At 50.2% G+C, this 121,896-nt stretch overlaps 1 protein-coding gene across 4 annotated transcripts; it reads right to left on the bottom strand.

Moving 5' to 3' along the window:
- Positions 1-1,389: 1,389 nt before the first annotated feature.
- WHRN (whirlin) lies at positions 1,390-90,941 on the bottom strand (the record flags this gene model as incomplete). Of its 4 annotated transcripts, XM_080708791.1 has the most annotated exons (13): positions 1,390-1,572; positions 1,931-2,053; positions 2,517-2,698; positions 4,638-5,157; positions 6,329-6,400; positions 16,150-16,182; positions 19,520-19,708; positions 20,390-20,602; positions 22,294-22,330; positions 23,879-24,081; positions 56,184-56,309; positions 62,410-62,622; positions 90,318-90,941. In XM_080708791.1, 13 exons carry the CDS (start codon positions 90,939-90,941, stop codon positions 1,390-1,392), a joined length of 2,718 nt encoding a protein of 905 aa, XP_080564917.1. The 4 variants fall into 4 exon arrangements, with proteins under 4 accessions (XP_080564917.1, XP_080564919.1, XP_080564918.1 ...); XM_080708793.1 differs by lacking the exon at positions 16,150-16,182 and having other exon boundaries at positions 22,294-22,351; XM_080708792.1 differs by lacking the exon at positions 16,150-16,182 and having other exon boundaries at positions 2,517-2,727; positions 4,634-5,157.
- Between the last annotated feature and the right edge of the window lie 30,955 nt (positions 90,942-121,896).

Raw genomic sequence — 121,896 nt, 5'->3', positions numbered from 1 at the left:
GGCTACACTTCCAGACCTATTTTTTACATTTTATTTGGAAACAGGGTCTCTTAAGCTAGTGAGGCTGGCTTCGAACCTGAGCGATCCTCCTGTCTCCACCTCCCACACGCGGGGATTACAAACGTGCGCCACCACTCCTGGCTTATTTTTTTTAATTTTAAAATAAGGTCTTGCTAAATTGCTGAGGTTGGCCTCAAACCTGCGATCCTCCTGTCTCAGCCTCCCAAGTACTGGGATTATGGGTGTGTAACACTGTGCCTGGCAAAGAGTAGGGTTTTGAATGAGACCTTGGAACCAGTGACTTCTGGGACTCTGCCTGAAATCCCAAGGTCCCTCGGCTCCCTCCCCTTCCTTCTCTGGCTTCCTTATTTCCTGCCGGCCTCCCCTGGAAGCAATCCCCTAAGGAAGGAAATACTTACAAGCAAATCCTTGTCTCAGCTTCCAGCTGGGAACCCACCGACAACTGGCCAATCGGTGTTTTAAAATATCCATGCACACTGTCCTGTGCCATAATATACTTATGTTTCTGTCTAATAATATTATCTGTACGTAAGTGTGACCCTCAGACCTCTAAGCAAGGTGCTCCTGTGGCTCAAGCACCATGCGCCCCAGCCGTGTATCTCAAACTGAGCTGTGGGGAGCAGGGTTCCAGGGTGATGGCGCGTGTTGCCCGGGGCACCCCATCTGTCCTTCCCACCCCTCCCTCTACACTTCGAGCAAACCACACAGCACGCTGGCCCCGAATCTTGTTCAGATTTCTTTATTGAAAAATTAAAGTCATAAGCTCTGTATATAAATACACTGACACCGCTGGTCATCTGCACGGCCTCTGGGATAGGCTGGGGTGCCGTGCCGTGGGAAGCTGGGGCCTTGGGGTCCCCCGGAGTGCGGGGAGGGAAATAAATAATAAATACCATGGGGACAAGGAGCCTGGAGGAGCGGGGTGTGGAGGGGCGTGCTTGCTGCTTATTTGTGGCACTGAAGGTCCTGCAAGATGCCCCCGGCAGGAGGCCGCGTTCGTGAAACCGTGTGTGACCTCACTCCAAAAGCTTGGGCATCTGGGGGTGGGCTGGTCCCAGCCGGGGCAGCAGTGCCCCCATCCAACCCAGAGAAGCAGCTGCTCTGCCTTCCTCTGTCTGTCTTCCCATCCCATAACCCACTTGTTTTGAGCGCCTGCTGTGTGCCCGGCACACAGATTCCGGCCTGATCGTCCATTCTCCTTGCCTGGCTCTCCTTTTTCCGCAGTGCTGGTCTAGCGGGTGAGGATGGAGAGGGGCATGCCTTCCTGCTGCCCTGGCCTCGCAGCCAGACCCCTCGAGGAGTCTGATAGTGCCGGGATGGGGAGGGGCCGGGCCAGGGGCTGGGCGGTGGCGGGAGGCGCTGGGGCCCCTACAGCGGCACATTGAACTCGGTGACCAGGAAGTCCACGTAGTCACGGTCCTTGGTCTTGAAGGCCTCTGCGATGATGCGGGCCGCCTCGCGATGCTCCCTGCCCCGGAGCGTCAGCCCGTTCACCTCCAGGATCACGTGGCCCACCTTGAGCTGCCCGCAGTTGTGGGCTGAGCCCCCTCGCTGCAGGGCGGGATGCAGTGCCAGGGTCACACAGGGTGCCTGAGTGGCATGGTGGGCCTGATTTGGACCCCTCACTGGGCAGCCTGGGGGGGTCCTCTGACCTGATTACACCTGAGGTCCCACAGAGCAGAGGGGATCTGGGCCTCCCAGTCCTGGGCCAATGGGCAGGGTGGAGTGGGGGGTCTGTCTTGCTGAGACCCTGCATTGTAGCCCCAGAATTCAGGATCCCAGTGTACCAGGGGATGGGAGGAAGCAGCCTTTGGGTGCATTGCCGCCTTGGGGTGGCAAGCCCCTGGGATGCTGAGAAAGGGCCCTCGGTGGGGTCTGGGCAGGCAGTCAAGGGACCCCGGGGCCGTACCTGAATAGTGACAATCCTAGGCAGGGGCTGGCGCGTGTTAGCGCCACCTTCGATGGCGATCCCCAGGGTGGCTGCGCTCTTCTTCACGCGGACCAGGGTGGATGTGGGCTCCAGGAGTCCTGGCTGCAGATGTGAAGGGACCTTCTCAGGGGACAGGGACACACCCCAGGGATGACAGGGTTCAGACCTAGACCCCAGCCCTGGGTCAGGAGCCTCCAGTGTGATGAGGATTAAGCTAAGCACTTAGCATCCTCGACTCTCGATCCTGACAGACCCCTGAGGGTGCTGAGGCTGAGGGGCTTCGCCCAGCCTGCCTGGTGTGGCAGGGACTCGCCCAGGTCTGACTCCTAGGTGAGTCAGCCACCACGCCAGGTCAGAGCAGAGGGGACCCCAGCATCTCAAAACCAGCCCAGCGTGTCGCAAAGGTGAGACCTAAACAGTGCCTCCAGATCCCTTATGCTGAGCTGCTCTGCTCAGGGTACCCAAAGCCTTGCAGGAACTGGGGCTCGCCCTGGCCCTGGGCCTCCGTCCTACACCTGGGCCCTGCCTTCCTCTATCCTGCTCCCCCACTTGCCACCCCACCCACCGGCTTGTTGGTGCCCTCGGGGGTCCTCTCGCTCCGAGGCAGCTCCTTGCTGCTTCTGCTCTTGGTGGACGCTGTCTGCCGGGCACGGCCTGGGGCGCTGGCCTCCGCCTCACCTGCGTCCACACCGCTGTCCTCGCTCAGAGTCTGCCCGCTGTCCGAGAGCTGGGAGAGCGTGGAGGCCGCTGGGAAAAGACAAGGAGACGGTGGCAGTCAGGGAGTGACTCCCAGTGATGGAGCCAAGGCTGGAGGAATCCCCCAGGTGACACTGGAGAGGGGAAGGAAGGGATCCAGATGCTAGCGGGCAGGGGCTCCTCCACCCTGTCCACCTCTGGACCGCTTGCGCTTCCAGCAGGTCCTGGCCTGAAGGCCACTACCTCTGGGACATAAGTCTTCATGTTCCGGTTGGTTCTTAGCCGGGGATGGCATGTTTAAAATAGAGCCCCGCAGGCAGAACGGAGGTGAGTTGCTTGCTTGTTTATGGGTGTGTGTATAGTACTGGGGATTGAGCCTAGGGGTGCCCTACCTCTGAGCTGCACCCCCAGCCCTTTTTAATTTTTATTTTGAGACAAGGTCTTGTTAAAGAATTTCATGCTGGCTTCAAATCTTCCTGGCTTGTTTATCTTGTTTGAGCTGACACAATGCTATTCGGTTTACAATGATGGATGATACATTCAAATTAAAGAGTTTTCAGCCAGGCATGGTGGCTCATGCCTGTAATCCCAGTGGCTCGGGGGGCTGAGGCAGAAGGATCGAGCGACAAGTTTGAGGCTAGCTTGGCAACTTAAAGAGACCCTGTCTCAGAATAAAGGAATGAAAAGGGTTGGGGATGTAGCTCAGTGGAAGCACGCCCTTGAGTTTAACTCCTGTACTGAATAAAAGAAAAGATTTCACTTATACAAAATAAGTTTTTTGTTTTCCAAGAAGAAAAAAAAAAAATGATTCCAGAAACGCCTGGCCTGTACCCCCTGGGGACCCGAATGGGCCTGAGCTGAGTGGCAGGCCATGGCCTCTGGCTCCCAGCTCCCAAGCACCAAGCCTGCTTCAGCCTGAGTCAGGACAGTGTACAGCTGAAAACATGCAAATCACGTGTGAGTCCCCTGAGCCGGCCTTGGGTCCGTCAGTGGCATAGCCTCTGCGAGCCCCCCTGTCTTCGTTCTGACACAGGAGCAGGGATGCCTGTTCACTGGGGTGATCATGAAAACTAACAGACACTTTGTGCAGCCGAGCAAGCGGTCAAGAAAGCAGCTCAAGCTGGACCCCAGCTGTGCCGTGGTTTCTTCATTCATAAAATGGGGCTAGTAACAGAACCCTCCTCTGGGCTGTTGTGGGATCAAATGAGTTAATAATAGAGGCACAAGACAGCCTCCCAGCAGAGCATGAATGCGTCCTTCGGGGTGCCAGGTCTAGACTTTCTCCCCACATCCCGCCCGCTCTCCCTTAGCTGCTCCCCTGAGCTACTGGTATTGATGCCTCGTGTTCTGTGTCCTGGCCTGTGCACCGCCTGGCCCGCGGGGCTCTCCAGAACCTGAATCTCCATCTGGCCTGTCCGCTTCCCATCTACCGCGGGCTCCAGGCAGCACTCTAGCCACTAGATGGCAGCAGAACCCAGCAATACGTGCTCAAGCTTGCTGTTTGCGGAGAGCTTTGAGAAGTGGTGGCTGTCCCTACCCCCACCTCCTTAGCTGGAACCCTGGGAAAGCCAGGGGCTGCCACTGTGGGCTGGCTGCCTGGGTATCTGGAAGAGCCACCTTGACCCTGAGCCTGCAGCCCCACAGCCGGAGCCCTGCCAGGGGGCCGGAGACTGCAACTCGAGCATCTACCTGGATCCCAGCACCGACGGTGGGCCAGGCTGTAGGGGACAGGGATGACAGAAGATACCCGGCAGCACTGGGGGTGCTGGAGGCAGTCCTGACCCTCACAGCCTCCTGACCTAACACTCACTGTTAGGAAAGCAGGATTCCCGGTCCTGGAAGGCCACCTTAGAATTAGACCCAAGCCATGGATTGTCGAAGCCAGCAGGTCCCTGGTCCCACCCTCTGCTGTGCCAGCAGGCAGGCTGACCCCGAGAGGCCAGGTGCCCAGGGATCAGGAGCCCAGCTCCGGCGAGAGCCCACCACTCACTGCGCGTCTGGGGCAGGGCCCGCACTTCGTTCACGTCGGGCTCACTGTCCGGGCGGTGCACCTCCACCATGACGAAGTGCTGGTTCGTGCCCGTCTGGTCCTGGTGGTCAGAGGGCGAGGGCGGTGGGAGGCAGCTGCTGGCCCCTGGGGCCTCTGCAGGTGGGCTCTTCAGGTGCGGGGGTGACTGGACCCGAGGGAAGGGGCCGATGGGGTGTTGGTTGACCAGGGCCAGGTGGGCGTCCAGCGGCCTCTTGGAGCTGGGGTTGGCAGGAGAGACAGAAGCATAGATGGGGGAGGAGGGCGAGTCCTGCGCGGAGGAGGTCCCTGGCATGGAGGCAGCGCCCAGTGGCGGGCTGCGATTCCGAGGCGCCGAGAAGATGATGCCCGAGTGGGAAGATGCAGAGGAGGGAGGCTGGGGGTCCTCCCGGGCCGGCTTCCTCAGCTGGGCCTGGGCCAGGGGCGGCGGGGGAGGTGGTGGCTTGGCGCTCGGTAGCCCCTCGGAGGTGGCTTTGACGTCGTCCTGCCAAAAAACCCCAAAGGAATACAAGGTGTCGGAGCCCATGGCGGCTGGAGGAGCGCGGCCCGAGCAGCTGAGTGGCCAGGCCCCGCAGCGATTCCGTCCCTGCTCTATCAGCTCCTGGCCACGCTGCTCTGAATAATGCAACACCCCAGTGGAAAACCTCTCCCCCCAGCACCTAGGCAGCTGAGGAGCGTCGGGATCCTGGCAGGCGTCTCTGGGGACCGCGTCCGTACCTTTGGGAATTGAAGTCCCTGGCATCAGCCAGGGCTTGTCACAGGCAGCAAGACTAAATTAGAGGTGGGCAGGAGAGGATGAAAACTCACACGAGAAGCATTTCTTCTGTGTTTCTTTTCGGGGGGTTATGGAGGCTACTAGTGATGGAGGGTGTGATAGGACTGGAAGGAGAGAGAGCAAAGGGACAGGAAGGGGCACACGCGGGCTGTGTGCTGTGCAGCCCTGGGTCAGGCACGCACCTCTCTGATCCTGTTGTGGACAAGGGAGGAAGAACAGCCGCCGGCAGCGCAGGGAGGATGGGAGGAGCCGTGTGATAAGGTGTTAGCAGGTGCAGGTGGGCAGCACACTTGATTGTTGTCTCCTCTGCCCAGCTCAGTGGCCAGTGCTTGTATCTCTTACAGCCTCACATGCTTTATTTAATTAACGTACCCTTTGCCACAAATGTGTGGGGTAGGGTAAATTACGATTGTGCCTATGTTACAGGTGGGAAAACAGGGGCATAGAGAGGCTAAGAAACTTGCCCAAAGACATGTCAGTGGGGGAGGTGAGATTTGAACCCAGGCAACCTGACTTCAGAGTCCAGGCTGTCCAAAAGCCACCTGGGTCAGAGTCACATGAGTGTGACCTCATATTTAGCTTCTAGCAGCTAAATTGTGAAATGGGCACAGCTAAGAGGCGTGTGGCTTCTTCAAGAAGCGCTCACATGCTCTGTGCATGCTCATTTGCTATGACAGTGTTCAGATAACACATCAAAAATAAGGACCTGCTCACCAAACAGGCTTCAGTGGCCGGCCACAAGAGTGATCGTCCTGGCCCTTAGAGATATGGTGGGGGAAGGCTTGTGTGCAGGCTCACAGCACAAGCCCCTGCCTTCCTGCAGTGTCACCAAGAGGAGCCCAGGGGACACCTGAGCAGACAGGGGCCACCCAGGCCTTACCACGGACACGTCCGGGAGGGCGTTGACGTTGCCCTGCACGGCCTCGCCTGATTCCTCCAGGTCAAGAGTGTTCTGGAGACGGAGAAGAGAGAAACCTGAGCCAACAGGGGTCAAGTGGGAGAAGCCAGTCTGCTCTATAGGACACCAAAACCCTGGGGGGTGGCTTAGGACTCTGTAGGACAGGTTCCGGGGACCCCTGACACACCCTACTCCATCAAAATGTATCTCCCCCATTAAAATGAAGACCAATTGTTTCAACTGCCAGTCACTTTGCAGCCAATTTTTCTCTGGGGCCCTCTGATCATTCTCATCTCCACTGAGCTACCTGAAGATGTCGGGGTGTCTCGCCTTCCCCTGGATTCCAGGGTCCCTGCCGGTCACGCTCAGCGCGCTGGTCTCAAGCTGGAAGCCTCTGCTCTGCCGGTGGACAGAACCCGCCCTGGGGGGAGGCTCAGGCTCGCTGCAGGCAGGATCGGACAGGGAGACTCTCTCTTTTGATCTTAATAATTTTAATCCTAAGGGGTGGTTTACAGTTTAAATGGGCCTTATTTTGCAAAAAGGCCCATTCCTTCCTTCCCCAGTGCTCCCTCCAGGGACACCACGTTGCGGAGTTCCTCTGGGGTTGCGTTCCTGGAGGCTTGGGGCAGCCATTTCTCTCCACACCACAATGCTCAGGGTGGTGAGTAGTCTCGGCCCTGATGGCCACTCTTATAAGTCAACTTGACTGGGTTATGGGCTGCCCAGACAGCTGGTCAAATGTTATTTCTCTGTGTGTCTGTCAGGATGTTTCTTGGAGAAATCAGAATTTGAATCAGTAGGCAGAGTAAACAAGATACTCTCCCCCATGTTGGGGGCATTACTAACCCGTTAAGGCCCCCAGTGGAACAAGAGGTGGAGGAAGGGCCAATTGACTCCTTCCATCTCTTCATGGACTCACAGTTCACTTGTTTGTTTTTCTGATACTGGGGCTCGAACCCAGAGCCTTGAGGAACACCGTTCCTGACCTCAGACATCAGCACCCGTGGGCCTTTGGGCTTGGAAATACATCGGCTCTCATGGGCCTCCAGTTTGCAGACAGCAGACCTGGGCCTTCCCTGGGGCCCATGGAGTCACATGCACCAATTCCTCATAACAAACCTTTTCATCTGCCTGCACACATCCCATTGGTTCTGCATTATGGGAACCCTGGCTATCAGCCCTGACACCTGGGCAGGTCTCCAGTAGCCATCACTGAGCAGTCTAACAAGGGGCTGGGGACAGAGGTGAGACACCGCCCCTGCCTTGAGGAGCACAGCAACAGTGGGGCTGGGAGGGGACTGCGGAGAAGCATCCCGGGCACACAGAGACACAGAACACACAGGGAAACAAAGGGCTATCAGGAGAGGCTCCCTGGAGGAGGAGGTGCGGCTCACGGCTGCATCTCAGGGGTGAGTGGGGCCCAGAGGGGAACAACAGGCATTTCAGAGAGAGAAAGATAGACATAAAGCAGGAGAGAGACACGGGATGTTCGAGAACCTTCAGGCGGGTCCACGTGAGTCAAGGGTGGACAGGCTTGGATGTAGCCTGAGGGCCTTGGGTTGCCATGGAGACAAGGTCTCCATGCCTTCTATGAAGATTCCCCTTGCTCACCCCTCCCGCCACAGTGGAGCACCACAGGCAGCCTTCTGCTGGCCCTTGCCTCCGCCTGGGCTGCCCACCTGACACGCTCCGTCCACTCTTCTCCCTCAGGCCCCTCGTCAATAGCATCCACACGGCGGCCCCAATAAAAATTATAGCCCTGCCTCTGTCCTGCTTTCCTTTCTCTTCCTGACTGATCACTGTGTTCCACCTAGCAGCCAGGGCACATCCTTGAGCCCTACATCAGGGAATGTCTCCCCAGCCACAAGCAGGAGCTCTCCATCAAACATGGAGGAGATGCCACAGGCCACACCCGCTGTGCCTGACCACTGGGCTCTTTCTTGCTACTCCGGCTGGATGGGACCATCCCTGCCCCAGGACCTTTGCGCCTGCAGCTTTCATCTCCTGCACCAGGCTCGTGGCTCATACCCTCACTTCATTTAGCTCTGACCTCTCAAGGCTTTCCCAGACCAGCCCTGACTATACAGCACCACACCCCCATCCCTATCCCTCCCAAAACATAATCCTGCTCTTTTTCTCTGTATGACACTTAGGGTAACATGACTTTATTATCTTTTTCTCCCAGTAAGATACAGACTCTGGGAAGGCAGGACTTCTGGCCACTGGACCCTTCTCTTCCCCAGTCTTTAGAACAGTGGCTTCTTGGTAAATATTTGCAAAGTAAATTAGTAAATCAATAAATGCATCGGTTAATCACTATGGCTGGGAGTAGGATGAGGCGGTGCTGCCTGCAGGTTCAGGGGAGAAGTCACAGTGGCTGAAGCAAGACTGTGGCAGCGGTGGGGATAGAGACCCTGACTCCACAACCCTAAGGCAGAGGCGGCTGGCCATGCCACAGAGTCCTGCTCTGAGTGGGCTCCCTGAAGCCAGGAGCACCCTGGGTGGGCAAAGGGCACAGATCAAAGGCCGGCGGTGGGCCCCCAACCTACACGATGCTTGGCCTTCCCGGGTAGTGATGCCGCTGCCTTCTCCACCTGAGCTTTCTACCACTGGGAGCTGGGCGATGGCAGACAAATCTCTGAAACTCTCTGGGCCTCCGTTTCCTCATCTAGACAGTGGGGTAGCAGCAGGACCTGCCTGGTGCAGCTGACTTGTTACCACCAGGAAGCTCTCACAACAGAGCCTGATGCAATGCTGTCAGAAGCCAGGGAGGCCGGGCAAAGGTGCCCTGCACTCAATGTACTGCAAGACCTCCCTGGCCCGCTCAGCACCTCGGTAGGAGGGGACAGGGCAGTGCTCTGCACAGCCCTCCTGCAAAACCATCTCCGACGCCGTGCTCCTTGGACACGGCCATGCCAGGCAATGTGACCATCGGAAAGGAGGGAGAGTCACGTGCAAGTCCTGCTGTCCTCAGCCACGCCTGGCCGAGGGGCAGGGCCTCGAGGTGTTCCCAGCAGGGACAAGAGCAGCCTCTGTCTCTTGCTCCAGGAATCCAATCTGCAGACAATGCTGGGCACAGGTGCACGCACAGTGGGACCAGAGACATGGCCTCTGCCCGGCTCTGGCCCATCAGAGTCTGGGGCGCTCATTCAGTCACTCAACAAGCACTGATCAGGCAGCTGCAGCTTCCAGGGGGAAAAGCCCTGAGTCCCGGAGCCATGTTTCTGTACATCAGAAATAGTTTCAGACAGCAGGCTGAGAAGCCCGGGGAGGTGTCCGCAGAATCACCCTAGAATAGGCCTTGGGAGGAGGCTTAAGGTCTGAGCTCGTGCCCACGTCGTGGTGAGTCCCAACCCTCCGCTGGGGCTTAGTCCTCGCAGGTGGGACCCTACACCCACTCAACAGCCGAGGGAGTAACCTTTTCCTGGAAAGGACAATAGGGAAATAGGAGCTCTGGGGGCCCTACTGTGTGCCAGGCCTCGTGCTGGCTGTCCCACTTACACTGTCCCAGGACTCCGAGAGGCGGCCTTGCGACCCTCCCTGGTCACAAGCTGAGAGGCTAATGACAGGGCCACAGTCACATGGCCCTTCTACAGCAGATCAGGTTTCTGAGCTGGATCTGGGCTGACCCAACGCCCAGGCTTCCCAGCCCCACTTAGGATGGACAGAGCTCTGGCACCATCGGAACCAGAGGGCCTATAAATCGGGAGAGGAAGGAGCCACTGTGGCCCTGGCCCAGACTCACTTCTTGCTATTAATAGCATCGTGGGGCCAGGACAGAAGGCGGCCAAGTATGTGGTGCCCAGGGACAAATATCCAGCCTGGGAGGGAGGCCTGAAGCGGAGCAAATGCAGACGGGTCAGAGCTCAGCCCAGCCCAGCCCCTACTCCATCTGCTGAATCCAGCCGCTCAGAGCCCGGAGTCCCCAAGCCATGTTCCCGTGTATCGGAAATAGCTGCAGACAGCAGGCCAAGAACCCTGGGGAGGCGTCAGCAGAATCGCCCCAATAGGCCTTGGGAGGAGGCTCAAGGTCGGAGCTCATGCCCACGCCCTGGCCCTCCCAACCACAGCTGCCTGGAGCCCCTCGCTGGGCTCACACTCAGAGACTTAATTAGTCCTGGCAGGTGGGACACTACACCCACTCGACAGCCGAGGTGACTAAGGCTCAGAGACGGAGCTCACCTGCCCAAGGGCACACAGCAAGGACAGCGCAGGAAGCCAATTCTGTTCAGTGCCTGACTTTATATCCCAGACAAAAACGCTGCTTCCCACGAGAGCCGGGAAACTTTTGGACCTGCTGCTACGCTCCCCCTTTTTTTCCCTCCTCAAGCTGGTGGCTGTTTAAAACATTCCCACCCCTTCCTAGGAAAGACCCCCCTGAGTGTCTGAGTTGGCCCACTTGGGCCCAGATTCCCAGGGACTTAATTAAATGGGGATCGAGGGTCAGCCCCGTGCGCTGGCCTTCAGGGGTGCTCAGGATCCTGGAAATAGACAGATCAGGCCTCCCTTGGACATCGTCAAGGCCCAGGTGCTGCCCAGGGCCACCTCAGGTGGGGAGGCGCCTCCCTCTCCAGCCTCCCACTCCCGCAGCTCCATTCTGGGTTTCTGGGTATCTCCCCTCAAGAAGGAGGGCCTGACATAAAGGTGCTATACTCAGCTGTTTGTCTTCCGGCTTCATCACTCTGATGTCACGATGGCAGGCTCCCCACCCACCCCAATAAACCGAGGCCTCAGGCAGGGTGGTCCTCCCCATCCTGTATATGGGGAGACTGGGGGTGGGAGCTTGAAGACTGAAAGGCAGCAGGTGGGGTGAGGACGCCGTGAGAGCGGGCACAGCCAGCCTGGCCCTCCTGAGAACAGCCTGCATTATGCCTGGCCCCCAAGTCACAAGAGCAGAGAACGCTCTGGGTTCACATGAAGCCCCCAAGGCAGGGGTGGATGGCGCTGGGGAGTCACATCGTAAAGCTTCCTTCTGCCCCACTGAAACCACCCTGAACCCCACTCCCTGAGGCTTAGCAAAGGACGTCATTCCGTGGAAAGTGTGACCCAGAATCTCCAAAAGGCTAGGCTGGACAAGCCCGTAGGACAGGTGTCGGAAACCAGGCCCCGGAGGGCAGGCGGCACCTGAGAGCTGGCCAGGGACAGCAGCCTGTCTTTGCTTTCATGAGCCTCTGACTCAAGTGCAGCGTTTACTTTCATTACGAGCGGAGGTCTTGACACCGCGTCAGCACCAGCCCCGTCCACTGTCGCTGCAGGAGGTAGAGGCCTTTTACATGGCATTGGTGCCTGCAGGTGAAGCGGCACCCCACCTCAGCTCCCAGCTATAGCAGTTACTGTCCCAGGCTGAACTTGGTTACCCGGATAATAATAAAGCAAGCGTCCAGCCGGGTGAGGTGTGCACGCCTATCACCCCAGGACTGGAGAGGCTGAGACAGGAAGGTCACAGGTTTGAGGCCAGCGTAGGGGAACTTAGTGAGACTTTGTCTCAAAATTAACGATAACAAAAAGGAATCAGGGTTCAGGTTAGAGATACGGTGTCCCTGGATTCAACTCCCAGCATCAAATACAGAGAAAAGGCCAAAAAAAAAAAAAAAAAAAAAAGCGGCCAGTTTCACAAGGTGCCTCCACACGTTCAAAATGGCATCCCACTGTGTGGCTGTTTCCTTTGTCGTCCTCTGTTTTATTTTGAAGTCGTTAAAACTGCTCTTCTGAGAAGGAGCCCCAGGACCTCGCCTTTCGCCAGAAGGGCCCTGGCACAGAGCCAGCGACAAGCAGAGTCCAGACTTGATGCTTCGTCTGCTCCCCTGCGCATCCCAGAAAGTCACACACTGGGGGCAGCGTCTGCCGGGTGTGCCCACTCAGCTCTGCTGGAAACAGGTGCACGCCCCCCCCACCCCTGTCCTCACAGCAAGACACCCGGGTGGGGGGCGCTCTCCTCAGCCCCCAGCAGCCCCCAGAGGGGCATGGATGCCCTTGGTGAAGGCATGCATGGTTCTGGGGGTGCGGACCCACCCAGGATGGACTGGGCAGGTCTGCTCAACAGGGGAGACTTGTTGGGGTCCCTTCTGGGTGCTCAGCAGCTTCTTGGTGTGGGCTATGGACTCTGCGTGTCTGACCTGAACGGTGGCAATGGCCTCTGGGTCACCCCATACGCCTGGCCCTCTGCGCACACAGGGGAGGACCCTAGGTGGAACAGGATAGGGCCATTTCCTTGCTGATGACCCTCCACAGCGAGTCAGGGGTTCAGGATTGGGCTCAGATCCTTAGTGCCTGCTGCTCCCCCCTTTCCATCACCCCGGCACCTTCACTCCCTCCAGCAGCCCCGCCCTGCCCCCAGCTCGGGTTCCTAACTCATCTGGCCTCTTCTAGTGCGGGGCTGATGCCAAACTTCAGCGCTTAGCTCGAGACCCGGATCTCAGCCCCATCCTATGCTGTCCCTCGGCCACATCATCAGAGCGCACGGTCGCCTCCTCTGCTAAGCTCCTGGCTGGGGCCAGGCGGGAGGACACGCTGCGCACACACTTGCTGCGTGATGAAGGGGAGGGCGAGTGGATGATTATGAATAAATAGACACCCTCTCTCCCCCAGCAGAGGGTCTCTGAACCCAACCAGATGGGTCTGAAGTGGAAAGGCAGGAGGAGGGCCAAGGTCTCGGGTCACTCCTCCCTGCTCTGAGACTCCCTGGTGTGACTAGCAGGGGCCTGCAGCTCAGGCATCCTTGCTGTGCCCCAGGAAGAAGGAGGCTCCCAGGCCGCAGAGGGTTGGAGCTGTGTGGATATGCCCAGTGCCTCCTTTCACCTTGCTGCAAGGGACAAGAGGAGAGGACAGTGAAGCCTTGCACAGAAGAGGCCTGAGTGCAAAGTCTCGAGTCCAGGCCGGGGAAGCCTGAGGTCCTGCCCGGGGCTGCCCAGGGCCCTCATCTCGGGGCATCTGCTCTTGGTGCAGGGCCGGTCTCAGCTTCTGCAGCACCCTTCCCAGCTTGAGGAGCAGCAGACTCGCTTCTGCATGCTGCACACCTGCAAGGCCCAGCAGGTTCCACAGAGCAAGCCGCAGGCCCTGGGTCTTCCCAGCCCAACCCACAAATTGGGAGACGGAGGCTCCGAAGTCCTGTGTCACCTGCCCAAGGTGACCTGGCTATGAGTCTGGAGGGCCAAGCCTGGCTGGAAGGATTCCAAAGCCTGTTCATTTGAGCCCCTCTGCATGGGCCTGCTTGTCCTAGATGGAAATTTCCAGAAACGCCGGGCAGGCCTTCCTTCTCTCATTCTGCTCTCTTGGTCAACATCTTTCATGGTGGGGGGAATGATATTGATTGACACTTCAAAAAAATGCTCAAGGATGACTCTGCTGTTAGATTAGAGGGCAGTAAACGCAGTTTGCCCTGAGGAGGCTGCATCTAATTTTTTTTCATCGGTGTCTCTGCTTTGAGGGCAAATGGCGGCAGTGAGCCACATTTAACCTGGGATCGATAACGGTATCACAGGACCCGGGGAATTCAGGCTAATGGAAACTGGCTCCATTTGGGCAGCTGTCTGGGAATCTGGGTCGCCTGACGCCACCACGTGCGTCTGAATGCCAGTGCATATTTTCCTACAACCTAGTATGAGACTGGAAGATAATCCTGCAGGTGGCTGGGGATGTGGCTTCAGTTTGGCTTCTGCTCCATGTTTCTTGGGCCTCCATTGGGTGCCAAGACCTGGATGGGCACTGGGGATGCCTGTGGGGCACACAGTCTCTGCCTGTACCCCACCCACCGGCTATTTCCTGGGGAAGGGAAACTCATGCTGAGGCTAAAGCACTGGGACAGGTGTTTCACTGGAGACAGGGCAAGTATGTGAGCTTCGTGCGCAAAGGGATTTGGGCCATGATGCAAATGTGCTTAGCTGTTGTCCACGGAGACTTGGGGGTTGTTTGTTACTTGGCATTATTGCAGCAAAAGCTGACGAATACACAGTGGCCCTGCAGAGGGAATTAATCCTGTTCTGACCTCTCTCGCTCCCCCTGGGAATGGCTGCAGCATTTGTTTAAGTGCAAGGAGAGTTAATAGACACTGCTGCCATTCCTCCTTGCGCCTGCACTTCATGGCACGGAGGAGACTCAGAATTGGAAGGGCTTTGGGGGCCTGCCTTGGCTGTAGAGATGGGGAGAGTGGGGCTTTTTTGAGAGCATTCTTCCTTGTAAGGACAAAGCAGGCTCTGGACTTGCAGGTCGAGGCCAGTGCTCAGGTGGTTTCTGTCCTGCAACCCCACATGCAGGTGGCCTCAGTCTGAAGCCTGCTAGGTGTGTGTGTGTGTGTGTGTGTGTGTGTGTGTGTTCTCCTAGGAGACACCAGGCTGCAGGAGAAGCTGGCCCCTGTAGAGCACATCACCACACCTCTGGGGACTCGGCCGCAGCCTCCTTGCCCACCATGACCCTCAGGCCTCTCGGCCTGGCTGGTTCCTGGGAACACACTTACTCATCTTGGGAAAAACCCCCCTTTGTCTATTTTCCACAATCAGGGGGAATCTGCTAAAACCAAGACCACACCAGTCCCTGCTCCTACCTGCCAGGGCTCTCATCTCCCTGAGTCCATGCCAGGGGCAGCCCATGCTCTGCCCCGGCCCCTCCCTCCACCCACTGGCCCTGGCCCCGCTAGACTGAGCTCAGACACTCAGCACCCCTACCTCAGGGCCTCTGCACCTGGGGTTCCTGCTATTGAAGCTGGCCTCCCCCAGATGTACTCAAACTCTCCCTCCCCTCCTTGGGGTCCTATCACATATTACTTCCTAGCCCCTCGCTCACCCTGAGCCCCCTTTTCTCCTTAGCACTTGTCATCACTTAATATGCTGTATCCCCAGCACCTGGAGTACTTAGCACAGGATGAGCACTCTGTCAAGAGTTGGTAACAGAAAGGAAGGAAACGAAGCAGGAGAAAGGAGACGTGATAGACAGACGGACAGGCAGATGGCCGGCAATGCTTCGCACATAGCTGCTGAGACCCTACAGGGGAGGCTGGGCAGAGTTAGCAGCACCGCTCAGCAGCAAGTAGGCCTGGGCCCGAGCCCTGACTCCACTTCTCACTCGCTGTGTGACCTCGGGCATGCCGCCTCTCCTCTCTGAGCCTCAGTTTCCTTCTCTGTGACACAGGGATCATAGCAGGGCTAGTCACTTGAGGAGGGGTCACGGAAGGCACGGCTGGAGGGCATTATGATGTGTACATGGGCCAAGCTCTGTGCTGAGGCCAGGGACTCTGTGGTGACCCCAGACATAGCTGCTGCCCCAGGCAGCTGGTGGTCAAGGGGGTTACTGGACAGGCCAGTAGAGAGTATCAGAATACGCTGAGATAAGAGCTGTGCCGGACGGGAACCTGGGAGTGAAGAAGCCAGGGGCTGAAAGTCCAGGGGAGCAGGAAGGCTTCCTGGAAGAGGAGGCATCATGCCATAGGCTAAAGCGTACACAGATAGGCCGTGAGAAGTAGGAAGACCATTCCAAACAGTGCATACAGCATACGCAAAGGCCCAGGGGTCGCTCAGCAGCTTGGCATAGAAATTGTCTTCATTTTTACAGATCCTAAAACTGAGCTCAGAGAGGTGCGACCATTTTGGGGGTGTCTCACAGCAAAGAAGGGGCAGAGGTGGGATTGGAACGGCGGGCCTCTCACTGGGAGCCTGAGGTCACCTGGTGATGGACAGATAGCACCAAGAAGGAACCCCGGTCCCCACGAGGGACAGGTTGCAGGCACCAGGGGTGGCAGGCAGGGCCATAGCTCCCACCTCTGCCCTGGCTAAGGGACCCCCACGGTCCCCACCCGGCAGGAAGGACGGTACCTCCATCAGGTCTATAAGCCACAGCAGCCGCTCCTGGGGGGAAGATGGGCAAAAGGCAAAAAGAAAAATACATCAAATAAACATCAGGGAATGAAGTGACCACACAGCACCCCCTTCCCCAAACACACGCACCACGCACAGCAGATGCCATCCTCCGAGCCCCGGTCCAGCCGCCCCGGAGCCCTGGAGAAACAAAGGAGGGAGGAGAGGAGGCCAGCACCCGGCCGCACCTGGCGCCCTCCATTCTGCTTGCAGCCCTGCAGGAGACTGGGCCCCTGCTCTCAAGACAGACACTTGACTTGCGAAGACTCTCCGGGATATGCTCTTTCGTCTGGGGACAAGACTAGCTCCCCATCTTGGTGGAGGGAAAACCAGGCTCAGAGGAAGGTCAGTGCTTCAAGGCCAACCAGGCCCTGATCAGGGAGGCTGAAGCAGAGCGGCCGAGGATCTGAGGAAGCTGTCTCTGCGCTGTGTGTCCAGAGCCCTAGAGGGACGCAGGGCGGGTTCCCGGGTCATCCCGAGAGGGGGCTAGCACCTGGAGGGAGCCTGGGTAGAGCTCGCGGACCCCACACCGGGTGTGATGAGCAGAGGGGCCCAGCCGCCCCTCAGCCTCATGCTAACTGAACCTCCAGGAGCCCACAAGGCCCAGGTCCAAATGTCCCTGTGGTTTTCCCCAGCCAGGCTGAGGAGGTCAGAAAAAACGCTGCCCTTGGAGAGTAGGCAGCACTTCCAGTGCCAGGAGGCTGCTCGTCCCTGGAGCTCACAGCATCAGCTCACGGAGCCCTCCGCCAAGCTGGAAGCCAAGGCACCAAGGCTGAGGCCGGTCCACACGCCACCTGTCTCTAAGAGCCCCTCCCCGGCTCATGTGGGTCTGGAGTTTTTTTAATTAATTAATTAATTAATTAATGTGTGTGTGTGTGTGTGTGTGTGTGTGTGTGTGTATAGAGTTGGGGATTAAATTAACTCAGGGGCATTCTATTTGTGAGCTACACTCGGGTGCTTTTTGTTATTTTCCAACAGGGTTTAAGTTGCTGAGGCTAGCCCGGAATCTGAGGTCCTCCTGTCTCAGCCTCCTGACCCCTGGGATGACAGGCATGTGCCACCATTCCTGGCTTGGGCTGGTATCTTAATCCTGATGCACCAGTGCTCCCAGGCCATCAGGGACGCAGAGTGACAGTTTCTCAGTAACAGAGAGGGTTTCAGGTCTCCCCTTCCATCTGTCTCCAAACTCCTGCTCAAAGCCACCCTGTGGTCTGAGACCTGCCATCCCCAGGTGGCAACCCATGTGCAGTGAGCGCCCCTCTGGCAGAGAAGGGCCAGCTGCCACAACTGGGGACCAGACTGGGCTGGGGAGGTGCTTCCTGAGTAGGGCGACACCCGGGCCAGGGCCAGGTCACTGTGAGCCAGTGTAGTCTTTTCCAGGCAAGAGTGTCCCCCAACTCCTCCTGCCTCAGCCTAGCCTGCCCTTGGGATCTTGGGCTGCTGTAACCAAAGCCAACAGGACCTTAGGTTATTTATCCTGGGGAAACTGAGGCCCAGGGAAGCCAAAACTTAAACCTAGGTCTCCTGCTCCCAGACTAGAGAACACGCCCAGCTCCTGCTGGAGTCCAGTGGTTCCCCAGGTTTCTGAGCAGTGGCTCATGGCCCCTCAAGCTCCGGGTGGCCATCCTGATGGCTCACCTTGGTGGAGCAGGACCTCCTCCAAAACAAGGCCTGGCAGCCCGAGAACAGCTCGCCACCCGCCCCACGGCAAAGTGTGCGCTCAGAGCCAAGGCTGCAGCCTGGGGGCCCAGCCCCTGCCCTTCCCCGGATGTGATCCGGAAACAGGAAGCTGCCTCTGGGCTGTGCGTCCAGAGCCCTAGAGGGATGCAGGGCAGGTTCCCGGGTCATCCCAAGAGGGGGCTAGCACCTGGGGAATGAAGTTGGCTCGAGGTGAAAGAGATGGAGGTAGAAGGGTATAAGATCCCCCCGAACCCCAAAGCTGAAGAAAAGCCATGTTGGGAGTTGGAGCCTGTGAAAAAGAGGGACGCAGGTGCCGGAGCTTTTTCCAGGCGACCACCTGTGTCTGTCACCTGGGACACTGCTGTCCCCCTGCCTCCTCCAGCACAGCAGCCACCGCATCCTCTCAGCCTGAGAATCCCCCAGGAACAGCTCCCAGCACAGCGCCTGGGAGCTACGGTGCCGAAGAAACGTGACCTCCCGTCCCTTTCCTAGCTGAGGAGCAAGAGGAGCCAGTGAGTGTGCAGAGGAGGCAGCAAGCTGGGGAGGAAGGCTCAGCCTGCTCCTCCCAGCGCACAGAGCCGCTTGTGTTCCTGGGTGCAGAGAGAGGGGCCTGCTCCGGCCCCGTCCTCGCAAAGTCCTCACGGGATGAACTCGCCTCTGAGCCCCCCGAGAGCTGAGGCACATCCTGAGATGTTCCAGATGCTGTTCTGGGGGCTGCCAGGTCTGTAAGAAAGTCAGGCTGGGCTTGGCACTCCAGGGGCAAGGGGGCGGCCTCACAATCCGAACCACTGTGATTGCAACCATCAATGGGCTGCTCCCCCGAGCCAGACACCTGCTGAGGGCTGAGCTTTCCCCATCCTCCCATACGTCGCAATTATATAGTTTTCCTCCTATTTGTTGAATTGCCCTTTTCTTTTTTTTGGGGGGGGGTGTACCGGAGATTAAATCCAGGGGAGCTCCATACGTGAGCTACAGGCCCAGGTCTTTATATTTTTACTTTGAGACAGTCTTGCTAAGTTACCCAGGCTGGCCTCAAACTTGTGATCCTCCTGCCTCAGCCTCCTGAGTGGCTGCCGAGTACCACCCTGCCCAGCTAATTACCCGTTTTTAAATCTTTTCCCCCCAGGATCTTACTCCCCACCCCTGACTCAAAACCCCATAAGGCACGCCTCTGGTGTAAAGCAGGCCTCTTCTTTTTTTTTTTCTTTTCTTTTTCGGTACTGGGAATGGAACTCAGGGGCACTCTACCTCCAAGCTAAATCCCCAGCCCTATTTTTTTATTCTTTATTTTGAAACAGGGTCTCACTGAGTTGCAAAGGGCCTAAGTAGCTGAGGCTGTCCTTAAACTGACCCTTGCGTCTCGGCCTCCCAAATGCTGGGATTCCAAGTATGCACCAGCACGCCCGGCTCTCAAGGCAGGCCTCTGGTCCAAGGCAGGTCTCTTGTGTATCACCTTTCCCTAGAGCCTGTGCCTGCTGCATGCAGTAGGTGCTCAATAGCTATCAGGATTCTACAGACAAAGACGCTGAGACCCAGAGCGGGCAGGTCCAGCGCTGGTGAGCTGGATGTGAACCCAGACTGCTCTCGCCCCAAAGCCGATCTCTTAACTCCAACCCTGACGTTCACGCCGGCGCAGGCGGGGGCTCACCCTGGCTGAGCTGACGGTCGTGGACGAGCCCGTGTCGCTGTAGGAGGCCACGGAGTGGGAGTCCCCGGTCCCAGGGCCCGGGGGCCGCCGTGCCTTCATGGACTCAATCTCCCGCCTCAGCACCAGGTGGTCGAAGCGCTCCAAGTCTTGTGGGGAGATGGTGGCTCTCACTTCAGAGAGGAGTGCAAACTGGAGGTGGGGACAAGAGGGGCACTCAGCAGGAAACTCTACCAGCAGGAGGGAACAGTGACCCCAACATTCCCAAAGGGACCTGCATACAAATCAGACCTGCCCCCCTTAACCCTCTATGGCTCCCCAGGGCCCTTAAGGAAAAGTCCCAACACCCTCGCTTAGACACCAGCCTAGCACCCTGTCACCTTTCCCTCGTCAGCATGGACCTATGACTCTAAGTCCCTGAATACACCGTGATGTTTCATGCCAAGTCCTTGGCTGTCCTTCCCGTCCGGCGTGCCCTCCCCCCATCTTCAACTTGTGTTTGTCTCCAAATCACGTTTCCTCTGTCAAGTCTTCCCCAGGGTTCGGCCTCCCTGTGGATTTAATCACTTCTTCCTTTGTGCAGCTTCTGAACCTCAAACAGACTTCTCCTGGGGCCGGGGCACCTGCGGTCTGTGAAAGTTCCTGACAGCTGGGAGTTGACCCGGGATGGGGCCTGGCTTTGCTTTTTGGGAGCAATCGAGGTGATTCGAAACGTGTACTCAGCGTGAATGGCCGCTGCAGGAGGGCCCCAATCACAGGCACTTTGTCTGCCGTCCCCAGCGGGCCAGCGCGGGCAGGCTGCCTTGGTCTCTGTCCTGTATGCGGTTCCCCAGCCCCTGGTAGGTAAAAAAAGCGAGGGACAGGGTCAGTCACCTTGGCGTGAGTGTTGAGCAGCTCGAACAGGGCCATGACCAGGGCGTCCACGGAGACGCTGCCGCCGCGGTACTCATCCAGGTAGTAGGCCATGGTGGCGCGCTCCTGCTCATTCAAGAGGTGCCGGGCCTGTTCCTCCAGCAGCGCCCGGGTCTGGTTCCCTAGGCTGCTCAGGGTCACCTGCGAGCCCGCGGGGCCCTTATAAAATCCTGGCTGAAAGACAGAAAAGGCGGCTCGGGAGCACTGTGCTGCTCTGGAGCGGAGGGCCAGGCCCAAAGCAGGTCTTGGTGGACTTCCAGCAGTTTCTGTCATCTCCCTGGACCCCGCCGTCATCCAGAGCCCAGCACTATCACCTGGGTTCCCCTTCTATTCTCCAGGGTCCAGTATCTCCCTTGGTATACTGCAAATGGCAACAGCAGGAGTGCTTTTAAACGAGAACTAGATCTGCGCACACACAGCCTCCCCTCCACCGCCTCTGCACCTCAGCCTTGTCTCACACACCACCCAGCTTTCCTCTGGTCTCTAGGCCTCCCCATCACCCATGCACAGCTGCTAGAGAATCTCCTAAAACCGTGAACCTCTCCTTGTGTTATGCTCTCTTTCAAAGGCGGTCAGAGGTGCCCCCTTACTTCCCCATCACAAGCTAAACCTCTTACTGTGGCTCACAATGGACCTCACCGTGGGGGGACCTGGCTACGCCACCTGCTGTCACCTTGCCCCCCACCCCCTTGCTTCTGTCCAATAAGCCAAGCCCTCTCCCAGCCTCAGGACCCTGGCATTGCTGTTCCCTTGAACTGGACCACCCTGCCCTACCCGTCTATTTTCGGCATCTGTTAGTGTTTGGATTTAAAATGTTCCCCATAGCTCTGTGGAGGCAGTGCGGCCAGGCTCAAGGTGGACCTGGCTAGAGGGGCGGCTCTGGGATTGTGGCCTTGGGGACCGGATCTGTCTCTGGCCTCCTCCTGCTGCTCTCTCTCTGCTGCCCAGCCGCCAGGAGCTGAGCACCGCTTGTGCCCTAAAGCCTGCCTCCTGGAGCTGGTCGGCCGTGGACTGAGCCCTGAAGCCCCCAAAACGGAGCCCAAGGAAACCTCTCCTAAGTTGTTCTTCTCAGGTGTTTTGGTCACAGCAATGAAGAGGCGGACTAAAGCAACGTCTCACCTGTTCTCACTCAGAGCCCCACCTCTTTCTCTCCAGGGTGCTGAGCATCTTTTCTAGGTAGATTCTTATTTGAAGGTTTGCTGCTGGGTTTTTTGTTTGTTTGTTTGTTTGTTTTTTGCATTAAGGATTAAACCCAACAAAATTCAATCTCTGATCTAGACCCCCAGCCCCATTTTTTTTTTTTTTGGGTGGGTCTGGGGAAGGAATCCAGGGGCATTCGACCTCCGAGCAACACTCCCTGCCTTATTTTTTATTCTTTATTTTGAAACAGGGTCTCACTAAGTTGTGGAGAGCCTCACTAAGTAGCCGAGGCTGTCCATGAACCATGATCCTCCTGTCTCAGCCTCCCAAATGCTGGGATTACAAGAGTGCGCCATCATGCCTGGCTCCCAGCCCCATTTAAAAAAAAACTGAAACAGAATCTTGTTGAGTTGCTAAGAGTCTTGCTAAGCTGCTGAGGCTGGCCTTAAACCTGCAATCATCCTATCTCAGCCTCTCAAGTCCTGGGATTACAGGTGTGCACCACCACCACACCAGCCATTTCTTTCTCTTGACGCAGATCCCCATGGCCAAGTGTCAAACCCACGAGGGCAGGGACCTGGTCTGCCCTGTTCCCTTCTATCAACACCGGGGCCTGGCAGGCACTGATAGTCAGGAGCTGCTGAGCTGAAGTGAGCTGAGGTGTGCAGGCTGCTGAGCCCGTGGAGCTACGGAGTAGCCACGGTACCCACAGCGAGAGCACCTACCTTGTTCGTGCCTTCTGTTGTGAGGTCCCCAGGGAACCTGCGGAGAAAGACACCGGTCCTCAGTGTGTGTCTGAGCAGAGGGACTTGCCAGCAAAGGGGTGCTCAGCTGGGGCAGAAAGAGCAAAGCTTTGGGAGCATCTGTTTGGTGGCCTCTGCTGTCTCGGGCCCAGCGAGGGGCTACTGAGGGGTGTGTGAAACCCTGGACAGATGGGCAGCCTTCAGCCTCTCCATCAACAACATGCATGGGGGACCCTGAGATGTTTGCACCCCTACAGTACAAAGACTATGTGGGGCAGCATCGGGGCGACAGTATCTGAGGCCGCAGAAGGAGAGGGCCTCCAGGGTGGTCCTCCAGCCGCCCAACCCAAGGAGGGCCGGGCAGGGCTAACTGTAGATCCCAGGCAGCCCACATTTTCACAGGCAGGTTCAGGCTGCTACACTGACTGCCTGATTTTAAGAAATAGCTAGAAATCCAGTTTTGTTTTGTTTTTACCTGAAAGCTGATGTCTTTCTAAATGGCATCAACTAATTTTTAAATGTTTATTATACTATAAAAACAGGGGAATGGAAAGGAGGGAGGGAAGGACAGAGAAAGAAGGTGCTCTGGGTGCATTTGGCAAGGAGGCCACAGGCCACCAGGCTGAGACTTCTAATGGAGACCAGAGGCGACCCATGACATCATAAGCAACTTTGCAGCTGGCGGCCACAGTACTTTGTTTTATGGTTTCTGTGGTTCTTTCACCCGAATAACCCCCCCCCCCCCACATACCGGGATCCCCACTAGAAGATCTGGGCTGGGGGCAGGGTTATGATCCCTAGTTTTCAGCTGTAGCAACTCAACACCCAGCAGAATTAAGTGATCTGCCTGAGGACAAATAAAGAATAAGGGAGCCTGGCGTGGTGGTGTGTGCCTGTAAACCTAGTACTCGAGAGGCCGAGACGAGAGGATCGCAGGTTCAAAGCCAGCCTCGGCAACTCAGTGAGGCGCATATTAATTTAGCGAGACCCTGTTTCCAAATAAAAAATAAAATAGGGCCAGGTGTGGTGGCGCACGCCTGTAATCCCCGCGCTTGGGAGATGGAGACAGGAGGATCGCGCAGGTTCGAAGCCAGCCACGTGCGCTGGCTTAAGAGACCCTGTTTCCAAAATAAAAAGTATAAGAAATAGGTCTGGGAGTGTAGCCCGGAGGTAGAAGGGCTTCCAGAAACCCCAGTACCACCAAAAAATAAAAAAATTAAAAAATTTTAAAAATTAAATAGGGCTGAGGGTATAGCTCGGAGGTAGAATGCTCCTGAGTTAAATCCCCAATACCATACACATACATATACAAAAGAAAAAATAAAATAAGGCTGGAGTCATTATCCCTAGTACGACGACGATGGTGATGGAGATGACGGAGAAGCTGGATCCTAGAGTTCAGCTTCCCATGGAGAAACTGAGGTCAGGAGGAGTGAGGGATGTGCCTGCAGAGAAAAGGCCCCTGGTGCTGGACGCTGGGCTCTCGAAGCCGGTGTGGGGGAGGGAAGGGCAATCTTGGCTCCAAACCCTCCTGGGGTCCCCAAACCCGCGTGCACGGAAGCCACACCCTGCCGAGCTGGTGGCGCTCTCCGCGATCCTGGAGCTGGCGATCCACTTGGTCTCATCCACGGTGGTGCGGGCGTGGGGCAGCCTCCCCACGTCCTTCACGGTCAGGATGAGGTGCCGGGACAGCCTGAGCAGCTTCACGGCCTCGTCGTGCAGGACGTTGAGGAAGCTGCGGCCGTTCACCTCCAGGATCTGGTCCCCGACCTGCCAAGACCACACACGTGCTCACTTGGGCTTTTGCAGGACACCGGCTCATGCTAGGGCTTCGCAGCCCTAGCCTAATTCTCTTCCCATCAGCCTGCCATGGGGGTCATCAAAGCCCAGAGAGGTTATGCACAGGCCTGAGGGTTACACAGCTTTAAATCAATAGCAGAGTTTGATTCCTGTCCCAACCCTGAGCCCTGCTCCTGTCACTAAAAGAGGGCACCTCTCAGCCCAGCAAGGGCTTGGGGTGGCTCTACAAGACATCCCCTGAAGTCCCCTTACCCAGAAACAAGTCAACTGAGAGGCTGCGGTTGGGGGTGAATTTAGTGGTAGGAAGAGGTGAGGGATGAGCCCTAGATCAAGAGGTGTGTGTGGAAGCAAAAGCCATTAGATGTGCCTTAAATGCTTCTACGTCGTGGAGATTTTTACCTCAAGCAAGCCTTCTCTTACGGCCTCAAAATGAAAACTTTTTAATTTTCTAAAGGAAAAAGCCCCAGGTGAGACAGACCACCAGCAACAGATGCTGCTTGGATTCCTACCACAAGCCAGCAGTTTTATTTTGCACTGTGGAAATAATCCTGTTTTCATGAAAGGATAAAAATAGAGACCAAAAAACCCTATAAAACCCTATAAAAATGAATATATGATAATAACAGAAGGGGCCGGAGGGGGTGCTGCAGCATGCGGCAGACCTGGGAAGGACCCCAGCGCTGGCCACCCGGTGCGTCCTATCCCCTCGGGCAACCGAGGCTGGTGTGTGGTGTGGGCGGTGCCCAGGGTCCCAGCCCCGCGGGCCTGAAGCACTGCAGGGAGATTCCTGGCTGTTTTCCGTCTGCCCTGCTTCCTAGTCTGGTGAGATCACATGATCGGCTCCAGTTGGTCTTCCCAGCATTTCTCAAAGCCAGATTTGGAACCAGGAGGCAAACAGGAGATGGGAGGAAGGAAGAGGTAACGGCGCTGGGGAGCTGTTGGGGAGTCCCCGGGATAGAAGGGTTCCTAATGCAGACTGGACCTCTCCCCACGCCAGTTCTGAGGGACTCAGACCCGGCTCCTACCGGCCTCCCTGCCTCCAGCCCCCGAGGCAGCTGGAGGGTGGGTGCCACCTGCCCAGATCCAGCAACATCCTGCCTCACCCGGTGCCAAGTACCATGCTGAAGAGCCCGCCCTTCTGCTCTTGCAAGAGCTGCTCATTTGTCCAAAGAGGATTCAGTATGGTACCATCACTGGGTTTCCCCGCCAGCCTCTCCATACTGTGTTCCCAGGGTCCCAGGCACCATGGGGATTCAATACAGAATCATCTGATGACCCAAAAGATACTCGTTGTCATGCTCCCCTAGCCCAGACCCATCTCTGACTGCTCCCGCAGTCCAGCAGGAGCAGGCACATCGCAACAGCCCTGGCCAGCGTGCTCAGGACCAACCGTGCTCTGGTTCTGGTGTTTCTCAGACTTTGAGCTCGTTGGCTGAGCCTCCTAGTTAGAAACTCTGAGCATCCCTAGGATTTCCAGCCCAGGGATGCCAACCTGCAGTTGTGGTCACAAAGGGCGTGACAGGGTGCAAACTCAGGGCAGGCTGGTCCTGAGGTCATCAGCTTTCTCCTCCTGGGCTGCCGCCAGGAGCTCTGCTTGGGGACCACGGGATATGGCTTCAAATCCAGCATGTCCTAAAGCTGCCACCCTGCCGCTCTTCCCCACCCTACCTGCAGCAGCCTGGTCTGAAACGCTGTCCTCCTTCATCAACTCCACCCTTCCTACCCTGAGTGCCTCTTCACCCAGGGCCAGCCTGACAGTCACCCTTCCTCAGGTCCATGGACTCCCCTCCTGGGTCCCCGCCTGCTCACCGCCAGCTGGCACCTCTCTGTGCATTTACATCACAACTGACTATAAACATGGAGCCAGATGAATTTTGTTAACTGTGTGTGTGTGTGTGTGTGTGTGTGTGTGTGTGTGTGTGTGTGTAACCGGGGACTGAACCCAGGGGCATTCTACCTCCAAGCTACATCCCCAGCCCTATTTTTTTATTCTTTATTTTGAAACAGGGTCTCACTAAGTTGTGGAGGGCCTCACTCAGTAGCCGAGGCTGGCTGCAAACCTGCGATCCTCCTGTCTTAGTCTCCCAAGTACTGGGATTACAAGCGTGCGCCACCACGCCCGGCTTAACTTTTTGCTTTTGTAGCACTCCCCCACAGCTCTGGAGGCAGAAAGCACTCTGGGTAAGAGTTTCAAGTTCCAACTCGGTTACCATACAATCCCATGATTTCCCCGGTTGCCGAGGCTGGGCTTGAACCTGTAATCTTCCTGTCTCTGCCTCTCAAGTTCTGCAGTCCCTCCCTTTCTGCATCTCTGAGCTCCTGGTTGAGACGCCAGGGCTGCTGAGAAGCTGGGCAGCCCCCTGGGCTCTTTATGAAGACCTGGGCTGAGGGCATGAGCACTCTCTAGGTGTGTTTGCGATGGTCTGGATTTGGCCGGTTCCTCCCCTCTCTCCTCATGTCTCTCCCCCTTTGGCCTTCTCTGAAGCTCAGGAGCAGAGCTGCAGGCGCCAGGCCCGAGGAGGAGGCAGGGGAGCGCCGTGCCTGCCAGGCCCACTGCGTCCAGCCAAGCAGCGTCCCACGTGGCGGCTCCGCTCAGCAGAGGCCTCTCGGAGCTGCAGCCAAAGCGGCACTTCTCGTCGGCCTGGGTGCTTTGTTTCCTTAAGTCTCTCTCTCAAAAGCTTTGGCTTTCATTGAGCTGAGGGTATCAATTTTAATCTTCCCTTCAATACACTTTATTTCATCCCAGCAGTTTAATTAAAGGAACGCACGTTGCAGAGCCCAGATACATAAGAACATCCTCATGCCAGCCAGCCAGCCAGCCAGCCAGCCTCTCCCAGGTCCTGGCCAGGGGGGATGGGAAGGACGGGAGGACAACTCAAACCACACACATTGTGAGGCTAGGGAGAAAATCGCCAGGCAAAACACAGGATGCCCAGTTAAACTTGAGTTTCAGGCAAATACCAACTACTTTATATATATTTGAAAAAATATGAATGTTCCTATTACTCCATGGAACATACTTATGCTTTAAAAAAAAAGTGTTCATGGTTTATCTGAAACTCAAATTTCCAAGAATATCCCATATATTTAGTGCTCTGGGGTGGAGGTGTCAGTCACCCCCAGGGCCAGTGGCTCTTGTCAGGAGGAGTTGATAAAGTCTCATGGTTTCCAAACACCTGTCACTGTCCCTGGGCCCGGGCCTGGCACCTGCATTTCCTGCCATCCTTGCCCCGAGTCACCATCGTGTGGCTTATCTGCACACACCCTGGACACTGCTGACTCTGACACCTGTGCCCGTCACCCTCCTCGTGTCTGTTAAATAAGGATGTCTCTGCAGGCCAGGCCCGAGGCTGCGCAGGGCCCTGGGGACAGCTGTGCACTGGGAATCACATGTGGGACGCTGCCCTGCTGGGAGCACACAAGCCTCCTGCCCCATCTCTTTCCAGCCCCCCTGTCTCTTCCTCCTGTGGGGCCTGGTTCTGTCCTGTTGGGGTTGGGTCCTGGTCCTCTGCAGCCATCCTCGGTAGCTGCACCATCTCCTCTAAGACTTGCTGGAAGCTCCCCACGCTGTTGGCGCAGGAGGCCACCTGCTCGTGGTCATGTCCAGTTCACCTCCAGGCAAAGCAGGGGAGGCCCTGCCGATCACAGCAGCCCCGTCCCTGCCTCTTGTTTTGGAGTCAGGACAACATGACATAGCAGCCGAGTGGGCCTGCATAGCTCTCAGTACACACGGAGCTGGCAGGCCCATCACTTCCCAGGTGGCTGAGAGAGTCAATGGGTGCACAGGGCCCAAGACATGGCTTCTCACTGGTTTCCCTCCCAATGGAGAAGATGGGTTCAGAGATGTCAGGCGGCTTTTGCTCAAGGTCACACAGCAACTGACTTCTCACCTCTTCCTCACAACCGGCACCTGCTTTCTCCCAGCTCAGCACAGGCAGCAGGTGGTGCTGACTGGATGGGGAGCAGATGTGAAGACCGTCCTTCCTGCACGTCCATTCCCATTCCCATTTGCTTCCTCTTTTCATTGGTTTGTGTCACATGATGCTGGGGTGGCCCACATATAGGATTTGATCTCACCTTGTATTAGCTAGCTTTCTGATTGTTGCAACCAAGATACCTGACAATAACAACGTACAGGATAGGTCTGTTGGGGCTCACAGCATCAGAGGTTTTGGTCCATAGAGTTGGCCTTAAGACATAAATGGAGGTGGTGGGAGCAGAAGGGTGCCTGGGACGCTGTTCTCATATCATGGAGGCCAGAGAATGAGGGGAGGGGATGAGGGATATATCTAAGCCCCAAGGTCATAGGGCAGTGACCTATCTCCTCCAGCTACAGCCTACCTGCCTGAGTTACTATCCAATAAACACATTCAAATTATTAAACACTTCAATGGATTTATCCACTGATGAGATCAGAACCCTCACAACTTATTTCACCTCTGAATATGTATCACCAATGTATCACCAATACATGAGCTCTTCCAGGGAACATTCTGTATCTGAACCATAACACTCTCCCTCCCAAAGAAAGACTAAGATCTCTTTGTTCATCAAAATGTGACGTTCTCTTACTCTGAAAACCAGCTCAGTGTGAGATGACATGTGGGTAAATGAGGTGAGGAAAAAAAGAGGCAAAGATGCTGCGTCTGTGCCCCCCTCCCCAGTGCTCTCCCGCAGACAGGGTGTTTCAGTCAGCATTCCCACTGCTGAGACCCAGCAAACCTGATGACCAGGGCTTAGAGGAAGGAAGATGTATTTGCTCACAGTTCTGGAGATTTCAGAGGTTTAGGCCATGTCAGGCTGGGTCTGCGGAGCTGAGGGAATGGTGGTGAGAAGCAAAAGGAGAAAGCGGGGGCTCTGCTCTAACACATCATGAAGACCAGATGCAAGAGAGCAAGCAATGGGATTCAAAGACACAAGCTCATCCCATAAAGCCACACCCTCCAGTGAGTGACATACCTCCGTCAGCCATACCCTACCTGCCTAGGACACCACCCAGTAAATCCATTACAAGGGGTTACTCCACTGATGAGATTACAACCCTCACGACTTAACTGCATCAACTCTGGACATTAATACATGACCTCTTCAGGGGACATTCTATATCTAAGCATAACATGGAAACTGAGGTGCAGAAAGGACAGGGACCTATGTAGGTGATGGCGACGCCCAGGTGCTGGGCTGACCCAGACAGCGCTCCTCCCCTGCCCTGGGAGTTGTGGGACAGACATGCTGGAGCGAGGACAGGCAGGTGTGAGGTATGATGGAGTATCCAATATCGCTCAGCTGCCCTGGGCGCCACCGGGAAGGACAGGGAAGGATAAATGAATAACGGTGGCTTTATTTTATTTGTCACCATGGACATTCTATTTATCAGCAGCAATGTAGGCGTGAAGCTGGACCTCAGGAATGCCCTTCATTTTAAGGCAAAGCAAAGGCTCCTCCATCAGCCATAGCCTGCTGAGGGACAGGTTCACGTTCTGATGCTCTGAGAGTGTGGAGAGACTCAGACAAGAGCAGGATGCTGATGTCTCCTGAAGCCACTGACCAAGACCACAAAAAGACCCAGATTCCCAGCAGGTGGATCTGTGGCGGCGGCCCCAGAGCAGCAGGAAGTGCTCGGCCAGCCTTGAAGAGACCCGAGAAAGACGAGGTTACCGTTCTAAGCGATGCAGACCCGTGGAAGGCTGGCAGGCACGTGGAGCCTGGGTCTAATCAGACCCTGCCCCTTACTTGCTGTGGGACCTGGAGTCACTGACTTAACTTCTCTGTGCTTCAGTGGCATCCTATAGAAAATGAGGATCACAGCAATACTTACTAGGTGAGTAGGGATAACTAACTCACTTCCCAGGTGAGTTAATACACTTTATCCAAACAGTATACAGTAGGTGTTCCACCACCATTTAATGCAAAGCACATAGAGTACCTAACATACAGCAAGCGCTCAATCAACGCTAGTTGCATTTTTGAGAAACTATGGCCCCCCAGAAGCTGGCCACCAACCACTCGCTGGCCAAATCCTGCCACCCCAGCTCTTCACCGTGTCTCAGGGCCACCTGCACCCCCCCACACACACACACACAGCCTCCAGCTCAGGTGGCCCGCACACACTGACTACACAGGCTGGAGAGCGTGGCTTGAGGAGCTGGATGTGGCCTCCGCCCCACCAGCCTGTTGAGTGGCAGCTCAGGGCAAGACCAGGCCCTCCTTTAAGGAAAACCACCCAAGTGGCCCTCCTCCACCACTGACTCTGGGCTTTGTGCTGTGCACACAGGAGGCACTTGTTCATGCCTGGTGAGGGGAAGTAAATACGGAAGAGCCAGAAGCAGCAGAGGGAGATGGCCGGGGCTCCAAGATCCCTGCCAGAGGCTGTCAGGAAGAGACCTGCCAACAACTCCATCCCCGTGCTGAGCCCTGGGGACTGTGCCCAGGCAACCTGCGCCTGAGCCAGCCCCACCCGGGCGGCCTCTGCGGGAAGCCCACTGGGGCCTCCGTCGCCACCTTCCCGAGGCTGGACCCAAAGGGACACCGAGGCTTCAAGCGAGGACCCTGCTGCTGCGGCCTTCCCACCAGGAAAACCCGAATTCTGTGAAAGAGTTTTATTGCAGTATGAATCTTTAATAGTTTTCCATGTCAGGTATAAAACTTTAATGGGCTTTTTTTTCCCTTTCAGGACAAGCCAACGATGCAGTTTTAATGAGATGACATTCGCTTTTCCCACTGGTTCAGAAGTTGGTAAACCTTGCCTGGATCTTACAAATGTCCACCGGAGACATCAAGGTAAAAATGGAGAAGGGCCCAGGGCTGAGTTCTGGCCGGGCTGGGCCGGGGGAGCCAGGCGTCCCCATTGGTTGACTCGGGGCAGACAGAGCCCAGCAGAACTGTCATCCTGCCCTGTCCTGGTTCCTTCAACACTGGCAGATCTGCTGTGGGTCCTGCTCATTTCCAACCTGTCAGCCCACAGCGAAGGCTGCTCTCCGTGGAAAACCTGAGGGAAGGACTTGCCCTGGGTCTTGCTCTGAGTCAAATTCAGAGCCAGGTCAGAGAGACCATTCCTGAGTTCTTCCCACCGAAAAAATCTGCCTTCCAAAGATAGAGAAATGACGGGTCGAATGGGAAAATGACTACCAGCCCCGACCTGCCTCGCTTAGACCAGCTACTTTGTACAATTTAGCTCTAACCTTTGTTAGCAGCACATGAGGCTTGCAAGGTCTCCCGTCTCTTGGCTGAGAACAGTGAGGCTCAGAGAGGGAAAGTCACTTGCTCAAGGACGCCCAGCATGCCAGGGCAACCCAACCCGACTGCTGTTCTGAGTCTCACGCTTGCACCTGCTCACTCAATATTTCAATTCGGCTGATGCAAAGGCGCTCTAAACCAGCCCTCCCCTCTGTCAGCACTGTCCGAGGGAACAGCCACTGCTATTTGAATTTAAAATAATTAAAATTAAATAAAATTAAAGTCATTTCCACAATCACACTAAGTCCAGGTCAACCATCATACGTGACCAGTGGCTACTGTTCTGAACCACAGAGCTCTAAACACAGCCCAGGATGAGCTCCTGACATTCTCCTGCCCCTTCCCCACTGCCCCGTCCTCCTCTGGGTGCCCCATCTCCACGCTCATGTCCACTAATGCCACTCTGGCCTCAGCCTTCATTGTCTCACCACTCCCCAAACCACCTCTGTGCTTTCTTCTTACCACCCCTCCAATACCTTCCTTATGTGGTAAGGGGGCTGACTGATTAAAGTTGTTTTTATTTTTTGGTGATGGGATGGAACCCAGGGGCATTCTACCTCTCAGCGACACCCTCAGCCCTATTTTATTTTTGCGACAGGGTCTCACTAAGTTACTGAGGGTCTCCCTAAAGTGCTGAGGCTGTCCTCAAACCTGCAATGCTCCGGACTCGGCCTCCCAAGTACTGGGATTACAAGTGTGCACCAGCACGATCACCAATGGGATCTTTAAACTGCAAGGCTGATCTTGTTACATCCTCTTGATCCCCCTCCCCCAGTGCTTCCAAGCTCTTCCTCCACCTGATTTGTTCACAATTCCCTCCAGCATTTTCCTCCAGTCCAATCCAGTTGTCATCCCTCAGTTCACAGAACAGACAGGGCCCATCCCATCCTTTGCAGATGCTGTCCCTCTGCCCTGGTACTCCCCACCCCGCTCACAGTTATGGAGATTTCAGAGGTTTGGTCCATGTCACACCTAATCACATCAATTCAACCTTCAGCTCTTGGCTCAAATGGCACCTCCTCCGAGGCCGGTGTCCCTAGCCCCCTCCGGGTACCCTGTCACTCTGAGACTAGGCTGGACTGTGAACAGACTCCCCAGCCAGTGTGCTAACCTCCCTTGAACAGCCATGAGGGGCGCCCATGAGGCACCTGGCAGAGCCCATCAAGGAGTGAGCAAATGATCAGCTGAACAGAGGAGCCAATGCACAGACGCGCAGGCTGGCCCCTGCCACACTCCTGCAGACAAGCAGAGTGTCCTCCTTTACATAAAGGTTAAGTGTGACGAGGCGGGAAGGCAGGGTACCTGCAGCCCAGCTCTGCAGAACGCAGAGGGGAAAGAGCACTCCTCTTTTGTATTCAAATGGAGAGCAAAGAGGTAAAAACACAAATCAGTTTCGTTTTTACCAGAATCACATTCTAGGAAATGGTGCTCATTTATCCCTCCTTCTGAAAGAAAGAAAACTGGAGTGGGGGTGGGTGGAGGCATCCCAAGGCCTCCAGGCCAGGGGGCAAAGCTGGTCTGGAGCCCAGCCTGCTAGCTCACTTCGGGATGCTCCGGAAACCTGCAAGAACCAGCGAGTTCTGAGATTCGAGTTCACATGCTACAGAGACCCAAACAGGGAACAGTCAGAGGCCAGGACGGCCGGGATCCCGTCAGTGATGTGTGCTGGCTTGGGTGTGGGATATCCACAGAAGCACGTGTGGAAGGCTTGGTGCCCAGTGCAGTGGTGTCCAGCAGTGTCCAGCAGTGTCTAAAGGTGTCCAGCGATGGGGCTTTGGGGAAGCAGCTGGATCGTGAGGGCTCTGAGTGCATCAGTGGATTAGGCCGTTGAGGGGTGATACTGAGGTTGGAGGTGGTGACCTGGAGGCAGTGGGGCACTGGGGATGCCCCGGGGGGACAGTGTCTTGTCACTGGCCCAGTCTGTCCTCTCTCCCTCTGCGTTCCAGCTGCCCAGAGCCCAGCAGCTTTCCTCTCCCAGGTTCTGCCTCACCTCAGGCCCAGAGCACCGGAGCTGAGACCACCGAAACCCTAGCTGAAACGAACCTTCCCTCCTCTGAGTTGCTTTTCGGAGATATAACACGTACTAGCCACAGAAGGGACAAAATACTTGGGAATGGATAAGACATGGATAACACTGATGCAATGGAAGAAACTTCTAATGCTCCTGAAACTCCTCAAAACAAACCCGACAAGCAGCAAGAAGATGTCCTGCTCTTGGAAGGGGTTCAGCGTCATCCAGATATCAGTCATCTTAGCTCACTTATAAATTATCCCCATAGAAGCACCAGCAAGCTTTTGTGAGATAAATCTATATAAAAGTGTGTGCAAAAAAAAATCCACATGAAGGAACCTTAATGCATATTGTTTAGAAACAGCAGGGGTGATACTGGTTATAATAATCCATGATGTATTTCAAGACAGTAGAAAAATGTTCCCAGCACACAGCAACAATGACTGTGTGAGGAGATGGAAGGGCTTATCACCATGATTTGATTGTCACAACTATCTATCATCTATCTGTCTATCTATATTGAATTATCACAGAGTAACCCATAAAGATGTACAAATATTATATCTCCAAAAAAGATCTAAAAAGCTGGGTTTGGCGGCACACGCCTGTAATCACTCCAGAATTACAAAGGGAGTCTGAGAGAGGAGGATGGCAGGTTTGAAGCCAGCCTCAGCTTCCAAATAAGAAATAAAATAGGGTGGGGGTGTAGCTTGGAGGTAGAATGTACCAAGGTCTAGCACACGTACATGTGCGCGCGTGCGTGCACACACATACACACACACACACACACACACACCCAATATAAGACAAAACACATATTACTAAAGGGGAAAAAGCCAGTCTAAAACTCTACACACTGCCTGGTTCCAACTACATGACATTCTGGAACAGGTGAAAGGATGGAAACGGTTTCAGGGTCAGTGGCTGCCTGTGCTGGGGAGGAAGGCAAGGGAGCACCAGGGATTTTTCTGGAAAGGAAACTATTTTTATGATTACACTATAATGTGGATATGCAACATGCATTTATCAAAAGTCCTAGAACCATGAACCCTAAAGAAAACCACGGACTGTAGTTAAAAATAATGTTATCAAGGCTGGCTCATTAGCTGCACAAATGTATCCCGCATACACTAAGGTGGGATGATGCCAGCAGGTGCAGCTCCGGGTAGGATGGGCGGGGGAAGTGGAGGTGTGTGGGAATCTCCCAAATGCCTGCTCCATTGTGTGCAGACCTAATGCTGCTCTGAAAATCTATTAATTTTAAAAAATAGAATGGTAGCCAGGTATGGTGGCACATGCCTGTAATCCCAGTACTTGGGAGGCTGAGCTAGGAAGATAGGAGGTTTGAGGCCAGCCTAGGCAACTTAGCAAATCCCTCTGCAACTTAGTGCAACCTTGTTTCAAAATAAAAGCTAAAATAGGGCTGGGGGTGTAGCTCAGAGGTAGAATGCCCCTGGGTTCAATCCCTAGCACCACAAAAAAACCCAATAAAAATTATATGTATATATACATATATGTATATATTTATAATGGTAATTTTGTTATTTAGAAATAACTTTATCTGGGCGTGGTGGCACACGCTTGTAATCCCCATGCTTGGGAGGCAGAGACAGGAGGATCACGCTGGTTTGAAGCCAGCCTCGCTGGCTTAAGAGACCCTGTTTCCAAATGAAAAGGTTAAAAAATAGGTCTGGGAGTGTAGCCCATGGGAGTGTATATCGGGGGTAGAAGGGCTTCCAGGAACCCCAGTACCACCAAAAAAGAAAAAAGAAAGAAAGAAAGGAAGAAAGAAAGAAAGAAAGAACTTTAAAATTAAAAATAAAAACTATTTTTATTATTTGAGACAAAGAATTTTAAGTCTAAAAACTGAAATGTAGAAGTGGCACTGAAGACGGAGACATGGACAAGCCATTGGAGGATGCCCAAGAACCGGAGCTGGTGCAGTGCATCTGTGGCCACACCAGGGTGGCCCTGACTCACCAGGAGATTGATACCAGGATAGACTGGAAATTAATGCAGTGTGGGAATGACTGGATAGCCATTTAGAAAAAGATAAGATGTCTCATGCCCTCCACAAGGATGAATGCCAAACAGATCAGAGATCTAAAGGTTTCCGGAAAATGTATTTACAAGTATTATGGGGAAATAGATAAGCCCCTCTATGCCCTGAGCATAAGAAAATATCTTTTTAACTAGAACTCAGATTCAGCAATGAAAATTATTTGGTAAATAATCTTGATAAAAAGAAACTTTGGCATTGAAGAAGACTCTATAGCCAGGCACAGTGATGCACACCTGTAATCCCAGTACTTGGGAGACTGAGACAGGAGGATCTCAGCTTTGAAAGGTCAGCCTCAGCAACTTAGCAAGGCCCTCAGCAACTTTGGTGAGACCATGTTTCAAAAGAGATAAATAAATAGATAAAAATAAAAACCTGGGGGTGTTGCTCAAAAGTAAAATGCCCCTGGATTTAATCTCCAGTACCAAAAGAGAAGAAAAAAGGGAAGGAAGGAAGAAAAACATACTTGTATAAGCAAAGTCAAAAAGAAAATGACAAGCAGCATATTAGAGTATGTGTCCACATAATGCGTACCCTAACCCTGTATTAGAATGTACTAGTATTTGGAATATATTTGGAGATATGGCCTATAAGGAGGCGATAAAGGTTAATGAGGTCTTCAAGGTGGGTTCTGACCCAGTGCTGGTGCCCTTATAGTAAGACCAAGAGACACCAGAGTTCCCTCTTAGCCAGCGAGGATACAGTTGCCCGGCAGCCTCCCGGGCCCTGGTGTAACCAGCACACTCACCGTGGGCTCCCAGCCTCTGGAACTGGAGAAAACAAGCTTGTATTGCTGGAGCCGCCCCGGCTTCGGTCTGTTACCCCAGAGAGAACATTCGCCACACACATCACAGAAGAAGGCCTAATTAGCCTCCCTACATGAAAGATTCCTAAATTTGGGGAGAAGGAATCCAAAACATTGATGGCAAAAGGATAATGGAAAGACACAAGTTACAAAAAGAAAAGGACCTTGAATACACAAAAAGATGCTCAATTTCACTCATGACAAGAAAACTGCAAGTCAAGGTACAAGATGCCGTTTCTCATCTCTCAGCCTGAAATAAATTGAAAGCCTGACGGTATGTGTCAGGGATGGGCCAGTGGGGGTTCAGGGTAGAGGACTGTAGGTTTGAGGCCAGCCTCAGCAACTTAGCGAGACTCTGCTTCAAAATAAAAAACAAAAAGGGCTGGGAGGCATGGCAAAGAGGTAGAACACTGGTTCAATCCCCAGTACCAACAAAAAATAAATACAATAAAACAAAAAAAAGAAAGAGTGACAATGATAAATTATAACTCAACAAATAAAGTAAGAATGCCCATATTTACACTAAACAAAAACATGGACAAAGCCCTTTCTATACTAAAATGCCAGCTAAGGTTTTTTTCTTTTACACATTTTACAAAACAACTGATTCTACAAATCAAACAAAACATGGTGGGTAGAAGACTGATGAACAGCTTTGAAAGCCTCAAAATATTACCCAGAAACTAGCTGCTAATTATAAACAGGAAAACAGTCATTTCAGAGCACAGAAACCTGGCAGATATTACTTGTCCACAGGATCAAAACTGCCCTCTCTCACTAACAGGACAAACTGACCCTTAAAGACCCAGCACTGGGGGCTCAAGTTTTCATGTCAAAACAAAGAGCCCCTCCCATCACAGGAAACACCAGACAACCCAAACAGAGGAGCCATCTATAATACCAGGAGCTGCATTCCCCCATAACGTTGGTGCTGGGGAAAGATAAAGCAGGCTGGGGGCAGCAGGGCCAAGCCTGTCAGCCCAGGAATTGGGAGGTTGAGACAAGAGGATCAGAGATTTGAGGCCAGCCCCAGCAACTTGGCAAGTCCCTATTTCAAAGTAAAATAAATAAATAAAATAAAAAGGGCTGGGGGTGTAGTTTGGAGGTAGAATGCCCTTGGGTTCAATCCCCGAGGCGGGGATGCAGTTCAGTAGTAGAGAACTCGCCGGGCATGCACAAGGCCCTGGGTTTGATGCCAGCACTGAAAGCTGAGCAACGGCCCTAAATTAATTGAAACTATACACTCATGGGAACAAAACGCAATACAAGATCTTGGATTCGCTCCTGGACAGAATGAAAAGAGAGCTGTTATAAAAGGCCATTATTGGGACTACTGGAAAAATCTGAGTAAAGTCTGTAGATTAGAAAACAACAATGCACTGCTGATGATTTTTTTTTTTAATTTTGATCACTGTTGGGTGGTTGACATTAAGTGGATGTCCTTGTTCTTAGGAGGAAAAACCATACTGAAGCATTTGGAATTAAAAGGGCCTGGGATGTACCACTTGGAGGAGGAATGAAAACAGAGCGACACGGGCAACGAAGCCAGTGTGCGGAACGTTCAGAGGTGGGGAGTGGAGAGGAAGGGCGGTGGGAGTCCTGGGCAGCACTCTTGCAACTTTTCTGGAAGGTTCAAATTATGTCAAAGTAAAACAATTGAAAGTAAAATCTCCCAGGCTCAGCCCTCTGTGGAAAGCATCAGGCTGTGGAAGACTAGAGGGTGTTTCTATTTCTATGCTTTCTAGTCAGAAAGGACACAGATCTGCCCTTCCAAATATAGCAGAATCTTCCGATGGCAGCCAGGAAGAAGGTAAGACAGCTGGTGCCAACGCCAGATACTGGAGACTCTTAGGTAAAGGACCAGAGCTAGAATAAGGTGCTGGTGATAATGTGTGCACTGTATGAGTACCCCATTGCTGCTATGACAAATCAGTGGCTTAAAACAATATTCAGTTTTTTTTATCTCTTTCTTTCTTTTTCTTGTTCTTTTTTCCCCTCCTGCAGTATTGGGAATTGAACCCAGGGGAATTCTACCTCTGAGCTACACCACCAGTTATTTTTACTTTTTTGTTTTGAAACAGGGTCTCACTAGGTTGCTGAGTCTTGCTAAGTTGTTGAGGCTGGTCTTGAACCTGTGCTCCCCCTGTCTCAGGCTCCCAGGTACTTGGGGTTACAAGTGTATGCCGTCATGCCTGGCTTCTTTATTCACTTTTTTTGCACTCCCCAAATTGTATACAAAGACCAAATTGCACGATTTCTTGCTATATAAAAAAAGAAAAGAGAAAGAGAGAGAAAAGAAAAAATATTTGCAACTTTCCTTTTAGGAATTAATCACAAACTAAGAATCATGGTTATGCAAAATGAAACTTTACAAAAAGAATTCAAACACCCCCCCCAAACATCTAAGAGCTAGTGATTAGTCAAATACTGCATGGTATATCCGTATGGAGATTGCTATAATACTATTAAAACAATGTCATCGAATGTTTAATGACCCATAGTGATTTCTTCCAGTTAAACCTTTAAAAAATTACAAAGGCAACACAAGCACATTGTACAGAGAGTCAAACAGCAAAAAGTTTCACCCAAAACCTTTCCTTAAAAACATGACCCAGGTCCAGAATCTGTCAGGCCCTGGGCTGGGCTAAGCAGTAGCCACCATTGGACGTTCTCACAGAAACTCTTTCCACATATGCACATAGGTTCAGATTTACCTTTATCAAAAAAGGTAAACAGAGTCAGGCCTGATGGTACATGTCTGTAATCCCAGTACTTGGGAGGCTAAGACAGGGGTATCACAGGCTCACGCTCAGCCTCACCAAGGAGTGAAACTCTCAGCAGCCTAGTGATACCCTGTTTCAAAACAAAAAATAAAAATTTGGCTGAGGGTGTGTTGCTTGGAGGTAGAATGCCCCTGCGTTCACTCTCCAGTGACTGACTGACAGACAGACAGACAGACAGACAGACAGACACACACACACACACACACACACACACACAATTATCTAGGACTTTCTGTACTATCCTTTTTTCACTAACATTTTACAATAGTCTTTTAACATGGAAAGATCTCCCCAAATGCTACATTGTGTTGGGGAGCATAGAGGAAAGAAAATCATTTAACCCAAATTTTGCTAAAATATTTTTGTCTCAATATGCCACGTAGGCATAACACCTTGGAAGGACAGACACCAAAATCATCGCAGTGGGTTTTCCTCTAAGTGCAGGACTCACTAGATGATCCACAATGGACATGTTTATTTTTGAACTCAGGTTTCAATGTTATCTTAATATTGTCTCTCTAATGCCTTCTACCCCTCCGGGCTACACTCCCAGACCTATTTTTTATACTTTTTTTATTTGGAAACAGGGTCTCTTAAGCCAGCACGGCTGGCTTCGAACCTGCACGATCCTCCTGTCTCCACCTCCCAAGCCCCACGTGGGGATTACAAGTGTGCGCCACCACACATGGTGATCCCAGGCGATTTTAATTGCAGGTTCTTAATCCGCATTTTTGCACTCTTCAAATACTATACAAAGACCATACTGCCAAGGGTTAAGAAAAAAATCCTAAAGAAGTGTAAAAATTTGGGGAGGCATGGCCTAGCATAGGCAGACATTCATTTGCCTGCACATCTGGGGTTCTGGGGAAGGGGGAACAGATCTGAGCAGATCTGCTCTGCCTCAGTAGCCAAGCATCTCCCTGCGTCTATCGCTGCCGTTTAGTAATTTGGGATGAATCATCCCATCCGTCCCCCGCTGGCTCTGCAGGCTGCAGGCACAGACAGGCTTGGAGGCAGCTGAGCTCCAGAAAGGCCCTCTGAGGTTTCTCTCGTTTGTTGCTCCTTTGAAAACCTTATTTCAATTAGAAGCAGCTAAACACCTGATTTCAAGGGAATGGTTAGGTAAATTATAATTCAGCCACAAGATAAAATATTCTTATGCAACTCTTACAAATTGTGCTCTTGAGAAGATTTTAATTACTGTACATGAGAAAATCCAAGCCAAGAACGCCGGGCATGGTGGTGCCTGCCTGTAATCCCGGTACGTGGGAAGGCTATACAGGAGGATCGCAGGTTCTCGGCCAGCCTTGGAACTTAGTGAGACCCGCAGCAACTGAGAGAGACCCTGTTTCAAAATTTAAAAAAAAAAAAAATGGGCTGGGGTGTAGCTCAGAGGTAGAATGCCCTGGGTTCAATCTCTAGTACAACGGGTGGAATATAAAACAGCCTGAATTATATAATATCAATCATGCAAAAATATATATACAGAGAAGGAAGAAAAACTGTACTGAGATGCCAGTGGATGGAAACAACCCAAAATGCCCATAAGCTAATGAATAATCAAAATGTGGCACTGTGTGCAAGAGAATATTATTCAGCCACAAAGAGGAATTGATTGAGACAGACTACATTATGCTAAGTGAAAGAAACCAGAAAAAGAGGCCACAGAATCTATGATTCACTGGAATGTGGCACCCCAAAGCCACCAAACAGCAGAGACAGAGTTGATGAGCAGTTTCTGCGAGTGGGGGGAGGGGGAGGGGAGTGATTGATTGATGTGGACAGGGCTTTTGGGGGGTTGATGAGAACATTCTGCTGTTTAATAGCGCTGATGGCTGTACAACCTCGTGAATACACTTAACAAGCACTGATTTGTACAGTGTAACAGGGTGAATTTTACGGTAGATGAATTATATCTCAAAAAGAGAGGTTAATAAAGGCTTCCTGTAGGAGGGAGGTGGTCTGGGTCCTTGTGTTTCTGCCTGTGTGTATTATGTATATTACTCATTACTGTAGCATAGCTGGAAAAAAAAAAGCTAAAAAGAACCCGGTTCCTCACAGGGGTTGGGTTAACCTATAGCACAGTGCCCCCCACCGCAGTTCTCTTGACACCCCCAACTCTGAAGGTCTTGGCTTCTTTTCATCGACAACTGCTCCTTGAGCTGGGAGCTAATATAAGCGAGCCCGGAGCATCTCTAGGCTTGCGCAGTTTCTTTCTCCCTGGCCTAAGCAGCCCCTTGGCTCCTCTCTGAGCACCTGGCCCTCCCACCCACGCGTTGCACCCACTCCTGGAAGGCTGACTCCTACACTTTCCTGCCAGCATGATCTACTCTTGGCCCCAGCCACATCACACACTCCAAGAGGGTGAAGGTCACGTGGCTTGGGATCACGTCTGCATATCAGACCCTCAGAGATGCTCTGCCAGTGTCTGCTCCCAGACGAGATGCGCCGTAAGGCCAGCCAGAGAGCCGCCGGCCGCCTGCAGCACAGCTGGGCCTCCTCACCTGGACTGAAGGCTCCCTTGGAGGACTGAGCAGCAGCTGGGTACGAGGGCTCTGCGTCAGCCCCCCTGAGTTCACATCCTGGACCCACCACGTCCTGGCTGTGTGACCCTGGGTAATCATGCAATCTCTCTGAGCAGCAGCATTAATAGTACATACTTTTTTATATGTATATACTGGGGACTAAACCCAGGGGCATTCTAGCGCCAAGCTACAGCTCTCCCTCAGATCTATTTAATTTTTTAGTTTGAAATGGGGTCTCACTGGGTTTCTGAGGGCCTTGCAAAGTTGATAAAGCTGCAGTTCTCCTGTTTCAGCTTCCCCAGTACTGGAATTACAGGCGTGCACCACTGCACCTGGGCTAGTATAGTCATTCTTTAACGGTCTGACTCCATTAGAGTTTGCTCCTACTTCTTCCCCCTAGCCTAGCAGCAATTGAAAAGCAGGCCCTTTCTGCGCTCCGCGTTGTCCACAGACCAGTGAGGCTCCCTGCGGTTTAAGTGTTTGTCACTTCCAAAACTCATGCTGAAATTTAATTGCTATTGAAACGGTATTAAGTCAGACCTGTGAGAGATAATTAAGCAGCGAAGGCCCTACCCCTCTCTCTCCCTTGCCCTCTCTGCCTCTCTCTCCCTCCTCCTCTCCATTTCTCTCTTTCTCTCTCCCTCTCCCTTATCTTTTCTTTCAACTTCAGGAACTGTGATCCATTAAAGTTCTGTTCACTTTAAGGTTCCCATTCTCAGGTATTCCATTACAGTAGCAGAAACCACATCGAGGCATCCGGTAGCAATGGACCCCAGGAGCTGGCAAGAAACGCACGACCTCGGGCCTCATCCCTAATCTGCCACGAGAGACTGCATTTTCCAAAAGCAGGCACAGCAATATTCCAAGTTCCATGAGCTTTTAGAAAATAGAGCAGGTTGAATTGTGTCCTCCAAAAAGAAACGTCCCTGTCCTAACCCCCAGGACTTAGAAATGTGACTTGACCTGGAAATAGGGTCTTCATGGGTATAAGATTTAAGTTAAGGATCTCAAAATGAGATCATCCTGGACTGAGGGTGGGCCAAACTTCAGTGACTGCTGTCCTGGAACAGAAAGGAGCTGGGATTTGAGACAGAGATGTGCAGGAAGGAGGCCACGTGAGAATGGAAGATGAAGGGGTGAATGAAGCCAGGGGCCCCCAGTAGCCACCAGAAACTGGAAGAGGCAATGAGGGCTTCCCCTGGAGCCTGGGAGGTATGGTCCTGCCACCGCCTTGACATCGTTGGACTCCTGTGACCAAATGCATCTCTACTGTTCAAGCAGCCCAGTTGTGGTCATTTGTGCCCCATGGAAAATGGCATAGAGAGGACCATGTGAAGAAAAGCCAGGGACCCGCACTGACGGCCAACATCAAGCTCCAGACCTGAGATGCAAAGGGCCTCTGGAGGATGCCGGCTCCCAGACCTCCAGTCTTCCAGCTGTGGCCGGTTCAGAGGCCACCACAGACTAGTCTCACCACACTCAAGTGCATAAAGTACACACTTACACCAGGTAGCTACTGTGGTTGCTCGCCACAGGTCAGGCATGGGGCTAGAGGCATTGCACACATCAGCTCGTTGTCCTGACAACAGGATGCAGGCGGGGGATCATTACTGTCATTCATCATGATTAGAGCCTGGGAAGGACTCTCCTCCACATCCCTGGGAAGAAAAGCAAGACACCAACTCCAAGGGGCAGGGCTGCGGAGCCCCACCCAGGAGTGAGGTGGGTGCTGTGCCTCTGAGAGCGGTGGGTGGCCCCAAGAAAGGACACACCAGAGAGGCCCTTCTGCAGTGATGGCCTTTGGCACGGAGGCGGGTCCCGTTCTCTAAGTGCCACCTCTGCAGTAACCCTAAGCCTTGTTCCATCTCTTGCTGAAGAAGCCAATTTTCCAGAGCCCAAAGCAGTTAGGGACCAGCAAAGAGGCCACTCTGCCATGAGTCTTTATGAGCAGGGTCTGTGCAGGGCAGGAACCACCTTGGGTCTAACCCATTCCAGAGAGACAATCAGGGCTGGGGAGGCGGGCCCATAGCGGAACTGCCCCCTTCTGGCATGTGAAGTCAATCAGCTTCCTGAGCCTCAAGCTGTCACAATGCCAGTTACCTACAGGTTATTCTAAAGATCAAAAATCATTTGTTTGGCTGGACGTGGTGGTGCACACTTGTAATCCTAGCATTTGGGAGGCTGAGACAGGAGGATCGAGGTTCGAGGACAGCCTCAGCTACTTAGTGAGGCTCTTTGCAACTCAGTGACACCCTGTTTCAAAATAAAGAATAAAAAATATGGCTGGGGGTATAGCTCAGAGGTTCAATGCCCCTGGGTTCCATCCTCAGTATCGAAAAAAAAAAAAATCACTTGTTTTGCTTTTTGGTACCCGGGATTAAGCCCAGGGGCATTCTAGCTCCAAAATATATCCCCAGCTCTTTTCACTGTTTATTTTGAAATAGCGTCTCACTAAGTTGTTGAGGCTGGTCCCAAATCTGCCAAGCCCCCATCTCATTCTCCCAAGTACTGGGATTGCAGGTGTGCACCCCCACACCTGGCTCAGAAATCATTTTTAAAGCCAATATTTTGAATATTTTTATCCGCATTAAGGGCTTGCTAGAGATTCTCTGTATCTTCAATGGTCCTTAGTACCTGTATTTATAGATGAGAAACTGAGTCTCAGGGAGCTAAAGTAACTCTGTCAGTAAGCCTGACTCCAAAGCGTCGGCTTGCATCTTGAGATGGGGTCTTGCTAAGTTGTGCAGCCTGGCCTCAGACTCATGATGCTCCTGCCTCGGCCTCCTGAGGAGCTGGGATTACAGGCGTGCGCCACCGTGCCTGTCTCAAGAGTCTGCCTTTAGCCACAATGTGACAATGTCAGCTAAGGCATCACAGCGCCAGGCTCACAGCAGGTGCAAAAAGTGGCTGCTGTTGCTATTAGCTTCTCCTGAAAGATTTTCTTGCTGAACTGTAGAGTCAGAGATTCCTATTTAAATAATCTTAAAAGTCAAGCTAGGCTGTGGGCCGTCCATAGGGATGGCAGACGCAGCACCTGGGGCCCCAGGTCCCCTCGAGGCTAGGGCAGGAGCCACTAAGCCCCTGCCTGGCACTGGCTGCGCACTCGTCCTAGTCCCGGCAGCCACGCGGGTGCACCCAGTGCAGCCACACTGGGAAGCGGCACGGGCATGCAAGCCACGGCTGCCTGGCCGTCTTTGGGTGCAGGCTAGGAGCTCGGTCTGCACTCAGAGAAGCCTGGACATGGTCCTTCCCAGTGGGAAATGAAAACCACTTTGCACTGACTTCTGAGCCGTCCGGGCAGCATCCCGAGAGAGCCCTACACTCCGATCCCTCCTTCTTTGCAGACTTGGAATGCATGGGGGCAAGGTGCTCAATCTCCTGGGTCAAATGGGGGAGGATGACAATCTGAACCCCCACTTGAAGGAGCAGCTGCAGGGGCATGGCCTGCAGGGAGGGGGTCATTACACAGACATCAGGAATGTTACTGCGGGTGTGCAGAGGCAGGAACAGACACACACAGAAGCAAGGACATCTTCTGTGCACTCCTCCCACACTTGGGGAGCAGAGGCTTCCCCCCCACCCCCCGCAGGGCCTGGCCAGTGTTCTGGGTTTGTCTGAGAACCCCTGGCGCTGGCAGGAGAGGAAAGAGATGGGAACAAGACTTTTGTGACTAATCATGGGACTCACTCTGGCTCCGATCCCGGTTCCGATCCCATCAATTCCACCTACGGGCTATGTGACCTCGGGCAAGTGACTTAACCTCTCTGGGCTTCAGCAGCCCACCTCTGAAACTGGAATAGTGCTAGTGCTGCCTCACAGGGTTCAGAGACTGGCTGCAGACAGAGCCCACGCTTGGCACCACGGCTGGCACCAAAGGTCGAATCCCCCAAACGCTGGGCATTCCTATGCTGTTGCCGCAAACTGAAAACACAACCTTGAAGCCTGCTCTGCGCTATCTCGTGTCCAGCAACGCCGGGCCTGCTGCTGACTGCACGCTCTGCCGGCTTCTTCTGCCACTTTCACAGAGCTGCTATTATAAACACATTCGAAAGGCTGGAGGAATCTGCCAGGTCCCCGATCCCAAAGCAGAATGTGCAGAAACATGGGCAGGTGTGTCAACGTGCTGACGGTGGGGAACTGGGCAGAGTCACGGGGCTGCGGGTGATGTCCTGCTGCCAAGGGCTGCCGGGCTGAGTTTTTGTTCCCATCACACAAATTCAGGGTTTCGGAGCTAAGAGGGTGGATGTGGGGGCAGATTCCTACCCCCAGCTCTATCACTTCCTCGCTGTGACCTTGAGCAAGGGTCAACCTCCTTGGGTCTTCATTAGCTCAACGCTCAGTGAAGGATGGGACAGTACCCACCTGGGGACAGTTTAAGGTTTGCTTATGGTAGAGAGAAGAAAGTGCTTAGCAGGATGCCCGGCCCCGAACAGTGGCTGTCGTCCTTTCCTGGGTGCGCAGCCCACATGTCACCTGGGGCCCCAGGAGTCTGCTGCCTTTTGCCTCCCATTCCCAGTGCCCCCTTCTACGTAACTTCCATGAGAGCACGTGGCAGTCACTATCCTGGTGGGGGTGGGGGGTCACCGGTGCCTCAGCCCCCCCACCCCCGGGCCCTGCAGTGTTCCACGGAGAGAAAGACCTGTGGGCCCTGGGGTTCCTGGGAGGGACGCTGTCACCCACCCCTGGCTACCAGCCAGTGGCTCTCTCCAAACCCCACCCAAGGAAGAGGAGAAATGGGCCTGCTCAGAGCACTGGGGGGCTTCTCCCAGGGCTTCTTCTCCCTCTGCCAGCAAAGCGAGATCGCATTATAAATACTAAATCGCAATAGGTTAGAATGGTAAGACCAAAATATGCAGTTGCTACATTTTTGCATATAGCCAAGCCCTATGCTTCTTGTTTTTTTCTTTTTTCTTTCTCCCTTACTCCCTTTCTCCTGTTCCCTCCCTCCCTCTCCCTCCCCCCCTCTCTCATTACACCTAAACCCTTTTTTAATTTTCTCCTTGTTCCGAAGCAGAGTCTTACTAGGTTGTTGAGGGTCTCACTAAGTTGTTGAGGCTGGCTTCAAACCTGCAATCCTCCTGTCTCAGGCTTCCAAGTACTGGGATTATATTTTTGAACCACCACATCTGGCTGGCCCATACCTTAGTCAAAAGTGTATAAATCAGAGACACTGGGTTCTGAACTGCGAAGGGAAGCCATTTCCTAAGAAGCAGACAGTTGGGTCATGATCAGAGCCAAGTGAACAAGGAGGGTGGGAAGGCCTGTGTCCACCAGGCCAGACCCACAGAGATCTGGGAGCATGCAGCAGCTGCTGGCAGCCGGCCTGTGTCCGTGACTGGACAGGGGCAGGAGAGAAAGGTCTTTCCCTTCAGACCACTAAATTTCTCCATTCTCTGCAACTAGCCAGGGTGATTTTTTGTGTTTTTGGAAAACACAGAAAATATTTTTAAAATCTGCATTACACTCTGCTAAGGTGGGTGGCTGCTGGGATTCTCCACTGTACACCAATCCCCCTTAATAATTACAAAATCTATTGGTAGAGATATTTTGAAGCTACACAGTAAATCCTGTTTCTGCTTACAGTCTGCCCGTCTTTCCTCCTTCATCTACACATCTTGCCTACAGCAACCGTTAACATAATGCAATCAACGTTCTAAGGGAGATTTTCTGTTCCTGTGGTTTTTCTCCAGTTATTAATGGGAATTGTCCCTTCAGGAAGAGTTGTCCCTTCTCCCTCATTTATTTATTTATCCTGTTCTGTAGGTAATTACATTAGTGCGGGATCATGAATACTTATTCTCCTTTGGCCATTGGGAGCACTTTAAGGTACGCTCAATGCGCACTGGATATGATTTATTTATGTTTTTCCTTATTGATGTTAGAACATGTCTTTACTCTATGCAACAAGAAATTACGGGCTCATCTCGTACCTTCACTGCCCTAGACCTGGAATCAGCCACTCCTACAAAGAGCCCTGGTTATCTGTACTTGGAGAAGCGTATTTAGAAGCTAAGATCTGGGCACCAGGTATTCCCCTTATATTGAGGTATTCCTGCCTCTAGCCCCTCTCAATAGATAGGGCAAAGAGCTCTATATATGGCAGTAACTCATGCATACATACATCTATTTTTATTTATTTTTGCATCTACTTATTTCTCTATTTTTTTATATAAGTGGGTCTGTACTGATATACCTGACTAATTTAGCACCACAGGGCTTATTCCATCTTTCTCCTTTCCTTTAAACCTGGCTCTCATATTAAAAACATTCTCATTACTTATATTTTGCAAATGAAGTCATGTCAGAATTCCTAGTCCATAATATTTTGAGAAAAAAGCCATTTTCAACTGGAATACGGTGTTAGACACAGTTCTTGTCTTTGGCCGGACAGTATTAGCTGCACCATGTCTTCTAGTACTTGGACAGTCTCTCTCCTCCAGCCCTTCCCAGTGTTGTTATGGAGGTCATGTAGCACAGGTAGATTTCTTTGTCTTCATACACCTATTCTCTATCCCTCCCAACCCAACACACACACACACACACACACACACACACACACCCCAGTTGAGTTTTAAAAACTTGTGTACAGTGAAATTTCCTCTGTAAGGTACAATTCTATGGGTTTTAACAAATGCAAAGGACGAGTCCATGTCCACCACTGCAGTTCTGATAAGAAAGTTTCCCAGATCCCCTGCCCATTTTGAGTACTGTATATGTTCTCAATACAAGCCCTTGGCTAGAAATGTAATCATAAAATATTTTCTTTCTGCAGCTCATGTTTTCATTCTCTTAAAAGTGGCTTAGGTAGAGCAAGAGTTTTTAACTAAATAAAGTCCAATTTGTCACTTTTTTTCCTTTTATGGACTGTGCTTTGCCTAACCTGAGGCCGTGCAGATTTTATCTTATTTGTTATATTCCTCCAGAAGTATTATAGCTTTCAATTTTAAGTCTCTGAGTCATTTTGAGTTGATTTTCATGGGAAGTGGGAGGTATAGGTTGAAGTTTGTTTGTTTGTTTGCATTTAGATATCCGATGGCCGAGTGCCCTTTGCTGAAAGGAAGACCCTTAACAATAAGTGGCTTTTGTACTTTTGCCAACAGTCAGCTAATCTGTTCATGGCATTGGTTTTCAAATGTTGAACAGCCTGTGCCCCTTGGATAAAACCTACTTGGTTGTGATATAGCATCCCTTTTAGAGATGGCTACATTTGCTTGTTAACATTTTGTTTTCATCTCTGTCCACAAAGGATAGTAGACTGTCATTTTCTTTCCTTATACTATGTTTGTTTGGTCTTAATATTACATAATTTGGCCTTAGAATGAACCGGGAAGTATTCACTCAGTGTGTGTGTGTGTGTGTGTGTGTGTGTGTGTGTGTGTCTGTGTGTGTGTGTGTGTGTGTGTCTGTGTGTGTGTGTGTGTGTGTGTTACTGAGGATTGATCCCAGGGGCATCCCATCTCTGAGCTATATCCCCCAAGCCCTATTTTTAAAAATTTTGAATAGGGTCACATTAAGTTGCAGAGGGCCTCATGTTACTGAGGCTGGCCATGAACCTGTGACCCTCCTGTTTCAGCCTCTCAAGTCTCAAGTATTGGGATTATACTCATGTGCTTCCATGCCTGGCTCACTCATCTTCTAGTTTCAGGGAAAGACTCCACAACGTTTCTTCCTTAGAGGCTCAGTAGAGTTTATTTATGCAAGCAACAGGGCCCAAGTTTTACTTTTTGGATGGATTTTAAACTACAAATTCAATTTCTTTGACACAAATATACCATGTATAGATTATTATCAATTTTCCTTTCCTTAGAGTTAGTAGATTATATAGGACTTAAAGGCAAAGAGTTGTTTGTAAAATGCCCTTATGATCTGAGGTTTTTTTTAACTGTCAGGAATTATATAACTATTAGACCATTATTTTTTGTTATCTCCATTAAGACTACCATAAAATATGTCATGATCACTGCCATAATTCATCAGGACCTTCATAACATCAGCCATAATATGCCATTATTATCTGAGATTGTGTGTGTGTGTGTGTGTGTGTGTGTGTGTGTGTGTGTGTTGTTTGGGATTGAACCCAGAGCCATTCTACCTCTGAGCTATACTCCCAGCCTTTTTATTTTTTTATTTGGAAACAGGGTCTTGCTTGGTTGCCTAGGGTCTTACTAAGCTGCTGAAGTTGGCCTGGAACCTGTGATCCTCCTGTACTAAAGTTACAGGTGTGTGCCACCACACCTGGATGCGAAGCACTTTTAAAAGCTCCTTATTAAACCACAATTATGTATTCACCACACCCCTCCCGCACACGAGTGACCAGATAGCAGCCTTGGGGAGGGTCAGGCTTGCCCTCCCCAGCAGAACTTTTCTGGGGTGGTACCAGGAAGGCCCAACTGCCTGATGGTGAAGTGGGTCTGGACACCGTGACCTCTCAGCCCCCTCTCCGGGAAGGCTGAGGGCAGCTCTGGGGTGTGCACCTGTGATGAGTGACCCTCCAGCAGACCAACCTTTAGCCCCAAGACAAGTGCTGAAGAGGGCAGGGTCTGACTGCACTGTGTGCTGGGGTGGGGAAAGCACTGGCACTGCTTGGCAGGAGCCTGCCTTCCTCGAGAGTGCTGCTCTGGAGCCTGGCATGGTGGCACACACTTGTAATCCCAGTACTTGGGAGGCTGAGATAGGAGGATCGCAGTTTCGTGGCCAGCCTCAGAAACTTAGGCCCTCCACAACTTAGTGAGACCTTGTTTCCAAATAAAATATAAAATAGGCCTGGGGGGGTATAGCCCGGAGGTAGAAGGCCCCTGGGTTTCATCCCCAGTGCCACACACACACACAAAAAAAGAGTGCTGTTCTGGGCTGGGGACAGGCTGGAAGCTGAGGTGCGAGGGAGACATGTTAGAGACGGGAGCCTTAGAGTCAGAGTCCTGGTTCAGGTCCTTCAGCTGAAGAAAGGAACATCTTTCCTGAAAGTGTACTAAGTACAGATGCTGTTTGGGGCGGGGTATGTGGAGAGAGCAGCCAGACCCCATCTCACATGGCCATGAACTGGATGCTACCACTCCACCAACACTCCCGGGTACAAGGGAAACTGGGCGTGGGTCCTCTGTGGGAGGGCTCAAGATGGCAGGTGAAGGTCGCTCGTATGGATGGGTGTTTTGCTCTCAGGTGCTGTTCAGAAGCTCAGTCCAGAGAAGCCGGTGGGCAGGACAGACCCTAGCAGAGGGGTCGGAGCCAGCCCTCTGGCGTCACCAATGGCAATGACTCAGTCTGGATTCCCAGCAGAGCCCGGAACTCAGGATAGATCGGCACAGCAGCAGTCTGTCCCCACAGCCAGAGAGACACTGGTGCTGCACCAGACCCCTGCCAGGCCACCCAAGGCCACTGGGGACAGTCCTGCGAACAGAGATCCTGCTCCAAGCACCTCAGCCAGGAGGGTGGCCTGGCTCTCGTGAGCATAGATGAAATGGGCCTCATGCCCCTGGACAACCTCAGGAGTGGAGCCAGGCAGGACCCAGGACAAGCTACTTGGAGCCAGGTGTGGTGGTATACACCTGTAATCCTAGTACTTGGGAAGTTGAGATAAGAAGATCACAGGTTCCAGGCTAGCCTCAACAACTTCTTAAGACCCTCAGCAACTCAGTGAGACTTTGTTTCCAAACAATGGGATAAAAAGGGCTGGAGGTATAGTTTGGAGATAGAATGACCCAGGTTCAACCAGAAGGAAGGAAGGAAGGAAGGAAGGAAGGAAAGAAGGAAGGAAGGGCGGGGTGGTGGTGGTGGTGGCTGGGCTTCAGGAGCTTAGTGATTCCTAAGAAGACTGTGCCCTCCCTTTTCCCTCTGTGTTCTTTTGATACTTGGTCAAGTTAGGGTCCTAGGGAGGTGGGAGAACAGAGCATACAGCCTTCAGAGGGTTAGAGCCCAGGGCCCTGTGCAGTCCTGGGCAGATTACTGCACCTCTCTGGGCCTCAGTTTCTCATCTATGAAGACCTGCTGGTGGTACCCACTAGAGGACTGCTGGGAGGATTAAATAAAAGCCCATCTAAAGTATTGAGCATGAATCCAACCCATAACAACTGATTAATAAAAGGTAACTGCTATCATTGTGATTATTTTTAAATGGCAGTCTCCGCTGCCCTCCACAAAGCAGGCCTAATGGTTCCTTCTTTGGTGGGATGTCAAGCGGGGGAGCAGGTGCACAGGAATAAGAGAAGTTCCACAGTTCCCCTCTGAAGGGGAGTCAGCCCCTCCTGGGAGGGTGGAAACTTTCCAAGCTCCATGGCCAGCTGCCTCCAGGGCCCCCAGGGTACGTGCTGGGAGCCTGCCTGGCCCCCTCAGTGCCTCTCCACTTAGGCCAGGGTCGCCCTGCCTCCTCCCTGGACTCACACTGGGCCCCCGGGGAGCTAAGTGGGTTGAACAGCTGGGGGGCCAGGCAGAGGCAGCAGGATCGCCCCAGGAAAGCTCTGCACAGCAGCAAGGAGCCCTATGTACAAATAAAGCCTGTTCTTGGCTCTGCCACCCACACAGCCAAAGTCTTTATTCCACTTCAATATGCCTAATTCCACTAAAAGTGCACTGGCGATAAAAAAGAATTCATCAGCCCTGGACGCCCAAGTGTGTGTGGGCAGGCGCGAGCCAGCCGAGCGAGTGCCCAGGAGGGGCAAGGAAAAATAGCCGCAGGGGCCAGAAAAGGCTTTGCTGGGGAGCGGGAGAGGGAGAGGACTTCACCCAGGTGGCATCCTCACTGAGGAGCCCACAAAGCCCGAGACAGGCAGCCTAGAGGCCCAGGGCAGCCCGGCAGAACTTCCACGGAACCGTTCCCTCTTCTTCCTTCCAGAACGGAAATTGCTTTGCTATTGTTGCTGTTTCTACGATCCTAAAAGGGATACTTAATCTACTCAGGCACTGCCTAAGGATGGAAAGAACGAGTGGAAATTGTCCGTAATCTTACCCCGTGGAGATAACCACTGTTGACATTTTGGCGTGGCCCCCCCCAGATGTTTCTCGATGCATATTTTTGCATATACGCTCCCTATCAGTGAGGTGGGTTTCCAGCCTGTGTTTCCTGCTTAATAGCAGACTAACTACAGCTCTCCTTCATCGTCTTTCACAGCTGCAGTCTTGGGTGGGTGGCACTCCCGGTGTGACCTGGTCCCCTTCTGCATCCCCAGGCACACATTCCACACCTGGCTCCCTGCAGTCATCTTTTGTACCCTGGAACACTTCTGTCCCCTTCGGGGACTTAGCATTTGCTGTTCTTTCTGACTGAAATTCTCATTTCCTCTCTCACATAATTAGTTGTGTTCTCTTCTGCTTTTTTTTTTTTTTTTTGTACTAGGAATAAAACCCAGGGCATTCTATCTTTGAGCTACACCTCTATCCATTTTTATTTTGAAATAAGTGTCTTGCTAGGTTGCCGAGGGTCTTGCTAAATTCCTGAGGCTAGCCTTGAACCTGCGATCCTACTGCTTCGGCCTCCCAAACACTGGGGATTACAGGCGTGCACCGCCATACCCAGTCTCGTTCTCTTCTTTTAAATTTTGAAGTGTGTCATCACTGGGAAGGCTCTGGGAAGCCTTCTCAGACATCTAAGACCTGGGATGCCTCCCTGGACACACACACACACACACACACACACACACACACACACACACACACACACACGGTTCCAAGCCATTTACCATCTTAGTATTTATCACAATTGTAATTATGTAATTATTAGGTGCATGATTAATTAGGTGCATAGTCCTGTATTCCCCTTGCCCTCCCGCTGGAGTATGAGCCTCGGGAGGGCCCTGGGTCCATCCTGCTCAGCTCAGAAGCTGCAGCACACAGGGTCTACCACAGACAGTCACCAGCATATACACACTGTCCAAATGGCAGAAGGAAGGTAGGCAGCCATGCCTGCTCCCTGTCTGCATGTAATGTCCACTTCCTTCTTCACACTGAGGGGATCTGCCAGCTGTTTTCTGGTTTGTGCATCTCTCAGTGAACATGGGACCCTACTGTGAAGGAAAATGCAGTGTGCTTCTAGCGTCCGGGCCCCTCTGGTCCTCTCAGGCAGAGCAAATGTGCAGAGAGGGGAAACTTCTCTCCAACATCAAGAGATCACAGGGCCCAACTACTCAACTGCTCGCTGGCCCAGCAGGGAGGCCGAGGCCCAGAGAGGGAAGACATGCCACCATCATATAGGGCCCAGGAGCAGGTCCTGGGTGCCCATTCTTCCCCGCACAAAGCAACTCTGGGCTCTGTCAGGCCTGGGTTTAAATCCCAGCACTGAGAGAACTTGACCTTGAGAAAGTCTGTTTCATTCCATGAGCCCTGGTTTCTTGGACTGTAAATTGGGGACAGTAACACCCCTGCTGTCACTGGGAGGTGGCATCAGGCAGTGGTTGGGAACGAGGGCTGAGTGCTGTTGTGAGTTCAAATCCCAGCTCTGGCAATTCTTAGCTGGGAGACCTTGGGCAAGTTGCTTAACACTGTTTCTAACTCTGTCTCACGTACAATGGGGACAAGAACAATCCTTTTTCATGCATTGTTGCAAAAGCAAGGCAAATAATTGAGTGTGACCAGAAAGCCAAATAACTCAATTTAAAAGACGGGCAATCGAACTGAATAGAGACTTCTCAAAAGAAGAAATACAAATGGCCAACAAATAATACGAAAGAATGTTCAACATTCTTAGCAAAATGCGAATTAAAACTACACTGAGATTCCATCTAACCCTAATTAGAATGGCAATCATGAAGAATTCAAATGATAACAAACGTGGCGAGGATGTGGGGAAATAGGAACTCTTACACAATGTTGGTGGGAGTGTAAAGTAGGATACCCACTATGGAGATCAATTTGGAGATTCCCCCAAAGACTAGGAATGGCGCTACCCTCTAACTCAGCCATCGCACTCCTCGGTGTCTTTTCAAAAGAATCCAAGTCTCACTACTATAGCGATACATGCATACCCGTGTTTATAGCAGCGCAATTCATTCACAGTAGCCGAATGATGGAACCAGGCTAGGTGTCTGTCAACAGATGAATGAATAAAGAAGACGTGGTTTATATACACAACGGGGTTTTACTCAGCCATAAAGAGCAAGAAAATCATGTCATTTGCAGGAAAATGGATGGAGCTGGAGAATGTGAGGCTACGTGAGATGAGCCAGTCTCAGAAAGTCAAGGGTTGTAGGTTTGCTCATATGTGGAAGCTGGAGACATAACAGGAAACACAAAGATTTCAGACAAATGAGCAGAGAGAGCAGCGGAATAGTGGAAGGGGCCTGGGGGAGGGAGACGGAGAGGAAAACATGGGGCTTGAAGAAGGGAACCGTTCAAATGTCTCTGTGTGTGTGTGTGTGTGTGTGTGTGTGTGTGTGTGTGTGTGTGTGTTTTACTAGCAATTGAACCCAGGGGCATTCTACCTCTGAGCCACACCTCTATCCCTATTTTAATTTTATTTTGAAATGGGGTCTTGCTCTATTGCTGAACTTAGCCTGGAAGCTGTGATACTCCTGTCTCAGCCTCCCAAGTACATGCTATGTCCATCTGTGAAGGTGTCGCTACCAATATCACTAACAAATATGGGTAGGGAGGGAGGAGGGGAGAGCAGTAGGATTTTAAAAGATATTGGGTGTGAAGCCTTTGGCACACAGTAACTAGTAAATAAAGGATAACATTCTAATAAAAGATACTGTCCAGCAGTAATTGAGGAGAGGGTGAAAAAGAGAGAGAGAGAGAGAGAGAGAGAGAGAGAGAGAGAGAGAGAGAGAGACTCTCCAGTTAAGACCTAACACACAGTCTCCCTTGCACACCTCCCCTCTCCCTTCGCTTATCACAGGTGCATTCAGAACTCATTCCCCACTGACAAACCATGGAACCTGTTTCTGTGTTTACCATCACTGAGGACACTGCTATGGTCCCCAAGATATCCTCTAGAAGAGGGGCCAGGGGAAACTTGCTCTGAGGCCCAGGTCCCTTCTCCCCATCCACCTCTCTCACTGCCAAGGCCTGGCTCGAATGCCATCTATGCTCTCGGTCACCATGCCCACTGCTACTACCATGCCATCCTAGCAGTGGGCTGAGCCCAAACGCATGCTGCAACGTCCTCCAGTGGTCTGTGTCCCTGTAAGCCGGGTGTCACGGTGCTGAGGGCTGAAGGTAAGACAGTGGACTCTGGAGCTGAGATCCCTGGGGTTCTAATGCGGCTCTGCAACCCCCAATTGTATGACCTGAGATGCATCAGTTTAACACATCTCTTTATGCCTCAGTTTCCCAATTGGGAATGACTGACCCCACAGAGTAGCATGAGGGTTCAGAGAGAAGACACCTGTAAAGTAAGTCACCCATATTGGGTGCACAGCCAGCCCTCTCTAAAGTGAGAGCTAATTAAATGCCCTATCGACTCAGCTAGGAGCCCCACCTTGCTCCCACCTTCTCCCCTCGCTCTCTCCACACACCAGGACATCACGGCCGCAGCAGTATCTGCAAAAGGGACAGCAGCAAGGGACAGTGGGGTGGACGCTGCCCAGCAGCACATAGGACCCAGCCCTGGGCAGGTGCCAAGTGTGCTGAAGTCCATTCAAAACAGCAAACCAACCACCAGCAGCGCTAGGCAGAGGCCCCTTGCGCCCGCTCCCCGGTGCGCAGCCGGGCCGCCCTCCCTCACCTTGAGCCCGCTGCTCTCTGCTTCTGAGCCGGGGTCCACGCCAGTGATATAAATGCCCAGGCCATACTCGGCTCCTCCGCGGATCGTGAGGCCCAGGGACCGGCCATCCCCCAGCACCAGGTTCACCTGCAAGAGGGACAGGAGGCTGGCATTAGTGGGGGAGCCTCACCCTGCACACACTGGGGTCGCCCACTCAGTGCAGGCCTGTGCTGACACAGGAGACCTGGGATGCCGGGATACCATCATGACACAGAGGGATCAGAGTGCCAGGGGGCAGCTCAGGGTCTTGACTGGGGTGGGGCTCAGGGAGGACAGGGTCTCCTGGTGTTTCTGATAAGCTCAGTGGGTTGATAGGCAGGTCAGGGTAGGGAAGGACAGAGTATTCCAGGGACATGTGTCCCTGCTAGGTAGCAAGAAAGCGTGCCCCATCAGGACCCTAGAGGTGCATCAGAGAGGACTGAGGGGGTGGGGTTGGACAGGCAGGAGAGGGTCTGAACACAGTTCCTGGGAGGCTCCGTCACCTCCCCAGGGAGCTGCAGGAGTGTGAAGGTTGAGTGAGTGTTGGGCATGAAGGGCATTTATGGGCAATAGTCCAGGGGCCTGGACAGCTTAAACCTTGCCCAGACACAGAAAAAAAATCCTTCAACAAGACTCAATGTCACATAAAGGACCCAAAGAGAGTGAGCGTGACAGTCCCCAAGACAAGGAGGGGCAGAGTAACCCTTCCTTGGGCATGGGGAGGGCAGCGCCCACTAGGGAAACCCATCCAACCAGTTCTCTGGGAAAGGCTCTTCAGCCTCGTTACCCTGTGCTCTGTGCTAGCCACCAGGAAACGCCTTTTGCATACATCATCTCACTTAATTCTGCAGCCATCCTGGCCAGAGGGAACCAGCTCAGGCCCAAACTAACAGCGAGGGGTCCAGCTGTGTGAACTGGGCAAGTTGCTTAGCCTCTCTGTGCCTCAGCCTCCCTGCCCAGAGATGAGGATGAAGACAGTAACTGTCTGTACTGGAGGGATCTGAGAAGAGGACCAAATGAAGAGACAACGAAGCTTTGGGGCTCGTCTCCAGACCACAAACGTCAGCCACCATGGCTCCATTGTGGACACGGCAGCGCTGTCCTCACTGCCGACTTGTGGCCAAGTCAGACCCAATTCTGCCACCTCTGGACTCAGAACTCATGCTCGGCTTCTCTGCCCCTAAGAGCAAAAAGGGACAGCTCTGATCTAACATCTGCTCTATGAGGTTTGGCTCCAGGACAGTGGGCAGGTGGCCCATCCTATAAGCATTGTCTAGAGCTGGATCTGTCTGGTTCTCAGACAAAGTGACCCTGTGAGGAAGGAGGGGACCCACAGGGCACCCAGAAGGAACAGGGAAAGGTGGGCTGGGCAGGCGCTGGACATCTACGGCCTACCCTGCCTCCTCCACCTGATACGGCATAGTCCCAGGGCTCCAACAGGTGACCTGGGTTTGAGGCCCACCCTGGTCCCTTATCACTTTCTGACATGTGAGGATGTCACAGGGGAAGGGGTTGATGCCCTGACTCAGGATCAACGGGGCCCTTAGCTTAAGTGTTGGAAAAGAATTTCAGCACATGCCAATCTGAGCCATAGATAGAGGTTCATTCAGGATGGTACACATTCAAGGGAGAATGTGGTCCATGTCAAGAGGGAGAAAAGACCCCTTTGGGAGTTTCTGCCTCTTCTATTATAGGGGGATTTCATGAGGGAGAGGCAAGAGAAGATACATGAGGATGACCTTAGTCTAGGAGTCCTAAGACAGCTTCTGGTGGTCCTGTAGGGTCCTCAGGCTGATAGAGATCTTCATTATCTGACTAATAGATAAGCTGGAGAATCGCCTACATTATAGGTTTCTCAAGGTACCATATCTGTCCTATTAATAATGCACAAGGTAATTATAGTTTCTTCCAGTTAACTCTAGGATCTACAGATTTCCTAGGAATTTGGGAGAGATAGGCCTGGAAAAGAGAACTAGTTTGAGGAGTAAAGGTTGAGGTATGTTAGCACTGGGTTCTTATATTAAAGTTTTCCTTTTATATATTTTCTTTATATTTTGCTTTTCCTTCCTGTCTGTCTCTTTTTTACCTTTTATTTCTTCTATCCTACATCAAGGACACAGCAAGAAGATAGCCATTGTGAACCAAGGAACAGACCCTTGCAGTCAGTAACTCTGCGGGACTTCCAACCTAGACTTCCAGCCTCCAGCACAATGAGAAATAGGTGTCTGTTGTTGACGAGCTACTCGATCTGCGGTATTTGGTTCCAGCAGCAGCCCTCACTACGGAAGTCTACTGTGGAGCTGTATCGGGCATTAAAAAGAAAGCAATCTATGGTACACACAATGACACGGGTGAACCTCGAGGCCACGTGCCAAGTGAGGTAAGCCTGCCCCAGAAAGACAAGCATGATGCCACTTGTCCCGGGTACCCGGACCAGTGAGACTCATAGACACAGACAGTGGTTCCTAGGAGGAAGATTCAGGTCTCAAATGTCCCTAAAGGCCCATGTGTTGAAGGCCTGTTGCCCAGGTGAGGGCGCTACTGGAAGGCAGTGGAGCCTTTAGGAAGTGGGGCCTCGTCGGGGGAAGTGAGGGCTGCCCTGGAGATCCTGGGCCCCCAGCCCGTCTCTCTCCTTCTTTCTGCTTCCTGGCCACCATGAGCTAAAGTAATAAACAACCATGGACTGAGATCTCTGAAACCATGAGTCAAAATCTTTCTCCTTTTTATTCTTTGGTGGTACTAGAGATTGGGTCCAGGGATATTCTACCCCCAGCACTTTTTTTCCTTCTTTCTTTCTTTCTTTCTTTCTTTCTTTCTTTCTTTCTTTCTTTCTTTCTTTCTTTTTCTCTCTCTCTCTTCCCCCCCACCTCTCTCTCTTTTTGAAGCAGGGTCTTGCTATGTTGCTGAGGGTCTAAGTTGCGGAGGCTGGCCTCGAATCTGTGATCATCCTGTACTGGTATTACAGGCATGTGCCTCTGCATCTGACTCTTTCCTCCTTTTAAGTTGATTTTTCTCTGATATTTGGTCACAGTGATGGAAAGCTGCCTAACACATCAGGGCAAGGGGACATTGTTAGAGCATTGTAAGAGGATTTTAGTTCCACAAGATGAAAAGAGTTCTGCAGATTGGTTACACAGCAATGTAAGTACACTTGATGATACAGAACTGTACACTTGGAAAATAAGATGGTAATATGGATTTTACCACAACTAAATAAGAAAAAAAACCCAGAAAACTAAATCTACCACCCTGCCACCATTTGCATTCTCCAACTTTTCCAGACAGGAGAGGCAGGGTGGTCCCCAGAGCAGCACAGAACTTTGTTTCCACCCACCAGCCCCAGGGAACCAAGTCAAAAACCCAAAGCTTGAGGCCTGGAGACCACTGACCTTGGAGGTCACCTCCACTCCACGAGGCAGAGACAAACACCCCCTCCCTCCCTGGGGGTTAGAAGTGGACACCAAGCCTGAGGGTGCAACAGCATAGCTCAGAGGCTGAAAGGAGAATACCCATCTGGGAGGCATGTGGCCACACTCTGCTCTGCAACTGTGCAAAGAATAGTATGTACAAGGGTCCCACCAAATAGGACTCAGATTCAAATGTTGTAAGTATTTATTGAACCTCTAGTATGTGTTGAGCGGAGGCAAGGTGATCTCACTTGTTGAGGAGCTGGGGAGTACTGGGGATTGGACTCAGGCTCTTACACATGCCAGGCAAATGTTCTATCTACCACTAAGCTACATCCCCAGCCCAGCAATTCCACTTTAATTTAATCACCCACATATGAATTATTTACTGAGCACTTATGCTAGTTCAGACTCTAAGGCTGCACCAAGGGCTCAAAACCAAGTCCTGACTGCCACAGAGGGCCAAGTCCATGTGGCAGGTGGAGTAGACCTACAGCTACATCCATTTTACAGAAGGAAATGGAGGCTCCCAGAGATGGTGCGCTGTGCTGAAGGCACACAGCCGACAGCGGTAGAACCAAGACTAGAACCATCCTGCCATACTGACACTATCCCACTTAATCCCCATAGCAGATCCCAGCAGGGAGACCCGTGAGGGTCTGCTCTGCTGGTGTCCTGGGACTTCTTCCTCCTTTGGTAGCTGGGTCCTCCTAAGAGCATGATTCTCTCAGGCTCTGCCTTCTGCAATTTTTTTTTTGGGGGGGGTACTGAGGATTGATCCTTAGGGGGATTCTACCTCTGAGCTGCACCCCCCCCAGCCCTATATACATACATATTATTTTGTGACAGAGTCTTACTAAGTTGCTGAAAGTCTCACTAAGTTTCTGAGGCTGATCTTGAACCTGTGATCCGCCTGTCTCAGCCTCCCAAGTACTAGAATTACAGGTGAGCACCACCATGCCCGGTTTGCATTTTTATGTAAGTCACTTCAAGCTGTCCCAAGGGCACTTCATCTACCCACATCCTCCCACCCATTCAATTCCAACAATATTATCCCTGAAGGCCCAGGCTCAGGACATTTTCACTTGCTGTCCTTGCTGCCTGGGGCTCTCAGCCCCTAAATGGGACATGTCAGCTCCTTCTCTCTCTCTCCAGGTCTCATCTCCAAAGTCATCTTCTCAGAGAGGCCCTCCCTGACCTCTCTCCCGTCACTCTCTACTCCCTCGCCCTGATGCTATGGTTTGAATGTGTCTTTCAAATTGCTTGTGTTGAAAATTGAATCCCCAGATTCGCATGTTAAATGGTATTTGGAGCTGAAGGTGGAGGAAGTAAGGGTTAGATGGGGGTCACAGGATACCCCGTTCTTCCCCACGGGTGGCCTTGGTTGGTGGCTTTATGCAAAGAGGAGGAGAGTTGGCATCTTCGTTGTCTTGCCAGTTGATGCCCTCTGCATGTTGTGGTGCAGCGAGATGCTCACCAGATACCAGCACCGTGCCCTTGGACTGCTCAGCTCCCAGAATGAAGGAACCTCTGTTCTTTATAAATTCCCCGGCCGGTGGCATGTAGCTGCAGCCACACAAAACTGACAAAGACACTGGTCTTCATTCTCTTGCTCATTTACAGTCATTTCCAGATGACGTCTTCCCCACCCCCTCCTCACAAGATGCTCCGCAGAGCAGCGTCTCACCTCTGCTGTCTCTGCTTTATCCTGACCTCCCATGACACAGTCAGGCACCTGAGGGTGCTCATAAAGACCAGGTGACTCCTGAGTGGGCCTCAGGTGCCAAGCACTGAGTCTGGGGAGAGTGACATGCACCGGGCAGGCGACTTCGAGTACTTGGGAACGTGTCCCGAGCACAGAGCTCGGCCCATGGGTGCCCTCGATCAAGCACAGTGGCTGCACAGGAAGGCGCTGGAGGAAAAGCAAGTTCTCAGCCCAACACTCAGGCTGGCTTGAGCATCACCTCCCCACACGCAGCACGACCTCCCCAATGGCCAGAGTGCAAGCCCCCTGGAGGAGGAGCCCCAGAGCCCCAGCCTGGGGACCCTGAGGAAGCCCCAGCTGCTGCAGAAAGAGCAGCCTCCTCCCACAGAAACCCTGTGATCTTCACAGCTCACATATTGATGTTTGAGCAAAGACACAAAACGTATTAAATAAATGTTATAGTCTTATCGACAGGAAGAGGAGAACTGAGCAGGAGTCTCCAGGGGGAGAGGTGCTTGGCCTGGCGCCCCAAGCTGCCCGGCCTCCTGGCTGTCAGGATCCAGGCTCTGAAGCAGCAGGGAACTGTTGGCAGGAGCTACATTCTTGGACCCTGGGCAGCCACGTGGCACAGTGCAAACAGCACCCAGAGAGAAGGTTAAGACATCAGGGGGCCGCTATAGTCCTTTTCTTTTCTTTCTTTTTTTTCTTGGTAAGAAATTGCTTTTAGGAGGTTGGAGAGCTCTGTAGGGGATGTTTTTCAGTGCCCCTGCCCTCTTCTTCTGATTACAACACCCCATAGTGCACTGGGCAGCTACCCTGACCCAGGTTAGAGTCTTGGTTCTGTCAATCATCAGGTGCTCCTGCCCTGGAATAGGAATCTTGAGGAAAGGATGCTGAGCGAATGGAGGGGATCCTCCTCCAGCAGTCCGCACCCTGAGATCCTCAGCTCTAACTCTGGGACTGCCCACTTTTCCAGTACCTTCCAATTTTGCAGAAGTTGGCTGGAGATGGCGTCTCTTGCTCACATCCCCAACCTCACGCTACCCTTTCAGGGTTCGGCAGGGGCCTGGTCTCTCTGGCACCGCCCTCTGCTCACCTTTTTCTCATCTCCGCTTTGCAGAAGCTGGAGGCCGCTCCTCCGCTCCCCTTCCTGCTGTCTCCCTCCATGGGGCTGGGGCAGGCCTGAGGGCGGGGAGGTGCTGCGGCCCTGAGGGTCCACCCAGGTGTAGATGTGGTTGGTGACGTAGCCCCCAGGGATGCGCCCGGCTGAGTACACAGACAACAGCAGCTTCTTGGAGCCCTTCAGAGCCTAGAGAGAGAGGGGGACACACAGTCAGAGGAGCCTTGCTTCCTCTCAGGACCCCCACCTGGAGAACAGGCAAGCCTCTACGCCCATTTCCTTCCCTTGCCCTTAGTTTGGACCTATGGAGGTGGGGCCTTCTGCCTCACCCCTCCCTGAAGGGGCCCAAATATAAGACATTTGATTTCTTGGGATACCTGTGCAGGAAGGGTTAACACCGCGGGCCTGACTCGAGGCCGCTGTCCTCGGGCTGGGTTCTGGGCACCTAGATTAAGAGTGTCACGACCCGCCTGTCTGATACACGCAGCACACCCCTTGGATTCTTGCTCACAGTGCATCTTATGCTGAACACCTGCTCTCCCGCTGGGGTCTGCAGTGTGGTGCAGGCAGAGTGCGCCCAGCCCCTGTGGAGCCCCTTGAACCTCTCTAGTGAGCCTCCCGGGTAGGTAGTATTTCACTCCTGTTGCCAGGATTTGACACTGGAAGAATGAAGCCTGTCTGTCCTGTGTGACTCAGCAAGCAGAGACCCTTGGCAGCTTGGACTCCCTCTGGACTTTGCCAGTGAGTCTTTTCCCTATGCTCACGTTGGGTTTGTTTCTTTTCAGTGTAATAAATATTATCATGAGTATAACCATGTCAGTCTCCCATAACTATGGGTTCTATATCTGCAGATTCAACCAACTGCAGATGAAAAACATTTTTTTTAAAAAATTGCATCTGTACTGAACATGCATACAATATTTTTCCTGTCATTATTTCCCAAACAGAATAGTATAACAAATATTTGTCCTGTATTTACATGGTTTGAGGTATTACAAATAATCTAGAGATTATGTAAAGTATACAAAGGATGTATATAAGTTATATGTAAATACTATGACACTTTATCAAAGGGACTTGAGCATCAGTAGAATTTGGTATCCACAGAAGGTCCTGGAACCAATCCCCTGCAGATACTGAGGGACGATGGTATATCCTGACTCTTGTGATCCTTTCTAGGTAATCACTGAATCTGGAGTGGTCTTGGGGTCCCCACTGTTTTAGACAGCATTCTTACTGGTGTGACCTAAAATACCTGATGACCACGACTCAGAGGAAGGAAGATTTATTTGCTCAAAGTTCTGGAGCTTTCAGAGATTTCAGTCCATGTTAGGCTGGGTGAAGTTTACAGAGCTCAGGCATGGTAGAGAAAAGCAAAGAGAAACAAGAGGAGAAGACCAGGGAGATTATATATATATATATATATATATATATATATATATATATATATATATATATATATATATAGTCCCCAAGGCCTCTACTGATTCTATTATTTCACCTTTGAACATTTTTGCATTGTCAGTTCATGAACTCTTCCAAGAGACATTCTGTGTCCAAATCACAACACCAAATACTCCAGAGTCAATTGGAAAAAAAAAATACTGATAACCATAGCTTACCATTTATAAAGGACCTGCATGTGTCTGGCACCCTGCTGTGCAACTGATGGAATCCTCCCTCGGGATAGAAGCAGGTGAAGATACGGAGAGAAACCACCTGCACACACAGCTAGCACGGGGGTCCTTTCCCATAGCTGACTGTGAGCTTAGATACCACCCGTGCTGTACATTTTCAGCCTGGGGTTGAATAACCACATGGAGTAATAACCTCAAACTCTATGCCTTGGGGTAGAAGCTGACATTTCCCATCATGCTTTACCACAGTGCACCTGTAGCTGAGATGAAGATGCTTATTCAAGGAGACAGCCCCTTAGTGCTGGGTGGACTACAAACACGCCCATGTTAGGGCCTGAATGGTGTCTCCCCAAGATCCACACATTGAAGGCCTATGGTAGTTTGGAGGAGGCTCCTTCCGGAGGTAAATGGAGTTGGACGGGCCTTTGTTCTGAAATGAGTGGCTTTGTAAGTAAAGAGACCACAGCCTGCTCTCCTCTATGTGAGAACACAGGCAGCAGGTGGCCATTTAAGCTGCCAAGAGAACCTCACCACACTGGCACCCTGATCTCAGACTTCCAACCTCCAGAAGTGTGAGAAAACAAATTTCTACGGTTTAAGCCACCTCATCTATGGTATTGGTTATGGCAACGCTGGCTGACTAATACACCCAGCAACTGGAAGCCATTTGAATCAACGATGGTGTCTACACGTGCTGAAATTTCACGCTGTAAAAATCATATTGGCAAAGAATTTGCAATGCCTTGTACACATGATGTATCTTAAAAGTGAGAATAGACTACAAATTATGTCTTATAATTTTTTTCTTTTTTCTTTTAACTGAAATCACACAAATATGTACATGATTATACTATATATCATCTCTGTTAAGAGGAAACTACAGAAGCCGGGCACGGTGGTGCACACTTGTAATCCCAGCATGTGGGAGGCTGAGACAAGAGGATCGCAGTTCACGGACAGCCTCAGCTACTTAGTGAGGTTCTTTGCAACTCAGCAAGACCCTGTTTCAAAATAAAGAATAAAAAATAGGCCGGGCGTGGTGGCACATGCTTATAATCCCCGCGCTTGGGAGGCAGAGACAGGAGGATCACGCAGGTTCGAAGCCAGCCGCGCTGGTTTAAGAGACCCTGTTTCCAAATAAAAAGTATAAAAATAGGTCTGGGAGTGTAGCCCGGAGGTAGAAGGGTTTCCAGGAACTCCAGTACCACCAAAAAAATAAAAAATAAAAAATAGGCTGGGGGTGTAGCTTGGAGGTAGAATGTCCCTGGGTTCTGTCCCCAGTACCACAAATAGAGAGAGAGAGAGAGAGAGAGAGAGAGAGAGAGAGAGAGAGAGAGAGAGAGAGAGAGAGAGAGAAACTACAGGAGAAACAAAACAGAGAAGTACCACGCCAATGCCCACAGTGTTTTTCTCTGATGTGGGATTGTGGGGGATTGATGTTTTGTTCTTCCTGTTTCTTAACATTTTCCCAAATGTTCCACAATGAGGGCACACTGCTTTCAAAATCAGAAAAAATACAATGTCTAAAAAAGGGGGCAGCAAGCTCTCTGGCACACCCCAATCTGCTGTGCTCAGCTCCCTGACTCCCCAAAACCCAAACCACAACTGGGATCAGGGGCTGAGCTTTCAGAGAGAATGGGGGTGTTGGGGGGGCACAGACTTGCCACCCTCTGCCCTCTCCGGGAGGCAGTGCCCTGCACTCACAGCAAAACACCATTCCCTGGAGAGGGAATAAGAAGAGATGGCGGCTCTCCAAAATTCTGCTTTTAAAAAAGATTTTTGAGAAGATAAGCAGGGGAAGATTTAGAGTGTTCTCTGATCGCTCCCCGGGGCTCCTCTGATGGAAAATTCAGGAGGATCAAGAGGCCTCTGGTAAGCTGGCAAAGGCGGATGGAGAAGCCTGGGGCCAGGGGAGCTTCTGCCATAGCCAACGGGGAAGTTGGTCCGGGGCACAGGCCTTGTCAGCAGGAGTCTCTCCATGAGGGTGCCGCAGAGCCTGCCTCTTTCTCCCGCTCTCCTCACTAAGAATGGCTGACTGAGGGCCTACTGTGTGCCAGACCTAGAGGAAGCACGGTGGGCATCCTAGTGAGGGGCAAGGCATTCCCACAGTAGGTCCTGGGAATCCTTGCAGCCCAGTGGGAGACAAAGCTTAGCCCAGCACACAGTAGGTCCTGAGAAAAGACCAGTAGGATTGGGTAAGAAAGTAAATGGTAGCCGTCAAGAAATCCTAGCTCTAGAGGCACCAGCCTGTAGCCTCGTCTAGTCTGGAAGATGCCGCTGGAGTCAGGATAAAAGGAAGCAAGGCCTCCGAAAGCAGCATGGAGGATGGCACCAGCCGTCAGGGTGGAGACGATGGGCCTCTGCACACAGTAGGCACTCAGCCGATGGAGAGGGTCTTCTCCACGGAGAAGGGAGACCACGCTGGGAAGAGCACTGTCGGAAGAGTTAAAGAAGAACAAGGGAGAGGAGGCGCCAGGCGGAGAGCGTCATTTGTATTCTTTATCGCAGGCAACGGTAGAGTCCTCTCGGTCAGTTCTATAAATAGGCGAGCCGCCACCTTGAGCGAGGAGAAGGTTAATGCCTTTGATGGGAACACCACAGAGAGCCAGCGGGTACCGCGAGGGCCGGGAGGTCGGGAGCCGCCAGCGGGCCAGCCCCCCATGCTTTACAGAAGGGGACCCGCAAGACGTGAGCGGGGAAGGGACCAAGTGTGAGAGGCGCACGCCAGGACACGAGAGGCCAGACCTGGGCAGGCCTCTTCTGCTCTGTGGCTCAGTGTCCCCATCACAAGACTGGGGTGGAAGATCTGATAGCGATTCAGGATGGGACTGTTTTGGGACCTGACAGTGCCCTCTTCTTTAGGGATTAGCACGGGCTTTCGTGGAGGGCAGGGATGTCATCACCCTCTGTTGCCTGTTTTATTTTTTCTGGCAAAACTTCAGGAAGCAAGATTCCTGAGACAGCAGTTTCAATGTCTGAGCAGGCTCTGGGAATGTGCTGCAGGTCCATTAGAGTGCTGCCCGAGCGGCTCCCTTCTCTGCTCTTTAATTTAACTCAAATGTATACACTCGGAAAGGGAGAGGAGGAGCTCAGAGTCAAATTCCACCTCCTTACCACCTCTCTCTCCTTTGGGTTCAGGAATAGCAGCAAGGGCCTCAGCAAAAGGTGGTGTTGACTCCTAAAGAGAGATGGCTGGAGCCTTCTCTTCCTGAGAGCTGCCACTGTGCCCGCCTTCTACGTTCATCTCTCCTGCCTTGTTCCCCAAGACCAACTGGGGGATCAGAGGTTCTGGTTCAGGGGAGATGCCCCTGTCCAAGTCATTATCCTGGTGGCAAGCAGTCTCAGGCAGCAGGGCAAAATAGAAAGAGCCTTGGCTGGTGGGCAGAGACCCAGGCACAGCCCTCGGGCCACCAGCCTCCTGGGTGACCTGGGGCTTCCTTCTCTGGCTGGGTCTCTTGGTGACTGCTAAGGTCCCACTCTCAGTGGAACCACTGTACCTCTCTGGGTCTGGGCTACATGGTGGTCATGGTCACTATGGCAGAGCAATGCCCTGGGGCCATGCAGGCATAGAGTCCATGAGGCCTGTGGGCCAGGCCTGGGAAGCTGCCCTCAGTTTCCTCCATTCCAGGACTGAGTGCCCAGGACTGTCCTGACTGTTGCTGCCACAGTCACTAACCCAGGTCCTTGAGCCTGGTCCTGAACCTGTGACACTGAGGTTTCATTTTAGATGGGAGGGGCCCAGAGGCTTAAGGAAACACCATCAGGGCAGACTACGATCTCAGACGTGGCGGGATGTGCCACGCACCCTGGCACCATCAAGGGCAGCAGGGGATCTTTGAGGACACCTAAGCTAGAAAGCCACCACTCCAATGGGTCCTGCTTTTTGCAGACAGCCACCTGCAGTGGTGAATACACACAACGCCTTCATGAAAGCCACTGGCCGGCTCTACTCCATCACGCACATCCCTCTCCTACCACAGCAACCCTACGGGATCTGCCGGCCTTGCAGAATCAATTGCTTATTATTAGCTGTGCCACTTCATGCAAGGTCCCACGCTTCTCTGTCCATCTGTTTTCTCCCCTGCAAAATGAAGATCGTAATTCCGCTCTCGGTAGGTAGAAGAGCATTGAAAACTGTGGGACGCAAGGGGAGCCCCTGCAAGTGATGAGAACCATCAGAGCGCTGTGTTACCACGCATTCACTGGTAAAACTCGACCCAGGGGCTTGCCCCAATCACAGAGAACTCTCCATCTGACCCGGCAGATGGTGCAGCGAAGCTGCTATCCATCACTGGAAGATTGCTCAGGCAGACGCACTCATTATGGAAATGTAAATCACATGTGTTTTTCTTTAAACTTAACTTCCTCTGTAGATTAATGCTCTTGGAAGGCAAAATGCCTCACGCAGGTCTTTGGAGCCAACTCTGAAACCCTCAAATCATAGACTCTGCAGAGGACCAAGGACCAGAGAGGCCAAGGACCAGAGAGGCCAAGGACCAGAGAGGCCATGGCGCAGAAGGACTCTGAGGAAGGGGCAAAGCAGCAGATGAGCCAGGTTCAAAACATGCACCAAGCTGAACATGTGGCGCATGCTTGTCATCCCAGCATTCAGGAGGCTGAGACAGAAGGATTGTAGTTTGCGGGCAGCCTCAACTACTTAGTGAGGTTCTTTGCAACTCAGTGAGATCCTGTTTCAAAATAAAGAATAAAAAATAGGGCTGGGGTGTAGCTCAGAGGTAGAATGTCCCTGGGTTCCATCCCCAGTACCACCAAAAAAAAAAAAGGGGGGGGTTGGGGGTGTAGCAAAAAAAAAAAATGCACCAAGCAGGATTGGACCACAGAGGCATGCATTATTACTAAGCAAGTGCAAAAGAATATTCCAGGAAATTCCCAAGTAAAGACAAGCAATGATTAGCTGCTCAGCTTATTCTAAGGCTTTTTTCTTTGGGAGCAGAGATTCTCAACTTCAGGAAGGAGAATGGCTCGAAGACCAGGTCATTGATGTGGGAGGGAAGACAGGCCACTGCCCGCCTGCTCTCCCCGCCCCCACCTTGCCTAGCTGGGACTCTGGGTTCACACACACTGGGTCACCATCCTGGTTCTGCTGATGGCTTTGCTGTGGGATGCTAGGAAATTGACCTAACCTCTCTGTGCCCATGTCTGCGTTTTAAAAAGCAACTGTCAACCAGTCAAGTGGTGCACGTGTGTATTCCCAGCTACTCGGGAGGCTAAGGCAGGAGCAGCCGGAGCAACTTCAGGAGATCTGTCTCAATTGAAATAAAAAGGGCTGGGGATACGGCTCAGTGGTAGAGCCACCCTGGGTTCAATTCCCAGGGTCATCAGAACAAAACAAAACAAAAATCCCACAACTGATGTAAGGATTAATTATTTAAATATTTAATTAAAACATTAAAATAATGTGAACTGCCTATACAGTGTCTAGCACACAGTAGATCCTATCCCCTGCCAGCTCCTTCCCCCACAACACAAGCTGCAGAAGTTCTCTAAACAGAAATAATCTAAACTTCTAATCTATAAAGATATAAATACATAGGCAACTCTAGCCACAACGCTTTTCCTTTGTTCCATACTTTCTCATATCTGACCTGCCTTCACCCTTAGGCTCCTGTCCCTCTGCCTCCAGGAAGCCTTCCCAGATTAGGGCTTCTCTCTTCCAAGGGCGTGCGGACTATGTCTATGTGTCTGTTGCCACTATAGGTTCTGTCACATTCCTCCTGTCTTTAAGACTAACGGGCAAGTTCTGTGAGACGTGTTGCACATTCTGTTCCCTCTCTAACCTCTCCTCCCTCCTTCACATTCATTCATTTACCCACGCATCCACCCATTCATTCAACAAGATATTTAATGAGCTTTCTGCACACTGGGGAGCCCCCAGGAGTCTGTTCAGATCTGGTACAGAGAAAGAGAGAGAGCGGCGAGTCAGTCCGACTGGGAGCCACAGCCTGCGCTCCAGCACACCGGTAAGCATCAAACTCTCAGACCCAGGGGGATTGTGGGGAGAGGAGGAGAAGGCGTGGCGAGAGCCTCACCTCTGGAGTGGGCGAGGGGTTCCTGTCCCAGCCCGTCCACGTTGGAAAGTTACTTAAGCAACCTGCGCCCCAGTTTCCAAGGCATAAGATGGATAATGGTGGTATTATCTCACAGGGCAGTTGTTAGGATTAAATTAGTCAACACACACACACACACACACACACACACACACACACACACACACACCACACACACACACATCAGTATTCAGTACCTGGAATACAGGCAAGACCTACAAAAGCATTATTCTTACAAAGAACCCAGAGTCTGAATGGGGCATTCCGTGGTAACCACTGGTGCATTGTACCATCTGTCCTTTCAGATGGTTCTGACATTTCATACCCACGTCTATTTACACGTACAAAACTGCCTTTGTATACATGGACTCATACTGACATTTTCTAGTTCATCTTTTTTTTTTTTTTTTTTTAGGTACTGGGGATAGAACCCAGGGACATTCTACCTCTGAGCTACACCCCCAGCCCTGTTTTATTCTTTATTTTGAAAGGGGGTCTCACTGAGTTACAAAAGGTGTAAGTAGCTTAAGGCCTAAGTTGCAAAGGGCCTAAGGCTGTCCGCAAACCATGATCTGTCTCAGCCTCCCAAATGCTGGGATTATAAGGGTGCACCACCATGCCTGGCTTCATCTTTTTTTTTTTTTTACTTTTTTTTTGTGTGTGTGTGGTACTGGGGTTCCTGGAAGCCCTTCTACCTCTAGGCTACACTCCCAGACCTATTTTTACATTTTTATTTGGAAACAGGGTCTCCTAAACCAGCGCGCGCAGCTGGCTTCGAACCTGCGTGATCCTCCTGTCTCTGCCTCCCAAGCGCGGGGATTACAAGCGTGTGCCACCACGCCCGGCTTTTTTTTTTTTAAATAAAATTGTTTTAATGCTCTTTCCTCGCTAGTTCAGTGACATTAAATTCCATTACTTCTCGCCGGGGGTGGTGGTACACGCTTGTAATCCCAGCACTTGGGAGGCTGAGACAGGAGGATCACACAGGTTCAAAGCCAGCCTCAGCTACTTAGTGAGGCTCTCAGCAACTTAGTGAGACCCTGTTTCCAGATAAAATATAAAATAGGTCTGGGAGTGTAGCCATCCCCAGTACCACCAAAAAATTAAAAATTAAAAAATTAATGAATAAAAATAAAAATAAAGAATTCCATTACTTCTGACAGCACACACAGGGATGCACCAGTATGGAATTCTCTCTCCTACCAGGAACACTTAGGATATTTCCCATATTTGCCACCATGATCCCCTGTAATGAACATACCTTTAGGTACCATCATTTTTTTTTTTAATGTGGGGAGGGTTTTTACGGATTGAACCCAGGGACATTCTATTTCTAAGATATACCCTCAAACCATTTTTTTTACATTTTGAGACAGGGTCTCATTAAGTTGCTGCGGCTTGCCTCGAACCTGTGATCCCCTATCTCAGCCTCCCAAGTACTGTTATTACAGGTGTGTGCCACCCTGCCCGACTTAGGTACTATCACGTGTGTGGGGGGAGGGTACTGGGGACTAAGCCCAGGTCATTCTACCTCTGAGCTACACTGAAAGCCTTCTTTTATTTATTTGATCTGAAACAGGGTCTCACTAAATTATGAGACCCTCACCAAGCTGCTCAGGGTGCCTGCAAACCTGCCGTCTCGTCTCAGCCTCCCAAGTACTGGGATCAAGAGCATTGCCACCAGGCCTGGCTTAGATACCGTCTTTAAGTACAGATGCATCTGCTATTCTGGACTGAAGTGGCAATCTGGAGGCAGCGGACAGTGTATCTTCATTCATGTACTGTGGTCACATCTTTGGGAGCACATACCCTGGAGCGCTCTTCTCTCCCTGCTGTGGTTCACACAGCCACCTGCAGGGGGCAGCACTATGCCACCCAGGCCTACAATAACCCTAATGCTGGAGAGAGCTGAAGGATGCTTCCTCATCAGCTCTGTAGATAATGCCTCACCTTCTTCGTGCTTTCTTCCACGGGCTCCAGAAATCTCCAATCTCCCAGTTTAAGCAAATCTTGGCTCCATCTTCCAATTTCACCCGAGAGCTAAATCTTGGGTTCTACAGTACTACAAAACACCTAAGTGGAAGGGATCTGTGGGTGGGACAATGGACTTTCCAGCAGAAGGGATGCTTGCAAGGAAGCCAGTCCCAAACAGCATTCCGACCCTGCATACCTCTGAGACTCTAGTTACCTTCACCTCTCTGGGCCTTGCTCCCCTGTTAATTTGGAGTTGGCGTGTCTACCAAATGATCATTGAGGGATAATCCTGCACCAGGCATGGGGCGCAGGAGGCACTGGATGGATGGTGGTTAATACTGTTAGTAAAATTACAACGATGACCATGTGTTTGGGAGGCATTTTGTTGTTGATTATTTATTTGACCTGGGGATTGAACCCAGGGTTTCACGCATGCTAGGCAAGTGGTCTACCAATGAGCTACCTCTGGCCCTCTTTACTTCATTTTAACAGGGTCAGGCTGGCCCTGAACTTGGCGACCCTCCTGCCTCGGCCTCCTGAGAAGCTGGAGCTACAGGCATGCACCTCCACCCTCAGCTGGATATTCCTTCCACTGAACAGATGAGAAAAGAGACACCTGGTAGTGACATGTCTTATGCAAGGTCACAGAGAGGATGAGAAATAGGGCTTGGATAGGAGTCTTGGACCCTGCAAAAGGGGGCTCCGCATTCTCTCCAGCACTTTCCTCCACCAGCTCAAGGGGATGAAGAGAGCAAGAAGACCAACCCTACACCCTGTCCAGAGACAGACAATGGGCAGGGAGAGGCTCGGACTTCTGAGTCCTGAGCAGATGCTGGGGACCACACCGCCTGGGAAGACTGTCCCCACTCAGCCCCTCTTTGAGGGAGGTCAGAAATCAGCTGAGTGGTCTCTGTGCCCCAGCAGCATATTTTAATGTCATGATTAGCTCTGTCTTCAGCCTGCCTTCCATCTGCGCCTTTATTTTGTGTCAATTACCTCTTCCAGGGACCACCAACTGCCCCAGCTTCCCAGCCTCCTCTCTTGACCTCTGCAGAGCGGCCAAAGGATCTTTTCCAAATACAAAAAGACCCTGACCCTTGCTGCCCCCAACTCTCCTCATTGCTTCTGGAGCCAAATGCCAACTCCCTGCCGGGTATCTTCTCAGGCCCAAGCAGCTCCTAGATGCCTGGCTGGCTCACGCCCTGGCCGGCCACCTGAGCCGCCTGGTGATATCAAGTCACCGGGCTCTTTCCACTTCAGGCCTTTGCACGTGCCGCTCTCTGCCCCTGAAAGCACTCGTCTCAACACACTTATACACGGGGTTATTTTATCTGCATGCCTCTCAACAGACCAGGAAGGCAGGAGACCCTTCCGGCTTGATCATAGGTGTATCAAAAAATAGAAAACATAGAAGATGCTAAGTAGTTCCATCTACAGTGACATGCAAGGAAGCCTCCTCTTGCATCGGTCACAGACAAGGAATGTTCTCTCACCAGGAGTATCGGTGATTTATCTAGTCGAATCAGGATAATTTATTAGTTTTCTTTTACCTTGGTTCTAGGAAGCTCAGAATTCCATTTAAAGATGAAATGCTCTTTTATCAAAAGCAACACGCACACACTCACACACACTCACACGCACACTCACACGCACACACTCACATGCACACACTCTCGCACACTCACATGCACACACACTCGCACACACTCACATGCACACACACTCGCACATTTTCTAATATCATTTATGAACCCTCTGTCTTTTTAATAATGTGTTTTTCCATGGAAGCCACTCATTTAATTTTTCACACAACTAAGAATATTAATTATAAACGTATGAACAAATAAGTAAATGAGATATTATTCAGGCTAAAGAATGTGATAAATAACACCAGTCATTTGGTAAAAACAAAACAAAACAACAACAACAACAAATAAAAGCACTGAAAGCCAGGCATACTGGCATATGTCTGTCATCCGGGGCTTGGGAGACTGAGACAGGTTCCTGGCCAGCCTCAGCAATTTAGTGAGATCCCGTTTCAAAATAAAATAATAAAGCCAGGGGTGGTGGCGCACACTTGAAATCTCAGCATTTGGGAAGCTGAGACAGGAGGGTCATGGTTCAAGGACAGCCTCAGCTACTACAATAGTGAGGAGGCCCTTTGCAACTCAAAAAGATCCTGTTTCAAATGAAGAATAAAATAATAGGGCTGGGGGTGTAGCTCAGAGGTAGAATGCCCGTGGCTTCCATCCCCAATACTGCAAAAATAAATAAATTAATTAAAGAGGGCTAGAAGTGCAGCTCAGAGGTAGAATGCCCGTGGCTTCCATCCCCAATACTGCAAAAATAAATAAATTAATTAAAGAGGGCTAGAAGTGCAGCTCAGAGGTAGAATGCCCGTGGCTTCCATCCCCAATACTGCAAAAATAAATAAATTAATTAAAGAGGGCTAGAAGTGCAGCTCAGAGGTAGAATGCCCGTGGCTTCCATCCCCAATACTGCAAAAATAAATAAATTAATTAAAGAGGGCTAGAAGTGCAGCTCAGAGGTAGAATGCCCGTGGCTTCCATCCCCAATACTGCAAAAATAAATAAATTAATTAAAGAGGGCTAGAAGTGCAGCTCAGAGGTAGAATGCCCGTGGCTTCCATCCCCAATACTGCAAAAATAAATAAATTAATTAAAGAGGGCTAGAAGTGCAGCTCAGAGGTAGAATGCCCGTGGCTTCCATCCCCAATACTGCAAAAATAAATAAATTAATTAAAGAGGGCTAGAAGTGCAGCTCAGAGGTAGAATGCCCGTGGCTTCCATCCCCAATACTGCAAAAATAAATAAATTAATTAAAGAGGGCTAGAAGTGCAGCTCAGAGGTAGAATGCCCGTGGCTTCCATCCCCAATACTGCAAAAATAAATAAATAAATTAAAGAGGGCTAGAAGTGCAGCTCAGAGGTAGAATGCTCTTGGGTTCAATCCCCAATAACCCGCTTCCCAAATCAACTGCTCTGCAGTTGTTGAACAGAAACTAAACTCTAAGTGAATCTCTAGGGCCAGACACCTTTCCAAGCAGCTGGAGGCAGAAATACTTTCCACGGACGCTTGGACGCTAACTCTGCTTTCCCCTCCTACCAGTCCCCAGAAGTGCTTTGCAGTTGCTGAGTTTGGTCTAAGAACACATGTCCTTTGTAAACATTCCCTTACATGAAAGTCCCCAAATTGCTATGTCTATATTCTTTTGGATTGATGACATAGGAGGTGGTGGCAGGGTGACAACTCATTATTTCTCAAATACCCACGGCTTCAGGATGGCATCACCAATATCCACGTGCCTGTCAGAGACGGGGCCCCAGGGCACAGCCATGCTGTGACAGCGAGGCCATCCGCCCAGCTCTGTAGGGCCACGTCACCTGCTGGAGCTGCTGCCTCCCTGGGGAAATCAAGTGGCCTGCAGGGGATGTGTGGGAGGCCTCCAGGACCGCTCCCTGACATGCAGCTTTACAGAAGGATCTGGAAAACAGCCTGACATATAGATGAAAGAGCCCCTCAAGTCGGCTGGGAAGTCCACAGGGAGGAAGTGGTGCTGCGCAGGGACGCAGGCCGGGGAGATGGCAGGGAGGTGGACGCTGATTTGCTAGGAGGCTGGGAAGGCGGCATCTTTTCTCCTGGAACATTTTCTTTCATGCTATTTAAATTGGCCTTTCATTCAAGAGCCCCACACAGTAATAGTTTAAAAATAAAAAAAGGCTTGTTCCCTCCCTCCTCTTTCCTTTAAGACTCTGACCTTCTCCAAAGGCTCCAGGTGCAGGAGGAAAGCTTTGTTTCTGTCCGGAACACTGGGATGCCAGAGGCTGGGACCGAAACCTGACCTTTGAAAGCCCCGGCTTTCATTGCCCCTAAATGACTTGGTGAGTTAAAGCTGTGTGGAAAGAAAAACGCATCAACAATCACAGAAAGGAAAAGACTGTGACCTTGGGGATAAGGCTGCATAAAAATTGCAAGAAAGTGACAGAGTAGCCTCCCCTCTCCCCGCAGAACAACTCAGGAGAGGAGGACAGAGCAGATCCAGGCTGATATTGATTCCTTCCTAATGCAATTCGTCAATTACCCACTGAGGCTGGTTCTAAGCCCCTTATAATTTAAGTAAATTGCTTTACAAATGTTCTTTTAAATTTTGTCTCTTTTTTCTTTTTTTCTTCTTTAAGGAAGAACTAAGAAGATTCTAGGATTCATAAATGTAATCACTCAAGATGAGCCTCAGGTTTGCCATGGTTTTATTGTCTAGGATTGATGTCCAAAACACCCAGATCCATCAGGAATATCCATTTAGTTCAACATCATCTTCTCAGCCCAAGAGCAGACACGTTGATGAAGTTTTTCCCCCCAAAGATTCTTTATACGCCCCGTCCCTCATCTCTTTCTGACCATTCTCAGTTGAAAAGGTGATGGGTTTCCAATTTAATTCAGCTTCCAACTGAAGAATCTGAATTCAAGGTGGATGGATCAACCATCTTTTAAAATCCGACTCGGTGAAGATCAGAAAGAAAAAGACAGATTGGACAACACTGAAATGCAAAAATTCCTGTGATTAAATGGGCAAAGAATGCCAATAAATAAAGTATACATCAAAAAACATAAATGCATATGAAAATATGTAAAGGAGTTCTATTAATTATTAATTTTTGTGGTACCGGGCACTGAACTCAGAGGCATTCTACCTCTGATCTACACCCCCAGTCCTATTTTATTTTGCAACAGGGTCTCACTAGGGTCTCACTAGGTTGCTGAAAGTCTATGTTGCTGAAGTTGTTGAGGGTTTACATCGCTGAGGCTGTGGACCCTTAGTCCTGTGAGCCTCCGGTCTCAGCATCCCAAGTACTAGGATTACAGATGTGCACCATTTTGCTAGGCTTCAACCTATTTAAATTATGCAAATTACAATAGGACTTTTTTTTTGTCTATCAGAAAGGAAAAGGAGAAAAGACATATAACATCCAGTGGCGGCATGGCTGGGGGGCCGGAGGGAATCTTGGAGGCTGCTAATGTTGGTAAGATGAACTATAAAAAAAAAAAAAACAATTTCCTCCCAAGAACAGTTTGGCAACAGTTATCAAAAGCCTTAAAATTATGCCTCTCCCCGGAGCCAATACCACCTCTAGAAAGACAGCCCAAGGAATGATTAGAGATGGGCTTAAAGATAAATGTGCAAGGCTGTGGGAAGCAGCAGTCTGGGTAGCATCGAAAAACAAACCGTCCAACAGGAAGGAATTAGTTAAATAAATCATGTAACTCTTCACGACAATATATTATGCGATCATTAAAAAGCATGTTCTAGGAACATTTATCAAAGTGGGAAAGCGGTCATGATACATTGCTCGGTGAAAGTAACAGACCAGATAACAGTGTTCAGACTGGCCGGTGTGGAGAGAAATTCCCCACACAAACCTACACGGGGACTTCTGGAAAGACAGAAATCAAATTGCCAATGGTAATTACTTTGGGGTAGCTGGGATTATCTAAGATTTTCGTTTTTCTCCTAGGTGTTTTTCTAAGCTTTTCAGGCTTTTCAAATTGAGCCCATATATCTTAGGGCACTACAACAAATACAAAAAGAAACACACACACATACATTTTAACTATGGTTTTCTATCTTGCAGTGCCAAGGATGGAACCAACGGCCTCACGCTGCCAGGCCAGCGCTCTACCACTGAGCTACAGCCCCAGCCCCTGTCTTATTTTTTTCTTTCTTTCTTTTTTGTGCTGGAGGTTGAATCCAGAGGCATTCTACCTTTGAGCTACACCCCCAGTTCTATTTTATTTTTTATTTTTAAACAGGGTCTTGCTAACTTGCTGAGGAACCTAGCTAAGTTGCTGAGTTTGGCCTTAAACGTGCAATCCTCCTGCCTCCTCCCAAGAACTGAGATTACAAGGTAGGCCGCCACACCCTGCTTCCCCATCTTATTTTAAGAGCCGAGGCAGAATCCTCTTCTCATATTTTCTAGAAGCTCAACAGAACTTGTCCCATGTGTGATGGGGCTGAGGGTCCCAGGCTCTTACACAAGATCCAGAGGTGATCCTGCTCTCACCCTGATAGTGTCCCCGAGCCTCCTATCCTGGCTGTGTAGACAAATTCAGAGATTCCACCATGCTGTAAGAGGATGCCACCAGACACCAGCTCATTCTAAAGGGGGTTGAGTTGAGATCATAGTTATCTATCAGGCAATTTTCATGGACATTTCACAAAATTAAGATCTGACAGAGGTCAGGGCCCTGAGGGAGAGAGAGAGACAGAGAGAGGCAGACAGACAGACAGACAGACAGACATAGCTGAAAGAAAAAAAAGGGGGGGGGAAGCACCCCTGCAGCTGAGTCCCGCAGTCGAGTTGGAAACCTGTGTAGAGCCGGGCGTGGTGGCGCACACTTGTAATCCCAGCATTTAGGAGGCTGAGCAAGAGGATCTGGGTTCACAGAATGCCTCAGGTACTTAGTGAGGCTCTCTCCAACTTAGTGGGACCCTGTTTCAAAATAAAGAATAGAAAATGGGGCTGGGGGTATAGCTCGGAGGTAGAATGTCCCTGGATTCAATCCCCAGCACCACAAAACAAACAACAACAACAACAACAACAAAACCATATAGAGCAAACTCAGGAACTGGTGAGGCACAGTGATCAGGGCCCAGGTTTTCTGGCACCTTTGGAGGCAGGAGGACCTGGGTTCAAATCCTGGTCCTGCTTCTTCCCATTCAATGTGCCCCTTGCTTCCAGATTCCCACTCTCCTTTCCCGTAGGGCTGTGGGAAAGAGTCAGAGGGGTGCGTCTGAAGCCCAGTAGTGCTACTGATGGCAGTGTCTTTATCAGTGTGTTACGTATTGAAAACATCTGTATGTTATCTATTTTGTACCTTTTCCAGTGCTGGGAAGAACATTGTCCAGCAGGAAAATAGATCCCAATACAGTGGTTTGGACATAGCAGGTGATCATAAAATGTTCAGATTATCTGGGCAAGATGGCACACATCTGTAATCCCACTAGTCAGGAGGCTGAGGATCGCCAAGTTCAAGGCCAGCCTTAGTGAGAACATGTCTCAGAATAAAAAAAGGGGGCTAGACATAGCTCAGTGATACAGTACCCCTAGATTCAATTCTCAGTAGAGAAAGAAAAATGCTCAGATTAATAGGTGCACCCAGGGCTTTAATACATTATCTGCATGGGCATCAGTACCCCAGTTTTATAGGTGAGGAGACCTAAACAGAAAAGTTAAGGGACTTCCTGTCATTTTGCTATGATTATTACATCAGTTTCACTAAAGAGGGAGCTGAAACTCAGAGGCTAAGAAACTTGATCAAGACCCTATAGCTAGCAAGCAGGGTATGGTGGCACACACCAGTAATTCCAGCACGCTGGAGGCTGAGGCAGGAGGCTTCCAGGCTCAAGGCTAGGCTTAGCAACATAGCATGACACCAGGGAAGACCTTGTGCCAAAATAAAAACTAACAAGAGTGGGGGTGTAGCTCAGAGGTAGAATGCCCCTGGGTTCAATCTCCAGTACCACACACACACACACAAAAAAAAAAAAAAAAAAAACAAAAAACCCTAAGACTACAAGCAACAGAGCTAGGCGTTGAACCTGGAGCTGACTCCAGGGCCCAGGCTCAGGCACCAGGAGATGTCACCCATCTCTGCGGTCCAGGTCAACACCACCTGGGGTTACAGCCAGGCTCTGCCACTGCCTACAATCCGTGACAAAGGCAATCGCGGTTGAAATGAGTCAGATGGAAGCCGGGGCCGGCTCACCATGAGCTCTCACTCACTGCCAAGGTTATCATCACGGGAGACAACAAAGAACGCAGAAGACTTGCGTTATCCACGGCAGGCTGCCGCACCAAGGCAGTCCAGGGCAGGACGAGACGGTCTCTCTGGGACAGGAGCGGTGGCGGGGACGTGGCAGGTCTGCTGGGGCTGGGGGTGTGCTGAGGTCTGGCTCAACAGGGACTGTGGGTGTCCACAGGTGGAGAGAATCAAAGCCTTGCTGCAAAGGTGGTGTTGTGACTTGTTTGGTCAAGTGTGGATTCCAAGGGGGACGAGATGGGGAAGTTAAAGGGCTGGGAGCGTGGGTGGCCTGCAGAACTAGCTAAAGAGGCAGGTTCAGGAGCAGGGTGTGTACAGGGCGCAGCTTGATCAGATATAATTCATTATTATTATTATTTTTATTTGACAGTGCTGGGGTTGGAACCCAGGGTCATTTTACCTCTGAGCTATGCCCCACCCCTATTTTTTAGTCTTTATTTTGAAACAGGGTCTCACTGAGTGGCAAAGGGCCTCACTAAGTAGCTGAGGCTGTCCGCGAACCCAGATCTCAGCCTCCCAAGTACTGGGATTACAAGCGTGCACCACCATGCCTGGCTTGATCAGATATAATTCAGAGTCCACTCTAGCTCTAGGGTGGACTGGCGTGCTGATGGGCATGGCTGGTGAGGTGGCCACTGCTGCAGGACAGTGGAAATAAAGGAGAGGGTCCGGGAAGGGAAGTGTGGCCCGAGATGCACCCGGGAGAGGTCAGGCCTTTAGGGACGGTCCAAATGCAGGGAGGCTGGCGAGTCCTCAAAAGGGAGATGGAGAGGAAGAGCAGGTCAACATACTGAGTCGGGACATGTCTACAATTTGAGGGCAGGAGAAGGGGCCATCAAAAGGCTGCAGATGAGTCAAGACTTCCTGTACTAGTAAAGATTATTCCTAATACTGGAGAAGGGTTCAAAATGCACATAGCCGTGCATGGTGGTGCACACTTGAAATCCCAGCATTTGGGAGGCTGAGACAGGAAGATCGTGGCCAGCCTCAGCTACTAAGTGAGGCCCTCCACAACTTAGTGAGACCCTGTTTCAAAATAAAGAATAATAAAAAAAATGGGGCCAGGGGTATAGCTTGGTGGTAGAATGCCCCTGGGTTCCATCCCCAGTACCGTAAAAACAAAACAAAACAAAACAAACAAAAACCATGTAAAAATACATTCAAAGAAGGCATGAATCCTGTTCAGAGACAACAAGCCTAGAAAGTGAGTAGAAAGAAAGACATATCAGGGAAGGAAAGAAGGAATTGGAGGGAGATATGTGTGTGCTGACCTTCGAAGTGACTTAAAATTTCAAGATTGGAAGGGCTCCTGGAAGAGGAAGGGGGCCCAAGAGAGTTGGGAAAATCTGGAAAAGCTTTGAGGCTCCTGAAACAGAAAGAGGAAGCAGGCAGAAGGAGACAGAGGAAGAAAAGAAAAGGAAAGGGCTGAGCTGGGTCCAGACACTTGGAAGGACGCCGCCCTCCCTGGGGGCCAGGAGGAGGGAGGGGGCAGAAAGGAAGCCCTTTACCTGACTTTTGAGTGGAAGCTTATGTACCTGCATGGGAGGTGAGTTCTGAGCATTCCACCACCTTTTTTATTCATCAAAAAACCTCTAATGGAGACCTACTACGCCGTCTCAGATGTGGTTCAAATAAATTACAAGCTGCTGTTGTTTTTTTTTTTTAAGTGCAGAAGCCCGTGTCAACAAATCACCACTCTCTCTCTTACCTGCGTTAATTGCTTTAATGGGCTCAGAAAACAGCCACCTCCTCTCCCTCCTCTCCAGGTCCCCAGGGAGCCCATCAGGGAAGGACACTGGGAGCCAGGTTAGGGATGCAGCTGATCCTGGGGACACATGGTCACACACTGGCCCCTGGACCATGCATCTGCCTTGTCTGCCTCCTCTGTTTTTTAAGGCCTCCCAGAAAACTGGAAGGGAAGAAACCCACAATTCCATATATCCACTGGGCTTTTTCCACTGCTATAAAGCAAAAATGCAGACACCAAAAGCCTAATAGGAGCAATTACATTTTGAAAGAAACTCTGTCTATGGAAGAATATTGACCACATTTAATAAATGACTGCAATTCAAACAGCTATGACCTATCACACAGGCCCTGGGTCCCAAGATTTTCTTCCAATAACACTTAAAAAAAAATACAGTCGATACCAGTTTTTATTACAAAGCTTGCAGAAAGACCTCCTGGGCTGTATTTTTCAAACTTTTGATGTGCAACAGACAATGACTTATTTGTGAGGACAGTGAAGAACCAGGTTTAGTGAAGAGGATGTCTGAGTCACAGAGAAGCAAAGGGACCTGGTCCAAGGTCACTGCCAAGTAACACAGCCAGGTGAATCCAGGTCTATATCCAGGTGCCATTTCTAGGCTCCCTTCTTTGGACTTTCCAGTGTATCAGCAAACCTTGCACATCTGGAATCTTGCTTCAAAATAGCTACGGACAAGGACAGGATGGCTCCCACTCCCTGGTCAGGTTGGTCAAGTCATTAGGTGGCTAAATAATAGGTTTGGAGTCCTAAAGGAAGGCAGGGTTTCCCAAATCTCAGTGTAGCTGGGACTTGCCTGGGGAGCTTGTTAACCCTCAAAGGGAACTAATGTTTGTGAATTACCACATCCACAGCCCCAGCACCTGGGCATCTGGAAGCATCCTTTCTAATACCACTTTACTGTGTGTCTTTCCTGGAAGCCTGCAGCTTTCCAGCCCAGGAAAGAAGATGCTTTGGGGTTGTGTATGGAAGCCTGATTTGCTTTGCATTCAGAGTTGAGAGGATGCTGATATTCAGAAACTCAGGTAGGGAGGAAAAATAACTACGCAACTGGCTGCCAGTTGAAGCAAAGCCACAGCCAATTTAGCAGAAAGAACATGAATTCTCAAAGGAGGAAGGAGGCAAAGGTGCTGGGATTGGAAAAGAAGGAAAAATAAATCCACCTATGCATCCTTGCAGCAGAATAAAACAGCTCTTAAAAACGTGTAGTTAAGGAGACTTGGCCTTCACATGAAATATTGGGGCTTCTTAAAACCTGAACAGTTTTTCTAAAAACAATTTTTTTAAAACAAAAAAGCCAGATGTATCTCACCCCAAATTGGCTCATTGATTGCTTCGGATGCATAAACGATTCTATTTTGGAATCGCAGACTTAATCAAGCAACTGAAATAACCCACTTCTGGGAATGTGGTTTTAAAAATCAGAGCAAAGTAACAAATGAACTTGCCCAAGGGGTCTCCAGGGTGGATCTGGGCAGCATAAGGTGGAAAATATTGCTGCCGACACCAGCAGAAGTGACAATTTAAAAAAAAAAAAAAAGGTCTTTCATTAAAATAGTAGGAGGGGCTTGCAAATGTTTTTACACCTAGTCAGTCATTTGAGGCTTACAGAGCTCCGGGAAGCAGGCAGGTGGGAGGAGGTTGTGCCCAGTTGATAGCTCCAAAGGCCGAGGTTCAGAGATGCCATGTGAACCGTCCATGGCCACACAGCCAGCTCTGTGATAAAGCACAAATGGACCCTGGCTTCCAGCGCCCACGCCACTACCATGCACAAGGACTTCCCCAGAGCTCAGACTCAAGAACTGCAGGATTCACCAGTGTTGGATTCCATCACTCCGTTTAATCAATAAGCATTCGTGTACTTATTGAAGTACCTACTGTATGTCAAGAGCTAGGGAACGAGCAAGGTACAGCCCATCCTAGGGCCCACCTAGCTTCCTTGTGATGATGAGGGAGATGATAAACAAACATAAGATGTCCTTCTAGTAGTGAAGGCACTCGAAGGAGGGTAAAGGGCTGGCAGGGTGGGCAGGGCTGCTTTGGAGAGGGTGGCAGGGATGTAGAGGTATCTGATGTCACTTAAGATGTCTGGTGACTTGTGGCTATGGATGGGTCTAGAGCCCCCTCCACGACTCCTCAGGACAGGGACAGTGTCCTGTTCAGCTCTGATGTACAAGCGCCAGCCACAGGCTCAAGGTATGGTCAGCGTTGTGCAGAGAGGGTATGGACCAATGGCTCCACCCCATGATAAGAAGGTGGAGACCTGTCACTCTCCGCAGATGGATGCACAGGTCTCAGGCTCCTTAGCAAAACAAGTCTCTGGGTGGCTCTCCAAAGGCCCCCAATCTCAGGCACACAAGGTGACCTCTATCTGCCTCTGCTTGGGGGCCTATCATTGTCTTCTGGAAGGTCGGCTCCACAACCCTTGGGCTGGGTGCCAGGCATGGAAGCCACCTGGTTCCTAATCCAGTGTTGACCTTGGACTTGCCAAGCTTTTCTCTTTAGCATGACCTGTGCCTCCCTGCCTCCCCTGAGGAAGATGAAATGGAGGGATATAGTTGGCACTCGCTAAGGCCAGATTTCCCAATAGTGCCAGTAGGAAAGCAAAGCTAAACCAAGAGTAAAACGCCAACTATGGGCTGTGGGTGGTAAGGAAGTGTCAATGTAGGTCCCTCAATTGTATCAAATGGACCTCTCTGCAAGGGGATCTGATAATGGGGGAAGCTATGCATATTTGCAGGAATTGGGGCAGGGTATGGGAAATCTCTGTCTTGCTCACTTTGGCTGTGAACCTAAAACTGCTCTGGAAAACAAAGAAGAAGAAGAAGAAGAAGAAGAAGAAGAAGAAGAAGGAGGAGGAGGAGGAGGAGGAGGAGGAGGAGGAGGAGGAGGAGGAGGAGGAGGAGGCGGCGGCCGCCGCCGCCAGGTGTGGTGGCGCACACTTGTAATCCCAGTGCTTGGGAGGCTGAGACAGGAGGATCGCACAGGTTCGAAGCCAGCCTCAGCTACTTAGTGAGGTTCTCAGCAACTTAATACTTACTAGTGAGACCCTGTTTCCAAATAAAGTATAAAATAGGTCTGGGAGTATAGCCCAGAGGTAGAAAAACCCTGGGTTCCACCCAAAAAAAAAGTAAAAAGTAAAAAAATAAAAAGAAAATGTCGCAGCAAAGAAACTTAAAAAAAAAAAAAAAGAAAAGAAAAACCAACGCCACTCTGTAGTATAGTTAGAAGTCTGCATGCATTTAGAGTCAATATTGGATTCTTGCTTGAGGTGGGGAGATGGTGTTAAAAAAAAAAACTGAAAGAAAGAAAAAGAATCCATTTGGAAAGATTTATAGTTCAGCCTCCAGCTACCTCCAGATATTTAATGTCATTCTTTCAAACCAGAGTCTCTGGACCTGGCTGGGGACTAGTCTGGAGTCCCCAAAGAGTGGGGACAGAAGCCTGCCCTCCCAGGTCATAAGAGAACCCTGCCAGCAAGCCAGCTGGAGCCTAATCCCCTGCTCCGGTGCAAAGCAGGACAGAAGGAAGATTAAGACTCCGAGGAGACCTGCGTGTGCTGTGAGCACAAGCAGACAGGTGCCCGCGAGGGGCTGCACGCTCCTGACAGGTGCTCACGGGCTGTGCTCCACGCGTGTGGCTGCAGGCAGAGGTGGGAGGAGACTGCACGCACAGAATCCCATTGGCCGGGGGTCAGAGGAGCTCACTTCTCTTCGCAGCTCCATCCGAATGATGAATCTACAGCAAGTAATAAACAACACTGGGTTTGTCAGCAGAGGGTGGCGGAAAAATACAGAGCTAGCACCGGGCTGATTCTGCTTCTCTATCAGGTCCAGCCTCAAGTTAGGGGGCGAGCAGCTTTTTTTTTACTTAAAAAAAAAAAAAACAGCGTAATTCTTAAAAGGAAAATAAATGCACTGTCTTCCACCCTATGAAATTCTTCTTTGATATGACAGTCAATAACCAGTAGGAAGAGGATTTGGTCTTCCATCGGCATCATTATTTTCTGAAACCCTGAGCGTCGGCTTAAGCCAGATGAATATACCAGACTAAATTAAAGAAATAGGCCCCCTCGGCGTGGTGGCGCACGCTTCTAATCCTAGCATTTGGGAGGCTGAGACAGGAGGATTGCAGTTTGTAGACAGCCTCAGCTACTTAGTGAGGCCCTTTGCGACTCAGTGAGACTCTGTTTCAAAATAAAGGATAAAAATAGGGCAGGGGGTGTAGCTTGGAGGGAGAATGTCCCTGGGTTCCATCCCCCTTACCAAGAAAGAAAAAGAGAGAGAGAGAGAGAGAGAGAGAGAGAGAGAGAGAGAGAGAAGAGAGAAAGGAAGGAATAAAAGAAAGAAAGAAAGAAAGAAAGAAAGAAGAAAGGAAGAAAGAAAGAAAGAAAGAAAGAAAGAAAGAAAGAAAGAAAGAAAGAAAGAAAGAAAGTGGACCCTCTCAGCATACTGTACGAACCCTGGATATGAAGCTTTCCACATGTGGCTGCTGCTGGGGCTCACAGGATCCGACAATGAAGGCAGCGTCTATTCACGGTTTCCAGATTGAAGAACAGGAATGAGACCAGAGGGAGAAGCTATATTTCAGACACAAAGTTGAAAGTGGTGATAATCTGTAAAGGCTTTGGCTAAGCCGGGCGTGGTGGCGCACGCTTGTAATCCCCGCGCTTGGGAGGCGGAGACAGGAGGATGGTGCAGGTTCGAAGCCAGCAGCGCTGGCTTAAGAGACCCTGTTTCCAAATAAAAAAAGATGTAATTGGGAGTATAGCCCGGAGGTAGAAGGGCTTCCAGGAACCCCAGTACCACCAAAAAAAAAAAAAAAAAAAAAAAAGGCTTCGACTAACCATGCACGATGGTAAAATGACAAGTGTGTTATTTAGAATGTGCTGAACCAAATATAATGACTTATATTAATTCCAAAAGATTCTTCCTGGGTTGTTATGCAAAGACAGGGAGGGTGTGGTAACCCTAATTAAACGAAAGGGCCAGCGACAGTCTGACTTCTAGAAAGTTTTGAATCCTAATCTCCTCCTCGGGTTGATCTGTGGGCATGCTGCAACTTGTAATGAAGTGACTTATTTTTTATCCAGATGACATGCACACATCCCAGCAGTGCCTGGACACCCCGAGTGCTGCTGCCTGCATGACCAGGGGACCTGGAAGGCAAGCCGATGAGTTTGACCTCTCGAAGAGGTCTGTTTGTATCAGAATCCTACTGCCATTTCTCATCTACTCTGGAAGAGCACTAGGATTGGTGTTCTTGGATGGAGAAGGACAACCGACTCTGTATCGGTACAGTGTGTAACCCATCAATTTCCTGATGTAGTGTGGTGCAACGTAAGAACGCCAACAATCCTTAGCCAAATCTCCTTGCCTCAAAAGAAGGTGATTCCAAAAGAACAGGAAAACCTCAGGTTAGATATTCTACGCACCTTCTGAGTGGCACATACCACGCAAGCCAGAGCCTCTGTGGGCTGGAAGGGACCTTGGAAAGCCACTGTCCCATCCACCCTGGAGCAGAGAGGGGAGGAGGGACTTGCCCAAGGTCACAGAGCAGCCCTAACGCAGCAGCTCTGGCCCACGGACTCCTTGGCCAGCTTATCAAGCATATCTGCCTGAAAAACTTTGCATGATCTACTTTTTTCTTCCTTGTTAGTTTGGTTCCTGGTCATTCGAGATAGACTTTTTGAAAAATCAGACATTTCAACAAAATTGCAAATAGCAAATGGCTTGCCTCATCTGGACCTGTCACCGTTGATAAGGGCAAATGGGCTTCAAAGAGGAGGGGAGCCACACTGCACGGAGGATACATCATTTGGGTAACGATGGGCGCTCCGCTTTGTCATCAAGAGAAAAATGAAAACAAGCCGGGTGTGGTGGCGCATGCTTGTAATCCCAGCATTGGGGAGGCTGACACAGGAGGATCCAGGTTTGAGACCAGCCTCAGCTACTTAGTGAGGCCCTTTGCAACTCAGTGAGACCCGGTTTCAAAATAAAGGAGAAAGAAAGGGGGGGGGGGAGAAAGAGAAATGGAAACAACCATGCTGCTTAATCCCTTCTTTAAAAAGCTGCCACCCTCTGTGATTCACAAACTCTTAGACAATTTAACACACACACACACACACACACACACACACACACACACACACGCACACACTTAATCTCTTCTTTTGGGGAGCTCAGAGGATCTCTTCCCCTCTCTTCCCATCACAGAAGAAAAATTAAGATCTTAAGATGGGAAAGACATCTACTAGATGCAACTTGGTATCCCACAGCAGAAAAAGGTCATAAACAGAAAAGCCAGTGAAATAATAATTTAAAAAAGTCTGAAGTACAGCTAATGATACTGAACCTTTACCTTGGAACCTGCTGGGGGGGCTGCACCACCGTGGCTTACAAGGGCCTCCAGTGGAGACAGCCTAGTAGGAGCGGGCAGTTCCTGGGAGAGATGCTGGGACCACTCTGAGCTTGCAGACAAGGGACAGAACGCTACTCATTTTGCAGAAATGCATCCGTAGTGTTCCCAGGGTTCTGACTATCCCGAAGCCACGTGTACTGTGCAAAGCTGGACCCACCTGAAAGTCTGTCCCTCTCTCCTTTTGGAGTTAATGTGACATAAAGCAGCATTCATTTGGACCGTTGCTTTTTATGGGCTCAAAACAATCCATACCAGGCAGATTATGTGTCTGGTCTTGGCTGAATGCGGGGCAACCCTGCCTTAGCAGCCAGCTCACTCGGCCCACACAGACTACTGCCACCTGGGCGCCACACTTCAAGGACAGTTCTGCCTTTATCTAGCTCTCCTGCAGTGGCAAGTGCTCTCTTGGGCTTCAAAAACTATGCACAGAGAGCTGGGACTTCACTCTGGCAGCAATACAAGTAAGGAAAGGAGCTGGGGCCTGGTGCCGCTCTGAGTCCCAGCTTAACCGCACCACGGTGCCATGCTGAGAGGTTCAGAAAGAAGGTCCAGAGCATGATCAAAGAAATGCCAGGAAACTGCGATTCACGGCCCAGCAGCTCCGCCCTCGTGTCACACCCGGTCTGGGGTGCAAACTGCAGAGAGAGTTGGTATTCTTAATATTCAGGGTAACTGAGGCCTTTCCAATGTCTATCACCTTGTGATGATTAAGCGAGCCAAGTCTCCTTAAATTGCCACTAAAATTGAATCCACATTTATAAATGACCATTTGGATCAAGTATCTTTAGAGCATGAATTTATCATCTTGGAACTCTGACCTTTCAGAGCTAAGGCTAATGGACTATTTCTTTACAAATATATGGAATGCTAGATAAAGGGGAAAGATTGATGGGGAGGGAGGAGACAGGGAGAACTGTTGCATGGAAACCCACAAAGAGCTTTGCCCACTGAGCCCTGGAACAATCTAAGCCCATCTGCCATTTCCCAGAAACTGAAAAGAAGTTCCAAGAGCATCAGGGGTGCCTCCAATGGGGTCGATGGACTGGGAAGCAAATGAGGGAGGCCAAGGTCAGAGGCAGACGCCGGTGTCCCAGGTGTACGGCCAGAAGTTCAGTTCCAGTCATCTCCCACAGGTCTCAGAACAGCCTGCAGGGAGTTGCCCCAACCTCTGCTACCCAGAGGTTTCCCTCCAGAGGTTTCTGGAGTTCAGAACACCTGGGCTCAGAAGAACCAGGAGGTAGAGGTGTGGCATGGAGTGGGGGTCCGAGGCCAGCCCCAGCCCAGGGAAGCATTTCTCTGTAGAAGCAGAGCCTGTGTTGAGCCCACCCCCAATTCTTCACTTCTTGTACACAAAGGGGTGGGGGCTTAATGCTTGCAAGGGATCCTCGAATCCACCCAGGGGACCAAATACTATCCATCTCATACTTTCCCTGGTTTTCAATAGCCCTAGGCCATGAGATTAGCAAACACACTCCTTTAAACAGCACGATGAAATCCCCAGAAGCTGCTTATCAGGGGGTTATTTTTTCCCCCTCAATTAACAGACAGGAAAAGCACACATGTTCCCATGGGGGTGTGGGGGCTTTTGGCATACAGGCAGCAGCCTCGTTTGCAGCAGGGCTAGGGACCACTTAGGTCCAGTGGCTCCACTTCCCAAACAGCCAGAGGTTCTGAGAGGGCCAGTGCCTGGTTGCAGACCCCAACGGCAGGGTCAGGCCAGAGCTCTGCCGTCACCTGAAGGGCCTCCTCAGGCCGCTGACAAGCTAAGGAAACTTCCAGAGACAAAACCCTGCAGGATCATGGCAGCAGTGGCAGCGGCAGCAGCAGCAGAGGCCACCTACCGATGAACTCTGCCAGGCAGAGACTTTATCCCTTTTAATGATCACAAGAATCCACAGCCTCTTTCTTACTTTGTGATCATACACTTGCTGGAGTGTTTGATGTTGTCTGTCTCCTGCATGAACCTGTAGGCCCCACGAAGGCAAGGCATCCCATATCCCTGGTGCCTGGCGCCTACCTCTTTGTTTCATAAATTAGACTCTCCCTGCTATAAAGTTAGGAAACATGGAGCCCAGCATAGTCAAGTGTTCTGCCTAAGGACACACAGCACGGAGCTACTGATGGAGCCGCAACACGCTGCACATACTCTGCTCCTTTTCTCTTCTCCAAACCACAGCCCTACCTTGACAGCCTCCGCGTGGGTCACCCGGGCCAGGGATTTATCATTGACGCGCAGAATCTGGTCCCCGACCCGCAGCCCCTCTTTCTCGGCCAGGGAACCCGGCTCCACCAGCGAAACGTAGATGCCCACACCATGTTCCGAGCCCCCGCGGATGCTGAAGCCCAAGCCCTCCTGGGCCTTGGCGCGCCGAAGGCTCACCAGTCGCACCTCCCCGGGCCCTGCGCCTCCGTCGGGGCCGCCCCAGGTGGGCTGCTGCCGGTAGGGGGTGGTGGCCGGCAGGTAGAGGCCCTCAGCCGTGTACTGGTCGAAGAGCAGCTGGTCGGAGCGCGGGATGACCAGACGCAGCATGGGCAGCAGGCGCCGCTTGACCGGGCTGTCCAGCAGGACGCGCAGGGTGCGCACCAGGTCGAAGACGTTGCGGCGCGCGTGGTAGGCGTTCAGGCAGTGTGTGAACTGCTCCCGCTCCGCCTCGCTCAGCAGCGCCGTGAGCGCCTGGTGCAGCTGGCGCACGTTGGCAGACAGCAGCCGCAGCCCCGCGCCCCCGCCGCCGCCCGCCCCGGCCGCCGAGCCCAGCGAGCCGGTGGAGGACGAGCTCACCGACAGGCCGTCCAGCGGCGCGTTCATCTCCCGGCCGAGCGCCTGGCCCTGGGGCGCGCGGTGGGCCGCGGCTGCGGGGGCGCACGGCGGGATGGCGGGGAGCGGGGAGGTCGCCCCTCGAGTCTGGGTTGGGGGGACGGCGAGGCGACGGGGCGAGATCCTGGGGGACGGCGGACACCGCGACTGGAGTCCGGTTTGCAGGAGCACGGAGACGACGGCTGGAGTAGGGTTGGGGGGTCGCAGCAAAGTGGCTGGATGCTGGGGGTCCCGGAGACCGCTGCAAGAGTCCTGGGGCGCGGAGACGGCGGGGATGGAGAAACTGGAATCTGCGGGGCGAAGAGACGGCGGCTGGAATCCTGAGGACGCGGAGACACCGGCGGGATCCCGGGGGACAAAGAGTTGGCGGCTGGAGCCCGGAGGTTGCAGGGACTGCGGCTGGAGGCCGGGGGCGCACGGACCACGGGGGGCGCGGCACAGCTGACCGCCCCGTCACACCGTCCCCGGGGCTCCCCCAGCCGGGCCGCCGGTTCCTCTAGGGCTGGGGGACCCCAAAGTCAGAAGTTGGAGCGGGGGTCGCTCGAGTTGCAGAGCCCCCGGAGTCGCAGCCGAGGGCGCGGCGCGGGCGTCCGGCAGGGGTGCGGGGCATGTCCGGGGCAGCCCCGGGACGCAGCAGCCCGGGCTCCCCGCGCCCCGCGCCGCCCGGGCGCAGACCGAGCCGCGCCGCCGCGAGCCCGGACTTTGCGAACTGTTGAGCAAGCCGGGCCGAGTCTTCCAGCGAGTTCCGACGCCGCCGCCGCCGCCGCCGCCGGCCTTGGCCCCGCCCCCGCCCCGCCCCCGCCCCTCCCCCGCGGGCTCTTCAGGAAATGACGTCCCGCCTGGCGCGCCTGTCGGTTGCCTGGAGACGGGGTGAAACAGTCCAGCCCTGGGGAAGAAAGGGGTGCAAGTGGGTGCAGGGGCAGGAAGAGCCCCGGGGCGCCCTTGGAGCCCCCCACTTCTCCAGCCCTGGGGTGGGGTGGGGGCTCAAAAACCGTGCTCTTAGGAGATCGCAGCCTGTGCGGTGCACCTGGATCGCTTTGAAGCAATTAATTAGCCAAGCTAGCTAATGCACGGTTGTGGGGGAAATAGCCAAGTTTTTGCTTTTTGCCTCTAAAATGCCAGACGTTTCAAGTTCGTTGTTCTACCTTAAAACGTTGCACCTCTTCTGCACACGCACGGACATAACGCGTGCAAGTGGCGAGGTGGACGATTGCTGGGCACTGCTGTGTGTGTGTGAGAGATGAACACAGGGTGAGCAGGGCCGAGCCCTGCGCACGGGAGCAGACAGGACCCCGCACGCCGGCCGCGGGTGGGGAGGAAAGCCGTTTTCAGAAGCATAGTGTACACCACACACATACACACACGTGTGCATATAAAACTCGGCTGAATCAGGCGGGTGGATTGTACCAATGTCAATGTTCTGGTGTGATCTTGTCCTCTTTGGGGGAAACTTGGTGAAGGGCACATGGGGTGTCTGCTTCCTTAACATGGATCTGCAATGATCTCAAAATAAGAATTGTCTCTATAATACACATATATGAAGTGCGTTGTGAATGTAGCATTCTGTGCCCTCCTGCCCCAAAACAAAATGGAAAGATACTTCAAGGCTTGGCCCAGAGTCTGTCTTCAAGCACCTGCTCCTCCCCCCAATTCAAGCTAAGGAAAAGCCCCGCGCTTTCTTTAAGGTGGCTTTGTAAGGAGAGCCACAGTGGCATACAGACCTCCACACGTCCCTGTCGACCTGAATTGTCTCCCCGGACCTCTTAGCTACCGAGGCTGTATTTTCCTAATGCTGTTCTGGAACTGTGGCTGCAGAGCCAGCTCCTGGGGCGAGGAGGTGGAGGAGTATTATCCAGAGTTGGTCTGAGATGGGCCCAGATGCAGGGACCACTCGCTATGCATTCACTGGCCTATTCAGGTATGTCTCGGTCACTCTTCATCCGCATTCGCCAGCACCTCCGCTTCCCTGGTCACGTGCTGAGCGCTAGAGACCAGGTTAAAGGGATAGTCTCTGACCTCGAGGAGGTAACCGGGTAGCGGTGAGAAAGAGCATATAAATAAGTAAAGTTTAAAACCAGGACACCGTTGCAATGGCAGAGGAAGCCCAGTCTAAGGGGAGGAGAGGATGGTAAGGACGTTACCCGAAGAGGGGGTCCCCTGAATAAAAAGCTCCTAAGAACAAACTAACAAACTTTCCTCTCTGGGCAACGGGCGCCATAAAATGATTTTTTACAGTTGACGTAGTGCATTCCCCAAAGTGAGGCCAAGAAATGAAGCTCTGTAAACTGGCTGTAGTAGCTCAGGCCTATAATCTCTATATTTGGGAAGCTGAGATAGGAGGGTTGCAGGTTCAAGGCCAGCCTCAGCAAGCTGGGCTTAATCGTGTGTGTGTGTGTGTGTGTGTGTGTGTGTGTGTGTGTGTGTGTGTGAGAGAGAGAGAGAGAGAGAGAGAGAGAGAGAGAGAGAGAGAGAGAGAGGAGGGGAGAGATGGTGGCACATACCTGTAAAACCAGTGCTTAGGAGGCTCACACAGGAGGATGTTAGGTTCAAGCCCAGCCTCAGCAATTTAGCAAGACCCTCAGGAACTTAGCCAGACCTTATTTATAAATAAAACTAAAAAAAAGGGCTGGTGGTACAGGTCAGAGGTGGAATGTCCTGGGTTCAAGCCCCAATAGCAAAAGAGAGAGAGAGAGAAGCATCTTTTCAAGAAGGTACTTAGCAGGCAGGCAGGCAGCCTCTATCTTCCCTAAGGGTCTTCAGTTCTCTTCTCTTCCCTAACACAGATCTAGGTCACACTGATGCCCAGTAAACATACTTGACAGGGTGTCTGAGAACCCTTTTTTAAATATCCAGTTAGGCTACTCTGACACCTATCTTACTGTTCTACATTTAGCAGTTATACTGGCTATACTTTGTATCCTTACTTCTGCTTCTTATCTCTAGTTGAATCCTTTAATGAAACTAGACCAAGATATCTAGGAAAAAATAATCTTTCTTATCCCCCAAATGCATTAGTGACATGCCTCAAAATGCCACCCACCGGGGCTTAATTGTATGCCGTCCAGGTTTTCTGCAAATGCATTTCATGCTTAGCTCTCACTTAGTTAGTGTTCTAATTATAATTACCTTGATTGGCTTGATAAATGCATCCCAGGAGCTAAGATCTCCATTCCTAGCATTTTATTTCTGTGCAAAGGATGTTTTTGAGAAGGTATTTAGCTTTAGGCTGCGGAAGCATGCAGTCTTAGTAGAAAAAGGAACACTCTCTCCTGCAGACATCAGAGACCATCTGGGATGCCGTGCTATTGTTTAATTTCAGAGGGCCGATCGGAGAGGGCAGATGCGTGAGCGCACAGGGAAAAGAAATCGTCAGGGATCTTCCATCCACCACGCATCACCCAAGTATCGGTTTGCACCGTGTACCCTTGGGTGAGAGGCAGCGCGGAACTGTGCTAAAACCACAAGAATCCTATTTCATGTCTGAAGATGCCTTTGCCGTTCAGAAATAAGCTTCTGGAAACCCAAGCTGCCCGGGCTCCCGAGGGCTGTGCAGCCTCCAGCCCTCAGCACCTGCTGAACCAGGAGCAGCGGCCCTGGCCTTGGAGCTGTGCTGCCCTCTTCAGAGAGAACGCAGTATTCTCCGGTGTGTGCCCTGCACAAGGCCGTGCGCTTTCTTCACCAGTGCCACTTGTAATTGTTGTAATTATGGCCCCTCGACTCCAGCCAGTCAATGCCTTTCCCCTGCGGATGTTTCTGGAAACTTGAACAAGCTGGGCTGGTCGCAAAGACAGGACAGAAGAGTGAATTGTGTCGTGCTTTATGCTCACAGTGCTTTGTGTTGAACTAAGTTTGGGTTTGTTGTCTCAAGTATTTGTTTGAAGCAAGAGGTAACATACTGAGCCGCTGTCTGGGCTTCAGGCAGAAAGCCATCATTCCAGTCTTGGAGCTTCCCCTGGTCCAGCTGTGCGACTCACCGCACTTGGCTGCGCTTCTCCTCTGTGAAGCGGACCCCTAGCCCTTCCCTGTCTCCCTACTTGCCAGAGGGCAGCTGCAAACCAGTAGTTCATGTCCTGGGCAGTAAAGGAAATCATGTTGCATTCACAGAGTGTCATTAAGTGGCTGGCTATTTCCCTCTCTTTTTAAAGGCTATCTTAAAAAATCCTTCTTCTATTTCATAGTTATTTGGAGCTTCTCTCCTTCCCTCTTAGCCACTAGAATGTATCCTTAGGAGGTGATGGAGATGAATTCAATTTGAGATGCATCTCCCAGGAGACATGTAGAAAAATATACCTAATGTTTATTGAGTGGCGCTGTTTTAAACACGTGCATTTTAAACCACTTAGTCCTCCCTACTATCCCATAAAGGACAGGCCATCACATCATTCTCAAAGTAAAACAGGAAGAATGCTGAGACAAAGCAGCTATCCCCAAGGTTTCAGAAGCAGGTGAAGGAAGAAGAGATTTGAACCCAGACAGCCTGGCCCCAGAGCTCTTACTATCAGCGACTGTGGTGTTCAGTCTTTCACTGTTTGGCTCATAGATGCTGAACTCTATCAGGATCCTTGCTGGGACTGGTTGAGGACCACATTTTCCCCATGGGTGGGAATAGTATGAGGACCACATTTTCTTTAGAGAGATGGACTGAGAACTCGGAGGTTATAAACAAGCCACATACTAATGATTCTTGGTTCATGAATTGACATTTTGTGATGGAAAGAATGTGCAGGGGTTTTGTAAAGAAAATGTCAGAGAGAGAAAGAGAGAGAGAGAGAGAGAGAGAGAGAGAGAGAGAGAGAGAGAGAGAGAAAGAGGGAGAGAGAGAGAGAGAGAGAGAAAGAGAGAGAGAACATTTGGGGACCCTTTAGGGTTCACAACCTAGGCACAGGAGAAGCAGGCTCAAAGCTATATGACACTAGGTGTCACAAGGAGCCGTTTCCAATTGGGAATCCCTGCAGAAAGCACATCAGCAACTAGAGTTATCACTTTTACACCAGGACCACAGTCCGTCTCTTCCCTGCAATGTCAGTGGGGATGAATGATATGGGCTTAGAGGAAACAGTCACCTCTATGACTGGGAGATAATGCAGACAATATTGATGGAAGTGCAGGGAGATAAGAGAGAAGAGAAAGCATAAAAACATCAGGAGAAGAGGAGAGATACAGGTATTTATTTATCTTGGCCTGGATGCAATCTGCAGAGAGTCTGTCTCCTGGTCACGGAGAAGCGTGTGATGTGTATGTAGGAAGGGCATTAGAGGATAGAGCTCATCTGGGCTCACATCTCTCCTTTGCTATCTGTTACCCTTGTGACCTTGGACAAATCACAGTGAGTTTTTGCACTTGCATTTCCTAACCTATAAAACTGGGACAATGCATTGCGGTGAGGATTGTTGTGAATATGGATTGATTGGACTCATGTAGGCAAAGTGTTTAATTTCTATGCCTGACATGTGCCATGAGCCCCTCCTATGTTGACAGCCCTCTAAGTTAAAGCTCTAAGCACCTGGGACCCCTCACTGAGAGAGGGCCACGGCTCCTTCGTCTCTCTGGGTCCAGCATGGGCACTCGAGCCATGTTCAGTACTTACTTGGTATGTGATCCCTTCGTCCCTTCCCTCTCCAGCCTTTGTGCTACAGATAGGTCAATCAGGAGCCAGAACACATCGCTGTCCTGCCCACAGCCCCCACATAGGCTGGTGCCTGGCCAAGACGCTTTCACTAATAGCTTAAAGGAAAATGGATGGAATGTGTGCAGAGGGCTTGGTACTTGAGGCATCATTTCCTGCTAAATGGATGCTCTTATCGCTTCCACTTTACAGATGAGGAAACCGCGCGCCTGGGCGGTGAGTGGCTCCCGCCCCCTCGTCCTCTCTCTTGCTGCGTTTTGTAGCGAGACAGCAGATGGGACTGATGGTGATTTCTCTCACATAGCTTTGGGGGGAAGAGCAAAACTATCATGATAGCTTTGATAGTTTGTGATCTGGAAAGAGGCCGTGGGAGTGACCTTACTGGGCATGCTGTGCTGGAATCTCATTTCTGGAAGCCCATGAGAGGTCTTTGTTTTTGTTTTTGTTTTTGTTTTGCGGTACTGGGGGTGGAACCCAGGGGGCATTCTACCTCCGAGCTACACCCCCAGCCCTAGTTTTTATTCTTTATTTTGAAACAGGATCTCACTGAGTTGCAAAGGGCCTCACTAAGTAGTAGCTGAGGCTGTCTGCGAACCTGGATCCTCCTGTCTCAGCCTCTCAAATGCTGGGATGACAAGCGTGCTCCACCACGCCTGTCTGAGAGCTTCTTTAATCAGGGCACTAGGTATTGGTAACCCTGGCACACTCCCTCCCACACCAGCTAGGTTCACATTAGAGAAGCCCCTACGGAGGGCACCCTTGCCGCACACACACATCGGCATGGCTAGCTGGGGCATACATTCATGCATTTGCTCCATCCATCCATCCATCCATCCATCCATCCATCCACCATGCAGATGGTACTTAGCACCTCCACTCTGCCAGACAATATTCTGAGGTTTTACCAGGGGTGATGATGCATATGTGTAGTCCCAGTACTTGAGAGGCTGAGACTTCACGGTCAGCCTCAGCTACTTAGGCCCTCCACAATTTAGTGAGCCCCTGTTTCAAAATAAAGAATAAAAAATAGGGTCGGGAGTGTAGCTCAGAGGTAGACTGCCCCTAGGTTCAATCCCCAGTAACACACACACACACACACACACACACACACACACACACACACACGTATTCTGAGGATTCAGTAGGAGCGAGACCATCATGCCCTGGCCTCCTGGAGCTGACAGCCAGGATGCACCCCACGTGAGCATGCATGGCTAGACAAGAGCATTGTGAGTTGTGAAGTGAGGGTCCCAGGCAAGGATGCCTCCAGGACCCCCTTCTCTGAGTCACAGCCCCCCAATTTATTTCAGCACGACGGCACCTTGGTCGGTACTTGCACACAGACTTGGTTAAGTAATTCCTGGTTATGTAATCGTGGAGAAATCACATCATCTCTCAGGCCTTGGTTCCTTCACCTATAAAAAGAGAGCTAAAAAAGGGATAGAAAAGAGGGGTGCTGGAAAGCTGGGGGATTTAACCATGTGAGGCAGGTTGCTCAGCACTGGAGTCTGGGGAACTCCTGAGCAAGAGAAGCTCTGGGCTGGCTGTAAGAACCACTCTGCCTTGAGAAAATCACCCCTTAGCTTTGCTTATCTCGACAGCTCCCTCATATATGTATATATGTGAGGTATCTGACTTCCTGCCTAGTCACCTCAGTGCCTTACTGATTCTCAAGGAGGCTTTCTGTTTTGTCCTGATTTTAACGCCAGCTGTCAGGGGACTTTAAACGTGAGTGCTGTTCCAAGGACCCTCTGTGCATTGTTGGCCAAGAAAGTGCTCTGAGCCTGAGTCTTTCCATCTGTACCACGAGGGGCTTTCCGGTGGTGGTCATACCCAAGCCCTTCTCGCTCCCAGGTTTATGGTTCTGTTTCTGTGTCACGGGAGATAGGGGAGGAAGGAAGGTGAGAAGGGGGACATGAGGAGCTTTCTGGGGGTTCTGCTGCACATTTGGAATTCTGTCCCTGGCTCCACGGCTGACAGATGACTTCCTCTGACCAGTTCCAGGCTCTTAATGGCTCTTTGCCTCCGGGTTTCAAATAGCAGCTAATGATCCTAGCTGCCTTTCAGCTGCTTCTGTGATTTTTGCCTTTGACTTTGACCATCTTCAAAGGCGCTCGGCAGACATCATTATTACCTTTACAGGGCCCGTGGTGCCCAACTACTTGGCAAATTGCGTCGAAGAATCTGTAACTGTGAGAGAATAATGCCTGTTCTCGGCACTCTCTACCATTTCCCGGAATATTAATATTCTCATTGACCTTCCCTGAAGGTCACAGTATATGGAGTCTGAACCTCCTAGAATCACAGTCTTTTTATGAAGTGGAACCTTAAAAATCATATTCCTCTTTTTTTCCATTTGACAAAACATTCAGCAAGTGCCTACTATGTGCCAGGCACTGTGTGGGACTTAAACAGCCAAACTCTAGTCCTTGTTCTCATGGTTCCTGTCTAACTGGGGAGAATATACGGAGAATAATCCTGGATATGTCCCGTCATCGAGTGTATTAGTTACCTATTGCTGTCTAACAAATTAATAGTCACTTGATGGCCTATACAAGACACGTTTGTTTTATCACAGTGTCCAGGAGTCAGGAGCTGGCTGTGTTCAGGATCATACAGGACTGCACTAAAGGTGTTGGCAGGGCTGTGTTCTCATTTGCAATCTCCCCTGGAAAAGGATGCACTTCCGAGCTCGTGCGGTTGAGGGCAGAGTCCCTCTCTTGTGGCAGTGTGACCTGCCTGCTTGCTGGCTGTTGACTGGAGGCTGCTCTCTGTCCCAAGAAGCCACTTACATGTGGCCATACAGCCCGCACAGGGTACCTGACTCCTTCAAAGCCAACAAGGGCGTCTCTCTCAATCCTAAGATGATACTCTATAAGCATAATGCAATCATAGCATTGACAGGCCCATCATCTTTGCCATTGGAAGTAATCCGACCAAATGAGTGACCTCTTATCCCCTCTACCACATTCTAGGGGTTAGAAGCAAGCCACGGGTTCTACCTGAACTGAAGGAGAGAGAATCTTCAAGGGTGTCACTCACTGGGGTCACCATAGGGCGTGTCTGCCACACAGAAAACAAGTGCCCAGTGGGTAAGGTCAAGATGACTTCCTGCAAGAAGGAACATTTGAAGGTTGACACTTGAGTAGTAGGGGTGGCAAGCTGCACGAGGCAGGAAGGATGCTCTAGGCAGGAGGCACAACACAGAGATGGTTTCTGGAGAGGGAGCAGCAGGGGTCAGATGGCGACAACATGGAATGCAGGGCGAAGTTGACAGTATTACAAATCAGCAGGGAGCATCAATTTGCAGGTGCAGGTTCTGATTTTTCCTGGAGGAGCATCAGGCACTTTCTCTCATAGCTTGCAAAGATTTACAGACATACTTGTACTCCATAAAGAGCCTCAGCGAGTGTGGTGCTTTTTCAAGAGCATGATAGACACCAGAGTCTGCTCAAAATATGTCTGAGCCTCCAGAGCAGACAGAACTATAGACTGTTCACGTTGGAAGGAACTTTCAAACTCCATCCCAGCCAGCGGCCGCACTTCCCTCCTCCACGGTCCACGGGCAGCTCGGCAGGGTGTGGCAAGCCTCAGAGTCCAACCAACCTGGTTCCAGTCCCGGTTCTGAGCTAGGTGTAGTGGTACATGCCTGTAATCTCAGAACTTGGGAAGCTGAGACAGGAATCACAGGTTCAAGACAACTTAGCGAGACTCTCAACCTAGTGAGACCCTTTTTCAAAACAAAACAACTATTAAAGTGTAGCGGTGGAGCTCGAGATAGAATGCTCCTGGGTTCAATTCCCAGTTACACACACACACACACACACACACACACACACACACACACACACACACACAGCCTCTTGCCACCTGATAAGACCTTCAGCAAGTGATTAACCCCTCTGGTTCCCTGTCTTCATCTATTAAGTGGAGGTAATAAAGGATATGGTGAAGATTCAATGCCATTATACATGCCAAGCCATCATCTGGCACTTGGAATGTATGGGTTTGCTAGGGCTGCCATTACAAAGCACCATGGCCTAGTGGCTTGGACACCAGCTACTTGCTGGGCATTGTGGTACACACCTGTAATTCCTGTACTTGGGAGGCTCAGGTAGGAGAATCACAGTTTCAAGGCCAGCTTTGGCAACTTAGTAAGACCCCATTTTAAGATAAAACATAGAGCTGGGTGTGGTGGTGCACATTTGTAATCCCAGCATTTGGGAGGCTGAGACAGGAGGATCGTGGTTCATGGACAGCCTCAGCTACTTAGTGAGGCCCTCTGCAACTCAGTGAGACCCTGTTTCAAAAGAAAGAATAAAAAATAGGACTGGGGGTGTCCTATAGCTTGGAGGTAGAATGCCCCTGGGTTCCATCCCCAGTAACACACACACACACACACACACACACACACACACACACACCCCAAAAAACATAAAAATCAGACTGATGATATAGCTCAGGAGTAGAATGCCTTGGGCTTCAATCCCAAGTACCACACACACACACACACACACACACACACACACACTCCCTATTTTCTCATAGTTCTGTGGGCCAGAGGCCTGAGTTGCCCATGTCTGCAAGGTTGATTTCTTCTGAGGCCACTCTCCTTGGCTAGAGATGGCCACTTTTTTCCTCTGTTTACAAATGTCTATGTCCAGCGTTCCTCTTCTTATGAGTTACACTGGATTAGGGCTCACCAACGTTATTTTAACCAAATTACCTCTTTAAAGGTCTCATCTCCAAATATGGTTATATGTTGAAGTACTGGGGGTTAAGACTTCAACACACAGATTCAGCCCAATTTAGCTGAGTGTATTCTCAACCAAAGTTAAATACATCTTGCTCCACCTCCAATGGGTGAAAATCCTTATGTCCCAGTTCCTGGCATGATTTCTCCTGGATGCTCCGGGAAAACAAGTTTGCCTCATCAGTAACCTTCTGGAAGGATGTACTTGCTCTGTAAATAACAGTAAGAGCGACCACAGTCCCACTGTTGGTGAAATATGCCTAAGGAACCAGTTGAATAACTCCTTCTTTAATGGAATCGGATAGCAGTATTTTTTGGCGAACACCATTACAAGGAAACAGCACGATCTCCAGGGTTTCGTGATGCCTAATTAAAAAGCGCTGTAGCAAGAAGGACGGCACAACTACACTTCAGGATCACATCGCTCTGATTTCAGAGGTGGGGGGAAGGAGAAGTGTCTGCGGAGGTAGAAAAGGGTGGCCAGGGAGACTGTGGGAGTCCGGGCTGGTCACATGGAGGAGGCCTTGGGCCATTGTTTTTGCTTGTCAGGAAAAGCCAAGGTCACTCCCTGGCTAAGTGTCCTCTTTACTGACAGGCGATGGGCCAGGAATGTTTGACCATGGGCTAAGAGGGCTATTGGCTGAGGAGTTTCAGGGGAAGCTGATCCATTTTCCAAATTAACTCGTTTAGCGGCACCCTCTTATTAAATGTTTATTAGGTGCAGCTGTTAATGGTCACAGTAATAAAAAATAATTGACATTTATAAATATTTCTAAACAATGGGTTCTAATTTGGGGCTGGTGGCTTCAAAGCCTCTGTAAAGTCCCTGACATTGTGAGCAATACAATGTTTCAGTGTTTTATTTTACTAAATTCTGTAGCCCATGACCCCCAAAGATTAAGACCTCCCTATTCTAAATAATATTTAATAGTAATATTTGCTTCAATTTACAGGATGCTTACTATATATAGGATACATGTTTCTTTCTTTATCTAACGCTCATATCAACGCCCGAGTTTGCTGTTTCATCCTCATTTGACAGGGAAACCGAGGTTGGGAGAGAAGAGCTTGGGTTATAACCATCCATGTGACAAGCATGTATTGAGTACCTCTGCTCTAGAAGGAGACTTAGATGATCATAATATGAGGTGGGTTCTCCAGTAGAGCAAAGAGAATAGGCATAGAAGGGAGCCTGACCCAGGGTGTGTGTGTGTGTGTGTGTGTGTGTGTGTGTGTGTGTGTGTGTGTTGAAGAAAGGCATCTCGGAGAAGCAAAAGCCAGCACTCAGACTTAAAGGAGAACAGTAGGTTGCTGGGCATGGTGACACACACCTGTAATCTAAGTACTTGGGAGGCTGAGACAAAAAGGAATTGCCAGTTCGATGCCAGCCTCAGCAACTTAGCAAGATCCTGTTTCAAAATAGAAAATGAAAAGGGCTGGGAGTATAGGCATGCCGGAAGTGAAACCTGGCATGCATGCATCTGTAGTTATCATAATTTTAGTACATTTTAATTGAACAGATTGATGGATCCCATTGTGGCATTTCCATATATGCCTAATATGCATCTTGAAGATCCGAATATGCATCTTGAAGAAGTCATGAGCGTCTGCCAGATTGAAAAAGGTGGAGAAATACCAGTAAAATCAGTCATTTCTTTTGCAAAACTTTCATTCAACCAATAAATTTCAGACATGACATTCAGCTCCACTTGTCATCAGGGAATTTCAAATTAAAACAGCAATGAGATACCATTTCACACATACCAGACTGGCAAAATCAAAATATCTGACATTACCAAGTATTGGCAAGTTTGCAATGCAAGAGGAACGTGCTTACAGGGATGGTGGGGGTGTAAATTGGCATGACCACAGCTGCTTGGCAGTGTCTAGTGGACTTGAGAACATTCCAGCTCAATACTTAGAAGCTCCATATCCTGGTATATTTCCTGGAGGAACTCTCACACATATATAGCAAAAGTGTGTCAGTTAGTTTCCGCTGTGTAACAACCAGCCCACAGTGCAGAGTCTTACACAACCATCATTGATTGGGCTCACAACTCTCTGGGGAAGCTGGGAAGTTCTGGTCAGCCTGCCTGACTGATGTCTGCTAGGCCTTTTCACTTATCTGTGGTGGTTTCGGGGGCCAGCTCACAACTGACTGATCTAGAAGGGCTTCCTCTGTCAGTTCTGGGGCTGTTGGCTGGTGTTACAGGAACTATTGGACCACATGTCCCTGGCCCTACAGCTCCATGTCATAGTTAACACCCTTGCCTGGGGATAGGAGAAGCCATCTTATTAGGACACTTGTCATATTGGAATGGGAGCTCACCCTACTTCAGTATGGCCTCATCTTCACTAATTTAATCTACAATGATCCTGTTTCCAAATGAGGTCCCATTGTGAGGAACTAGGAGTTAATATTTCAAAGTATTTTTTATTTTCGTTTTTGGTGGTGGTGGGTGCCACGGCCTGCCTCCTTTGGAGTCTGCGTGATCACTGCACGCATGCCGTGGCACAAACCTCAAGGAGGCAAAGCCCTGAGGGAGCGTGGTTCCTGGTCAGACTACTCCTTGTTCTTGGATGATCTTTCATAGTTATTGTTCTTTTGGTAATGATTCTATTAACTTTTCACACATATGGCTCTGGTGATGTAAAACGAGGTCCCGGAATCAAGACTGTAGGAAACTGATTCCGTGGAAGAGAATTTTTTTTGGTAATATATGTCTGAGCCCTCAGACGCCCCCTGCCTTGCTCCAAGCTATAATAAAATTGGCTAGAGAAGACAGAGGGGGAAATATACCAGTATTGGAAAGAGGCATCAAAATATATTAATGTGCTGGTATTGGAAAATTGCTTTGATAATTTCCAAAGTGTAAAATCTAGTCAGAGTTTAGGTGCTGTGCAGGCACTCAGGCATGGAGGGGGCTGCAGCAATTACAATGAAGAGTTTCTCTCTGTCTTTGCCCTTCATTCTAATCATTAACCGATAGTAAAAGCCTTAGAGTCAACTGAAGCCATTACCCCTAATATTACATTGGAGGCAACCGGTGCCTCTGTTTACCTCCTCTCCTCTGGGATCCTGCCTGGATATAGGAAAGGTAAACTTTGTGTGAGGCTTCAAAGCAGCCTAATTGATGAGCAACCAATACTGCCCAATACAATAGAGCCGAGGGCCAGGTAGATTCTTGACCCTTGCACTTAGTACCTGTACTGTCCGGAGACAACGAGGCACCACCTGGCTAAGGAATAAGTATGTCAGAACAAAAGACAGGTATAATAAGTGTGCAGGTATAAAGTTTTGAGGGAGATAAAGAAAGGAAATCTTGTGAGAATAAGAAAGCATTTTGTATGAAGTAAAGTTTATCCTAAGATTGTCCCAAATGGGAAAAAGAAAGGGCCAAGATAAAAAAAACAAGAAGGTTAAAAGCAAGTTGCAGAATGTTTGTGGTATGTGATGAAGATGGATTATTAAAAGAGGAGTAGGTTTCTAATAAGCCTACCGCTGTGTATTCCCAAGAGCAAAGTGCTAAGCAGCAGGAGAGTACTATGGATAGTAGAGGCTAGAGGAGTACATCTGACAATTAAATCTAAAGACTCCAAAGTCTGCAATGATATTTATCAGAAAACAGTTACAGGAATCAACTCGCCTGTGTCTTCTTGTCATGTTGCTTTTTGGGCCCTGTCTGCTAAAATGTATTGTGAGTGTTGTCTCATAGGCTTGAAGCTTTCAGACATCAGATGGTGTTACAGACAGGACCCGACAGACATCTATCAAGGCCCTTTGGATCATCATAGACATACACGGCACGGACCCATCTGATTCCCCCATGCCAACTACATGCATGAATAAAGCTGGGACCCCCAACTTCGTCCCCGTCCAGCTCAAAGACTAGACAGAGGAGGACATGGACAAAGCCTAAGGAATGGAAGGTCCCGAAAGAGTTAAAGGAGACTCTAAAGGCCGAATTCTCCAAAAACTCTGTGTGTGACTCCTGTCCTTTCTGGAATTTGCCCTCTAAGGCCGCCCACCTGCAAGGCCAAGGGGCTGGCCTTAATCACAAGATCTGGGACTAATCTTAATCACAAGACCAGTGATGTTACAGGTTTTTCTTTTGTCTTGTTTACATGTCCTTCACTATTGTTCTTTGGTGTTTACACTTTTCTACTAGGAATTTCACTGGAGAAGGGTATAAGAATCTTGATTTTGGAAAATAAACTTTGTCAGTTGCACGAGATGCAATTGTCTGGATCAGTCATTTCAGGTTTTTCCCTCCCAAGTTCCGGAGAGAAATCTCCACATTTAGTGCCGTGAACAGGGACTTGAAGGAGATTTATTTGATAAGGGAGAGAAATCACTGCAGAAAAAGCTGCTGCAGAAATAAGCCAAATCCTTGCCCCACCTTCCAAGAACCCTGTCCCAGCGGTCCCAGTGCTCTGGTCGAGCTGGTCTGTTGCAGGTGGGCACAATTCAATCCATAACAATGGTATTCCATTACTTTGCTTTTTGATTCCTGGTGAAAATGAGCATTTTTCTGAATGTGACTTTGTCCATTTTATGGAAGAGTATTAGTCATTTCTTAATTTACTTGCAAGAATTTTTTTTTTCAATACTGGGAATGGAATCCAGGGGCATTATACCTCCTAGCTACACCCCCAGCCCAATTTTTTTATTATTTTATTTTCCAAACAGGATCTCACTAAGTTGCAAAGGGCCTCATTAAGTAGCTGAGGCTGTCCATGAACCACGATCCTCCTGTATCAGCCTCCTAAATACTGGGATTACAAGTGCACACCATCACACTTGGCCAAGAATTCTTTATATAATAAAAATATCCAAAGCTAACCCCAACGTTACCCCCCACACTTCTACTCAACTTCAAACATAGCAATATCAGTCTAGACTTTGGAGTATTTGTAAAATGTCAGGGAGTGGTTTATCCAGGGTGTAACTCCCTACCTACTACCACAGTGAAAGATTTTTCTCCCTGGCCCCAAATCAGAAGGTAATGACTTCTGTGGCTTCTGTATTTGCCAAGACAGGCTAGATGGTGCCACATAAAAAATGATCCCAGAACTCTTGGGCCATAGAGGTTTATTTCTTACAAAGACCATATGTCTACTGCAGTTGGACCAAGACTCTGCCCTGCATCATTACTCCAAAACCTGAGCTCCCAAAGGAGCTCCAATCCAGGCCATCGGCACCAGAAAAGCAGATCCCACGCTGCTACTTTCACAGAGAGTATCTAATGCAGGGAATTGCTTCCTTGAGTAGCAGAGGACTGAAAGGCAGATGAGAACAGTCAGGTAACACTGAGAGAGTGAACTGCAAGAAGCAAAGCCCAACCTAGGGTTGGGAGAACAAAGGACGAAGTCAGCCTAGGACAGAGACAGTCGCACAGGGGGCGGCGGGGGGATGCTGAGCAGCTGCTCTGGGAGGCTGGGACATCTGAAAACTGGCACTGTTGGTACCAGGTGGAAGGGCTGCTGTGGGGGCGGCACTGGTGGAGTCACCAGTGGGAAACGGGCATGAGCAAGACCCTGCTCCTCCCAGCCTACAGCTTCTGCCAGGGCTCCCTGGTGGCAACAGCGAGGGGAACCTCAGGCTGAGGAGCTTTGCAGAGCAATGTAGAGAAGAGTAGGTTGGGGCTACTGGTCAAAGGCCAAGCCCTGAGGTCCATGGAGAAAGACTGTTATCTCCTCCAGAGGGGCCATCCCATATTATAAAAACTAAATCCAGAACAGTCCACTATGACTTCAATTCAACTCCAGACTCTAGCAAGCTTTTGCCTGGTGAGCTTCCATCAGATGGACTGGAACTAGAGCATTGTCATACGTCGATGCCTGGTTCCAAAGTTGTCTGAGGCTTTGTTCCCCAAATGCAGAATTCTAAGGATTCAAAAGCCTTATTATCCAAGGTGTGCACAGCAGCACCTGGGACATCTGAGGGATGCAGACTCAGCCCACCTCCAGACCTGCTGAAGCAGAGCCTGCCTCTTGTCAAGGTTTCCTGGTGTGTTACGGATGTTCAAGTTTGAAGGGCTCTTCTATGGGGCTGGGGGTATAACTCAGTAGTATGGCAGTTGCCCAGTGTGCATGAGGCCCTGGGTTTGATCCCCAGAATGAAAAAAAGAGAAAGTGGAGGAGGAGGAGGAAGAAGAGGAGGAGGAGATGATGATGATGATGATGATGATGATGATGATGATGATGATGATGGTGGTGGTGGTGGTGGTGGTGGTGGTGGTGGTGGAAAGCCATCAGTAAATGTATCCCCTTAATCTTGGACCAGAACTGTGAACCAAAATAAGCATTGTTTTAAACTTATTCAACCTGTGGTGTTCTTAGTAACAGAAAGCAACTAAGACGTTGGGCATGGAGGTACATGCCCGACTCCAGCTACTTGCGAGTCTGAGGCAGGAAGAGCAGAAGTGTGAGGCCAGCATGAGCAACTTAGTGAGACCCTGCCTCAAAATAATAATAAAAAAGGGCTGGAGACATAGCCCTTTTAATTTTGTAAGAATAATTTTTGTTTTGTTAGAATGTCCTGGATTCAATCCCTAAAACTGCCAAGAAAAAAGAAAAGAAAGAAAAAAGAAGGAAGAAAGGAAGGAAAGAAGGGAAGAAGGAAGGAAGGAAAGAAGGAAAGAAGGAAGGCAGGCAACTAAACCACATGAGCAGGTTTTTCTGCTGCACCTCTTTTAGCAGCCTTGAGTTTGTGTCGGCTCCTCCCAGCATCTGGCCTTTCCTAGAGAGCCATCTACTTTCCCACACTGATGAGCATTTTCTTGCTCTCATTTTTATTCCTGGCCCTAAGGATTCAGTGAGAAGCTGGGAGGCTACACCTTGAGGGTCACTGCCTGTTGCCACTTCCTGCGATGTCTTGTCTTTCTAGCCACAGCTTTAACTTGCCTGGTCCTGGTTCATAGCTTCATGGGAAGGCCTTTCTGTAATCCTCCTAAGCGTCGTGGGACTCACTAGTGTTCCAAAATGAATTATCATAGACTTTTTGACTTATGGCAGAAAAGTATTCTCTTGTAGTTGTGAACACCGGAAGTCTGAAATCACAATGAGGAGAGTGCTCGTCTGAGGTTAGGGAGGAAACTTCCTCCCTGACCCTTGGTCCAGTGGCTTGGGATTTTCCTGGATTTCAGCTGCATCCCTCCCATCTCTGCCTTAGCCTCCACCCTCCATGTGGCCTTCTTCCCTGCACCTCTGTAAAGGCCTCTTCTCTTCTCACAAGGACACCAGTGACTAGATGCAGGGCTCATCCTAAACCCAAGGTGACTTCACCTCTAGACTTTTAATTCCATTTGCAAGTCCCCTATTTCCAAAGAAGGCCACCCTCTGAGGTTCCAAGTGGACAGAGATATTGGTGGGACACCATTTAACAGGCTACAAGGTGAATATGGAGCGAGGTGTCTTGGGTACTTACTCCAAGTCCAGTAGCCCTTTGTTGGCTCCTCGGTTCTGCTACAACACTGCCCCGAGTAGCCTGGTTTCTTGTCTTAAACCTGTGCCAAGGCACTAGAGTGACAAGAGGCAATGTCTCCTCTGCTGCTGGGATTGTACTAAATCTCTTGAATGCATATCCTGAAGATGAGTTAATTAAGAGCAAATCTCTTTGCCTTTACAGCTTGCAAATCTTACATGTCTGTGGCAACTGCCTGTACAAAGTCAATTTTTAAAAAAAGTGCTTTTCATTTTCCACCTACTGTGGATTCCCCTCCATACAGCAGCCCTGGGCAGCTCCTCGAAGCAGGGTAGCGGAGGACAGTCACTAGAGGATCAGGAACGCTTCTCTCTTCTCCAGGGCTGTGCCCACAGTAGCAGTTATTTGCAGACAGTCCAGAACCATGTGCTCCTAACAGACTGTGAGTGCTCTTCTTAATAAGGAACAAGGCCATGTCTTATTTCCTTTTGTACACAAAAGTTTCCAGGACACAGCAGTTCCCCAGTCACCCTGGTCAGGTTTTCCTAAGTGGACCCTGAGAGAAAGATTCATAGCCGTGTGCGATGGCACACGCCTGTCATTCCAGTACTTGGGCAGCTGAGACAGGAGGATTGAAGGTTCGAAACTGGCTTTAGTAATGCAGTAATACTCTCAGCAACCTAAGTGAGACCCTGTTTCAAAACAAAAATAAAATAATTTGGGGGTATAGCACAGAGATAGACTGCCCCTGGGTTCAATCCTGAGAACAAAACAATAACAACAACAAAAAGACTCGTGGACACATGAGATTTATTACAGAAATGCTCCCAACTGGGCATGGTGGGGCTTCCTTGTAATCGCAGCATTTGGGAGGCTGAGACAGGAGGATCATGGTTCGCAGCCAGCCTCGGGTACTTAGTGAGGCCCTCTGCAACTCAGTGAGACGTTGTTTTGAAATAAAGAATAAAAAATAGGGCAGGGGGTGTAGCTCAGAGGTAGAATGCCCCTGAGTTCCATCCCCAGTATCCAGTACCGATATATATATATATATATATATATATATATATATATATATATATATACCAAAAATAGAGCTGGGGTGCTCAGAGGTAGAATGCCCCTGGGTTCCATCTCCAGTATAGCAAAAAAAAAAAAAAAAAAAAAAAAAAGAAAAGAAAAGAAAAAGAAAAAAAGAAAGAGAGAGAGAGAGAAAGAAAAAGAAATGCCCCTCAGGAGAGCCCACAAAGATGCAGAGGAAGCAGACCAGGAAGAGAAGGAGGAGCATCAAGCAGGGCTGGGTCCAGGGGACAAGGGAGACGCAGTGGTGGCAGATGTGAGGAGTGGGGGCTGGGCACAGCATCAATAAGAAGGGGTCTGGGTGGAGCACTGAGGAGGCCTCGCAGGTGTTTGTTGAATGAGTGAGTGAACTAAAGGGAGGAAGAAAGGAATAGAATGAGCTAACAACTGAGCAATAAAGGAATGCACCCAAAGTTGAGGGTGCTCCTGGGAATACTGTCTCCAGCCTAGCCCAGCTCCCTCCACACCCAGCCAGTGGCCTGCATGGAGCTAAGTGGGAATCCTGGTGGTGGGCATCCTGATAACCAGATCCATCTCTCCTTCACCAGGAAATCTCCCACAACTGGTGGACACATGGAATGCCCGCCGATGCAATCCAAACACAGGTGGACATGGCTGAAGAGAGCAGGGAAAGCTGGCGATGATGGCAAATACCTGCAATCCCAGCACTTGGGAGGCTGAGACAGGAGGGTCGAAGGTTTGAGGCCAGACTCAGCAGCTTAGTGAAAACTTATTTCAAAATATAAAAGGCTGGAGATGTAACTAAGAGGTGGAATGCCCCTAGGTTTGATCCCCAGTATGAGAAAGAAAGAGAGAGAGAGAGACAGGCAGACAGACAAACAGACAGACACAGAGGCACAATGTCTTTCTGTTCCCTCAGAGAGAGGAAGGATGGAGGAATGAAGTCTCTGGCTTATTAGTGCCTTGGCTGATGAGCTCTGCCCCCCCCCCACCCTGCCATCCTGCCCATTAACTAGGGCTTCTGGAAGCAGCCCTGCGTACTGGGTAACCATTTAAATCCTATCACATCTCCCAGCAGACTCTCATTACATTCCTAAATATTTATTCATCTGCTGGCTCAGAACAATTGTATCCATCTCAGCCTCTAAGACTAGCAGTAGAAATCAGAGAGAATTCCCATCCTTGCCTGGCTCACCTGTGGTCAGTGGAGAAGCGTTAATACCACCAGTTATAAGAGCAACCCAGCAGGGGCCCTCTCACCCCAGAGCCTCTGTCCCTGTTCACACTCGCTTCCCATTTGAGTGTCATCTTGTCCTAGTGGCCCAGGATTAAGGGTCAGAATTACCTATTACTTCATCTAGTACTTACTGAGTACCTCTTTAGGACAAACTTTGTGCTAAGCCCCAATCATGTCCTTTAGCTCTTAGATAAATGACTTATACACAAGTACATCACAATGCCCAGCATAGAGACCTCCAAAGAAATGCTTATTAAATAAACAAATGGGTTAATGAATGAATGGAGAGATGAATGAATATGTGGATGGATGGATGGATGGATGGATGGATGGATGGATGGATGGATGTGTGGGTAGATGAAAGGATGGATGGTTAGATGGATGGATGCTTATATGGATAGATGGATGGATGGATGAATAGATCAATGTGTGGATGAATGGGTAGGTGGATGGATGGATAGATGGATGGATGGATGGATGGATGGATGGATGGAATGGTGGAATTTATTGGTTATGTTTTTTCAGTATCTTTCTATCTTCTGGAAACAGGATATCTCTTTTCTGAGGGATACATGTTTTCTGTAAGCACTTAGCCCTTCACACCCTCCACCTAGGGCATGTGTCCTAGGACAGCTGAATAGACTTTTCCAAGCTTTTGATCACAGAAATTGGTGTTAGGCAAAGGCATACAACACAAGCCAAACCAGAGTCCTTCCTGAGACCTTGTGCCTGGTGCCCAAAGTAGGCAACCTCTCTTCCCTGGATTGCTAAGCTGTTAGATGCTCATTTACATTTTATAAGGAGAGAACCTATCTAAAGTTGAGAAGACGAGAGGTGGGAGGAGGAAAGGAAAAAAGAGGAGAGAGAAGAGGAGAAAGAAGACGAGGGACAGGAGGAAGAGGAGAAACATTTGGGGTTGTAATTTAAGCCCTCACTATGGGCTTAAATTAGGTGCTAGGATTACAAACTTATGCCACCACACCCAGCTTGACTCTTGAAATTAAAAACAAGAAGCATCAAGAAGAAAACAGCCCACTAAAAATAACAATGTTCTGGGGCAGATGTTTAATCCTTGCTACAGATTCCAGACTCTAAGAATTACTGTAAAAGGAGAACTGAAATAAGACCAATAGCATTTTAAATTCCCTTGAAAGACCTCTTCCCCACTTTCTCACCCCATTCAAGTCAGACCAGTGGGAGCAGGTGGACATGGGAATCTGAGCACACACCACATCTCCTTCCCCATCCAGGACTTTCTCTTCATCAGAACGTCTCCAGGGCTCCTCAGTGACTGACAATAAGCATAGCCCGAGGTCATGGGAGTCTTCCCCGATGAGAAGACCCTGAGCCACATCTTGGAGGCTGGAAAGGATCTAGGTGCAGAAAGGTGGGAAGGGTCTCCTGGACTCTGAAACAGTGGGAGCAAAGCCATGACGGTAAGTTCTGAGTAGGTACAGAAAATGACAAGTGGCCAGCAATAAGGCTCAACAAGTTGCAGAGGCCACTCACAGAATGTCCTATGTATGAAATGACCCACGCATTCCTTGGACCCGCGCGTTCCTTTAACGGTCTAATTGTAACTTTCAAAACTTGATGCTTTTAAAATCATTCTCCATGGAACATCTGAACTCTCTGGGGGTACTTTGAAACACTAGCAGTCACAAGACCCACTTCAGATGCACTTAGGAGATAATCTGTTGGTGGAATCACTACTGCGGAGTGATGTCAAGTGCCCCAGGGACTCGGATCCTCGCTGAAGTTTGTTGAACAGCTCCCAGAGTTGATGGGAAAGTGTATCAGTTAAGACTGAGTCTGACTTCAGTGGCAGAAACCAGGATAAAAATTACTTCATCAGATAGAGATTTCTTTTCCTGGCACAACAAGAAATTTGAAGCCAGACAGTCCTGGGTTACTGTGGCTGCCGGTCCCAGGGAGTCATTAAGAAAACAGGTGCCTTCTAGTTTCTTGCTCCATTAATGTAGGACTTTCATCTTCCTGGTGTTCAGTGAGGACTCGCCCTCTGCCAGGCATCAATCTGTGTGCCTGGTGTGGGTGTGGACTATCTATGTGTGAGGCAATGCAGTGAAGTGCACGGGGGAGCTGATTAGACCGTGAGGACTATAACCTCATTAGTGGATTAACCCATTTGATGGATTAATGATTTGGACTACGGGGTGGTATCTATAGGTAGGCAGGATGTGAATGGAGAAAATAGGTAACTGGAGATTGACTTTGGGGATTATATCTGTCTGTCTATCTCGTTCTCCGACATAAGCTGAACATCTTTCTTCTGCCACGTCCTGTCTTGGAGCCAGCTGACCATGGACTGAACCTCGGAAACTGTGCGCCAAATAAATCTTTCCTTCTCTAAGTTGTTCTCGTCAGGTATTTTGGTCACAGTGACAGAACCGACTAAGACAGAAAGAAGAAGGAAAAAACAAAGGTGCTTTTTTAACTAGCTGAATCTGTGCCTCATTGTTAGGAAAATCATAGCTTCTTAAGTATCCCTCACCCGCTACCCCACAGACTTCTACTTCTGTCTTATTGACCTGAACCTGGCCTCAAAGCTGTAAGAAAGTCTGGAAAGTAAGACTTGTAGCTGAGCCAAATTAGGAATCTATTGGAAAAAAAAGAAGGGAGACTGGATATAAAGTTAATAGGAAGGAGGCCCTCAAGGGAGCCAAGGACAACTTTCCTGCGGGGCAGATTCCTAGGTGAATTCCAGTCATTCTCACTACAGAGGAGAGAAGGACCGATGAGGGTGAGGCAGGAGCAGAGAGGCCTGGGGAGGCAGCTGCTGCCCTCAGGTGGAAGATGACAGACAGTGGCCTGCACGGGACAGTGCACACATTCTGGAAATACCTAGGAGGTTAAACTGACAAAGCTTGATGCATTATACGGGATGAGAATGGGGAAATGGGCCAGGTGGGGGACAACGCCGGCTCAAGGGAAGAAGGGAAGGGAGGCACCAAGGTGTCTGCAGGCACTGGCTTCAATTCCCAGGAGGAGGAGGATGCTATTCCCAAGAGAGTTTGCAGACATGCAGAGAAAAGCAGATGGGATAAGCTGTGCTGTCCAGAAGTATGAAATCTTACCATCTCAGGTGGAGTTCAGATTAAAGAGTGAACATAGCCAGGAGTGGTGGTCAGGAGGCTGAAAAAAGGAGGATTGTAGGTTTGAGGCCAGTGTCAGAAACTTAGCGAGACCCTGTCTCAAAATAAAAATAAAATAGGACTGGGGATGCAGCTCAAAGGTAAAAAAAAAAATATCCCTGGGTTCAATCCCCAGGAACACAAATTAATTAATTAGCTAATTAATTAATTAAAGGGTGACTGTGACTGTCAGAGAGCATAAATTTTTTTAAAAAAGTGTCCAACAGAGCTCTGTGTACACCATGCCAGGCTGCTCAGGACGCTGGGCAGAAGTAGGACATTATGAATGTCCTTGAAAGCTTTTACCAGTAGGAAGATGTAGCGTAATACTCCAGGTTCCAAAGCTCCATCCTCTCTCTGGTCCAGGAAGCCACCACATGGTCACCACTACCCCTTCCCTGAAAAACTACCCACCATCTTATCCTCATTGGACTGAAAAAATAACAACAGCCAACATCCGCCGAATGCTGGCTTGAAGCTCTGTCCCAAGCACTTTATTTATTTCATCTGGCTTAATTCATGCAACCGCTCTCAGATCTCCATTGTACAAACAAGGAAACCGAGGCTCAGAAAATAAAGATGAGTTTTCCCAAGACATATAGCTAGTCAGGGTCAAAACCAGAAAACAAACTCAGGTCTGACTCCAACATTTTATTTTATTTATTTTTATTTATTTATTTATTTGGTGGTACTGGGGTTCCTGGAAACCCTCCTGCCTCTGGGCTATACTCCCAGACCTATTTTATATTTTTTTATAATTTGGAAAACAGGGTCTCTTAAGCCAGAGAGGCTGGTTTTGAACTTGAGCGATCCTCCTGTCTCCGCCTCCCAAGCGCAGGGATTATAATCGTGCGCCACCACGCCTGGCTTTGACATTTTAAATCTTATCTGCTCCCCCTTCCTCGCCGGAAGCATTTTCTACTATGAGCTCCAATTATGCGTCCTTGTTTTATATCTCCTGTTGAACTGCAGCTCTCTGGGAGCAGAGGGCGACTTTAGACCTTTTCCTAATAACTATGAGTAAAAGAATTAATGCAGGCTCAAATTCTGGCCCCAGGGGTAGGTGCAGACCTGCTTCCTCATGCCAGGGATTCTTTCAGATTTGACAACCCTAACTTCCCACTCAGGAGCAGACCTAGTCCTTTTTAGTGTATGAATATTTGTGAAAATTTTGTTAGGGATTATCTTGGTTTCAGAGATTTTTAAAAAAGAGCAAATATCAGTTATATATAATCACTATTAGAAGAAACCACGGTGCCGTGTGTTCACCATTGACTTGCACATGAGAACTTGAATTCTTCCTGATGAAATGACTTAGGTGAGAAAAGATAGTTGGATGAACACGAGTGGGCACCTACTTGTAACAGGAGTATTGGCGTCATGAGTCAGCCTCCGAGACACCCTGTGAGTGGAGATGGACCCATGGGAAATGGATCTGGTTGGTTAAATTGGGGGGAAGGAGAGGTCTTACAAGAAAACTGGGGATAGACTTGGTCTGAGGCTGCCATGGAACACGACCTTCTTGCCCTGTGTAGGTGGCTGACGGTGGCCTGCCTAAGGTCAGCCTTTCCCCAGGCCTCCAGGACGACCCAGTCAGATGTCTGGACCACAAACAGCTATGAACACCATGTCTGGTGCCAACCACATGAGCACAGGAGGAAGATGTGTGAAGGCAAGAAAAGGAAATTAGGGCCAGGGATAGTGGCACCCAGTTGTAATTCCAGTATTTGAGACAGGAGGATCGTGCAGGTTTGAAGCCAGCCTCAGCTACTTAGTGAGGTTCTCAGCAACTTAGTGAGATCCTGTTTCCAAACAAAATATAAAATAGGTCTGGGAGTGTAGCCCAGAGGTAGAAAGCCCCTGGGTTCCATAAAAAAAAAAAAAAGAAAGTTAGGGATTGAGGGCCTGGGACCACTATTTTCTTTTTATCAACCATATATACTTCCCATTTTTAGAGCTGAGTTCTCTATCCCATTTGCCAATGTGGTCAGCCGAGGTAGGATTGGGATATGCTTTTTCTTTCTGTCCCCAATTCCTCCAGCTAGCCCAGAGGCCTGCCTAAATGAAGCTCTGTTTTGCTCTTCAGAATACCCTTGTTATGTTAATTTAGGGAGCCTTATAAATCTGAAGTGAAATATGTTTGCTGCAAATGCTAATTTGCTCAATGAGAATATCAATTAGATCTCCCAGGCATAAAAATTATGGCTATTAAAGATCTCAAAGGTCATCATCAGCCTGTTCTAAATTAAAAAGACAAGTGATTATCTGCCAAAAGGGTGGGGGATAGAACAGGCAGGACCCAAATGTTGAACACCAAGGAGGTGTGAGGCATAAGGCTGGGCATCAGAAATTCTGGAGTTCCATAAACCTCCCCACATGTCCAAAAGTTATTAGTGACAACGATAATACCAATGATAGCTTTCACTTGGGAACAATCACTGTGTATGACATACTATGAACTTTACTAGTATTAACTTATTTAATTCTTGTAACAGCTCTATGTAGTACCATTTAATGTTATTATTCTTGATTTTCAGGTGAGGAAACAAGATCATAGAGGATTTAATTACCTTTCTTGGTTTATACTACCTCTGGATCACCTAGAGTAATAGCAGTGGTATATGCTGTCCCTCTTGAAAAAAAAACTCAGAGCATCCAAGACATTGGACCTGAGTTAGTCATAGATAGAGATTGCTAAGAGAAGGGAAATTAATAAGGTGGGCTTGAGCTGGATGCAGTGGTGCTCCCAGGACGGGAGCAGTGTCAGTTCCCAACAGTCACAGTGGGAAACACTCCTAATACAGGGGCACTGGTGGGAAAGCTGTGGAGGGTTTGCTTCATTAGTGGGGAAAATTAACTCCACACCAAATGCTGCTCTGCTCATGTCTAATAAAACTTAATAGGGAGTCCTGAGCAGATCAAACTGCTTCCAAGGGACTTACCCACATCCCAGAGAAAGAGCTCAGAAATACAGTCACTAGATGAGATAAAATGTTCAGGTGGATGAGATACATGTATAAAGAGTTAAAAAGCTATACCTTTGATCATGTCTAGTTATCAGTGTACCATCTTAATCTGTTCAGGCCGCTGTAATAAAATACTACAAGCTAGGTGGCTTATAAATACAGGTCCTTAGTCCTGGAGGATGGGACGGTCTAGCTGGAGACATCAGTAGGTTCAGTGTCTGGGTCGTGGATGGTACCTCCTCGCTACGTCCTTAGACGGTAGAGGGTGAGGGGCTCTCTGGGGTCTCTTCATAAGGGCACTCACCTCCTTCATGAGGACTCTGCCTCCAGGATCCAATCATCTTTCAGAGGTCCCACTAACTAATAGTATCGCCTTGGGTGAGGATTTCAACTCATGAATGGGGGGAAAGACATACACACTCAGGCCATTAAAATAATATTATTCAAGCTGATTTGTTTATTTGTTTTAGGAATACAACAATGTCCAGCATATAGCAAGGTGAAATTTACAATGTTTAAGCATCCAAAAAACAAAAAATCTAGGCATGCAAAAGGAGGAAATGAACAAATAATCAAGCCTAACCCAGAAATGACGTAGATGATACCATTAGTAGATAAGGATATGAAAATAGTTATCTATAGCCTTAGTCCATATATCCTAGAAGCTAGAGGAAAGATCAAGAATTTTAAGTAGATACAATAAAAATATATTTTAAAAAATTTTAAGTGAATTAAATTGAAGTTCTAGAAATGTAAACTACAATATCAGAGATGAGATTCATGGCAGGTTAGACATCAGAGATTAGTGCACTTGATTACAGAGCAATAGAAATTATTAAACACAGGGGGGGGGGGGAAGACTTTTAAATAGGAGCAAGGCATCAGGGGACTGTGAGGTTCTTTCAAGTGGTAAAATACACATGTAATTCCAAACCCACAATGAGATCCCACTTCACACCCACTAGGATGGCTATAAAGTAGTACTTAGAGATAATTCATGGCATTAAGTGCCATATTAGAAAAGAATGAATGTCTCAGAAACATTACGAGACATAAACCACTAGACCATAGCTCAGAGGTAGAGTGCTTGGTTAGCATAAGTAAGGTCCTATGGTCAATTCCCAGTACCGTACCCCAGGAAGGAAGGAAGGAAGGAAGGAAGGAAGGAAGGAAGGAAGGAAGGAAAAGAAGGAAAGAAATGGAAAAAAGGAAGGGAGGTGCCCAGGAATATAAATACAAAAATTCTTTGTGTGTGTGTGTGTGTGTGTGTGTGTGTGTGTGTGTGTGTGTGTTTTACTAGGATTTAACCCAAGAGTATTCTACCTTCGAACTACACTCCTGCTCTTTTGTTTTTTATTTTTAAAGAGTCTCACTAAGTTACCATGTGCTGGACTGGAACCTGAAATCCTCCTGTCTCAGCCTCTCAAGTACTGTGATTACAGGTGTGCACCACTATGCCCAGCTTAAATGCAAAAATTCTTAATGAATAAGGCAAGGATGTCCACTTATTCAATATTGTGCAGTAAGGCTAGTAGTAATAATAACAGGCAGTCAAATTGAAAAGGAAGAAGTAAGACTGTCTTTATTGACAGTTACTGTGATTATCTGTACAGAAAACCCTATGGAATCTTTAAAAAGCTGTAGAATTAATTAATGAATTTATCAATACATATAAGTCAATATACAAAATATATTAACAAAAGATCAGTATATTAAAAAAATCAATGATGTTTCTATATACAGGCACTGAACTCTGAAAAATTAAACCTTAAAAACCACCATTACAACTTGGCATGGAGGCACACATCTGCAATCCCAGTACTTGTTAGGCTGAGTCAGGAGGATCACAGGACAACCTCAGCTGCTTATTGAGGTCCTCTGCAATTTAGTGAGACCCTGTTTCAAAGTAAAGAATAAAAAAATAGGGCTGGGGTTGTAGCTCAGGGGCAGAATGCCCCTGCGTTCATTTCTCAGTACCGCAAAAAAAATTAAGTAAATAAAAATAAGATAAAATAAATAAATAAAAATAAAAAATAGCATAGGGCTGGAGGCGTAGCTTGGAGGTAGAATGTCCCTCGGTTCAATCCTAGTACCACAAAGGAAAAAAGAGAAAGGAAGGAGAGAAGAAAGCAAGAGAAAGAGGAAGGGGGGAGAAGGAAGAGAAGGAGGAGAAAAGAGAAGAGGAGAGAGAAAAAAGGAAAACCCAATCCCAATGTGTTGGTGTAAGGAGGTGGGGCCTTTGAAAGATAATTATATCAGGAGAGCAAGCCCCTCATGAATAGGGTTAGTGCTTTTTATCAAAAAGGACCCAGAGAGTTCCCTTGCCTTTTCCCATATAAGGACACGTCTGTAAGGAGCCACCTATGAACTAGAAGTGGGCTGTCACTGGAAATCAAACCTGCAAACCTGTGGCAAATAAATGCCTGTTGTTTATAAGCTCCCTAATTTATGATATTTTGTTATAGCAGCACGAACCGTCTGAGACACATGTCAAGAGGTGATGAAAATGTGGTGCAACCAGAGCTCTCCTAGGCTGCTGGGGGGATAGAAAAATGGCATAACCACGTTGGAAAGCAGTTTGACAGATTTTTTTTTCCCAGTTCTGGGATCAGACCTAGGACCTTGTTAAGCAAGGGCTCTACCAGTGAGATACACCCCCAGCCCCCAGCCCTTACAGATCTTAAAATTTTAAACCCACACATAAGCCAGCCATTCTTATTCTAGGTATTTACCCAAGAGAAATGAAGCATATATCATAAAACCACTTACACATAAATGTTCATATGTTGAGCATATTTTCATGTACACATTTGCCATCCGAAACATTACTTATAACAGCCCAGAAGTGGATATTGCCCAAATGTCACTGGGTAAACAAAGTGTGGTAGTCCTATACAATGGAATATTACACACCAAAAAAAGGAACAAGCTATTGATACACACAACGATGTTGATGAATCTCAAAACGATTTATACTGCCACGTGCAGTGGTGATGCTTGGGAGGCTGAGACAGGAGGACTGCAGGTTTGATGCCAGTGGGCTAAACCCTGTTTCAAAATAAAAAGCGAAAGGGCTGGGGTATAGCTCAGTGGTACGATGCCCCTGGGTTCCCCAGTGCCACAAACAAAGAAGATAATATAAAGAGAACTCGTACCGTATGATCTCATCTATATAAAGTTCTTGGAAATGCCAGGTGTGGTGGCACAGGCCGGTCATCCCAGTGACTCAGGAGGCTGAAGTAAGAGGATTGCAGCTTGAGGCCCGCATAGGAAACTTAGAGAGACCAGGTCTCAAAATAAATAATCAAAAGGAGTGGACAATATAGCTCCATGGTAGAGTGCCCCTGGGTCAGCCCCCACTTCTGCAAAGAATAAAGAATTTAAATGTGGGCTAATTAATTCATTGTGTGAGAAATCAGATCAGTGGTTTTCTGGGGATGAGAGTTACCAGTAGTGGGGTGGCAGGGACCCAACTTTTTTTTTTTTTTTTTTTTTTTTTGCAGTCCAGGGGATAGAATCCAGGGGCATTCTACCTCTGAGCTACACACCCAACCTTATTTTTTATTCTTTATTTTGAAACAGGGTCTCGCTGAGTTGCAAGTAGCTGAGGCTGTCCGTGAACCGCAATACTCCTGTCTCAGCCTCCCAAATGCTGGGATTGCAAACATGCTCCACCACACCCGACTCCAAGGAAACTTTTGGAGGTGACAGGTACATTCATTAGTCTTTACAGGCTGTCAAGAATTATAGAATAATACACTTTGAAGTATGTGTTTCTTACTGTGTCAATCATACCCCAACCAACCTGTTACAAATTAAAGAAGGTACAAAACAGGCAGACAATAAGAAATCCACTAAGAATATACTTCTAATAGCAGTGTGCTATCTGTATCAAGTAATACGTATTCCAGGTGCTAAATACGTATTACTTGATACAGATAGATCTGTTTCCATCTGAGAGATGGATGAATGAAAATGGAAGGGATGCTCTGAGCTCTTTGAGGCTGTATGGACAGTAAAGGGATAGGGCTGCAATTTACACCCGTGTCTGTTCTCTGCAAATCCAATGCACTCGCTGCCACATGCTCTGAGATCGGCTGTGTATTTGGAGTCTCGGGACACCTGCCCAACGCCTCTGCTCTCGCTTGCGGCTCTGAGCCCCTCCTCCCCATTGCACACCCCTTCCCTGCACACGTGCATGTGCCCTGGGCTCCCAGCCCTCCCCGTGCCTCAACCGCAGCTGTTCACCTTCTCTACCTGGAAACAGGGGACAAATCGATTTTGTAAATGCCTAGAGGAGGACAGAACTCTGAGTAATTGCCAAGGCGTCTTTGTGAAAGCAGGAGCTTGCTGGGCACTTGGAAGGCAGCCCCTGCCTGCTTTAAAGAAATAGGCACGCCACACCGGCAGAGCAGCAGGCTGCGCCGGCCCAGAGCCTTTCTTCTCTATCTTTCTACAACTCAGTCAGCTCCGTATCCTCACACCCTTCCCCTCTTTCATTCAGATAAAGCACCAGTGCTGGATATGAGGCTTGGAAAAAAACCTCAAGAGCTGAGCCTGCATTCAAACTTGTCCTTGTTGGGGGATGGAGGTCGCTTTGAAGTCTAGTTCTCATTTGGGTCACGGCAGAATGAACATCTGATGGCTTTGTTCAGTATCAGCATGAACTCCGTACAGTCAGGGTTGTTAAAATGAACAAAAAAGGCAGAAAACCACCTGGGTTCCCGAGCTGATAGGGGGCTACTCTC

This window comes from Muscardinus avellanarius (assembly GCF_963383645.1).
Source record: "Muscardinus avellanarius genome assembly, chromosome: 13".
Classification (NCBI taxonomy): domain Eukaryota; kingdom Metazoa; phylum Chordata; class Mammalia; order Rodentia; family Gliridae; genus Muscardinus; species Muscardinus avellanarius.
The sequence above is the reverse complement of the archived record's forward strand: the minus strand, read 5'-3'. Positions and strand labels throughout refer to the sequence as shown.